The sequence below is a fragment of the Canis lupus genome, chromosome 5 (genome assembly GCF_011100685.1).
Source record: "Canis lupus familiaris isolate Mischka breed German Shepherd chromosome 5, alternate assembly UU_Cfam_GSD_1.0, whole genome shotgun sequence".
Classification (NCBI taxonomy): Eukaryota; Metazoa; Chordata; class Mammalia; order Carnivora; family Canidae; genus Canis; species Canis lupus.
Genome location: NC_049226.1, coordinates 66,320,736 through 66,464,914, shown reverse-complemented (window position 1 = coordinate 66,464,914; position 144,179 = coordinate 66,320,736). Strand labels below are relative to the sequence as shown.

At 49.3% G+C, this 144,179-nt stretch overlaps 1 long non-coding RNA gene and 1 pseudogene across 3 annotated transcripts; one reads left to right on the top strand and one right to left on the bottom strand.

Annotated features, from left to right (window-relative positions):
• Positions 1 to 33,831: 33,831 nt before the first annotated feature.
• LOC119876310 lies at positions 33,832 to 113,684 on the bottom strand. 3 transcript variants are annotated; one of them, XR_005359936.1, is made up of 5 exons: positions 113,123 to 113,684; positions 99,669 to 99,702; positions 39,715 to 39,851; positions 39,017 to 39,242; positions 33,832 to 38,740 (listed from the first exon to the last, which is right to left on the bottom strand). It is a non-coding gene; the product is annotated as an uncharacterized LOC119876310 (long non-coding RNA). The 3 variants fall into 3 exon arrangements; XR_005359937.1 differs by lacking the exons at positions 99,669 to 99,702; positions 113,123 to 113,684 and adding an exon at positions 94,487 to 95,783; XR_005359938.1 differs by lacking the exons at positions 99,669 to 99,702; positions 113,123 to 113,684 and adding an exon at positions 81,556 to 82,081.
• On the top strand, positions 66,644 to 67,167 carry LOC106558843 (annotated as a pseudogene).
• Positions 113,685 to 144,179: the final 30,495 nt, after the last annotated feature.

The following is a 144,179-nucleotide window of genomic DNA, read 5'->3' as shown; positions in this document are numbered from 1 at the left end:
TTATATTGGTTGTGATTCCAAATGTGTTTCTTCTCTCTATATAAAGGACAACATTATTGTTTGTGTGTGCTCAGAGACGTCCAGCACTGTCCACTTACCAGGTTTTCAGTAATCCAGAGCTCCTCTGAGAGTGCAGGGAGACCCGACACTCATTCTGCACTTATTAACTCTTAGTCTAGACACAGTTTTTCTTAATATTTTATTTATTTATTCATGAGAGACACAGAGAGGTAGAGACACAGGCAGAGGGAGAAGCAGGCTCCCAGTGGGGAGCCTGTGGGACTCGATCCCAGGACCCCAGGATCACGACCTGAGCCAAAGGCCAGGTGCCCAGTCTAGACACAGTTCTAACCAACTTGGTCCTTTTGCCCATAAACAGATTAGAATGATCAGATCAGAAAGGGAAAAAGGGAAAGACTGTTAAGCTTAACAGGTGCACGGATGAAATTGGTGGCTCTAGTAACCCAGCCCGTGCAACAGTGCCGGCAGGAGACTAGCCACAGGCGACATGGAAGGTGGAGGCGGAAGCCCTGCCCCTTGCCCGAAGGTACCATGGCATCAGAGAGTAACAGAGCATAGTGTGCCAGACTCCCACCACCCACTGCCATCGCCCTTCTATAAAGTTCAGTACGACACTCACACCTCCACGGGTCAGCTTTCCCAGAGAGGAGCCAGAGCTGAGGGAAAACGAGAGGCTGGGTACAAAATCCCACTGTGGTTCGGGATGGCCACGTGCCTCAGATGGAATAGAACTATCTCTAGAGCCTGCCCCTCGGGGTGACCAGATGAAGGGATGGGTGCCCCAGCAGTTCCATTTGACCTCACAACTCCCCCTGTTTGAGAGGTGGCAGGAGGAGATGGGACAAGAGGAGTGAGCCACCCAAGGTCACAAAAGCACCCCTGAAGAAGCAAGGGGTATACCCAGGTCAATTGGCTCCACAGCCCAGGCCCCTCACCCCTGCTCCTTTCTGCTTTGCACCCTGCGAAACCTGGAAGACTCAGGGGGACAGGGAGCTTCTCCCCTCCTGAGGAATTTCATTCCATCATGTTTTATTTCAGGGAAACAAGGATGAAGCAGCCTATATTTGAACCTTCTCGAATGCCCCAACCACACACACACACACACACACACACACACACACACACACAGGCATGAACCGCAATAGATGGAAACTCATTAACTATGTTTGCATCTACAAGTTCTTAGTGATTTAAGAGAAAAACTAATTGATCACATTGAAGACTGATAGGGAATCAATATGTCATCTCAAGAACTGGGTAAAGAAAAGAAATCCTCACTCCCCTCTATGAACCATAGCACAGAATGACCAACTGGTAGGTGAGGGGCAGGGTCTCTGTATGAACTTAGCCAACTGATAAATGAAGACAAACTGATAGAGCATCACCAGGTTGCAGCCCCTAATGAATTAATGGAAACACACTTAAGCATTAACAGCCGCTAACATCAAAACAGAGTGGGGAAAAGAGAAAGAAAACATCTAGGAAGGAAAAAATCAGAACTCTGTTTAGGATGCAGGAGAGAGATAAACTCTGCAAACACTGACAGTAATTTCGACCCCAACAGTTATGTGTATGTGCGCAGATGTACCCGGGCAGGTGTGAGCAATGTGTTGACACTTCACTGAGAGAAGTTCACGTCTCTCATGCCTTAGAAGCAGAACATTTGATTAACCAGAGAGGAAATGCAAGCCCTCACATTAATTCAAGCATCTCTCCTTATTTTCATAATAGCCCCACTGAGCATGAATTGCAAAGTCATATTTAATATACATATTTCAATGCCAGGGCCAGTCTATTGTCCTTCCCATCTATTTTTGGTTTTGATCCTTGAGGCAACTAATATTCATTTTCAGGAAACAAATCTATGAAAATTATACCAGCTTTTGTGCTAAATGCAAAGCGAGTGCGTGCAGGTTCAGTGTTTCCAAGCAGCAAAGGGTACACTCTGCATTACTCACCCTGAATTCCTAACATCTGTGCATCCACAGGAGACTTAATTCTTCAGGAAAAGGCCCCTACCCTAATTAGATTTTACTTGGCTTATTAGTAAATCTCATTCACTGACTTAATGAGAAACAAAAGTCATGTGATAAAAGAGTCACGAGCAATAAAATGTTAACTAAATTTATACAGCAGAGGGCTTGAAATTTTCCCTCCGTATCAGCAAAATTGAAATCCACAGTGGAAACAGGAATTGCTATAAATGGCTTCAGACCTAGGCATGGGGACTATTTATATTCAGGATGTAGCTTATCCCAGAGAAAGCACACATAATTTAGGCATTTAAAGTGCCAGACATGTGTCCAAATCTTTACTAATTGGGAGTAGTAGTAATTGCTTAGATGCATTTCATACTTCCTATGTGCCAAGCTATCCTAACAGCTTTAAAGGCATTGACTCATTTAACGTCAGGAGGCAGACTACTATTATTCCCATTTTACAGATGGGAAAACCGAGGCTCCAGAGGTAAAGGTGCTTACTGGGGGTTACTCAGAGAGTAACTGGCAGTGACAGTGTAGCCTCCAAGCCAAGAGGGCCAGCTCCCATTACCCCCAATACTTAAAATTCAAGAGAAATCTTTTTTGTCTTTTTCAGTCATTAGTTTTTTAAGTTATTATAGAATAATTCAAAAAAGAGGGCAGCCTGGGTGGCTCAGAGGTTTAGCGCTGCCTTCGACCTGGGCTGTGATTCTGGAGACCCGGGATCGAGTCCCGCATCGGGCTCCCTGCATGGAGCCTGCTTCTCCCTCTGCCTGTGTCTCTGCCTTTCTTTCTCTGTCTCTCATGAATAAATAAATAAAATCTCAAAAAAAAAAAAAAAAAAAACCATGACTGCACATTGGGATCCCCATGGATGTCAGCAGCAGCTTGAAGACAAAGATCCTCTCAGCCCCATGTTTTCTTGGTTTTATGAAAACATCTGAATCTCAATTAATTTCAAAGGAGAGACTAGGGTCTTTGGGTTTCTCCAAGGGGAGCACAGGCTCTCAAACTCAAGGTCCAGATGGAGGTCTGTGACTTAGAAGGACGTCTTCGTGTGGCGAGTGAGCGGTACCCAAGGCGACCCATGGCTTGAGAGGCCGGCGTCCACGCATGGTGCATGGGAATTGGACAGACATGACGGGCCCTTCTACGAAAAGGGCTGACACATAATTTGAGCCCCGATCTCTCTCAGCCACCCCAGGTGCTCTGAGAGGGCAGCATCGTGATGGTCTCGTGGTCGTGAGAAAAGCCCAAGGTGGAAGGGCACGCCATGTCCAAGTCGGGGCCTGGAGGGAGCTGCCTTCACCCTGAACTTCTGACTTTATTTTTTTTAAAGTTATTTTCCCCTTATTCCATCTTTTAGGTTTACTTTTTTTTAATTTTTATTTATTTATGATAGTCACAGAGAGAGAGAGAGAGAGAGAGGCAGAGACACAGGCAGAGGGAGAAGCAGGCTCCATGCACCGGGAGCCCGACGTGGGATTCGATCCCGGGTCTCCAGGATCTCACCCTGGGCCAAAGGCAGGCGCTAACCCACTGCACCACCCAGGGATCCCGAACTTCTGACTTTAAACACACATCCCTCTGCCACAGGCAGCCCCTCTGCCAAGCCGCTGAGCAAAAGGCCTCAGGGTAATCGAATCCAACGGAAAGAAAATGACTCTCACGTTGTCTGCTGTTTCCCAAGTTATGGTGGCATCTGCACATGTGACCACTCAGCCTCGGCTTCACCCCAGAACACCTCCCCCTGGGGGCATTGACCACTACTGTGTCCTGTGAGGGCGCAGAGAGGCCATCCAGCGCCCCGGCTGCAGGTCAGGTGTGGGACCCAAGCTGGGCCATTGGGATTATTTCTTGCTGGAATACCACGTGGGAGTGGAAATCCACTGGAGTCATCCCAGGGATGGGTTCCCCCAAATACCTAGCTTCCTGGGCTTCCTGGCACCCGAGATGCCTGGTGCTGGCTGATCCCCGCCTACCGAGTCTGAATGTCTCGTTCTTCCTTTGGATCTGTTAACCCCCAGTGCTCTCATAGCCCCTTGTTCTTGTTGCTCAATCCCTGCTGGAAAGTTTGCTGGGACTCCTTCCCAGTTGCAATGTTAGAAACCTCTCTGAGGCCAGCCTACTCCAAAAAGCCATTGGTTGTTCCCTCAAATGGAAAACCGACAGGGTGGGCCTGGCCTCAGTCACGTTTGGGTCCAGAGATCCCAGTGAAGCTGCCAGGAATCTGTCTCACTCTCCATCTCCTGATGATGCTCACCTGCATGTTCTCAAGTGAAGACAGTCCTCAGGGGCCAGGTCTTCCTGCTCCATAAACACGAGACTTGGGGAAGGGAGCACATTTCTCCCAGCAGCCCTAGGAAGGGCCTAGGGAAGACTAGGCTCAGCTCCGGACGGTGCTACATCTACCCCTGTAGGCACTACAGTGGAGGGGTGTGCCGTGAAGGATTCAGAACGGCCAGGCCCAGGTCATGACCATCCATAGGCCGGGAAGCAGGGCCAGCCTTACCCAAGGCACACAGATGACCGAGGAATTCTGTGGGTTCTCCAGTGGAAATGATGCCAAAGAAATGCTCCCACCAAGGACAAGATCATCCTGTTAGAACCAAAGGACCCCATCTGAGACCAGTTGCATGGAGTCCTCTCCAAATGCGCAGAATCTGAGATGAATCAGACTGAAGGTGGGATGGAGTATTCAAAGAGCTTCCAGGAAAGCCTGTCCATGGGCTCTGGATAACTCACATGGAAAAAGGGCGATCTTCCAGGCAAGATGAGGAATGGCTTTAGCCTCACTGGGGTCTTGACGAGGCCTGACGAGGCCCACCTTCCAGGTCTGGAGGGCTTCCAATGGGTGAGTGGTGGGAGAGAAGGCCCAGAAAGAACAGCACATCCCAACTGCAGTCACCCTGAAGTGAAGCAAGCTGGAGGGGAGGTCGGAGAGCCCTGCAGAAGCCAAGGAGCCAAGCTGGACATCCCTAGGGAAGGATTGGTTTCCACATCCTTCAGGCAGAAAGGAGACCCGGGAACTCAGAGGCGCCGCCCAGAAGCAAGGGCTTTCTGCAGAGATGGGAGGCGTGGGGGGCGGGGGGGGGGGGGTCTGCAACACCGCAGCGCCTCTCCAAGCCGGCTCTGCTCCTGCAGAGCTCTGGCGGCTACCCAGTGCTATCAGCTCCTAAACATCCCCATCCGCAGACGTTTATGTGCCCCCGCTCCAAACCACAGGCAGGCGTCCACCCCCCGGGGGACAACTCGATTGATAGCCTGGAAAACAAGGCTGGCCATGGCGCCTGAAATCTGGGACACTCATCTGGGACCAGCATCGAGGCAGGGCTCTCTCAGTGGTACAGCATGAGATGGGTTCTCTGCGGCCCCCAAGGGCCCCCCAAGGATGAGTCTTGTGGCTCACAGCAAGGGCCTGCTCATCAATCTGTACTGGTCCCTCCCCTACCCTGTCTGGCCTCCCCACCCCCTGATGGAACAAACATCCTGGGACCCCTTCCCAGAGACTGGAAGCTTTGTCTTGGGCTCTACTTCTGAAAGCTCTGTGAGGGGGAGCACTTATGGCCATTTTCTCCCCAGCTGAATCCCCAGTGCACATAGTAGGTGCTCAGTACGTTTGATTTGAATGGCAAATGAATTAAAAGGCCTTGGTCCCACTCTCTGAAAATCAACGTGGGCAGGCCTATGTACATGTTAGGGAACTTTCTAGAGAGACTGGGGATTTTTGCACCAGGCTAGGGGCTACCAGTTTGCAAGAGCAGCATGTACATGGCCTGGTGAGCACACCTGAGCCGTGCATCTAAATGCAGGTGCCTGGGCTCTGCCTCCCAGAGCACCCCCACCTAACCAGTCTAGGATGGGGCCTAGATGCTCTCTGATGTTTTTAATATGCAACCAGAGTTGAGAACCACCAGGCTAAAGCCAAAGTCCCATGTAGACTAATCTTTCCCTTTCTTATTACATTGGCTGGAATGATTTCATTTTTTAAAAAAGAAACCCAATCCAACCAGTTTATGGCAAAAGCAGGGGTGTGGGTGGTTAATATGAAGACATAGGATGTCTATGGATGTCAAGGGCAGGGCTGTCTCAGGAGCCTGAAGACTGGCCATGACCCTTCCCCGCTGCTTCTGTGTCTGGGTCTTCTCTGTGAAAGCCAGCACTGCCTGTGCCTCCATCCCCAGAGCAAACCAGGGCCACGTCGGGACCAAGAGTGTGCACATGTCCCCTGCTGAGGACTCAGTCAGCCTGGGGACCTGGTGAGGACTGGATCAGCTTTGAGGGTCATGGCTCAGGTCACGAGAACTTTAAGACCTCTAGGACCAGGCCACTTTGGCCAAATGGATGGATGTTCATGGCATAAGCATGGCATCCCAGGCATGAGTTGGGGGCAGGTTTTCAAGAGTCACCCCCCTCCCTGAAGCTCACAGCGTCACCTGTAAACTGGCTCTTATTCCTACTCATCCTTCTGAGAGATCTACCCGCCACTTACCACACACATTGGACACCCTTTCCTTTTTAATGAACTCACTTTGTACATCCCAGTGTGACCACTCTCCGGCCGTAGCATCTGCGAAGTCCTGAGGCACAAGGAGGCACAAGGAAACATTGCAGACACTCCTGACTTCACTTAAAACTTGGATACTTTGGGGATCCCTGGGTGGCACAGCAGTTTGGCATGTGCCTTTGGCCCAGGGTGAGATCCTGGAGTCCTGGGATCGAGTCCTAAATCAGGCTCCCTGCGTGGAGCCTGCTTCTCCCTCTGCCTGTGTCTCTGCCTCTCCTCTCTCTCTCTCTCTTAAATAAATTTTAGAAAAAAAATTTTTTTTAATTTTGATACATTGTTCACCATGCATGTTTTTGGGGTTTTAATTTTTTTGAATGTTGCATTCAAGGATTATTTGTCTTGCTGACTGTGGTTTGTTTGCTGCTCCCTTCAATCCCACACCAAGGCAAGTGCCTCACCTGCCCGCCCTGCATGTTCTCTGAGAGATTTCAAGCCTCCCGTGCGCCACCTTGGCTCCTTGTGTCCTGTACTCTGGGAAACACTCACTTCACCCGCCTAATGTAGACTCGGCCACGAGCTTGTGCAAGTCGGCAGGTCCAAACCCCTTCCCACCCAGCTGAAGAAACTGAGGCCTGGCGCCGTAGAGTGACCATCCAGGGCCCCACACCGTCTGATGGTGGACACGTCTGCTGGAGCGCAGCCCAATGAATCCCAGAGGAGAAAGCAGGGAAGCCAGGGCTGCAGCCTCTGCTTCTGCTGGCTTTGTTTAATTTCTGGTGGGGCAAACCAGCTCCGGCCAAGGAATCATAAATTCCTCTGGGAAGGAGCCTGCAACTCCTGAGCCACGGCCAGGGCCGCCCCTGGGGAGTGCAAGGCTGCCGGGGGAGGAATCACAGCGAGTGCCCCCTCTGCCTCCCCATGCCTGCCTCCGGCATTTTTAGGCAGTGACATCACAGGGCAGGGAGCAGAGACCACCCCTGAAAGGAAAAGCAAGTCACAAAAAGGGCAGAGGGGTGGTGGAAGGGGAAGGGGATGTGGCGGGCCTCCTCTTTTGCCTTGGCGAGCACACACAACTCAGGAATAAAAAGATTCTCTAGTTATGTGAGGGTGTTGCTTTTCATGGGCATCCCTGGGCCAGGCCCCAGCTGACAAGGAAGTGTATGGTCTCACAGCAGCCCTCTGAGAAAGGGGCTATTTTATTCCCATTTTACACTCAGGGACATTGAGGCTAGGAAAGGTCATGAGACTTGCCCAAAGTCTCTCACTCCATAAAAAGTAGGGCCAGGACCCAAACTCAGGCTGCTGGAACTCACGGGCCCCCTGTGACATGTTGTCGCAGACAACCCCAAACGAGGAAACCCATCCTCTGCCCCCATGAGGCCCCAGCTCTCTGTGACAGAGGCCAAAGCATGCTCCCCGAATCCCACTGCAAAAGCACCCACACCGCAAGGCACCCCTGGACCTCTGTCTTCTCTGCCCTCCAGCCTCCATGTCCCCCCCACCAGCCAGCTCTTGGACCCCTCCCTTGCCAGATTCACTCTTTCCTGAGGTCATCATCTAGGCAGCTGGGCCTGTGCCCCAGGCTTGCACCCCTCATGCCAGAAAGAAGCTGCCCTTCGCCAGTGAAACTCAAGATAGAGCTGTCCACCCACGCACAAGATTCCTGCAGAATTATGTGTAATTTTGGTGGGGAGACGGGGCTTAGATATTTCAGATGAGACAAGGGGCCTGGCTGGAGCCCTTCTCTGAAAGGCCATCTCCCAGTCGCCCGATCTCATCACGTGTGAATGGATAGTCAGCGAGGAGCCCACGTTCCTGCTCAGCCAGCAGCTCTCCACCTGGAGCGAGCACGCCGTATCCCTCCCCAGAAGCAAGAGAAGAGGCTTTCTCACTGCGAAGCCCATTTCCTGCTCAGACCAGGTGGAAAATCTGCTAAACTCAAAAGGTCAAACCTAGTTTAATTTTATACCCTTTCGCTAAGAATGTTCCCTTAAAAAAAAAAAAAAAGAACAGGGGGCGGGGGAACCTGTATGCTTCTTTCCAACTTTACAAAAGTTAATTCATGTGGAAGAAAAAAAAAGATTAGGATAAAATTTCAAATATTAAATTCAAATGCAGGATTAATGACTTTTATTTCTAAGCCCAAGAGGTTGTCTGGAATTTCGGACATTTTTGGAGTCGTCGAAACCAGACATAACCAGATGCGGTTGTGTTTTGGACCAAGTCAGCACAAATTTCGTACCTTGAAAGACTATATCCACGTCCATCTTAATACAAACAGTACCCCCTTCTCCAAAACTCTCCATCCAGAATGAATTCAGAGCCATCGGCTTAAACACGAAGACTAAACACTTTTCACATGTGCATGGAAGTAGCTGACAAGTGTAAACTTTTATTAACCGCGTCCCCATCCCGTGCACTGTAGGTCTTCTCCCCATCGCCCTCGTCACCCTCCACCAACACACATGCGCACAGGCCAGGGTGACAGGTGAAGATCACTAATCTGAAAGAGGAAAACATAGCCTTTCTGTGGTGTGCAACATCTCTAGGGTTATTAAATACTATGATAACGTGGGTCGTGGAGCATCACAAGTTCTGCTGAACCCAATGGGTACTAAGAAACCTCACACGAGGGACCAACCCAAAACGGTCTGGACTTAGGGTAAAGTCTGAACAGGGATCAACGGGATTTATCCCAGTCCATGGACAAGTCACACAGAAGAGTATCCTCTCACCCGACAGCATTGACACAAACAACGGACAAGGAGTGGCAGAAAGACACACAGCGCCCGAGGGTCAAGGGCACCCACTGAGCAGTGTGTTCCACGGAACACGAACACTCCTTGAAGAATGAACACGTTCCAGTATGTTTAGAAAGTACTTCATGCTCTAAGACACGGGTCAGTGAACTACGGCTCATGTGCCAAATCTGGCTCACCTCTTGTAAATAAAGTTTTAATTACAACAGGGCCAAAATTACAACAGAGCCACACCCACTCACTTACATACTGTCTGTGGCGACTTTAGGCCACATGACCCGCAAAGCTGGAAGCATTTATTAGCAGTCCTTTGTAGATAAAGTTTGCCGAGCCCTGCTCTAGGGATTCACGAATCCCATTAGCACATTAAGGACTCCACAAAGTCCTGCAGCAAGGAAACTTATTCCAGTTGTTTAATATTCACAACTGTATTTTATTTCATTCAAAAAACCTTTTTCCTCCATGAGATACATATCCATTCCTTTCATAGGATGGGCTCCATACACATTTTGATAAATAACTGACGTGTGTGTGGGTGGGTGTTCCCATGTGCCACTCAGTCTGTGGTACTTGATTACAGCAGCACAAGCTAACACAGCAAATAAGGCTTTTCGGTAGAATGCTTACGAAAAATGCCTGATATTTTATAGCCATGTTTTATGAAAGATTTTTTCCTAGCTAATGTGTAAGCATGAGCCTATGGTTGGATCTGTTTACCTCAGGCTCTTACTAGCTGTGTGACTTGGGGCAAGCTACTTGCCCTGAGTCAGCCTCCTCATCTGTGACGTGGAAACAACCCCTCCCTCACCTGGGAGGATTTTCACGTTTGTGTTCGTGAAGGCTGAGTGAGGCAGGAGGTGCTGGAACAGCACAGAGGGCCGTCGATGGGCAGCGGTTCTTGCGATTACAGCGTCTCCTCCATCCTAAGAACCAGTTGTGATCCATCATCAAAGGGCTAAGAATTTTAAGGGAGGAAAGAGACCCTAGAACATATGTCCTCATCAAGGACAAGATGCATTCTAACCACAGACACAGGTGGATCTGGGCCTTAATAAAATGTGATATGCCTTCTGGTTTGATTTTGAAAGAAGCACATGCCTCCCTGGAGAGCAGATATGACAGTGACAGGCTCTGGTGCAGGGCTTGGTGGCATGGACCTGGACACTGAGCCCCTGAGCCCTCGGGCACACAGCCATGGACACCCAATGCTGAGCAAGCCTTCCATAGGAACTCTATTCACTGACTTACTGGCCAACAATAATGGACCAGACACCCACATGGCAACAGGCGAGGGACACAGCAGCAGACCTAGCAGCCATGGTCCTTGTGTTTCAGGAGCTTACAGATCACAGATGTGCCCAGTGCTGTGGGGCATAAAACGGGGTGACTGAGCCCCACTGTGGGGCCCAGAGGAAGGAACATTCAAGTGGTGATCCAAGCATGAGCACTAAAGGCCCGGGAGGGGTAAGGTCAAGGGGCAGTGTGTCAAGCAAATGGAACAGTCTATGCAAAGGCCCCGAGACAGCAGAGAGCAGCCTGGATAGGAGTGCCTGAAAGCCACCCACAGGAGAGAACAAGGGCAGGCAGCAGGGCTGAGGTGGGGCTTTACCCCTCTCTCAATCGGAAGGGGCCTTGAGATCCCCATTCTTGCACTTGCCCAGATACTGGGAGGTTGCATCAGCCAGGACAGGAGGAGTGCTGCAGAGGCAGCATGTTCCGACACAGTGGAAGCTGGTTTCATGCTCACGTCACGGTCCGGAGTGCCTCTGAGTGCAGAGGAGAGCCCTGCTCCAGAGCCACCCAGGGCCCCAGGCTCCATCCATCTGCCCTCCTCTTGCCTTGGGGCCTCTTCAGCACACATCACTTGTGGCCACAGTCAGTGGCCACATCCACCTCCAAAGGAGGCTGCACGGCAGAGGCTGACCGGGTCCCCAGGAAGCGGGCACTGGCAGTCCTGACCTGGGTGTGCCACACCTGATAGGTTCTCAACCTCTGCGATGGGTGAGGGGCACCTGCATCTTAACCCGGACAGCACAAGGAAAGCTCCAGAGCCAGAACGGCAGGCACAGGGAAGCTACTTTCAGGAAGGGGTCCGTTAGGTGCCCCCAACCCAGCCCACGTGTTGCACCACCCACACGGTGGCTGGCCGTCTTCCCAGTCACATCGGCCTGTCTTCGGGCTGGCAGACATTCTGCAGTGGGGGCCTCAGAATCCACCTGGGTTTGCACCCTGCATCCACAGATGTATGTCCTGAGGGGCCCTGGGTAGGCAAGCTCCCCTCCCATGGAAGAGGCACTGGTGAGTTGGTATCTTTAAAGCACTTAACACAGCACCCAGTACAGACTAAGACCTGGATGAGTATCAGATGCATTAAGTAGTAGAATATAAATCCACAAAAGTCGTCTGATGGGCTTACTAGAGGATCACTAGATTATTTTTTATTGATTGATAGAATTATACTTGATTTTGCCTAAATCTAGAGGCCAGGTTCTGGGGTTTCACCATCTCCAGGAAGCTCCTAGAGAATCTGCTCCTTTCCTATCTGAGCACCAGCCTCCAGTGATACAATCTTTGGCTGTTCTTGCCTAAATATTGCTTTAATGCTGCAGACACCATGCTAGTGGTCAAAAGCATGAACTCTAGGGTGAGACCAACCAAGGGAAATTCTAGCACTGGACACTTACTAGCTGTGGGACCTTGGGCAAGTCACTTCGCCTCTTCAAAACTCATTTCCTCATTTGCAAAATGGGGGTGACTACAGTACCTACCCCATAGGGTTGATGTTAGGGTTTCAGGAATCACTCTGTATTAGGCTATTGTGAGAGCCACACAGTGATGTGTTTTCATTACTGTTATTACACGGAGCTGTTAGGAAAATCTGCTCAGATGATCTACACACAGGGTCTGGCACAGAGCACCCAAAGAGAGCTGAGCCCTATTTATTATAGTGACAAGTGTCCCTGGCTACTGAACTTACTTGATTTCTGAGTCGGGACAGTGATTACACCTGACCACTTTACCATCACACACATGACAATGAAGCAGCAGTTCTGGATGGACCAGTAAGGTATCAGGTGCCAAGACGCCCCCTGTCGGTGCTCCTTCCTGTCCTGGTGCTGGAGGAAGGGACAGGCCCATTCCCCACACAGGTCAGCCAACTGTGGGCCAGGCAGCCTGCCCATCTGGATGATGTGCTCCCCCAGGACCTACAAGGCCCCCACAGGCTCTTGGGGCAAGAGAATCAGGCCTGGGCTCCTGCAGGGCCAGCATTCCCACAGGCTCTGCTGGCAGGACAGCCAGTGAGCAGGAGGCCGGGGCCTTGGACTCTGGCCAGGCTGAGGCAGGGGAAGTGTGCGACATGCCCATTTGCTCCCCAGCCTCAGGGTCACAGAAGCTGGGATCATCCAGCATGCCTCGAGCCACAGGCCCTCAATCTGTCATGATGCCCCAGGAAAAAATACAGTGAAATACTGTTTTCTCATCTCATTTATTACTCTAACAAGGTGCTTAACCTGGAAGCACTGTTGGCACCGAGTGGCAAGATGCAGCCCATGGAGTGTGGGGTGCCTGCTGGGCCCTAGCCTTGCTCTTGGGTGTGAAGGTGGTCCCTGTAGAACCCACAGAGGCTGGGCCTTCTCAGGGCAGAAGGACAGGGATGGGTGAGAAGGGGACTGAGGGGCGAGGTCCACCCTGACAGCTTGATGGCCCCACACCCGCTTTCATGAAAATCACCTCTGCAATGACGTCCTCGTGCTGGGTGGGACTGCCCACTTTGGAACCCAGAACCAGAAGTCAGCTGTTTCCAGTTATAAGGGGTCATGACCCTTGGGCCTGTCCCTGGTCAGGATTCAAGAGGGGACTGTCCCAAAGGTGTGCCCCTTCCCTACACAGCATTTCTCAGGCACCGGGCAGATCTCTACCACCGAAGAATTATGTCTGGACATAGCTGCCCCTGGATCCTAGATTGGGAAGCAAAGATTCCCCGAGTGAAAAAATCGCTAGGATACAGGGATCATGAGCAGCATTCCTGAGCCCTCACCACTAGTAAGAAACAGACTCTAGGACCAAATGCACATTTGTCTTTTCTTTTCTCCCTCAAGTGGGGAGAAGATCCAGGAAAGCCTGAGAAAGGCCTCAGGGCAGCTCAGCGTTAAGGAGAGACATGGATGGGAGGGTGGGGAGTGTGCATTTCCCCAGAAGATAAGTGAGGCTCCATGAGGGGCACTGGGGTGCAGGAGCTAAGGCAAAGAGGGTGCTCCAACACCCTCAACTCTAGGGGTGGGGGCTCTGGGATGTGGAGGGGGCCAGCCTTAGCAGAACAAGGAAGTGGAGCCCCCAACCCCAGGAGTGGGGGCTGCACCCCAATGCCCTAGTCTACATGACCCCAGCAGCCCAATTCCATCCTTTCAACTACAGGGTAGCATCAGGAACGTAATCGAGAAGGCCTGAGAAAATGGGTCTCACACAGAAGCAGGTAGGGCCATAAGCAAAGTTTAACGGAACTCAGGAGAGTCGGCCCAGAGAAGCGACAGCTCCAAGAATCCTAACATCTCTCCTGTGGAGTGTGAAACATGCACATGATGAATGCCGGCACGGCACCAACTTCCCAGTTAAGACACCACCATGGACGAGAACAGAAATCATGATGGCAACCGGCTTATGCCAAAAGGGGTTGCAAGGAGGCACCAGGGTCCAGGGAAGGTACTGGTGGAGCAGCTCAGAGGCACCTGTCAGGGCCAGCCCCCCGCTCTGGCCCACCTGCATACCTTCAGTATAGAACCTGACCATGTCCAGGGGAAGTCCAGAGATCACTCCCCCGTGGTGCTAAGAATGGAAGAAACCTTTTCCCAGAAGACTCCCAGGGCTGGAGAAACCATAACCAGGCTCCCCCAGGGGCAAATTCCCCCAGTGGCTGTGGGCAGGGCAGCTGGTAGGATAGGGGGGAGGTGAGTAGAGCATGTACACCTCGACTGGAGATCTCTCCAGGCCCACACCGTTCCTCAGCATAGACGGGCACTCCAGAGAGAAGATTGGGGCCAGGCATTGCATCCAAGTCCTGGCTCTGAATTTACTGCCCATGTCACTGCAGACCAATCCTCAAACCTTGGCTGCCCCTGGCTCTCAGGGAAAACATCAAAGTCTGTCCCATGACCTACAAGGCTGCATCAGATGAGTATTACTCCCATGTAACTAAAGCTCACCTGGCTGAATTCAGAGGATGTTGTATGGCTTGCATTATTTCCCAGAGCACCAGGAGCAGGATTAGAGGCTGAATGGCCAAGAGTAATTCCCCAAATTACGCCAAAGACCCGCTCTTACAGTGGGGATTCCCGGCCCTTGCCAATAACGCTTGCTTCCACTGCACTTAAGACACCAGAATATCAGTGGCTAAAACAAGGTATTTGTCGAATGTGCTTTTCTCATATAAAGATCTGAGTTCTACTCTCCAAAATCACTGGGGTTCCTCCTCCTTATACACTGTTGCATCCATCCATGTGGGCTGTGGTGATGTGTCCAGCCAGTGAGCAGGGACAAAGGGGCAAGAGGAAGGCCTGCCCTTCGCTTTATGGGCATGTTCCCAAGTCTGCACAGCTCACTGGCCAGGGCTTGACACATGCACAGCACAGTGGCAGAGGAGCCTGGGCCACACGGGCTTTATTCCGTATGGCGAGGGACCTAGTTGAACCTAGCTGAACATTCTATTACTGTCGAAGGGGGGATAATCAGCTGCTGGGACAAGCTGTCCCCGTGGCTGCTCCTTGCTCTGGACACTATTCATCTCTTGCCCAGCTCAGATCCCAGCTCAGACATCACTTGGTCTCCACTGGGACTCCTGCCACGTGACCTCCTCAGCCTAGACCTACCTGTCCTAGGCCTGTCGGGTTTGTGATTATCCCTCTGGGTCATCGCTCAACTGATGGCCACCTCCCTCAAGGTGGGCATTTGGGTTTGTTTCCTGTGAGGCACCAGCCCCTGGCTGAGGCTCTAACTACTGGCTAAAAGCCTGAGCTCCAGGCCCTGTCCCGCAAATGGACACAGCTCAGAGCTACGAGAAGAAAAGCAGGCACGACCACTGCCAAAGCCTCCTTACCAAGTGACATGCACTATTATAATGATAACTGTTATAATGAGCCCAGTGCCCCCAGCAGCCCATGGAGCAGATCATGCCACTTTCCTGCCCTGCAGAAGAGGACGTGGACACATAGACACTTACAGGGAAGCAGCAGGTGGGGACAGAGCCGCAGGGCCCTGGTGCCAGCACACAGTAACGGCTCTCTGAGCAGGAGGTCAGCAGGGCAGCGGCCCAGACCTGCTCCTGCCCTTGTTCCCAGGCTTCTTCTGGGAGCTCATCCCAGCCTGACCCAAAGTCCCCTACACAGGACCCCAAAGACCCCCAGCCCAAGATCCACGCTTGCATAAAACCAACACCTCCGGAATTTGGCTACATGACCTGCCCCCTACAGAGACTCTCAGAGACATGTAGCTGGGTGACATATGCCCATCCCCTCCAGGGCCACAAGCCAGAAAACAGGCAGGCAAGTGCTCCACAGGTGAGGACAGAGGGGCGTCCAGCCCTGCCGGACCACCAGGTTGTCTATAAAATGCAAAAACATGCTCCAAGAAAAGATCTGCCAGGGGTGACTCAGCCAAGTTTTATATCACTCTTTAAAAAATGCTTTATTATAAAAAAGAGCATGCATTCAGTACAGAGGGAGAAAGGGGTATACGATGCACAGAACACAGGAAGACACTGGTCAGGCACCTTGCTCTCTGAATCATACCTCATCCTCTATGGAGAAACCAAGTCACAGATTCTGTGTGTGCATCCCTCTATGACTTCCGGATGCCATGGTTTCCTCTACGAGACACTGTCACAATGCCCCTCATGGGAGCAGTATATGTGCGGTGAGGGCAGATGGAGGTGAATGCCTTGGGCAAATGGTGCCCTGTCCCTTCCCACAAAAATGCGAGGAAGCTCCCTCTGTGCTGTGGGGGAAATACAGAGTTGGTCAGACTAGGTGTCTCCCATTCCTACCCCTTCATCATCCTACCATCAAGGGCCGAATATAGGAGACAGTGATCTTGTTCCTAACAAACATTTATCTGGCACTGTCAGGCACTTTACAAACAGAACTCGGTTATTAACAACCCTAGGAGGTAGTTATTCTACAGATTTTTAGCCGCATTTTACAGATAAGAAAAGCAAGGCCCAGAGAGGTCAAGTGACTGGCCCAAAGTCACACACCAAGTAAGCTGAGGAGTCTGGATTCAAACCCCAGCATCTGGACTCCAGAGACTGTGCTAGCAGTAAACACAAGCTGCCGACTGTGGAAGACCACACTGAAGCAGTCTCACTGGGAGGAAAGGGTGAATAGAGAGAGGACATGAGCTCCTGCTGTGCAACTACTTTTTTTTTTTTTTTAAGGAATTCCAGCAAGAAGATTGGGTGTAAAGCCACGGTTCTGAACCCCGACTATAGATGAGAATCCCCCCAGGAGCCTTGTAAACCGATTCCCAGGTCCTGCCTCCCTCATCGGGGTGGAGCCCAAGAACCTCTACTTTCTAAGACTTCCCAAGCGACATGTGCAGCTGGGTTTGAGAACCCCAACTCCAGGGAACAGGCTCTCTCCACGCGTCCTCGCTGTGCGGCCTGGGCGACTGGCTTAGCCTCTGCAGGCCTCAGCTTCCCCCACTGACAGAGGGGATGCCGTGGCCGTGGTGAGAGTGAGAAGCCCGTGCCACACGTGCACCTTGCAGGGGCCCGGCACGGACCACGCTGCCCCGCCTCTGTCAGCAATCCCTGCAAAGCACACACTGCTCTCCATTTCCTACGGCGGCCCTAACCAAGCGCGACAGGCCAGGTGGCTTCAAGAACAGAGACCTACTGTCCCCCAGTTCGGGAGGCGGCCAGTCTGAGCTCCAGGCGTGGGCAGGCGGGCTTCCCCCGAGCCACTCTCGGGCGTGTACACGGCCCCGCTCTCCTCCCACGGTCGGCCCTGTGTGCGCATCTGTGTCCTGATCCCTTCTAAGGACACGGGTCCGAGTGGTCAGGGCCCAGTGGGCTGATCTACTTTCATAATCACCTTTCTAAAGGCCTTTCTCTCCCAGGACAGTCACATCCCGAGGTTGCCAACATGTGAACTTTCTGGGGTCACGATTAGGCTCAGAACAATCCGTGAAGGAGACAGCACCTGTTTCGAGGTGCTTCCGGGGCGTGCTGCTGGGGATCCAGACTCACGCTCGTCGTCGTGTGTTCCCTGACAAGGCCCAGTGGGGCGGGCGGCTTCACTGAGCGAGTGAGCTTCTGATAACCGCTAAGCGAGCGCTCCCTTTCTGGGCTTCGCCCCGCCGGCCCTGCGCGGGTTAATCGGAAGGTCTCTGGAGTTGGGGGGATTTACTGCCCCCAGACCTTTATCATCTCGCCCTGACGTTGAGGGTTCACATTTCCCACTTAATTACTTGTCCCGCAATCAGAAGAGATAGCCGGTTCTGTGCTGAGTTGGCTGCAGCTGTGAACTGTTTATTTACTTTTCCTCGGCCCGGGAATGGCTGTAATTTGAAGGTTCAGATCTCAGCTACCCTGCCTGGTGCAAAGCCTGCTAAACACTTCCATATTGCTGGGGTGGAACGCCGCGGGAAGCCGCCTCCGCCCCCTTTCCCCTCCCCGGGCCCGAGGGCGCTGGGAAAGCAGGTGTTCCTGGTTATCAGGGCCTCGGGGCAGCAAAGGGAGGCAATGCTGGTCAGCACGCTGGAGGAGCTCGGTGCAGGAGCTAGGCGCCACAGCAGGGACGAGGGCCCCGAGATGCCAGGATGGGACTGCCCCGAAAGAACCACCCACCCCCTCCAAACCAAGCTGTCCCCGCCACAGTGCAAGCCACAGCTCTAATTCCTGCGCCAAATGGTGTAATTACCACTTAAGTTGTCAAATGGCATCCAGATGGTCTTACCTTTCACACCAGCGGTTTAATAAGCTTTTAGGCGTGACCTTTGCAGCCTGTCCTCCACCTGCGCAGCCCCCTGGTTTGTGAAATCTGAGCCCACAATTAGATCTGATAATGAGTGCCCGGGCGACCAGCCTTGAACTCTGCAAGCTCTCTTCGAGGGGTGCCCAGCGAGTCACCCCACGCCACTGACAAATGGCATGTCCCACCACAAACGGAAGGGCCCCTGTGCACAGGCCCCCGGAGGCCTGCCTGGGGACATCACAGAGGCCCTGGGAGACCCAGGAGAGCATCATGGGAGCCAGGCAGCTCTGCAAACTCGGGCACGCTGCTCCAGGAGCCAAATCTGGGCAGACAGAGGCTCAAAGCTGACCTACCCCTGCATGGTTGTTGTTCGGGGCTGTCTACCCCAGGGCAGCCCACCAGGGAGGACGCATTTCTAGTCCCTCCCCCATCGGCACCACTGTGTGCCCGCCCCAACGTGGGAGGCACCCTGCTGCCACAAAGCTATGCGCGACCCTCCATCAGCCCAAACCCTTTGCCTACACTCTGCTGGAAAAAGTCTCCGTGAGGCTTTCAGAACAGGGAAGAAGGATCCTGCACTGCAAAGGATCACACTCTACTGTCTGTTCTGAGAAGTCGAATTATCTTTCCCCAGCATGGGGCAAACTCCTCTAATAGGTAGGAGCTAACACGCCCACATCAGGCCCCATCCCTAGGACTTCGCACGTATTCACTAATTTAACCCTCACACGGCCCAGGTGCTATGTTTATCCCCCATTTGTAGATTAGAGAACGGGGGTGCAGAGAGTTTAAGTGATTTGCCCAAAGTCACACAGCTAGCCAGTGGCAGGAATGAGATTTGAACGTAGGTAAGAAGCAGAATGTGTACGGTTATTAATTTGATTATTTAAGTAATTAAAAAGTTGATATATGTGTAGTGTAGCATGTTATATATACATATGTTGAGCAAAGTTTAAGGATTTGCACAAGGGCTTCGAAAATGTCCAAATATCCCGGGAACAGCCCACACACTGATACTCCCAGTGCCCCAGCAATCTGAAGAAAATGGAAGTATACAAAGACAGAAGCAAATCAGAAGGCTTCTCCACAACGGGCTGGAACAGAGGGTGATGGAGGAGGGACCAGACACTGGAGCTCTTGGCCACAGAGAGAAGTTTCCATGGGAGAATCTTGTCCCTGCTCTTTGCCAGGGAGTGGTTAGAGCAGACCACAGACCAGAGAGCTATGTGAGAGTAAGACCCAATAGGGAAGTTGGCAAGCTGTCTTTGTTCTAACTCGCACATTGTATTAGACTCTTTGGGGAGAGGGGAGCATCAGAGCATCACTATTCCCTCTTCCCGACCTTCACAGGGATCCTGCTTATGTTGTCACTGAAAACCTACTGACATTTAGGAGGGGGAGGTGTTGTTCAGGTTATCTAGCACCTTAAGGTCCACTTGGCTTTTCAAACCAACAGACTTTGAGAAGACCCAAGATAAACACGATACATAGAAAAATCATCACTAACATAATGAGAGGGACACAATGGCTTCTTAAAATACCTCTGCATATATTCCACATACACTGTGGAATGCAAAGCAATAATGGCATGGACTTTTTAAAAAAAAAAAGATTTATTTATGACAGAATGAGAGCAAACACAAGCAGGGAGAGGGGCAGAGGGAGAGGGGCAGAGGAAGAGGGAAAAATCTTTTTTTTTTTTTTTTTTTTGAAGAGGGAAAATCTTAACCAGACTCCGTGCCGAGCATGGAGTGTGACCCGAGACTTGACCTCACGACCCTGAGATCATGACCTGTGCTGAAACCAAGAATTGGACACTCAGCCGACTGAGGCACCCAGGTGCCCCAATGGCATGAACTTTTAATATAAAGAGATGCCCAGGGATCCCTGGGTGGCGCAGCGGTTTGGCGCCTGCCTTTGGCCCAGGGCGCGATCCTGGAGACCCGGGATCGAATCCCACGTCGGGCTCCCGGTGCATGGAGCCTGCTTCTCCCTCTGCCTATGTCTCTGCCTCTCTCTCTCTCTCTCTCTCTCTCTCTCTCTCTGTGACTATCATAAATAAATAAAGAAAAAAATATTTAAAAAAAAAAAAAAAAAAAGAGATGCCCAAAAAGGCCACTCTTGGGCAGGTCTCCCTCTTGATCCTCACACCTGGGGAAGGACCCTCTTCCTGTAAACAGCTCCATGATAGAAAATCTTAAGAAACAAGGTTTTAAATCTGTAAGTAGTTCATCCCAATGGTGACATCATCCCACACATGACGGATTTATTTCAGCACGAGCTGGGGGCTCCTGGTAACAATCCTAGGACTCAGAGGCCACCTGTATTAGATGCTTACAAAAAACCTTAGAACTCTCCAGCCAGCCAAGAGTTTGCCAGCAGGGAGATCACAGGCATGCCCACCTTGAGGTCCGTGGACCTCTGCCGACCCCGCAGCACCTGCAGCCCCTGATCCTCCAAGAAGCTCTTGCCTCTGAGCCTTAGCTCCCCTCTCCTGCTGGGGAGGTCTTTCTACTTCCTCCACCTGGAGGGCTCCAGCTCCAAAGTACAGGTTCCCCTGCACCCTCACCCCATCACCACCCCTGCCCCTTCCGTGCCCCACTGCTGACTTCACTGACCTCTGCACCCTCACCCTTGCAGCGCTGGAGCTGTCTGGTTCACTCTTCTGCCCACACTGGCAGGTGACTGTGGATGCTTCCCGCACACTGCCCTGCTCCTTGCCTCACATGCCCTCGTTCCTGAGATGTGGTTCCCTGGTGGTTGGGGATTGGTTCTATTCAGTGCCTGGCTGGGGCAGGGGCCATCAGCGTGGGAATATATGAGCCACACTAGTCCCGTTCCTCAAGAAGACTTTGTCTAGGGATCCCTGGGTGGCGCAGCGGTTTAGCGCCTGCCTTTGGCCCAGGGCGCGATCCTGGAGACCCGGGATCGAATCCCACGTTGGGCTCCCGGTGCATGGAGCCTGCTTCTCCCTCTGCCTGTGTCTCTGCCTCTCTCTCTCTCTCTCTCTGTGTGTGACTGTCATAAATAAATAAAAATTTATAAAAAAAAAAAAAAAAGACTTTGTCTACAGACCTGCCTCGGAGAGCAGGGGCTGTGTTTGCCCCTCAGTTAAAATGAGACGTGTAACAGGTAACAGGCTACCCCCCCAGAAACAGACAGATGAAATGATCTGCTCTGGGAAGAACAGACAGGATGCCAGGCTGGTGATGCCTGACCCCGGGGCTTTGGAAGGGAGGTAGGAAGGAACGGTAGCAGCGGTACGCCTGTGTTCCCCCACGCCCAGTCTCCAGACAGCCTGCAGGTGGGTTCCATTACAGTGTTCAAGTGTGTGTGTTTGTGTGTGTGTGCACGCATGTGTCAATATGTGTTAGTATGTATAGGTGGGTGTGAATGGGTGTGTGCATATGTGGGGGGCTTGTGTGTGTGCACGTGACTGTTGCTATGCATGTGAATGTGTGTGATGTGTGCACGTGTAAATGTTTGTTGGTACATATTGGTGTGTCAACGGGTGTGTGTGAATGTGCGTTGGTATGCCTAAGTGTGTGTGTGAATTGATGTGTGCGTGTGTGCACGTGAGTTATGTGTGCGTGTGAACCAATGTGTGTTGAATATGTGTGAGTGTGTGTGTGTGTATGTGTGTGTGTGTGTTCCTCCCCCAAAAAAGTCTCAGGAAGACAGCATGAGGCCATTTGGTCTGGCTGCCACATTTCACATTTTACTGCACGCACACACACACACACACACACACACACACCTGCTCTGGGAAAACATAAGCCAATAAACACAAAACCAGCTCCAAGCTTATAGTTTCCTGCCTTGGGTCAACAGAAACCCTGAATCAGAGAGTATTTGGGGATTCCCTGTGACAAAGTAGAGAGTTCACAGAAGACAAGGACCCCAAAGCTCTGAGGATCCTCCTGGGCTCCCCCTAATAGCAACTCACAGGAAGCGCAGTGGGAGCTGACAAACAGGAGAGGGCCTTTCTGAGCCCCTCCTAAGAACCTGCTGATTCTGCCAGAGGGGCAGGCCACCTGTCTGGCTTCGGCCACTGCATCACAGCTACCTCTCTGCCGATGTGACAGTGGTGACAACTGCCCATGGGCCAAAAGTCAAAGCCAGCCCCCCCATCAGTGGGCATCCTGGAGAGGTGAGCAGTCCCTCCAGCTGGCTCACCTGAGAAACAGGCCCCACCACCACCTCCACCTCCACCCTCAGACAGTGTAGGTCAGCCACTGGGGTGCCCCAGGAGGGGAAGTGAGAGCTGTGACAGCCCACGCTACCCAAGGGGGAAAGGAGGCATGAGCAGCATCCTGGGTCTGGTGTGCCCTCTCTCTGCAGCCCAGCCTGCTGCTACCTCAGCGCACATTTCCAGAAGGGAGCTCACTGGTCACATGCGGCAGGAGCACCTCTGAGGTCTCACTGTCCCACAGCTTCTTGTGTCCCACTGCCTTCCTTGACTTTCGGTCCTGAGAAGAATTGGTCTCTCTCTGGCCTCAATGCCCTCAGCTCTGAGAAGAGCAGGACCACTCAGCGTTTCCCAATTCAGGGTCCCCGGACCGCAGGGGACAACAGAGAGTGTGAGCCTGGTATTGTTGTCAACACTTGGGAATTCCCAGTGCAAGTAGCACGGTCCTAAAACGGGGCCTCAGAGGGTGCTGGGCACTTCTGACCCCAAGCCTCTGAGCTCAGCGAGGGTGTATCCGGTGCTTGCAATGATCAGAAACCACCAAGACGGTCAAGTCTTAGAAGGTCATTGTGGACGGTAAGAATTCATTAAGAATCAATCTTTCCTCCCAACAACCCCAGTCAGTAGTGGAGGAGACTAACCGCCCTAGAGGCTCCAGGACAGGAGAGACGAGGAGCCCGTAGTGAAGGTGAGACTCAGCACAACTCCAGAGTGACCAGGCTGCCAGCCGGCACTTCCCAACACACCTGCTCGGCAGGACGACCTGGGGCTGAACGACACCCCAGGCCCAACCAGGCTGACCTGAGACTCTGCATTCGGAAACAGCCCTCACCGGAGGGGCCTCAGAGCCCCTGCCCACCCCGCAGTGCAGAACTCCCGTGTCCACCCAGTCCCGGCTTCCTAAGAGCGCCTCTCACAGCGGCACGGTGGGGCCTGTCCTGCCCGCCGCCTGCACAGCGCCCCTGAGGGCCACGCCGGGCACTGCGGCCCCCGCGGCCCCCGCCCTGGCCGGGAACCCACTGCTGCCTCTACACAAAGAATGGGCGGAAACACAGAGGGCAGGAATTCACCCCTGCGTTTCACACCGCTGTCCGCTGGGACGGGCCTGCGAGGATCCGAGGGCCGGGAGCAGCTGAAAAGGCCAGGGACGCGGGGAGCCCGGCCACGGGGCCAACAAAACACCTCCCCCCCAGGCTGGGCCGGAGGGCAGCCGAGCAATCGCCCGCAGAAATCTGCAAGCTCATCACGGAGCTTGGAAACCTTGGTGGGACACAACACAGGACGCATCCTGCCCGGCAGAGATAAGAGAATTCCCAGGTTCTCACCTCCCCCTGGGGACAGAGAGCTGGGGGGAGCTTGGAGGAACATGACAGAGGTGCCTGAGGTGCCTCGCTGCAGGGAAGCTGCCCCGCGCCCTTCACTCTTCCGGCGAAGCTTTGGGACAGGACCTGCAGGGAGGAGTCACAGATCGGGTCAGGGTCTGGAGCCTGGGCACAGATTTCACTCCCCCCAATCCCTGGCCTAAGGCCTCAGGCTTTCTTTCAAACACCACCCCTACCTTACACTGGCTGTGGTGCTCTGGGCCAGTGGCTTTGCTACCCTGTGCCTCAGTTTCCCCACCTGCAAACTGGGGCTGTGGGTAGGCACTACCTCTCAGTGTTCTCCTGCAACCTCATGAGCAGAGTAGCAGCTGGCGTGCATGGAGGGTCCCGGCAGCCGCAGCCATCACGCACTGTCCCATCAGCCCTCCCAGCCAAGCCGGGGCACGGGCACCTCAGAGGCCCCTTCTGTGCTTCCATCAGGAGACACATGACACAGAGAAGACATGGGGTGGAGCCAAGGGAGCTAAGTGTGGACCCAGGGGCTGCCCTCAAAGACGTCCCAGGGGCCTCCTTCTGAGAGTGTGAGTAAAGAACCCAACTCTAGCAGATTGGAATTCCAGCCTTGTTGGGTAGGGCCACACGGCTGGCGGGTTTTATCCAGGTGCTGAGCATGGGAGCTGCTTGTGTGCACCAGAAAGGGTAACAAGCACAGCAGTAAAAGTGTGCTCTGTGTGGACCACTCCCCTGCGCCCCCTCCATGCATCCATCCTCCCCAAGACCCTTACAGGCCAGAGAGGTTAAGTCACCTGCCCAATGTCACCCAGCAGCAATCAGGGGTATCTCAGCCTGCACAGGGCAGAGACCTAACACTTGGAAGCTGTGTGTCTGTCTCCTTTTCCCCCTGCCTGGCTCCCACCTTGTTCCTCCCTGTGGTCCCCATAAGATGCTGGCCCAGCAACCAGCCAGGGAGGGTTCACAGGTGTAGGCTGAACTGACTCGTTTTATTTCCCAGGTTGTTTGGGGCACGTGGTGTCCAGAATGGGCTGGAGGAGCGCCAGGCTGTGCCACAGGCATCGGGGGGCTATCTAGTGGGTCTTCAGTAGCTCCTGTCTCTATCAGGGACGCACACTGCCCGTGAGATCCGTTTCCTTACCTCTAGGTCTGCTGAGTCAGTTCAGGCAGAGCCGGTGTTTTGGAGAAGAAATCAACAATGAAGCATCCCAGAAGCCCCCCAGGAACACAGAACGTGTGCGAGTTTTCCAGGTAGAACACACAATCTCTAATCAGGTCTGATGTGTGGCATGATTCCTTTGGGTTGGACAGAATGGCCTGTAAAATGGAAGCCCTGGCGGGGGGGTGGGGGGAACACTCCTTCCTCTGCCCTACAGAGGAGGACAGATAATACCTGCACCTCCAGATGCACCCATTGTCACTCTTCACCCACTGGTCCCATGCCTGCTGCACTGAGCACCCACCTGGACCAGACAAGTCGGTGGCTGCTGTACACCCACTCTCTCTAGTTCTCAAGTCAAGAAGGTGCTGGGACCCAGGACAGCCCATTCCGAAGCCCAGAACCTGCCCCACTATTCCAGGGGCAGACCCCCCAGTTCCCTTTCAGAACTTCCGGAGCTCCTGTCAACAACACTCCATGCAAAGCTTCGCAGACGTGCTCTGGGAATCACCACTCCCTGCTTCCTGGGGCCGGGTCCACCATGACCCTGTGCAGTGCATTCAGGAACTTGTAAAGTTGTAAAGGGGGCTGCAGCAAACACCACAGATGAACGTGCTTGCTGGGGTCTGCACACCCACCTGGCCACCCCTAAATGCACTCCTCGGGGTTGCTTCTGGGAAACCCTTTGCACTCCTGATCAAAAGACACAGACCCAGCTGGCTCAGTCCTGGGGCCCTGCTCCTCCCTTCCTCCTTTGAATGCAGACGTGATAGCCGGTGATGCAGCAGCTATCCTGAGACCATCACGGGACAGGTAATGACAGTGTAGCAGACAGAATGTTGCCCTGCAGAACCATCCACATCCCAACCCCCAGAACCTGTGAAAATGTTAGCTTATATGGCAAGAGGGAAGCCAGGCTGCAGATGGAAAGGGGTGCTAATAGCTGCCCTTGACATAGGGAGAGTACTCGGCACTACCTGAGTGGCCCAGTGTAACCACAGGGTCCTTACAAGGAAAAGGGAAGATGAAGAGGACAGTGGGGGGACAGATGTGATGGGAAGGAGGGTGGAAAGACACCGTATTGCAGGCTTGCATGAGGACACGAAGGGGCCCTGAGTCGAGGGATGCAGGCATCTCTACAAGCTGGGAAAGGCAATGATTCACCCCTGGAAGGAACTGGCCCTGCTGACACTTCGATTCAGCCCAGTGAGACCCGTGTCAGACTTCTGCCCTCCAGACTGAAGGTTATAAACACATTTTGTTTTAAGCCATCAAGTTGGTGGCCATTTGCTATAGCAACCACAGGGCACGGATGCAAACACCTGAGATGCAGGTTTGCCTGGCTGAGCAAATGCACGGACGCCAGAGCTGCCTCTTTCTGGACAGCCTCATCACGGGACAAAAGGGGTCCTGTGCCTGTTTCAGGCACTTCAGGTGGGAGTATTTGTGACTTGAAGCTGAACACCTTCTTCGCTGGCGTCTGTGTCAGCCATGGAAGTTTGCATCTCAGAATTCTTTTTGCAAGACAGAGAGAGAGAAAGAGAGAGAGAGAGAGAGAGAGAGAAAGCATCACCTGCTAAAACCGTGGATTGACCACCTCGGTAGCACTCCCAGGTCTGAAGATGAATTTCGGGTGGCTATGGGGCCTCTTCCCAGAAAGAAGGTGTAGTAGGATCAGATCTCTGTGAGCAAGTCTCTTGAGAAAACTTTTTCCTCCACAGACTGCCCTAAAGCCCTTCAACACACCGAAGAGAGAGACGGATTATTAATTACATGTTAACTGAATCCTAAAGTAGACCTAAGACACAGCGGAGTTAACCTGGTTAGGTGTCACGGCAGGGTCCCTGGGACAACAGACATGTCCATAATTGCCTACTTACAGGACTGAGGAAAAGTATTCTCCAATTTAAGGTGGGGCTGGCTTCCTTGTTTTGCTTAGGGCTGTTTATCCCTGATAGGAGCCCGTTGACGGATGGCCCCATTTGAGGAACACGACTTCACCGAAACGTAATTTCTGTATTGTTTTCCCAATCTCCTTTATCACTTGTCCTACAATGGGGTTTCCAGGAATGGCCACGGTAAGAAGCGGGGCTGCCCCCACTGACGCGTGCCGCATGAGGGAAGACACAGGACCTTCTTGAGGGACTCCCTGCTCTGTGCTGGGTGGGGGAACGGGGCTCAGGAGAGAGTCGCCTGGCACAGGAGAGGCTCAAGATGCTGGGCACACGCGTGATCCTCGCTGCCCTGAGTGTGCACTGACACCCAGCTGTGCACCGACACCCAGCTGTGCACCAGAGAGCCCGGCCCCTGCCAGGCTTAGTGCAGGGCCTGGTGACGATCCGTGCTCCACAAACATTAAGTATTGAAATGTTTTTCTTAAACTCACAGCAACCCTGTCAAGGAAACCTGGAGAATGTTGCGGCAGTTCCTGCCAGGAATTGGACGCTGAGGAAGGGGCCTGTCTCCCGCTCCCCCCAGGAGCCTCCCCATGGCACCCAAGGCTTAGTACATACATGGCCAGGCCAACCACAGCTCCTGTGCTCCTTCGGGGCACCAGGCCATTCTCAAGGGGAGGCTGCGTCCTGCCTGGCATCATAGAGCACATGAACACAGGCGGGTGGTGGACTTCTGAGCTCTGCCCCAGGACCCCAGCCCCACAGGCTGCTGTCGCAGAGCCTTCTCTGGCCCCTCAGTGTGCAGCCGGGACAAGAGGAGGCTTAGCCAGAAGGAGTTTGCTCCCAGGGCCACACTCTGCACTCAGAGAGCCCACCTGCAGAAAGCCCCGGCTTGCCCAGGAGCCTGAGGGGTGCAGGGGCTGTAGCAGGACAAGGGAGGCCATGGTGCCTCCCAGGGTGTGGTTGAGAGGGTTCCCCTTCCCCAGCGTGCTCCCACCCCCATTCCCACAGGCCCCGGTCTCTGCGCAGGCCCCACAGCACCCTCACCAGCCACAGCCAGGACTGTGGGGCCAAGGGTTTGCCATCTGAACCCCACTCTTGCACCAACTATCGGGTGGACTCCCAGTTCCTTCTCCGTGAAGCAAGGGTCAAGAAAGAAGCCACCTACATTGGGGGAAGTTGTGGCCAAAACCTGACCCCTTATTCTCCCAACTGGTAGGAATGTATTGATTCATTTTGTTCCTAATGAGACCATGAGTGAGAGCTTCAGAATGCCAAGTGATGAACATCTCACTAGAGGGGTTTTTGCAAAGAAAAATGTCTCCCTCACCTTCAAACCGAGAGCGCTTCACACAGCGGTCACATGTGCCCCACACCGCTCTCTCAGCCCTCTGCTGGCGGCCTGACCGCATTGGCTCCCCACCCCATTCCTCCTTGTTGACAGGATTCTGGTTTTATTTGGCTTGGCAGTGGACCCAACTAAAAATATGCAGTTTCCCAGACTCCTTTGCAGTAGAGAGTGGTCAGGTGACACTGTGGCAGCCAGGGAGACGGAGGTGACCTGCCCAAAAAGGCCCTTCCAGAGTGACAGGACGGCACGCCTCTCTGCGGTGTGGGGCCGAGGCTCACAGGGGTGGTGTGCACCTGGTGACCGAGAGCCCAAGAGATGGGGGGACCCAGGGCCCCTGCACAGACTGCCCGCCTCCAGCCCCTCAGGCCTCAGACAACCCGCTCTGCGGCTGCCAACCACCGTGGTTCCAACCGGTGCGCCATCTGAATGTGAGGAGCTGCCCCTCAACCCCTGCTTCCAGGAAGGGTCACCTGAGGCAGACGGGCCATCTCCATGGCAACCACTCCTGCCCAGGCCAGGACCCCCTCCCCCTCACCTGTCTGAGAAGATCCTTGGCCAGGCCACCCAGGTCACCACATTCTTACTCTTACTTGGGGTATGGAAAGGCAGGCTGCCTCTACTTACTAAAATAAATGTATTATTTATTTGTTTATTTTATATTTATTTCCTTGGCGAAACCAGTTTCCCAAGACATCCATGCGACACCCAGACTTGCCGTCTCCTCCTGGATTGTGACCGAGGGGATCCCCTCTCAGGAGGGGCCTGGTGCCTCTGTCGGTGAACCAGAGAGGCCAGACTCGCCCACCTGCTTGTGGGCAGAGGTGCTGAAGCTAACACAGTCACCCGCCCTGGCCTCCATGCTCTGACCCAGGTCGCAGACCACAGCTGCCCCCACAGGGAGGCCCTGCGCCCCTCACCAGGCTGAGCCCTCATATGTCTGTGCAGATGCCCAAAACCCCTTCCTCCACAAGCCCGTTGCCCTGTCTGACACTCCCCCCGAAGCCTGTGGCTGCCCACACAGGGCCGTCCTCCCGATGGACTGCGGGCCACTGCAGACACGACGACGCTTGTTGTCCACGGCCATAAACTGGAGCTGCCCATGCACCCCACACAGAGAAGCTGCTCCATAAAGAGCTGCTGCTGGGGACGGGTGCCGGCTGAATGAAGGAGGGAGGGGAGTAGAGTCACAGGGGGCTTGGGTTTCCAGCATGGGCAGGGCAGAGCTTCGTCTTGCTGCGTGGACGTGTTTTTCTCTCATGACACCATGTCCTTCCATCTTGTACCTCAGGGTGAACATGATGGTGAGAGTCTTAGCACATGGTCCCTCTGCCACATGGGAGAGATGGCTAACCCACAGTGACCCCGGAGCTGAACGAAGAATACACTCTTGCATGTAACCGCCCAAAAGGAGTAGAGGAAGAAGGAAATATCTCGATAGTTACCCTGAGCTCTTCACCCACTTCAGTGGGGTCTTGAAGAAACGAGGGGACCTGTTCGTTGGAGAGGGAAACGGCAGTCCTGGGGCAGGAGCAGTTTGTGCAAAGGCCCTGAGGCAGAGGACAGTATGGAGCCTCTGAGGAGTGGCAAGCCGTGAGCATGGCTGACACCTCGAGGGCAGATGTGTCAGGCAACGGAGAGAGGACAGCAGAGTCTGGACCGCATATCCCACTCACAATATTGACAACAGTCATTGGCAGCTATGTTCTGTTTGCCTGACATGGTCACCTCAGTTCCCACATCACCCCCTGAGGTAGGTCCTACTGTCATCCCCACTCTATAGAAGACAAAATTGAGGCCCAGAGAAATGAACTGACTGCCCCCAGGACAGCAGCCATTCGGAAACAGCTGAGCTGAAACCCTGTCTCACTCAGTCTGGCTGCACAACCTGCTCTCAACGGCCACGTTAGACCATGAGAGCGGCTCCTTGCCCTGTAACTGTGTAAGAGTCAGCTTTCAAGACACCCAAGCCACAGGACAACAGCACAAAGCGTCGTGACACACGAGGACAGCATTTATGCCGGTGTGTCTGGGGTGGTCCGTGGGGCTGCCTGCTGACAGGGCCTGACTTACATGTCTGGGAGTTCCACGGTTCCAAGTGGGGCAACCAGGCTCTGCATTGCCGTGGCCTTCCTCCGTCCTCAGGCCAGCATGGGCATTTCTCACACTGGCAGCAGGGTGCCGGAGCACAGCTGGAAACAGGTAAACGCTTCTCCAAGCTTCTGCTTGTGTGATGTTTGCTAATACCCCACTGGCCAAAGCAAGTCAGATGGCAAAACCCAGATCCAGCGTGACAAGGAAATCCACCCGCCTTCTGGCAGAAGGAGCTACAGATCCTCAGCAAAGGGCTTGGACCAAGGGAGGGGTGAAGACCTCAGACCACTTATGCATCCCACCTGCTGTAGGTGAGGAGGGCGGGGCGAGGGCACAGGAAGTGTTGGAGCAGGAGAGGAGCAGGCCTCACTGAGTCAGTCCTTCCCTGAGTGTAGGAAGGAGACTTGTCTGGGTCTGCAGCACATGTCAGTGGGACAGCTGCAACCCTTGACCAAACCTGACTTCAAGAACCCCTGCTCCTTGTGTTTGACACCTGGGTGGGTCACTAGATCCAACCAAGGAAAACAAAAACTTCACTGAGTACTTGAAACAGAACAAATTCGATACTTGGAACTGGTTTCTGTGGAGATGGAAAAGCCCAGAAGCCCACGAGTGGAGCTCAGGGCATAAGCAGGCCCAGGAAGCTGCTAGCAACCCTTGACAGGGGATGGATGGGAAGAGCCAGGGTTGACAAGGGCCTGTCCTTGGAGGCAGCACCCTTGCCAAATCCACTGCAGCTCCTCCCTCCTCCCCCACCCCTGCTGCCTCCCCACACTGCCTCACTGTCGGACCAGCCAGAAGCAGGGATGCGGGAGCCTGTTCCGGGCAGCCTCTCAGCCCCTGAAGCACAGGGCGAACAAGGAAGGGAGAAGGGGGGGGACACGAGGGCAAAAGGCTGGCAGACGGCCAGCCTCGGGCCATCTGCCCCTCCCTGGAATGGGGGCCTCTGTCTCCTATGTGTTCCAGGGCAGCGCTTCTCCAGTGGCCAGGACTTGCACATAAACCTGGGTCTGATCTGAAGGTCTAGGTGGGGCCTGAGACTGTATTTCTAACTGACACTGTTGGTCTGTGGGCCATGCTTCCCATGGCAAGGCACTAGCCTGGGAGCACTGCCAGGATGTGCAAACACCTTCACGGAGACCATGGCCCGGCTCTCCCACCTGTGAGGCTTTGAGGCAGGAACAGCAGAGAAAAACCAAGACCCAGCAAGTCCAAGGGACTTACCCAGGGTGCCCAGCTGGTAGGTGGCCAAGATGTGATGCCAGGCAGCCCCTCTGCCCACTCATTTTGGGGCTCCAGCGACTGCCCCAGAGACAGTTGTGATGTGATCCTTTATCCAGCACATTTTATGGGTCCAGACTTTGCATTCACAATCTCAAATCCTCACAACCTGAAAAAGGAAGATTGCTAGCTCCATTTTATGTAAGAGGAAATAGAGGCTCTGAAAGTTTAAGGAATTCACCAGAGGTCAGAGCCCCATGCAAGCCCCAATGTCCTGCTCTAAAACCTCTGTTCCAGGCATCACAGCTCCATGCCTCTGAAATCTTCCTGCTCAACAAATACTGATTTAGCAGTATCTGAGGGCCTGCTTAAGTACGTGGGGTCTGTGATCCCACTGGCCTGGATTCAAGCCCACAGATCTCCCCATCCCTCCACAGCAGCTTTGCCCCTAGAGTTCCACTCGACCTCCCCAGGACTCAGTTTCCTCAACTGTCAAGTGGGGACAATGGCATTCCCTACCCTGTCCACCTGCTGGGATTCAGCATCCAGTTATCCCAGGCGGTACCTGGCATGTGGCCAACTCTGGATTAACACCCACCCTTGTAAGTCTGCAACAATCCCAATGCTTAGATTCTAAGCAGAGGAGACAGTCAACTTGCAAACCGAGAAACAGGAATTTGTTAAATGACTGAATGTCCAATGTTAGGACTCCAACAAAGTGGGGCACTGGGTCGTCAGGGAGAGTAGGACGGCATTGTCCAACTCCCTGTCCAGGACGGGTCTGTGGCCACATCTGCTCATGCGATGGAGCTGGGCACTCCAGAGAGCTCCTGGTCTGTGGACAGGCGACAGCTCCCATTGGGAACGTGCTCTATCTCAGTCACCAGCAAGCCCGACCACAAACAGGAGCAACACCTGCATGCCCAGACCCTCTCTCCAGGAGAGGGTCAGCACAGAATGTCACGACCTAGGGGCAGCTCCTGCTGGACGCCTCCTGTTCAGAGGCAGCAATGGGAAAACTGCTGAAAAGGTGACCCCCAAAGGCTCGTTTGTCCAAACCACGCAGAGACGCTGGGCGAGAGCATTTCCAAGAGACAGGCAGGGATTTGAGTTTCTAGCATGTTTCTGCACAAAGGACCTCAGCCTTCTTTCTCCTGACATGTAGCTTAAACATATCAGCTGAGCCCGGTATGGAATCCCTATGACTCTCCATCTTCTTCTGAGACAACTCTCTGGGGGGAACGAGGAGGAGGTAAACGCATGGTGTCCTGGGGGCTTTATTCCCTCTGCTGACGGCTCTCTCCACTGACGTTGAAGACTGGATGTTAAGTGGGTCTTCTGGTTTGTTTGGGTAGATTTTTCTCTTTTCTTTTACCTTTTAACTAAAACACAACACAAAATAAGATCTCTGATTGCATTCAGCTCTTAAGAGAGAAGTTAAGCTTCCCCACCTCTACTGGCAGAGATCAAATGTGACTTTCTCAAAAAAAAAAAAAAAAGAAAGAAAAGAAAAGAAAAAGGAAAGTTTACAAATATGGGACTGAGACCCAGCAACAGTGCACCATCACTCGTAGGCAGTGACTGCCTGAGGTGCTTGCTGGCAACACAGGCCTCAGGGTTTCTGTAAGCTCACGTGCAGAGATGGTACCCAGTCCATTTTCTACCCTTCCATCAAAATAAAACAGTAAAGAATAAAGCATTTTTAAAAAGTACTTAAAAAGTAAAAAATAAAAACAATACTAGCCCAGAAAAGAAGAAGCAATAATCTTTGTATCAACTGAGGTCCCATCAGTCTGGTTGGCAAATTGAAACATAAAAATATTTTAGGCTGAAAAATTGGACAAATAGTCTGGTTGAATTCATTTTCTAAAAAAAAAAATAAAAATAAAAAAATCTTGCCCCAAAGAAGTTTATTCATATACACAAAGTCTGAAAGTGCTTTTCCTTGCCGGGTTTTTGAAGCCTAAAATATTTTCAACTAAATGAGAAAATGTTTGCTGTTGAACAGCCCAGTAGAGCTGTCACAAACGTGATTTCTGAAAATAAACAAGATGGTAAGAAGGTTGGCTGGAGCAGAAATGTAAGTCAACATTAGTAGTTGGTGTCATTAAATTATCCTTAAGGGATAAGGTGCCAAGTGACACAACATTTTTCATGTTAATTCTAATCTGATCACCTCTCTGGGTCTGCACAAATCTGAACAGATCTCTCTCCAGAATCACTAACTGTATTTTCTTCAGTGTCCACATATCAAATAGCTCTCTCTGTTCTGCTAGCAGACCAAAGTATTTGGGATACACGAGTTCATATGTTCATATTTTCTCTGTATCAACTTACAAAGGTTCACTGGATACAAATGTGGCTCGATAAACAGAGTTTATTTTTTATGGTTGGTATTTTGCTCAAGAAAATTAGAACTAAGTTTCAGGAAGATTTATTTTCATTTTAACTATTGTTAGCTGGCCACTGTCACTTAATACTTAAATGACTTTCTTCCCAAAGGGCAAAATCTTTAAAGCAGAACAGAATTTATTTAAACAGCTGGATTTCTTGCACGATCATCGTATTAATACATAGACTTACAAGCAGTGGGTAACTTGCACAGTTTGTAAATATATACAGGTTAAAAAAAAAAAAAAACCAACCCGGCATGTCATTCAATTAAATTTTTAAAGAACAATACATGATTAACCACCAGTAACACGATGAAGGTGTCATACTACCCTAAATGAACATACTTCTATGCCTTAAACAGCGTTTCACACTAGGAGTCCAATGAATTCCCTTGCCATCTTTTTATTTTTCAAACACAAATGATAACATCATTTTTAGGAAAAGAAATAAGCTCTCCTGTTGATGCTGTTAAGTTACAATTTGTTTCAAGTAGGTGTCAATGTGCCCGCTATTTCTTTTCAAATTAAACAATGTGCAAATTATTACCTAAAACAAACTAAGGAATCAGGCTATCCCGTGAAGAACCAAAACACCGAAACCATCCAAAATTGTCTTCATTTTAATTTTCACATTACATATGTTGGAAAATGTGCTTGTCAGGTTTAGGGATTCTCTCTAGCAGGAGATGGTGACAGAAAAATGTTTGTTTGTTCTTGAACTAAAGTGGAAACTTTTCTCTGTGGAAGAAGAGTAGCCGGCCAGCCTGAGATGGAAGAGGAGGTTGAGAAGCTCTAAGAATCTGGTAGCACCATTTCAGCAGGTGCTGATAGCGGAAAACCCACAGTCCAGGGTGGATATTCCCGCACGTATTCCTCACATCAAATGGAAAGCCTTTTTTGAGAAGGTGAGACTCTGACCTGTATCACCAACGGTACATGCCTGATTTTACTTGTCCATTTGCACGCATATAAAATTCCTCACAATGTTATGGCACGTACACTTCTTGTGAATATTACAGGAGTATCGTTAAGGGTATCATTTTTTCCCCTAAAACATAAACAGGCGATAGATCTGATTTTGAGATAGCTGCTAAGCTTCTTCCATTTTTATCTTGAACGTTTCCAGGAAATAGTTCTCTGAACGTAGGCTGAGCACTGTCTTAGACCATTTCAGGAGGCCGAGGCTTTTGCTAATTAACATGTGGCTTAAATACCTCAAATACTCTTTGACTGCTTGGCACGTTGCAAGTGAGGCCTCAAAAACTTTTTATTTCTTACGTTCATCACTGGCTGGTCGGGCTCCGGGAGAAGGGAAGGGGGACCTGACCAGGGACCTGCCCTGATTTCGGGCTGAACCTCAGCTTTTTCCCCACCCCCACCCCTGCGGGCCACTCCAGAAGTAACATCGCCATCTGCTGGGCAGCAAGGGAAGCTGTGTAAGGCCGCCAAGCTTTCTGCTCCAGCAATCCCAACTAGAAAGCTTGCAAAATATGTCGAAGTCGCGCAGCGCCATAGCCCCACGGCCAGGAGGATGAGGACAGGATACTCTAGGCAGACGCACAGGACAGCGCCGCAGCCTTTCGGCACACCTCTGGTCTGCAGCAATTTCAAAAATTCTCTAGCCCATCGCCCTGCGCTGCAACCCCCAAATTGAGGAGGTGAAGGAAGATGAGAGCATTGCTATGTTTAATCTGAGAGTTTTAGATTAATTATGAATTTCTGGGGTGAAGGTTTACTTTTCCAGTGGTCAGCACCCACCTTTCCCTCCCCACACTTCCCCAAGTTGGGGACATAGGGGAGACATACATATGCATACTCGTGCCCCCCTTGTCATTGGGGTTCTTTAACCTGACAAGGCTCCATGAACACAAGAGCACAAAACTGGGATAATCCAAATATTATTCTGAATCCTTTTTTCAGGCACTTAAGCAAAACAACGACCATTTTTGAAGCTTATATAACTTTTCCTTTAAATATAATCACGTTCCGATTGTACATCTGTACGATGTTGATTTCTGGACTTTCTTATGGAAATAGCAGGCTTGCTTTTCTCCTTCTCCATGCCCCTAACTGATCAGTGGATTTGCCTTGAAATTTGAGCATTAATTGCTTTTAATTAAAGGCAGGGTATTCCTTTCACAAGAGAACTGCATTGCTTTACAATTGTCCACACGCATTAGAATAGTTTCATGGAAAGAAGTCAATTGTGGCCTAGAATATTAACATTTTTTTTACAGTCCTCCCAACATTAGACAAAGACGTTCAGAAGATTTTAAAAAATAAACAATTTATGTTAAATGAGAAATACAATTGAATTTATTATTGCACCCATTTTTAAAAAGAAACATTTTTACCAAACCTAATTTTTCTTTATTACACGTCATAAAATTTTTTAAAGTGTCCTAGGAGCCTAAAATCAGGCTTGCTATTGCATTACAGTCAGGAATTACTTCATTTCATATATATATTCATTTCATATATATATATGGGGGTATAACCAAGGTATTTACATTTTGTAACTTAATTTCTCACTCCATAGAGTTCGAAAGATCTGGACATTATAAAGGCAAACTCATTTTCTGCTGGAATGAAATGAGAAAATGAAAATTTAAAAATTCATTTTATGAGGTAAATTCAGTAGGGACTCACTGTTCGCCCTGAAATAAACCAGCCTGCTTCTGTTGGCTTTCACCATCTTTCGGAGCCTTAAAATGAGAACTGAAGTCCTCCGTTGGTAAGCACACTCCCCTCCCCTTCCCATCCGAGGTTCCTACAGACATGGTAGGGGCTCCCTTCCTGAAAGTCAGAGTGCTGCTATGGGCTGACGGAGGGGTTCGCAGGGAGCCACACAGAAAGTTAACTGGTTAGAGAAAGATTCGGGAGGCAGGCCAGACGGACAGACAGGGTCAGAGCGAAGCTGGAAGAAAGTTGGGGAGTACTCACAATTTCCAGTGCCTGCTGCTCTGTCTCCTGGTCCCAGTTCCAAAAGGAAATGTGGCTCTTTTGTGCAGGACCAGAAATGAACATCCAGGAAGTTGGCAAAATCACTAGCTAAACAATCAATAGAGGAAACACAACAAAATAAATTGCCAAATTTGGGGGGGTTTTTTTCTCTCCAATAGAGGAAAAGAAAATGAATAACCGGGAGGATGGTGGGAAAGAGCCTATTTTATTTTTCCCTGTGAGACCGGAGAGGGGCCCCGGGCGGGCCTAAGTGTGAACCTGGGTACCCGCTCTCCTGTACCCACATAATGTGGAGGACCATCGGCCGACTCAGTGTTCGGGCTCCCTGCAGACCCTGAGACTCTGTGCGAGTTGTCCGAGTCCCTGCTGCAGATCTGAAATGAGTTTTCCTATGAAAATACACTTAAAACTCAGCGACCCCCACCCCTCACGAATGCCTTCAGTGACAGGAAATGTTAACCATTTTAAGCACTTTTTATTTGCATTTGCTGGGAGGCTGAAGGAGCCAGGGAGAAATGTACTCTTAATGGTTGGTGGCGACAGAGCTGGAGGGGTGAGCCAAGACGTGTGTTTCTGGGTGCGGGGCAAGCATCCTGGGTCCTGAGGTGGCAGGGATGTCGCCTTGAATTCCCACAGAAGGAGAGGGCTTGCATGTTGCAGTGAGTCGTATTCCGAATTCTCCTGTGTTGTTGATAAATGAGAAGGCCGTACCCTTCCACCCTCCCGCCGTCTTGCAATGTTTGTGGGGCTGAGATGTGTTTGTGAGAGTGTTTTCTCCATGGGATCAAAAGGCGGGGGGGGGGGGATTTTTTTTCCCCAAATCAACTAAACACCGCAGCTCAGAAACACAAGGAATGTGTACCACATTGTCCTTCAGAAATCCATCTTGAATTTTTTTAAAAGTCCTCGCTTTGATCAAAAGCCGACAGAGAATTACATTTTTCTCCATTCTGTTGCATTTAACATGGCCTCGCATGGGGTGAGTTTAAACAAACAGATGGCCCAAGCATGAATGCTCCTTTCAATGTGAGCAGCTTGGGGTGGGCTGGTCCAAGGGGGTGGGGAATGCAGTGGGGGATTAGTTACTGAGAAGGGGCAAAAGCTGCAGCATTTTGGGGGCAGTTGAGACCAGAAGGAACGCGTGATGAGAACCCCGTATGCTACCTCTGCTTGCTGGGCTTTTGCCCCTTGCAAGTGCACAGGATAATGGGAAATCCTTCTGTGGGAAGGCCAACAGCCTACTTCATTCAAGGGTGTCGAGTGGGGAAAACAAAACAAGACAAAAACCCTTCAAAGTGTATTTCAGGAGACCTCGAGTGCCCGGCGACAGCAGCGGCCCCTTTCCAGGAGAAATCCTGCACCAGAGCCATGCTCTGAGTACCTGGAAAAGCAACGGGAAACTGAGAAAGCCCGGCCCTAGGTTGAGGGGCTTCAAGGGGTGGGCGTGAGCGGGGCCCACTCCCTCCAAGCCCCGTCAGAACAGCTGCTGTGGTTGCTGTGGTCGTCCGTATGTGGACTCTGAGCCCCCAACACATGCCTGACAGGAACCAGGAGGATGCATACAGCTGGGGCACACGGTCGGGGGCACGTGGACACTCTGATGTCACTGCTGAGAGCCACGCAATCGCGTCTTCCCTCTGTCGAAGAACGGAGGTGCTGGCTGATGCTGGTGCTCCCCCTGGCCTCAGAGACCCTCCACACTGCTCCTCCACGAGTGCACAGAGACTGCAGAAGAGGGACCTGGTGTTACAAGGGAGTCGAGTCCCAGCCAATTGTGTGGATGAGGTCTGTTAGCTGCCATCGGGGCCGGGTGGGTGACAAAGAGCAGCTTTCCACTTTGTCTTGTCCTGCAGGCACCGTAAGCATAACCGCCCCTCTGCGCTCCTGCTCTTCTGGGCTCGAGGTGGGCGGCTGGAAAGACGGGAAGAAAGTTACAGGTCGTAGGGAGTAATTTATTAGCGATCATGCACGCCCTCCAGAGTGTTGTTAATTAAGGGCCATGAGTTTCCTGGAAGCTTGAACCAGAGAAGAGAAGCTGGAACTCCCAGTGCAGACACTGACAAGGCCGGCTACCATGAGCATGTGCGGGGGCCTGTGGCCCAAGGACCCCCCAGCCCAGGGGCCACCCCCCACCTCCACCAGCGCCTCTCCCGGCTGTGTCTCCTTCCCCCAGGCTGCCGAGCTGACCTGTGTCCCCGAGCTCGTGGGCTCAGATCCCAGCTCTCCCACCATGCTGGGGCTGACGGGGTGCCACGCCCAAAGCTGGCAGCGTCCTGACAAGCTGGCGAAGGCAAGAGAGCCTGCTGGGGGGTGGTGCGGGGGGAGGCGACAAAAATTGTTCCAGAAGAGGACAGAATCCAGACCCTGGGCCAGAACACTAGCAGCACCCACTTCCCCTTGTACTGGTCCTTCTCTGAAACACAGACAATAAATCAGGGGCGGGAGGCATGTGTGTGTAAAAACAGCGTGAAGACTGCACACACACACACACACACGCACACACGCACACCTTCCACTTGTCACTCATATACTTGAATCCCCGACCATTTCTTCTTACTAAAAGCCTTTTTTTCACATGATTTTATCCCCTACTCACAGAGCTTCCCTGCTTAATGCAAACGGAGGTATTTCCCACAACCCTGGTGCTGGAATGTTCTAAAATGCTAACATCGACACATTTCTGCTTCGTTTTATTACAGAAACATTATTTTATGGCACAGAGTGCGTTGTGTGTGTGAAGAGTAGGCAAAGGAGAGGTTCCCCTACTGAGGGGAGCTGCCCGCCATGCCGCTGCCTCATATAAATCCCGAAAAGTGACAGTCAAGCTGGCAGGAGAATTTGGGAAACTAACAGACAAAATATACAGTGCAGCCCGTGGGCCTCACCTTTACAAGGCAGAGAGAGCTTCTGGAATGGACGGGCCGGGACCTCCGGGGCCGCTCATTAGGCAGTTGATGAATTGGACAGGGGGCCCACTGCCCTCCTGGGGCAGCGAAATGCTGGAAAACCAAGTTTTATTAACCTAATAAAATGAAAAGGAAAAAAAAAAAGTCAGGGAAATTTCAGCTGGAAGAATAAATGCAGGAAGCATAGTAAGTTAACCTACTTTTAATATATTTAGAATGATTCTGGCGGACAACAGCAGTTCCCATAAAGACCCTGCGTTCCTGATGCTGGGTTTCAGCTGACTGGCCGGCAGTGAGCCGCGGCAGTCCAGAGACACCCAGCAATGCCCGGTCTTCACATTCTTAGGAATGAATTCTAAATCCGCACTTTTTCATCTTCTTTGACACCAAAGCCAGGGAATACAAGAAGGAAAAATGGCAAAGGGACATCTTTGGGGCAAATACAGGGATTCTGGAGAATAAAGCAGACGCTGCCGGATCCTAGATGGGACAGGAATGTATCAGCATCCAGGAATCTGAGAATGCCCTGCACGCAGAGGAGAAATATAAGAATTAGAGCAAATAAGTCAAGTTCACACGGACGTGACAAGGTGTCCATTACCCCCAAACACCGTCAAGGACCCTCTGCTCTGGAACTGGGGACTGGGAGGGTCTAGTTTAGGAAGAGGCCAGCACCAGGCGGGGCCCTCCTACCTTCCCAGAAGATGTGCTCGCGGTGGCGAGTGGCCAGGTCAGTCGGACCTGAGAACACGCTCTGTCCGGGCACTTGGCCTGGCCCCCTCACTCACTTCACTTGAAACTCCAGAAGGCAAGAGAGCTTTATTATCTCTGGAGCCCAGAGGCTCCTCTGTGCTCACGCAGGGTCGGCGCACGGGAAGGAGGACACGTGTCAGCAAGAACGTGCCAAGGAGAGAAAGCTGCCTCCCGCTGGATCCCCGATTAGGTGCACTTCGACTCAGAGCTGGTCTCGCGGCACTGTCCCCTGTGGGGCAACATGTGGACAGCAAATGTTCCATAAGCTAGTGCACCCCAAAATCACCATCCTAAATCCAAGAGGGAGGTATAGCCCAACTCAGTGGGCTGACGCACACTCCCCAAGATCATGCCTTCCTTTTTAAAGATTTTTTTTTAATTTATTCACGACAGACACAGAGAGAGAGAGGCAGAAGAGACAGGCAGAGGGAGAAGCAGGCTCCATGCAGGGAGCCCGACGTGGAACTCGATCCCGGGTCTCCAGGATCACACCCCAGCTGAAGGCGGCGCCAAACCACTAGGACCACCGGGCTGCCCCCTTTTTAAATATAAAATATGTGTACACACTAACATTATGTATACATGTGCACAGGAACACCCATGTTGTCCTCACTCCTTTTGGAGCCACATTCCAGCCCCTGGTGGCTCTCCCGTTCCTTGGGAATTTATGCAGCTCTGAAAGTTATAATAGCTCTGTTTCTTTAAAAGTGGCTTTAACATTTTTCGGCTATCGGGAATTTGGGGGACGATGCAACTCTCCTGTGTGATCCTGTGATGGTGCATATGTGACATGGTACATTTGACAGAGCCTCGAGAATGTCCACCACCAGCAGTGACCCTCGTGTAAAATACGGGCTCTCCACGATGATGATGCGTCCACCTTGCACCGAGTGTGCTGTGCCGATGCACGATGTTGGTAATCAGAAAAGAGGCAGGGGCGGGTAGACACAGGCACTTGGCTTGCCACTCGATTTTCCTGTAAATCTAAAACTGCTCAGAAACCTGCAGTCTACCAATAAAAGAACCTCACAGCTGAAGTGACAGAAGGAATTTCCCTTTGCCTGCTCTCTTCCCGTTTGGTATTTCCTGGGACAGGATTTTCAGAAAGTAGAAAAGTTCAGAACAAAACAATCCCACCAAGGCACAGCGATTTTGGCCACCCGTGCGTGGGCCCTTTCAGGAGGGGTCTGATCTCAGGGATGTTTCCCAGGTAGGTTTCAGCGGACAGAGGGGGCGGCCACGGCGACAGGAGCCAGGCTAACTTCATCGGCGTTGCCATTTATCTTTTATTTTTACAGTAACGTCCCATTGCGCTGAGTGTAGTGACAGGATCACTATAAATAAACCAAAATCCTGTTTTCTGTCTGCAGTTGGTTAGATCCAATTCACAGCTGAATGTCAGCCTGTCAGCTGGGATTACCAGAAGGCCTCTGCCCCTGCCCACAGAGGTGAGCGCACCCGCTGAGTCTGCCTGCATGTCCGAAAACCTGGCACAGGTGACAGAGTAGGAAACCACCCTGGGGTGAACCTCCTGCCTCAACGGGGCCTCCCTGCTAGGCTTGGCCAAAAAGACAGGCCCTATCCCTGGGAGACAGACACAGAGGAAAACAAAGAGGGGCCAGCTGTCCACCTGGCGTGCTCACAGGGAGCTGGTATTGGCAGCCGTGACCCCCATAGTGAACGTGGATGCAGCATCCCCCCACCCCCACCCCACCAAGCCTTCTGGCCCCTGCAGCGATGGCTCCCCCTGCAGCGACGGGGACGCCACCAGGTGGCGATGGGACAAACTCAGCTTCCGGCCCTTTGGCTCCTCTGCAGGCTGAGCTTTTCGGGGGGGGGGGGGGGGGGGGGGGGGGGGGGGGGGGTCTCAGGATCTCAGATACCATGCACGGATGGAGACACCACAAATATGTCCCTGCCACTGGTTTTGGATTTGCGTGTTCCACCGCACCACATGAACGCCAGCATGGGGAACACATCCCATATTTGATGCCCCAAGGAAAGGGGCTCAGAAGACCTAGCAATGAGAACCATAGCCTGTCTCCTGCCCCTGACAGCTGATTCCAAACATCTGGCCCCAGTCCCCCCCTTTTAAAATTATACCTACTCCCTGGGGCTGGGAGGGCAGACGGGTAGGATATCTAGCAGAAAAAATATGCTTTCCCCAGAAGAGCCTCATTAATATTCAATCTTCAGACAGGACAGAGAGGATGAAGCAATGCCCAGGCACCCAGTCCCTCCATCCCCATCCTTCTTCAGAGTGATTTTCTAGACTGAGCCACGGAGGTTTCTATGGTACTGAACAGTAAACTTCTAGTAAACAGCTAGTACGATCATAAACAAGCAGTAATTGTCAGAGTGTTATGGGGGCTCCTTATGTTTATGGGGCTTCCCAGGCCCTGGCCCCTCTCACAGATTAGAGGGCTGAGTCACAGTAGCTGCGCTGCTAGGACGTGGTTGACCTGGGATCTGAAGCTCACAGCCTGGCCTGTCTCCACTTGCCTCCTGTCAACCGGCCACATCAGGGCTGCCTCTTGCTGAGGAACCCCAGAGCAGAGGCAACAAGTTTCACTGTACTCTTGTCTTCACCAGAACTGGCTTAGGAACAGAAAGGCCAAGGGAATGAGCTGGAACCAGAGGGGAAGTATAAAGGTAGGCTCAGTGGGCCCCAAACCCTACGAGGCTGCTCTCCCATACAGCCACTGGGTGTAGGGACCTGCCAGCCCAGGGGACCACCAGCCTTGGGAGCTGTCTCCTGAAGCCACCTTCGCCCACGAAGCCTCAATGAGAAGGTGAACAGGAAATGCCCCAGTACCATACTGATAAGTCATGCCAACAGGCAGGGTAAGATAACAGGCAGGGTAAGCATGCAGCCCTTGGGGTCAAAGGGCTTGGGCTCTTCTAAGTGCTTGGGGCACACTGCTTGACCTGGAGGGGCTTCAGCTTTTTTATCTGCAAAAAGGGATCATAACTAACAGCTGGGCTCCAGGCTTGTGTGACACCAGGAAGAGAGGAGCCACTCGGCCAAAGCCATGCCTCAGCAACAAGCACACCTCCTGGCCTGGTGTCTCTTAATACCTCCCTCTAGCCTGGTCCCTCTGGGACCCCAAAAGGCTTTCATCCTGACAGCACAGTACATGGTCTCTTCAATGGGAAAATGGGTATAAGGAAATGCTTACACTATAAAATGTGTGCAAAATTATGTAAAATAGCCAGATGCTTACCCAAAGCCAAGAAAGAAATACACCAGAATGTCTAACCCTGCCTGGTGGATGATGTTGATAAGATTACTGGTAACGCCTTTCCCTTCTACAATGTTCAGTGTCCTTACTACTTTGGTGATAAAAAAGGCAAAATTGCAAAGGACAAAGAAATATAAATCAGAGGTGAACAGATGTTGTTTGCGTCTGATCCACACTCATCTCCCAAGTCCTTGGTGATGCTGAGGCTCCACGGTCATGCAGTGCAGACCCTCAGAACCCCCGGCCCCTCTAGAAGGGCCCCCTCCCATCCCTGAGGGTCCCTCCCCCTACCGTGGCCAGTACACGGGGCCCTGCAAGACCTGCTGGGGAATGCTCCTTGGACTTACACAAGCTGTAACACCTGCTGGACCATCTGCTGAAGCCCCATCTACCCTGCCCAGCCACTGGAACATCCATGTTTTTCCATACCTTCTCTTTCTCTTTCACAATTATCAACAGCGATACAATGAGTATGCTTGCACACAAAGTAGCCTCACTTTGCAGATGAGCACACAGGGAAGGATAAAACCTGAACTACATGCCACACCCCAACTCAAGCTGAAGCCAGAGCCTGGTGGGCCTGGGGGTCTCTGCTGTTTTGCTTTGTTTCATGTGTCTTGGGTGAGGATGAAAAGCTGTGGCACCGGCAGGCAGTGCAGCAGACCCGGCCTCCTCACATTGGGTCCCTCTCCCTCAGCCGCCAGGGCCCCCCGGCAGAGCCGCAAGACTAGAAATAGCTACCACCACAAACAAACAAAAAAGCGAAACAAACAGCATTCCAGCACTGAGAGGGAATTCACAGATGGAAAACCCCAGCCCAGAAAGCCATGATGTGGCATAAAGGGGGTCGTGTGGAGGCTGCAGAACGCACTGGAAGACTTGAGTTGTGTGGGGAGCCAGGCCTGCGCTCTGTCCACTGGTGTGGTCAGAGAAGGCCCAGGATGGGGCTAGCCCCCCAAGGCTGTGAGCAGACAGGAGGAGAGTCCAGGGCTTCGGCCATCAGAACAGAGGCGCCAGAGAGGCACAGAATCTAATTTTGTTCTTGCCCAGTGAACCATTCCCCTCTAGATTATCAGCCAAATAATTTTGATCAACAATAAAAGCGCTTTTCCCGACCATACCTCTGGTTATTCTTCTTTCATTTTATCAGAATATGTCTCTGCCTCTCCCCCAACTTGAAATATTTTTGTTTGCTTCCTCACTCTCCTTGTTGTCCGAGAATTCCCACACACTCTCCCCGACCATCCCAACGCACCTGTGGGCTGAGTACTTCCTCATCACTCTGCCGACCAACTCGCTGTCTAGTGGCAACCTGTGCGCCAAACAGATCCTACCTGCAGGGCCATGCCCTGATCCATCCCACAGCTGCCTCTGGCTAGGCCCTCCATGTCCTGTACTAAGTGGCCTACTCTAGGGACCGTACATCCTGGTGCTTTCCATTTGTGGGAATTAGAGAGCTCCAAGGTGGACTGCAGGGTCAGATTTTATGTGAACTTCAAATTTCCAAATCACTTGCTAGATATTTTCCCCTCACCAACTTACAGCAATTTTCACAACCACAGCCATGTACAAGTGGCCATGTCTGTCCCCCCCAACCTTAGCCCAAGGGGCTGCCCATTTTTATATTTTTATCCATCTAAACCAACTCCGTATCTTTGTTGCACCTGAGCCCAAAGGAAGCACGTGCTGACTCTGATTAACTCTGGCTCCAGTGCCCTTCCCAGTGAAGTGTGGAGGGTACCAGAGGCCAAATGGGGCTCCTGGGAAAGGAATTTTATCAATCGGTCCCATGTTTATCTGTTCTCCCCATATCTCAGGCCACAGAGGATGGAAGTGGCTGTAGCACTCTTCAGCGTATGCCCTGATCCAGCCCTGTCATCTGCCTCCGGATCCCTGAGCCAATCCATGAGCTGACTCCTGACACACCTGCCCATTTGTGGCCCACTAAGAAGGCAGCTGCAGGCCACAGGAATATACTTATAACACCATATGCTACACACCGGTCAGCAAAAGCAGGCCCAGAGAACTCTGCCTGGTAACAGAAATAGATACTAGTAAACTCATCCCACAGAAGTTCCAGCTGTAATGCACATTAGGAAACCGAGAAGAGATGGGGGTATTACAAAGCCTAAAACAGTCAGAGCTGACCTGGCCTGAGAGATCCAGACAGCTTCCCAGCCGAGGAAGCCACACGGGAAGTGCAAAGTGACACTGAAGGAGTATGTCGAAGGACATGGTGACTATTCAAACCATCGGAGCGTGGTGAGCAGAGCCCCACGTGAGTTCAGGGGGTCGGAGGAAGGGGGCATGGCAGGTCTGAGGACACAACAGAGCAAGCAAAGCAAGTTGGAACAGGTACGGCTGCAGATGTGGCTAGAAAAGAACTAGGGCAGAGAGCTCGGGGACACTTGTCTCCCCCGACCCCCCGCATATGAGCCATTTTGCACACTATCGCGTTCAAGCCCCAAGCCCAAAACCACCAGAAACATGGCTTCAGACAACCAAGTTAGATTTATTAGCTCACTGAGCAGGGACAGCACAGCATGAGTAACCAAGAGCAGGTCAAATTAGAGGCAGGGAAGGCCACTTGTAGGGTTGCATGTGGCAAGTTAGTAGCAGGATGGCCTGTGAAGGGAAGGGTCAGGGTTTGTAAGCTACGCAGGTGGCTAAAAGAGCCAGGGGTGGTAGGGTGGGCGGGCGGGGGGGAGGGTATGGCACAGGATCAGATTTGCATTTGGTGGAAGAAGGCCAGGTTATAAATACATTTTTAATTGATGTGTAGATATTCAATTTCCATTTAGCTGTGAAACAAACCTTCCCAAACTTTAATGATTTAAATCGATGATAATCGTTTTGCGCATGAATCTGCAATTTGAGTGACTCACCTCCACAGCATCAGGTGTGGGGCCTGGAAGGCTAGGGGCCCGGGGCTGCTGGTCAGGACATCCACACAGGGCCTCTCCATATGCCAGAGGCCTCCTGACCACACCGCAGCAGATCTAGGCACACATGTCCCAGGAAATAGAACCCAGCAGAAGCAGTGCCACCTCATCTAGTTGACAATCTAAAGATGCGAAACATCATTTTTGCTACAATTCTTTTCACTGAGCCTCTCACAAGGACCAGGCCATGTTCAAAGGGAGGAAAATGAGATCCCATCTTTTGTTTTGAAGCCACAAGTAGAAAAGTAGGAAGAAAGGATACAGAATACCGTGATTTGCCTTTTGAAAAGATGACTGGGTTGCCATGTGGAGCCTGGGCAGGAGAGAGGGGCGCATGCAGGGAGGCCACCAAAGTAGCTGGGATCACAGCCTAAGGTGCAGATGAGGGTGCTCTGGCCTAGGGCTGGAACCTGAGACACACAATGATGAGACTTTCCAGAGCCAAAAGTGAAGAATAATCCCTAGGTTTCTGATGGACTTTACAATCACTTTGCCCTCACCTCCTTTTCCTCCTCTTGGCCCTTTGCATGTTCCATCTTCTCATCCAAGTACCCACTCAGTGTTGCCTCTAGAAGACTTCCCTGGTGCCTTGGCCAGCACAGTCACACCCACTGATCCCACCCATCAGTGATCCTCACCCGGCTCTCATTCTCTTTATGGCACGAACACTTAACCTGAAATTATGTGGTATGTTTGTTTCTTTACCTACTTAATGTCCGTCTCTTCTGCTGCAGCATGAACTCCATAGGACAACAGGGACCTTGTCCATTGCTCATCATATCTCCAGTGTCTTATACCAAGTGCTCAATAAACATTTTCAAAGTCAATGAATGATGGCAGCAGTGATGTTGGGAGTCCCGTCTTCCGAGACAAATAACCCTCCGAGAAGACCACTTTAAGGGAAGAAATGGTGACCCTTTTGGGAACATGTTGAGATTTGAGCTGACTTTGCAGTGCCCATAGGAGTTCAGAATACAGACTGAAGCTCAGAGGAGAGATCCAGGATGCATATGATAAGGAAATAAGGAAAATAAGAGTGTGGGTATAAGGGTTTGCTTGGGGAAAAAGTGCTAAGTATGAAATAAAGCAGGCCTAGAAACAATTTTTGAGGAATCCAAACATCTCTTGGTCAAATAGAGAAGAAATGAGCAAGCAAGGGGAACAGAGCAGATGCAATCAGAGAGCAAGAGTAAGATCAGGGGGTGCATGTCACAAGAGCCAAGAGAGGCAGTGTTCAGGAAGGATGGGGTGGCCACATGCCAAAGGCTGCCTGTGGTCTGAAGGCAGGTGTGAAAATTGTCTCTTTGGATAGCGATGTCTAGGTTGCTGGTGACTTTGGCAAAGTCGCCTGAGTGGGACAGTAGAAGTGGAAGCCAGATTACAATCTGCTAAGGAGCTGAGAGAAGGTTAGTGGATGGAAACAGCAGGTATAGACAACACTCCTGAGAGACATAGCATGAAAGGAGAAAAGAGGAATGATGGTAGTTAAAGGATGGTGTGGGATTAATATGTTTGTTTTTTCTTAATGTGAGAATGGGTCATGCTTATACACCTTTAAAAAAAAATAGCCGTTACCTGGAATTTATAATATAGATCTTTATGTGACCACAGTCCACCTTCAAATAATGTTATGTAGATTCTTAGGTAGCTTAAGATTCTTACAAGATGGGACGCCTGCATGGCTCAGCAGTTGAGTGTCCCTGTTGGGTTTTAGAAACGTGAAGACTCCATGAAACTGTGTTTCCACAATTCACTTTGTTTTTTGTTTTTTTGTTTTGTTTTGTTTTGTTTTGTTTTTTTATGATAGTCACACAGAGAGAGAGAGAGGCAGAGACACAGGCAGAGGGAGAAGCAGGCTCCATCCACCGGGAGCCCGACGTGGGATTCGATCCTGGGTCTCCAGGGTCGTGCCCTGGGCCAAAGGCAGGCGCCAAACCGCTGCGCCACCCAGGGATCCCACCACAATTCACTTTGAAGTAGAAAACACCCATCCCATCCAATTACCAACGTGATTTTTTTTTTCCTGTGTCAAAACAGAGAGGAATTTGTCTAGGTTATACTCCAGGTGAGTGGAAGCTGGAAAATCCAGGCAGCTGACAATTCTGTCCAGAACTGCTTCTGACTGGCCCTGATTCTGAGCTTTGCTAGAATGTTCCAAAGGTCATTTCATCATTGTCAGATGCATTCTGGGGCTTACTCAGCCTTCTTCCTTCAAGTATTTAGGTGCCGTGATATCCAGGAGAAATTCAATGCCAGAGTTCAATCCATCTCACTTAAATTGTTAAAACATCTGTTTTGGACTGTAGTGAGAGTTCTTCAAGCCATCCCCTTTGACCGAGGCCGTATTCCATATCACCAACTGCCCTGTCCAGAATACGAAGGCCAGCCAAAAGATCATCTCAAAACTCTCCTGTTGATCTTGACTAGACAATTTCCCAGGTCTACTGCCCTGCTAGGGCAAGGAAACAGGAGTTACCACAGCTCCCTAAATGTCACATTCAGTTGATCAGAGCATAAGTCAGTCACAGGATGTGTTACCATGTGCAACCGTGTTCTCAACATGCAGTCCTCCTAGCCATGACCTACTAGGCTAACCCTCTGAAAGCCTGGGATTCAGGCAGGGTGATGATCTGCAAGTGGGATGCAGTGAAGCAAGGAGCCTTTCACCACTGCTGTGCACGCACCCACCTGATCCTCCAGCAGGTTCCGGGATCAAGCTGGAGCGCTGTAAGAATGAACAGCCAGTGTGCGTGTGGGAACCAGGAAGCACCAGGTGCTGCTGCTAAATAACTGGGTGGATGGCTCGTTAAGGCAAAAGACTGCATTTGAGCAATCTGTGAAACTGACTTTCCTGGTCTGGACGCTGATGTCTAACCCTTACGACTCTCTGAAGTGAGGGTATATCCATTTCCATTTTGCAGAGGAAGAAACAGAGACTCAGTTATGGGACTCGTTCCAAGTTTCACAGCTACTGGCAAGTGACTGCTGGGATTCAAATCCAAATAGCTTCAGGATCATGACTTCTCCCACCCAAAATGCTGATAAATAATAAATTACAAGCTCCCCACAGGACCAGTGTGGATTCTAAAAACGTGAGATTTAAGGGGGAAATGGACTTAAGATGTTTCTGACTTTCACAAAACTAATTCAACTCTCACAATGGTAATCCTTTTTCCCAAACTTCTCAGCAAAACTTTTTAATCAAGCCCTCAGTAATTAGGGATAGATTACAGATTAGGTGTGAATTGGTATTACACATCTGTGTGGCAATTTAGCAATGTGCATCACAAATTTCAAAAAGATCCATACTAGTTGGTTGAGGGGACCTTATAATTAATTCCCCAGGGGGATCCCTGGGTGGCTCAGCGGTTTGGCTCCTGCCTTTGGCCCGGGGTGTGATCCTGGAGTCCCAGGATCGAGTCCCATGTCGGGCTCCCTGCATGGAGCCTGCTTCTCCCTCTGCCTGTGTCTCCGCCTCTCTCTCTCTTTCTCTCTCTCTCTCTCTCTCTCTCTCTCTCTCTGTCTATCATGAATAAATAAATAAAATCTTAAAAAATAATAATTCCCCAAATCAGGACACTTGAGAGCAAAGGGACTGTATGGGCAAACCTACCTGAGCCAAGCAGATCAGGGACAAGGAACCACCCTGAAGAAATTCATTTGTTCAACCATCATTAACTAATTCATAATTATCAATTGTGTACCTGCTATATGCCAAATAGTCACAGCATGTATACTGAAGGACCATCAGAGCAGTGTCGATTTTAAGAGCAATAATGAGAAAACCACCTAAATGCCCATCACTAGTGATATAGTTAACATTCTGGAAGATCCAGATGATAGAAGACTCTGCAGATATTAAAATTCAAGTTTTCTCATAATGAATCAATAGGAAACATAAAATATTAAATAAATAAATGTATGAAACAACTTATATTTAGCATGATCCTAATTTTATAAGGATATATAAATATTGTGTGTTTGTGCACAAATAGACAAAAATTACAGGCAGTGTATCAAAAGGGTGATGGTAAGTTTCTCAGGATAATAACATTGAGTGATTTCTATTTTATTCTGTGTGGTTTTATTCTTTCTGTATTTTTTAGTCTTCTACTGTGTTTTAGCTGGAGGACCAGGACACAAAGTACCACTGGCTGGGTGGAGAGAGATGCATTTTGCGGTGCACGGGGCAAATGCTTCCACCTCAATCAGGCTTGCATCTGTAGTTTGTGTGTGGCCTTGGACAGGCGATGCCGTGCCTCTGAGCCTCTGTTCCTAACCAACAGACTGGGAACAATGACCGTGCCTTCTCATCGATCTGCTGAGCAGCACCTGTCACCACTCCTCCCCAGCCTGTCCTTGTCCCAGTGTCGCCATCTTGGTCACTGGCTCTCGGATCCAGGCTTTCCATCTCACAGAAGAAACTAAAGCAGAGGGAGCTGATGTCTGCAGTTCCTGCCACATGACAACTGCACGGATGTTCCACTTACTCCAAAAGTGGCATCTTCCTGCCAGCAACAGTGAGCCCTCAGAGCCCCAGGCCTAGACTCTGCTGGGAACTGCCTCTCTTCAGCATCAGTCACATGTCAGAGATCTTTGTTGAGTGGACTTCTGGTTGAAATCCAGTTGTGCAGCCCACTACTTTACTTCTATGATCCAGGGAGGCATAATTTACTTTATTTTTCTCTGCCTTGGTTTCCTTAGATGTAAAGCGAAAATAAAATATGAACCTTCCTTCTGGAGCAGTTGTGTGGATTAAAAAAAATAGTACATGAGAACACTCAGAACCATATCTGGTGTGTGGCACATGTATGACCCGTGTTCACTACCTGTGGCTGGTGCTCCCTCTGTTCATTTGGGGTGCTCGTAAGTCTAAGGAACCCAACTATCATCAGGATGCCCACAGCAAGCAAGTCTAAAACCATGCATTTGTGAATGGAAAAATGCTCCTTTGCAGTTCCCACTCTGATTAGAATTATTTCTTTTAAAAAATTTTTAATGTGCTAAGGCACACATAACATAAAATTTAGCATTAGTGTTATTTAACACATCCACTACATTGTGCAACCATCACCACTACTAAGTTCCAGAACATTTCGTCCCACAAAAGGAGATCTTGTACCCATCAGCAATCACTCCTATTCCCCTCCTCCTGCCCCTGGCAACCACTGATCTGCTTTCTGTCTCTGGACTTACCTATTCTGGACCTCTCCTATACATGGAATTCTACAATATGTGGCCACTCTGGCTGGCTTTCTTTACTTAGCAAAATGCTTTCAAGGCTCATTTACATCATAGCATTTGGCAGCATTCCATTTCTTTTCCTGGCAAAGTAATATTTCATCATACGGATAGATCACATTTTTATATCCACTCACCTATTGATTAACATTTAGATTGTTTCCACCTCTTGCCTATGAGGACTAATACTGCTGTGGACATCATTGTACTCGTTTTTGCTTGAATTCCTGTTTTTGTTTCTCTTGGGTAGATACCCAGGTGGAGAATGATGGGTTGGGGAGTAACTCTGTCTCTAACTTGCTGAGGAGCTTGCAGACTGCACCGTTTTACACCCTCACCAGCAATAGATGAGGGTTCTGATTTCTGCACATCAGGACTGTTTCCAGACAAGACCCTTTGTAGGGCAGGCCCTTGTCAAAAGCAGCGTCCAGCCAGTCTCCCTTCCAAAACCTCTGCTCCCCCACAGAAGACTCTGCCTTAATGGACTGTGGCATGGCACCATTTAGAAGAGCCGTGGAAAGGTTCACATGGTCACAGTGTGAAGATATTTCTGACCTGCCTGGCAACACACCTGTGAGGAGAACAGCGAATCCCACCAGCCCCCAGGATGACCAAGTCTCCACACCTCAGCCTCGGGAGCAGCAAACACACAAAGGGCACTGGACACTCCCTGCGAACACATGTGGCTCTGATCAGACATGCTGTGTGCAGTGTCCTGTCCATCTACAACTTCTTATTATTGGGATCCCTGGGTGGCGCAGCGGTTTAGTGCCTGCCTTTGGCCCAGGGCGCGATCCTGGAGACCCGGGATGGAGTCCCGTGTCGGGCTTCCGGTGCATGGAGCCTGCTTCTCCCTCTGCCTGTGTCTCTGCCTCTCTCTCTCTCTCTCTCTCTCTCTCTCTCTCTCTGTGTGTGTGTGACTATCATGAATAAATAAATTAAAAATCTTAAAAAAAAACCAACAACTTCTTATTACTGACAAAGCATCCTACCCTCTGAGCTTGCTATGCCTGAATGGAAACAGTAGGTTCGATGGAACTCAGTTTGGGCTCTGTCACAAACTCAGTAGCTCTGTTCTGTGGCAAAATGTGTGAGATGTGTGAAAACAGCAACTCCCTCAGGCCCTGGATCCCCCCCCCATCTCAGAAGTGGGTTTTACCAAACTCACAGAAACAGAGAATGGAAAGGTGGCTTGCCAGGAGCTGGGGTGGGGGCTTGAGGGGGTATGCTGGACAAAGGGAAGGGACTTCCTGTTATAAGAGGAGCAAGTTCTGGGGGTTTAGGAAACAGCATGGGGTCTACAGCTAATGATACCACATTGTATAATTGAAAGTCCCCAATGCCGTAGATCTTAAATGTTCTCACCACACACACGTAACTATGTGAGGTGACGGGTGTTAACTAACCTTATTGCGGTGATCACATCACAATACATACACACATACCACATTATCACACTGTAAACTTAAACTCACACAGTGTTGTATGTCAATTATATCTCAATAAAACTGTAAAAAAAATAAAAGTGGGTTTTACAATTCAAAGGAAATCCAGGTTAGCGGTGGAAGTAGATTTCTCCATAACAGGCCAGAAGAGGGCTGCATGGCACACCAAGCTCGAGGTGGGAGTCTGTTAGAAATGCAACCTCTTATGTCTTGCGGGATCAGAATCTGCATCTAAACTTGGCACCCAGGCAGGCCCTGTGCATGACAGTTGGAGAAACACTGTTGAGGAGTATGTGTAGGCTCTGGAGTGATGCTGAACTTGAACCCAGACCCCCTGACCACTTGCTGAGTGAGTACGAGCAGGTTCCTCAATCTCACCAAACTTTCCTTTTCATCCATCTGGTAAAAGGCATCCAGGAGCATTCAATTACTTTGATAACTTTCTGCTTCAGATTAATCTCACGGCATGTGTTTTAGTTCTTATTGCTGCAGAACCAATTACCTCCAAGTTTGCAGCTTACATTGATAAATGGTCCTATATCCCACAGCATTTTCAAATACACCCTGGAGGGCCATAAATTTTTAAATCCTACTCATAATTATCTGAGCCCATCTGACTGTATTTTGCACATAAATAAAATGTTTCACTATGCGTTAAACTTCTCAGGAATGTGACTACTGTGTACATGACAGGGGTGGTATTCTACTTATTGAAAACTTTCTCAGGGCTGATCACCAAGTCAGAAAAACATATCACCAATGGCAAAGTCACCAACACACCTCCAATCCGCATTTGTAGATATTGCTTCCCCAGTGCCATAATGTATAGAGTAAATTTTCATCTCAAACTTAGAGCTGCAATTTTATGAAGCCCATTCAATTTAAGAAAAATGCCTGCCATAGTTCTCATCCAAATTAGTTCTACTTTCTAACTGAAAAAAAAAATGTCTTCCTTATGTCCATTCAAATGTGTTAGTAGATGCCTCCAAACACAATTTTATATTGGAATTTTAATTCTAAGGTGGAAAGAAGACAGGTGATGAGTTAAATAGGAATGAAGAAGGATGGATGGATGGATGGATTGGAGGATGACAGGATGAATGGATGGTTGGATGATGGACTAATGGATCAATGGATAGATGGATAATGGCTGGATGGCTAGATGGATAGGTAGATGATGGATAGATGAATGAATGAATGATGGATGGATGGACAGATGGATAGATGATGGATGGATGGATGGATGGATGGATGGATGGATGGATGGATGGATTGGAAGGTGACGGGATGGATGGATGGATGGTTGGATGATGGATGGATGAATGGATGATGGGTGGATCACTGGATGAATAGATGGATAGATGGACAGATGATAGACTGATGGATGAATAGATAGACAAAGAATATACCTTTACCTTAATCTTGTCATTTGGATAAAAAAGGCTTAGATAAAACATCTTAGGGAAGCTCTCTTTGCTTTTCTCCCCTGAGGACCACCCTTGAAGACCATGTACTCTCAAAGGCCCCTTTTGTCTTAAACCATGAGATAATTTATCATAATATTATTCTATGCTTTTCTTCAATAAAATAGAAGAGCGCTATGAAGGAGGAGGTGAAAAAAAAGAGGAAGGCAGGCCAGCTCAATTCTATGGAAGTTGATTTCTTAAACTGTCCATATTCAAGTAACATCTAGAAACCTTGTGTACCCCTGAGGGAGCTAGAGCTTTCGTATAACATCCTATTATGTGTTTGTAACATCCTGTCCTATGGTATCCCTCATGCTCCACAGGACATACTGGACAAGCCACTGATCCAGTTCAGCCCCATTTGCTATTCTCCAGGACACAGAACCCTCAGACTCCATCTTTCCCTGTGCACACACAGCAATCACCTGAGAGGCAGATGCAGGGCATAGCCTTCTCCCAAGAAGTGCTCAGGCACTGAACTCCTCCTCGGGCCTCCCCACTGAAGAGGGGCTGGGGCCAGGGCAAGGCAGCCAGGGCCAAGGAAGGAAGATCAGAAGGCTGGTACAGTTGAGGGAAGGATTTGGACAATGATCTCCACCCTCCCAGGTCCATGGCTCTGGAACCCAGGCCTCGTCTTGAGGCCTCTATCTCCAAATATGCAGCCAGTCCCAAATCCTGCTGGCTACAGCGTGGCCTGTCCTGGGATTATCACACCCTCCAGGGTCAGCCGGTCTCCCTGCCAGACTCAGGAGAAGAAAAGACCAGGATCTGTGGGCTCTTGCTACAGAGGATACATAGTGATGCTCCACCATGAGGCCAGGGCACAGGTTTTATTGTGCTCTGGGGCTGCCAGGCTGTCTAAGGTTATGGGTTATGGCCAAGGCTCCCTGCCTTTCACCAGGACCCCCTCGGAAACTAAACAGATGCCTGTGGAGGCTGTTTATGCTGCATGAGAAATAACAATTAGGCAACCGGGAGGAAGAATGGGTGCTTGGAGAAAGTCTGACTGCAAAAGGCCAGAACCAAACAGAGCTCACTAGTAAACTTCACCAGGGAAGGGGGTGGGGAGCAAAGAAAGAATCAGTCAGATCGGTTTTTACGTTGCAAGAGCATTTGCTGAGGGAGGAAGTCAGAATGTGTTTGCATGTGCTCCATTTACGAGAGGAACCTGCACATTTATAGGCCCCTGTACGATGCTTGCCGAATATCGTGGTTTGTTTTGTTTTCCCAGCTACATTATAGATGTGCTTTATTTGGTGGAATATATGGACGTGGTTTATTTGCTGGGGGGTATGGCACCCTCAGACGTGAAGGCTGGGGGACACCTAAGAGATTTATTCGTTCCCTCTGCCCCCCACCGACCTCAGACTGAGGAGCACATAGCTGCCTCCCACCAGCACATCACACCTATGCTGAACCACCAAGTATTTTCTGTTTTTTAAAAAAGATTTTAGTTTGGAAAATAGTTGCAAGTCAAATGGTCTTTCACCTAGATTCACTCTTTAACACATTGGCACCTTAGCGTTCACACACAGCCACATACCCTCACATACACTTGTGCACACACCAAGTGCACACACTCACACACACACACACTCGTGGGCACACCATACGCACACACACTCGTACTCATGTGCACTATACTCACCCCCACACGGCCAAACACCCACACACCCACTCCTATGCACACTACACACCCCACACAGCCACATACTCATACACACTTGAGAGCGCAGTCCTTACTCCCACAAGGCTACACACTCACAGACTCATGCACACAGTGCTCACACACATCCCCACATACACACTTGAACACCCATTACACACCCCTACATGGCTACTCACTCACACGATTGCTGAACCTGGAGAGAGTACTTTGCAGACATCATGACCTCTTGCCGGCTCTACTGTAGTGTGGGGTGAGCACAACGAGAGCCTCTGACAGAACCGTGGCACAACTGTGAAATTCAGAAAGGTGTCACTGACATGCAGCTGCCACGAAGTGCGTGAGGCACTTTCAGATTTCCCACAGTTCCGGCGACCTCCTCTGCAGCAGTGTTTTCCAGCCTGGGGTGACATTCTCCACGCTGTCCCATCCTGTCAGCCTCTTTTACCTGGAGGGAGACACCTCTCTATCTTCCCGCCTCTCATGACATTGGCACTATTGCAGGGTACAAGCCAACTATCTATTCAGAAATATAACTTTTAAAAGTCAGCTACATTTGCATTCCTCGGACTCTGAGCTGAGCCTTGCTCCCTGGTAGAAAGGAGACCTTCCCAATGTGGTTGGGAGTTGTTAAGGACCCATCTGCATCCAGCAAAGACATTCTCTGTATTACCTTAAAGAACTAACCCTATAAGTGGATATGCTGTAGTGCTGAGTGTAAGGGCTTGGTCCTCACCTCCCTGCAGCTGCCACTCATGCCTGCCCTTCAGTACAGGGTGACCCCCAACTCATCAGCTGATGGGAGCTAACCCTTCACTGGAACACCCAGCCATGACTTTGTAAGGACGTGTCTACGCCAGACCTCCTGCATTCTGTCTGAAGTTCTGTCAACTTCAGACTCCTTGTTGCTTCCAAAAGGAGCAATCCTGAGGACTACCCAACCCACTTCCTACCACACAATACAATCCTGAGGTCTTTTGCTCAAGCAGATCCTGCTACCGAGGCAGGATCACACACACTAAGCTTCTGAAGCTCCTGCTTGCTTGGAAACTGGATGAAAACGGGATTCCATGTCCATATTGATCTAGCCTATCTTACTCTTGGGTGTAATCTTGACCTTGTACCTGGTTCATTTTCTGACTCCAGTGACTCAATGCTCATAAAACATGTCAACTCTGTAACCCAGGAGCAGGGTATTTTTTCCATAGAATATCTCCCAGGGTATGAAACAAATATTTAAAACAGAGCTTTTCTGTTGGAGATGAGGAGCCCCCAGCCCACAGGCCCTTTCCTCTGTTCCCTCTGTGACCCTCCATCACTGCCACAGAGTGCCAAGTGCTGCGTGGGAAGAACCCAGCTGAAGAACCTTTTTTCTAGGATACGCCCATGCGTGGTATAGGACAAGGCATGTTCCAGAGCCCAGAGAGGCCAGCATGTTTTCCCAAGTTCATTTACCTTTACTCTTGCAGATTTACCAACCATTTACAAGAAAAGGCATTTATTAAGCAACCATTCCTCTTGGACCAACCTCAGGGCTCACAGACCCAGAGGAAGGGAACCCAACCTGTGGTGCCACCTCCTGCCCTGTCAGGATTCCCTTCCCTTAACTCCTAGGAAGGAACACCGGGGAAGCAGATGCAGACTGCAGACTGCGGGCCATATTTGCTTGGAATTTGGTTCTTGGTTTTGTTTTTGTTCTGTTTTGTTTTGTTTTAACATACCTCTCTGTGCACTAAAGTCTGTGAAGATGGTGCTCTCTAGGGAAGCTTACAGAAAGCACTTCCCAGGTAGCATGGGTCCCAGGAAAAGCCCAGGTCTGAATGGTGGTCCCAGCACATTACCCTGTAGGCTGCTCCAGAGCTTGGCGAGTAGTCAGGGCCCAGCCCAATACTTCACATGTGACCACAGTCAGAGAGCAGTGGGATGAGGAGATAGAGGGTCTAAGCCCCACAGAGGAAGCAGATGCCACCAGCCTTTTCCCCTTCCCCAGGGACTCAAGCAGAGAACGTGGCACACAATGGCAGCATTTCTATCCTTTTAGCAAGTGCCAAGAGCTCACGAGTCAGACAAATTTGTTCAAGTCTCCGTTCTGCGAATGACTAGTTGTGTGATCTTGGGCAAGTTACCTACCCTCTCTGAGGCTTTGGCTAAATAACACACCCAAGAGCAATCACACAGGTTTCTTGGAAAAGATTAAATGGGATAACATATATAAAAAGCTTAGGAAAGTAACACCCAGCCCTCAATCAGGGTCCACTGGTATTAAAACAATCAGGAACAATCAGGGAGGGGGAAATGCACATGAGAGAGGAACTGCTATGTTTCCGTGATACACTGTATATGCTGGTGTGTTGGTCAGATACACACCATTATGGAACCTCAGCTTTCCAGATCTGGAAGTGTGTTCATACACAGACATTGTGTCCATATGTTCAGATATACACCAGTCACTGGAGCCCCAGCTATCCTAAGATCTAGTAAGGAGTTTTCATCCATAAACACTGTATACACATGTTTGTATCTACATTGCATTACTGAAACCCCAGCTGTTTTTTAATCTAGGAAATACTTTTCATACATATACAGTGAATATATAGGATCAGATCAAATTGTACCATGTGAACCCCCAACTATTCTATGGTTTAGGAAGCTTTCAATTACATAAAATTAACATGAAATGTAAAATATAAATATATTTTAATAGTACAAAATACAAAAATATAAAATTTCTATATGTACAGATATAATTGTATCATTGATCCTTCCAAGCTGTCTTACAATCCAAGAAGCACTTTTCATATCCACTCACTGTAAACATATGATTGGACACATCCTGCATTGCTGGATATCTCCCCATGTTATCCTATGACCTAGGGAGAACTGTTCATTCGTATATAGTATTTCTATATGTTCAGGACATAAACACACGTGTCATTCCATGTACTTAGGCCCTCTTTAATATCTTTCAACAATATTCCATAGTACAAGTTTTGTGCTCCTTAGCTCACGTTATTCCTAATTATTTTATCTTTTTTGATGCTATCGTCAGAATCATTTTCTTAATTTCATTCTCAGATTTTTCATTGCCACTGTATAAACACAATTGATTTTTGTTTATTGACCTTGCATTCTTACAGCCCTGCCAAACTCTTTATTATTATTAAGGCTGAGCTGAAGATCAAAGGATCCCGTGTTCCAGAATCACCATGTGGAGAAACCCCAACTGATCCACAGTTAAGTGCGCATGAGCAAGAAACAAACCCTCACTGTGTTAGACCCTGAGATGGGAGCTTTCGTGCACAGCAGCTGCCATCACCTTTACTGACACAGCCTCCTGCTCAAATGCTACTTCCTTTCTGGGTAACCCTCTCTAAATTAGGAAACTCCCTTGGTTCTCTCTTTTATTTGTTTCCTTGTTAGCTTTATTAAAAATTGTAATTCTTCAGTGATTTGCGTCATTGATAAAATGTCTTTCTTCTCCTAAAGGAGCTATGTTTACCTCATTCATCACTCTACTGCTTGTGTATAACAAACTAAGCAGGAGCTCAGCAAATATCTATTGAGTTGCATGAATACATGTTTTTCTCCTCTTGTTTGGTCTTTGCTGCCTGTTGGGAGCACTTCGAGGTGCCAGGCAATGGCTGAGGGCTTCATGGGCATGGCGAGCCCCCAGGCACGCTTCTAAGACAGCAACCTTTATTCTCTGCCATGATCCAGGAAAGGCAGCATGCCCACTGGTACTTCCTAACGAGAGACAGAGTCAGGATTTGAACTGGAGTTTGAACACACTCCTCCACTAGACATCCTCTCTGCAAATGAGACGTCCTGACTGTTTTCACAAGATCTTGTTCTGCAGGTGGCCCTTTAGCTATTTCAAGTCCTTCTAGGAGAAGTGCAGACCTAAAAGTTTGGGGGTCCCCACAGCTGTTAAGACTCCAACTAGGAACCATTCAGTGGTGGCTGGAGTGTGGAGGGAGTGCTGGAGGACTGGGAGTTTTGCTTTCTTTGCCTGACTCCCCTGTGAGGCCTTGGTTTAGCTTATACATGAGCAAAAGGGCTGAGAGGCTAAATAACACGCCCAAGCTACTAGATGGCCGAGCTCAGACTGGATCCCAGGTCTGACCTGACTTTTGTCTCCTCCACCCACAATCCAGTGTAAATGGGTGTGCCTGGATGACAGCGCATCACTTGGCAATAGCAGGAGCACATTCAGAATGTCCTCAGAATTTACTGGCCGCCAGTCTGGGAAATACCTCTTGCAAACATGCATTTAAAAGTTTTGCACAAAAAATAAAAAATAAAAATAAAAGTTTTGCACAAGAGTAAAATATAAAACACCCACATATAAATATCTACGTCTCTCCTCTCAGTCTCTAATGCCACACTCACTCTGATTTATAGAAGCATTTCCTTGTAATAGGATATGCCGGAAAGTTTGAGCAAAGCTCAAGAAAAAGTGAAGTATGTTAATTTCAAGGCAAATTAATTAAAATGCAATCCAAGCTCTTTGGAAATGACACAGAAACAGTACTCAATGCTTGGTGTCTGTCCAGACAGAAACAGACCCTCCGGCCTTCGCCAGCATGGAGACAACCTCATTTTGTCTCATTTTCATCTGGGACTTTTGATTTCATCGTTCAAGGAGCTCAGTGTGGGGTATCACCTAGCACTTTTGTTGTTAGTATTCCAATCCTTTCATCCTTTCAATAAATATTAAACTTACAGAGTGCTGAGTCAGGTGGTATTTCATTCAGAGTCCCAGCAAGAATCAGATGGCACATTTAAAAGAGGGAATTTGAGTACAGTTAACAAGGGGACTGCTGAAGGTATGGGCAGAATGTAAGGAAACCACAGGGACAGTGCAGATGCCCCAGGGCTGCAGGGAGGGGAGGCAGCAGGCACCAGAACCCAGGCAAGGTAGCAGCAGAGTGAGGGCCACCTGACCAGATCTGTGGCCAGGGGTAGAGGAGCTTGGCAGAAGAAAGCTAAAGGAACAAATACCCCAACCTCTGTCCTTCTACCTTCGGGTCCCTGCCAGGCCTCACTGGCCAAACCCACGCTGAAAGTGGAGAGTAAGGATGCCACTGACACAGACCACACCATCAGCCTCCTGGAGCACAAAGCAGGGTGAGGAGGTGAAGACCGGTCCCCAGGGCCAAGAGAAGACGTCCAGCACAAGTGGTCTCACCTCTGCCTCTCCTTAGATGTGTGCCCCTGACATACCACCAACCCTGTATGTGCCTCAGTCTGCTCTTCTGGAAAATGGAGACAAGACCATCCCAGCACTGGCAACTTTGTTGTGAGGATTCACAGTGAGCCTTCAGCCAGTCATGGCTGCTGGTGTTTCAGGATGTCATGGGCTTGGAGGCATGCAAGTCTCAGTTATTAAAACAGAGCTCACGTCTTGGTCCTTTCTCCCCTGTGCTCACCTAAACACACTCTGAGACCTCAAAGCTGCATCACGCTCCACATGCCATGAGGATAATAATAATGATGAGGCATCAGTAATATAACCACCTAAGAGGATTGTTGCAAGGATAGAATGAACTCATGCGTGTCAAGCACTTAGAATAGCACGTGAATGAGAGTGAATCTAACAGGACCGAAGAAATGGCCCCAAGTTTTCCCAGCCTCCGAAATGAGATGTAGCTCCTTCCACCATGGGGCAAAGTCTATTTCCCTGTTCCTCGAATTCAGGCTGGTCAGCCACGGCTTTGGCCAAGAGAGTAGCCGAAGTAGCCACAGCTTTGAATGCGGGCCCCCCAGGGTCTTGTGCTCTTCCTCCAGAACCTGTACCCATGGGTGGGCAAGGGAGCCCCAGCAGGGATTAGCCACCCAAGGTGAAACAACACGCAGCCACAGATGCTGAAAGAGCCCCAGCAGGACAAGAAGGACCTGCCAGCTGAGGCCAGCCCAAACTGCTATACTGAGTGAAATAAACAGAGCTGTTTGAAACTGCTATGTTTGGGGTCATTTGTTATGCAGTGAGAGCTCACTGACAAGGGAAGTGATCAACCATTGCTAGAGGGCACTGTTATTGCTACCCTGGTAGTGATATCAGTCAGGTTGCTTGGACCCTGAGTCATCTGTCCCATCAATATTGGTACAGTTCTCAGGGCCACCACCTTCTCACACATTATCTCATTAAATCTTCATCACAACCCTTCCAGGTAGTGTTGTCTGCATTTTACAGCTGAAGAAATGACTTCAGCAAGAGACCTGACACTCATCCAGGAAGCAGAGAGCCAGAACAGGGGCCAGAGCCTCATGTTTACCACAGTCATTGCTGGGCCTCTTGGGTTGGTCACTGTCCTGATCTTTCCTAAAGTATGGCATTATCTGAACACTTTAAATTTTATTTTAATAATTTTGTTATTATAAGATGAAAAGTGACAGGAATGTCTGTATGGTATACTTTCAACCCTTGGCTCAACAACCCAACTCCTACCTTGTGTTGGCCTGCACTCTTTCAGTGACAAGAGACTCACATGATGTCAAGATCCCATCTGTTCCCCTGCCTATGGCTCTGCCCTTCTGTGCTGATGACGTCCCAGTAATGCCAGCAGAAGTGCTACAGCCAGCTCTGACTGGTGACCTGGGTTGCATGCCCATCCCTGAGCTGACCCATATGCTCTGGGGGTGAATAATGGTTATCGATAGGTCTTGGGAAAGTGTCCAACCCTGGAACGTGATAGAGGGCCAGCTCAGCCCAACTGTAAGGAAGGAAATTAGAGAAAAGGGTCTCCTCTGGGAAAGTCAGGATGCCATTAGCCAAATACAAGGGATAGACCTACATAACACCAGCTCTGGCCTCTGGACTTGCCCCCATCCAAGAACAGTCTGAAACTCCCAGAAGAGGAACAAGCCAACCACTTGACCACATGTAATTCTGGAACCGTGTAGGTCAGAAGATATCACACTACAAAGGATCTGATTTCTGGATTTATTTAAGTCAATCACAAACTATTTTAGCCCCTTTTCACTGCACTAAAGGGGCGGTAGGTCCCTCAGTGAGCCACAAAACTTCCAGGAGCTCAGTTTCCTTGTCTACAAATTGAAGATTAGTTACAAACTCAAGAAGAACCGTAGACACAAAATGACCTAGACAACCGTCTTGGCCAGATTTTTCATTTCTTTTTCATTGCTTTTTTAAATGTAGCATTTCACAAAGTGGAGCAGAAAAGATACAACATTTTTCTGGTTTGCTTAAATTCCTAAATAGGAATCCTTCTCACACCTCTGCTTACATGGTGCTAACCTCCACTTCCTGGTCACTTCTCAACACTTTTTCTGTCTTTGGAAATTGGTATTTCTTGGAGGACAGTCTGATTATTGGGAAGAATCATAAACAGATGGCTTTGGTTCATTTCTCTAGATCAAAAGTACTTCCAAGAATCAGTAGGAAAGTGTCAAGTCAAACGTTGGCCTCTTGATTAGCCAGCCACAAAGCTCCAGTAGAAAGGATAAATTTGTGTCACAAATCAAATCATTATAGTGTATCATTTGAAAAGGCATCTGGAGAGACGATGTCCCAAGGTTCACTCTTCCCTAAAGCAAAGCCAGAGCAGGAACCGCAGCCCTGGGACAGCTGATAGGTCTCGGCCACCACTCTGGGCCCTCCAGCAGCCCCGGGACATGGCACCATTCCTGTCCCCACCTTGAAGGGGACAGAGCCAAGACTGGAGGCCCAAGGAGGTAACCCAGCACAAAGGGGATAGGCAAGGAAGGCAAGACAAATGGGAAGGAAAGCGGGAAGGCAGGAAGGAAGGAACTAAATTGCCTCTAAATTTCCAGTCTCCCTTCCTTACTTTCCGTTTTCCCTTTGGAAGGGGCAGACGCAGTCACTGCGGAGGAGGAATGAGCACTTCTGCAGCAGGAAGGGAATTGCTTCGTTTACTTTACTCTCTTTAGCTCTATGATTACAGAATGCTGGGTTCTCACATAGCAAAGTCTTTTCCTTGAAAAATTTGTCACTGGAATAGTCCTAGGAGGGCTGCCATCCAGACCTGCCACTGTGTGCATGGCTGGCAGCTTCACTGCCCTTTCAGTTTTGCAAAGCAGGGAAATACAAAGACCGCTCGCTTGTTGTCCCTCCCAGCCACCATCATATTAATATTCATTCCCTCCTTTCCTCATTTTACTGTTTGTTTTACAGAGACACAGTGTCTGAAAACTCCAGTAACTCTAGGACACACTTTTCCAGTGAAACCAAGCTACTTTCCAATTTCATATCTGAAAATGAAGTAAAATCCTCCTTCAAAAGAATTCTCATCCAAATGGAGAGTGGAGGTGGAAACCTCACCCACTCATCCAAGATCCATAAACACATGCCTCTTTCCCAGAGCTCCATATGATACAGCTCTTCCTCTGAGGAAGAATCCAGGAATGGACGCTGGGGCCAGGGAATAAGCAAGCTATTCTCTCCTTCAAGAATGCCAGCTGAACTCACACCCTCAAGGAAAATCCAGAGGCATTTGGGGACCATTGCTCTAAAGATCAATGGAGAAGCAAAGATTTCTTATATAGGACAGAAAAAGCACTAAAAAAAAGGAAGATCACTAAATTGTACTGCATCAAAATTAAAAACTTCTGTTCATCAAAAGATAACAATTTTTTAAAGTAACCTCTACACCCAACGTAGGGCTCAAACTCACAACCCCAACATCAAGAACTCTGGGAAACGAACAAGGGGTGGTGGAAAGGGAGGTGGGTGGGGGGTGGGAGTGACTGGGTGACGGGCACTGAGGGGGGCACTTGATGGGATGAGCACTGGCTGTTATGCTATATGTTGGCAAATTGAACTCCAATTAAAAAAATAAATAAAAAATAAAAAAAGAGTTCCACACTCCACCAACCGAACCCACCAGGCACCCCTAAAAGATAACAACTTTATAAGTAGAACCATAAGCTACAAATGGGAGAGTGTGTTTGCAATTCACATATGTGAGAAAGGACTCAATATAGAAAGAACGTCTACAAATCAATAAGAAAAAAGACAAAGCAGTTGAGTAGAAAATAGGCTAAAACCTTGAAGAGGCAACTCGCAAAGGATGTAAATCGTCCATAAGCATGTGAAAAAGCACTAAACATGCCTTCCCACTGAGAAAATGCAAGTAACGAGATAACACTAATGCCCACCAGAATGGCTGAAATCCAAAGATTTGATGTCAACTGCCCTGGAAGCATCGAGTTGCTGGACCTCCCAGCCGCCAGTGAATGGTGCCACCATTCTGGTTAACTGCCTGTCGATTTCTACAATATGAAATACACAGCCACCTCATGAACAATCCTATTCCTGAGTGTGTGTGCATATGAAATGAAGGCACTCAAATCCTTGATTCAGGGTCTGCTCCTGAGAGCTCCCGAGTCATTTCCAAAAAGACTAGCAGTTAGGGAAAGGGTTCCAGGGTCAGATGGACTTAAAATTAAATGTGAGTTCTTCTAATCCTGGCTCTGTAATAACAAATGGGGTACTTAAACTTTACTTTCTTCACCTGTAAAATGGCCATAATATTGGAACCAACTACAAGGTTTCTGCAAGGATGTAGTGAGCTAATGCAGCCAGGGCACATTTCACTATGCTTGCCATACCGTCAGCACTTAAAAATGCTTAATAATATTGCATCATCAAAGTTTGGACTCCAGTTATGTTCATTGTACAATACAGAAAATTCAAGTTCTCTCTATATTATATACACGGCTCTTGTTTTTGTTTTTGAGAGTTTAAAAGAAACTCATCTGTAATTCTACTTGGAACAAAGGATGTTGGGGAAAGTAGTTCTTGGGACATCTGATTATAACATAATAACATAAAAAAAAAATGCTAAAACACCGGTTTTCACGGACCACAGGCTGTGAGAAATCAGGTCATTCTTAGAACAGCAAATTCATTTCATCTCTCACAAGAAGATTTATTCCAGACTAACTTGAAGCAGAACTAAGTTCCTTTCCATTAACACTTTTCAACTTCTCTGATGAGCATGTTTCGTGTTTGGAGGTTGGTCACCTTGACTCTACTGTTATATTCTTGCCTCTTCTGTTTATTGGCATAAGGGAGAGACTATAAACCTACTGAACATTTTCTCTTTCTTATGTCTTTCATGTGTTATTTTGAGATCAAGAATGTGATGTGTCCATTTAGAAATGGCCTACCTCCTTTCGGCTGGAACCGCCATCTTCCAGTAATTTGTCAAAATGACCAACACAAAGGGAAAGAGGAGAGGTACCCGCTATATGTTCTCTAGGCCTTTTAGAAAACATGGAGTTGTTCCCTTGGCCACATACATGCGAATCTATAAGAAAGGTGATATTGTGGACGTCAAGGGAATGGGCACTGTTGAAAAAGGAATGCCCCACAAATGTTACCATGGCAAAACTGGAAGAGTCTATGATGTTACTTAGCATGCTGTTGGCATTGTTGTAAACAAACAAGTTAAGGGCAAGATTCTTGCCAAGAGAATTAATGTCCGCATTGAGCATATTAAACACTCAAAGAACCGAGATAACTTCCTGAAGTGTGTGAAGGAAAATGATCAGATAAAGAAGGAAGCCAAAGAGAAAGGTACTTGGGTCCAACTGAAGCGCCAGCCTGCCCCACCCAGAGAAGCACACTTTGTGAGAACCAATGGAAAGGAGCCTGAACTGCTGGAACCCATTCCCTATGAATTCATGGCATGATAACTGTAAAGAAAATAAAAGACCTCAGGATTGTAAAAGTGTTTCTCTTAAAAAGAAAAAAAAAGAAATGGCCTACCTGCAGGAAAGAAAAACTTACAATAGCTAACATCTTTAATGCAGCCCCAAATAAGTAGTAAGTAGCCTGGGAATAGGTAGCAAGCATGTCCTTTGACAGAGGGTGGATTAGGTCTTCTCTTTTTTTCTTTTCTTTCTATCTTTTTTCCCACATCTTCCCTGGTGTTATGTGCCAGCTTCATTACAAAGACTCACATGAAGCTTGGGTCACAGAAGCATGAGAGGCCAGTGGTGGCAGTCAGGGTTCCAATTTGCTCACTACCTGCCATGTGACTCTGGACACACAATGTCACCCCTCCAAGCCACGGTTCTCTCTTCTGTAAAGGTGGCTCCAGTGCCTACCTCACAGAGTTGTCAAGACAATTAAATGAGACACTGCTGGTCAAGGGTCACCAGGCCTGGCCCCAAGAAGCCATAGCTGCTAGGGCTATTCAAGTTCAGATTGGTCAATACTTTGGAAAGGTAAGACTGTCGCTTTCTGCTTCGATGGAAGCATTCATTTATACTACACATTATGGTTAATGCGTGAGTTCTTTTTCTCTGTGATAATGTGGAGTGCATACCAGTTAGGAGGCATTCTGGTGTAAGGAACAGAAATGCTCAACTAAAGATGGTTTAAATGATAAAAACATGCAGTTATATCACATTTTTAAAAATCTGTAAGTAGGTAGTCCTGGGGTTGTTTTGGCAACACAACAATGTCATCCTTGCCCAGGACCTTTGTGTCTTTCTGTTCTGCCACCCTCAACTTCTCCCCCTCACATTATCACCTCATGGTACCAAGGTGGCTGCTGCAACACCAGTCACCTCAACGACATTCAGTGGCAGGGCCAGGACAGTAAAAAAAAAAAAAAAAATCTCTTCTCATGACTCTTCACATATCTTCTTTTCCTTTACAAAGGAATAAAACTCTTCCCTAAAATTCTCTGCTGACTTTACTTTCCTCTGGCTTATTGAACCAGAATGGAGTCACTTGACACCCCCTGGCATGAAGGGAGGCAGAAGCAGCGCATATCTGACTCATGCAGGCCTTTGTGGCTAGAGAAAAGCACTGGTGGGGATCCTGATGCCCCTAACCAATAGTTTCTGCTATTGTGTGTGGGACCCTGGTAAACAGATGGGGATATCCAGCCCTATGCAGCTGAATGAACTGAGTGTTGGGAAGAAGTGTGGCACAACTCACTGGTTCCCCCACTGGGTTCTGACCTTCCTGCTCACTTTCAGAGTGAGCCTGAGCAACAATGAGAGACTGAGCAACCTCCTAAAGAAATAACAAAAAGTCATGCCATTGCTTTTAGCCCATAAGAGAATAAAGACTATTGATGAGTGAATTATTGATTTATCATATTAATTATTGGGAGAGCAACCTTGTTAAAACTTCTAAGAAGGAGAGATTCTCTGTGGAGCTGAGTGGAAGATACAGGACAAAGAATACTTTTGACAGTAACGAAACTTAAGCTGTGTGTTGAAGGATGGGTTGGCTTAGAATAGTCAAGGGAAGTGGAAATTCCCAGCAGAACAGGGTCAACAAAAGGGTGGAGGTAGGCCAGCCCAATGTTTGTTTGGAGGTCAGGAAAGATACAGGCTTTACCTAAAACACTTTTTTCAGTAGCTTGTTTTGCCCAAAACTAGTCACCCAAGATGTTATAGGAAGGACATAGTTCTATGGTCTATTACATCAGATCTATTATCTGCTCTACATTATACTCTAACCCAATACACCCAATAAAAAAATATATAATGCAAGCCACATAAATAATTCTAATGTTTTAAATAGACACATTAAAGAAATAAATGAAATGTATTGGGATGTCTGGGAGGCTCAGCGGTTGGGCGTCTGCCTTCGGCTCAGGATCTGATCCCTGTCCTGGGATCGAGTCCCATATACGGCTCCCTGTGGGGATCTTGCTTCTCCCTCTGCCTGTGTCTCTGCCTCTCTCTGTCTCTCATGAATAAATAAATAAAATAAAACCTTTAAAATAAATAAATAGGGATCCCTGGGTGGCGCTGCGGTTTAGCACCTGCCTTTGGCCCAGGGCGCGATCCTGGAGACCCGGGATCGAATCCCACGTCGGGCTCCCAGTGCATGGAGCCTGCTTCTCCCTCTGCCTGTGTCTCTGCCTCTCTCTCTCTCTTACTGTGTGCCTATCATAAATAAAATAAAATAAAAATTTTTAAAAATTAAAAAAAAATAAATACATACATACATACATAAATAGATAGATAAAATCTATTTATTTAAACTACTATCCCCAAAATATTGTCATTTCACTATAAAATGAATCTAATAATTAATGAGATACTTTGAATTCTTCTTCATACGAAGTCTTCGAAAACCAGTGTGTGTTTACAACTACAGGACACCACAGTGCAGACCAGTTGGATTTCTGGTCAGTGGCCACAGTGGCTGGGGGCTAGAGGGAACAGCTCCAGCACTTCCTGGAGATTGGCCTACAGCAATCTCCTCCTCTCGGCTCCCTTCCACCCTCTCTCTCTTTCCTTTCCTCAGTACTTCTTGCCCCAGGAACTAGTCTTGTGGAGAGCTCACACACAGTAGGAACTGTCAGCTAGTACATGGCTTCTCATGCTTTTCCCCCGAAGTGTCCCCTATGACAGAGAGCAAGCAAGGACTTTGTAGGGGGTGGATGGGAGCTCTCCATGATTTTCCCTCAAGCCAGGCTGCTGCCAGTATGGAATTTCTTTGAAGTTTTCTGTTTAATCCTTAAAAATTATGGAGATTCTACATTCTACTCCAAAATATATCCATGTTTGTTTGAATACTGAAAACGTCTTAGATTGCTTGGCATCCAGGGAAAACCAAAGCCTAGTATGTTTATGTTGTAATTCTCTCACCCATTCTGTCGACCCTTGGGGTTATGTGCACCCCAACTTAAGATGCACATGATTACCTAATCCTCAAGCCTCCCTCCAGTTCTGGGTGTCTACGACTTTCTTTAAAAATTAAGTTGGATTGTCATTCTCTGTTTAGGCAATCCAGGAGCCTGTGTAAAGTTTTTGGCTTTTTTACTTGTCTTAACCATTCTAACCTAGGATAACCCACTTGCTGGAAACTTTAGGTACCAATGTTCCAACTGCTCCCTTTTCACTGCCATTAACTCTCCTCACTTGTGCTGAAATATCCCCAGAAATACTGCCTAAAAATACCCTCAGAAAATTCTTCCTCCTGGAAGAGACATGATTCCTAGGGAAACTACCTGTGAAAAGCCAACATTCTGATAGATACTCCCAATATGATCATAAATTTCTAGTCTTTATTAGAGGATCACCAGTAATTAAAGTGGTAAATCTTATAATCATTACAAAATGTTTACATATAAGGGCGCCTGGGTGGCTCAGTCTGTTGAACATATGCCTTCAGCTCAGGTTATGATCTCGAGGTCCTGGGAACAGCCTGCATTGGGCTTCCTGCTTAGTGGGGAGCCTGCTTCTCCTTCTCCCCACTCCCTGCTTCTCCCCAACCCCTGCTCATGCTCTCTTTTGCTAGCTCTCTCTCTCTCAAATAAGATCTTTTAAAAAATGTTTATATATAAATAAATATATTTTACATATACAAATGTGACTATATTATATACAATATGCTACATGTAGAAAGTAAAAGCAACTGTGTAAAAGTAATAAAAATACAGTAATTGTATAAAATAAATGTGGTTTCTTTTGAAAGAAAGAGAGAGCACAAGTGGGGAGGGGTAGAGGAGAGGGAGAGAGAATCTTAAGCAGGCTCCACACCCAGCATAGATCTCAATGTTGGGCTCGATCTCACCACCCTGAGATCATGACCTGAGCTGAAATCGAGAGTCAGATGCTTAACCAGACTGAGACACCCACCCAAGCACCCCTATAAAATAAATGTTTTAAAAAATAAATAAGGGCAGCCTGGGTGGCTCAGTGGTTTAGCACCGCCTTCAGCCCAGGGCCTGATCCTGGAGACCCAGGATCGAATCCCACATCGGGCTCCCTGCATGGAGCCTGCTTTTCTCCCTCTGCTTGTGTCTCTGCCTCTGTGTGTGTGTGTGTGTGTGTGTGTGTGTGTCTCTCATGAATAAATAAATAAAATCCTTAAATAAATAAATAAATAAATAAATAAATAAATAAATATAAAACAAATATCTATTATAGATATGGAAATGCTATTATAAATACATAATAAATAAAAGTATAAAATAAATATCTATGTTTATAAATAAATATATTATAGAATTATATCTAAATTTTTTCAAGATTACCACTAATAAGGATACCAATAACTATCTTTAGCTTAAAGGGTCCTGAGACTGGAGGTGGCCACAGGCTCCCAGGCAGCACACAGTGGTTTATGCCTTGGCAGGAGGGCTGTCCAGACTTCGGACACCTGAGAGACTCCCAGAGGGCCTTCCTGTGGCAGGCAGGTATTTTTCTAAGATTACCACCATAACTGATCCCATGTCACATGCTCTTCTTATGGATGTGATGCTGACACTCCTCCCATTCAGTACTGGGATGTCCCCTCCTCTTGAACCTGGGGGGAACTTTACAACTGTCTCCACCAGTAAAGTATGATGGAAATGACCACCAAGACTAGACCATAACAATGCCATTCACCTCCACCTTGTAGGTCTAGACCGCTGTTCCATGCTGAAAAGAAGTCCAAGCAGCCACAGGAAGACCAAGTGCAGTGGGTGACTAACCGTGCCCTGTGGTCCCTGGTTAACGGCCAGCATTACCTGCTAGACATGTGAGTGAGCCAGCCTTCAGATGATCCCAGAACCCAGCCATCAATCACCTGCGGCGTTCAAGCCTCCACGCAGAGATGAGCTGTCCCCACAGGGCTCTGCTTAAATGGCAGACTCATGAGCTAGAAATGTACCAAAACAACAACAAAATCAAAGAGACACCACACACACACACACACACACAAGCACACTCACGTTGTGATTATGAAGATTATGAACAGTGTGTCCCTTGTATTTGCTCTATGAACTCTTCATAGATAAGCTCATCCATCTCACAGTGGTCTGAAGCCATGACCTAACCTTGTATCACCAGTTCCCAAATCATACAAGTTTCTTCCCAAATTTGCAGCACACTCATTTGGCAGTGGAGCCATCCCTGAAGAGAGTGGTGAGGCTGGTCAAGGCTCCAAACCCATACAGCTTGCTGCAGAAACTCAGTGAGTTTCATTACCCAGAATGCCCAGGATCCCACGGGGCTGTTAATGATATACAATATAAGCAATGATTTAACGTTCTAAAATCCAACAAATTCTGAAACAGATATGCCCCCCGGGGTCTCAGATAAGGGACGCAGATAAGGGACCTGTGGGGTAGATTGCTCAGGTCATAAGCCCCAATTATGAACAATGGAAAACAATAAGCCAGCTCACATTCACTGAGGCTGTGCTGGCATTTCACGTGGGTCATTTCATTATTGCTCACATCCACCCAGGGTCAGCAAACCCAGCCCATGAGGCCAAAGTGAAGCTATCCAGCCTCCAGCTGCGCTCAGCTGGGGGATCAGCAGGCTGGCTGCCTGGCGAGGGCCAGATGCACGCTCCTAGGCTTGGCACCGATCGTGTTTCCCAAAGCCCGCGCCCTCACTCGCTGCTGCCGACATCAGGCTCCACATTAAACACCAGATTAGAGCGGTTTGTCACAGGATTTGCAAGGCTTTCCCCCAGCAGCTGAGAGAGAGCCTGCATTTCTCTGGAACATCGAATACAGCTGTCAGGGGCTCTCTCAGGCCATGAGCACACAGCTGGGCTTGGGTGAGGACAGAGAGAATGGAGAGTGTGGAATGGGCCAGGCATCCCTCTGCCAGGGAGGAGGAGGGGAACTCAGACAAACTGCCCATGCTTCACAACCCTGGAGTCTTTTGCCCCTTTACTCCTGAAGTGCTGTGCCTTTTGCAAACAGCGTGGCTCTCCAGCACATGGGTCTGGCTGGAATCCCAACCCTGCTCTTTACTTTGGGACTTTGGACAAGGTGCTAAAACTTGTCATCTCCCAGGTTCCCCATTTATGACGTGGGGACAGTAACAATGTCTGCACACCATGGGGCTACAGTGGCACAGAGACACCAAAGGACCTACACAAGAAGGCTTGTGGACGCTTTATTCAAAGTGTCCAAAAAAAATGGAAATGATCCAAATGAGTGTCAGCAGGGGGATGTGTAAACACACTGGGACATGCTCTCACAACAGAATTCTGGGTAGCAAGAGAAGAGCAGACCTGCCACACCGCACTACCCGAATGGATGTCAGACAAGTGAGAGAAGCCAGCACAGAAGAGGACCTGCTGCATGATTCCACGGACACGAAGTTCAAAAGCTGCAAAATGAATACTGTGGAAGTCAGGATCATGGTGAGCTGGGGTGACGGGCGCTGCTGAGGAAGGAGGTGCTGGGGAGCTCTTTGTGTCTCAGGGACACATATGTAGTAACTCACCGGGCTGCACCCTTCACAGGAGTGCACTTGACTGTATTTACACTATGCCTCAGTTAACAAGAAACAAAACCAGTATATTGTAGGTACTTAGAAGATGGCAAAGTTTGTGTGTGGCCCTCAGGGCAGGGACTGCCTTTCTTCCAGCCGGTAAACAGAAGCTCCTATAAAGGTGCTGGTGATGATTTTATGCCTTTAAGCGTTTGTCACTTTTCTTGACCAAGTAGGGTTCTCTCTGGTTGTTTTGGTTGTGCTTTCTGGCATCTCTCTGGTTTTGATATTTTTTTCTTTTGAAGACAAAAGAGAAGTTGGGGAGTGGGAGGGCAGGAAGGGGAGAGCAAGAGTGCTGGGACGGTGCCAATGTAACCAGCCGCCTTCCAAGACACGTCCATCAGCAAACGCACCCTGGAATTTCCTCTGTCAGTGCTTAGGGACTCAAGTCTTCCACCTAGCACCGTGTTCCAGGAGGGGACCCAGAGCCTGCCCAAATGCAGCTCCATAGTCAATAGCCACCTCCTGCTGCAGGACCTTGGCAGGACTGAGAAATGACAGAGGATGATGGCTTTACTCTGCCCCAAGAATGGGTGGGTCCTGGCTTGGCTCAGAGTGAGGCCCGGAACCTTCCCTCCCTCCAGGCCAAAACACCTCCCTGCGGATTCTTTAAACACTGCTGTGTTTATGTAGAAGGCTGGCCGAGGCAGTGCTGAGGCGGGTGGTTTTGAGTGGACTTGCTTCCCACCTCCCAAGCGGGAGGCCTCTGTCCCCTCTCTGCAGGTGGCCTTGGCAGGGGTACAGCAGGGACGGGGGCCACTAGACCTGCTGCCCCTGGCCTGAGCTCACAGCAGTCCCAGGAAAGGGAGGCCTGTCTGGACCCGGCTGACAGGGGCCAGCGCATCAGCGTGTGGCCCGGGACAGCCCCTGTCCCCTCCGCTCCAGTCGGGCTGCTACAGGCCTCTGATGGATCCAACACAACATGATCATCTTATTCAAGGAACCCAGACCCTTTGTTAGCACTCGGTCCTTGCTGAAGAGACCAAAGGGCCCTCATGGACCCCTTGGGACCACTGATTCGGCCCAGGTCTCCCTCCCGTGACAGGGAGTAGTTTCTGGAGCAGAGGCAGGCTTTGCCCACGTCCACACCACTGTGCTGTGTACAGAGTCTTCCATCTGGTATTTTGAACGTTCACAGTGAAATCTGACCATTCTGGGATAGAAGGGAGGGGAAGCACCCCTCCTGTACTCCCCAGGCAGCTTCCAGAAGCTTTCCAGCTCAACTTCCCCCAGCCTCACAGAGCCCGGTCCTTTCTATTCTGGACCTAACAGCATGTTACCATTCTCCATCTGGAGTCACAAACACCCTTCTATCCCTGCACCCAGCTCCTGCTCCCTCCACCATGGGGGGCCTTTTACTGTGCTTCATATTACCCACAGACTTAAAGGTGTTCTTGAAAGGTGTGTGTTGCTGTTTTGTGTATGTGATTTTTTTTTTTTAAAGTGTAGAACTTTTAATGGAAGGAAAATATTCATATGGAGAAGTGCACCTGCCCTAAGTGCAAACTGACCACGGCCAGGGTATTAGCACCTGGACTGAGATAGCAATATCGCCAGTTTCTGAGCAGCAGGCCCTCCCAGGTGCCATTCCACCACTCCAGTGTGCCGCCGTGTCCCCCTGGTCAGCACTGGGGGTCCCCCACCCCGTGGCGCTCTGTGCACAGCTGGTCTGCCATCTCCAAGCCCTGCAGCCTGCTGGTATGCCGCTCCCCCCACCCCCTACCAGCCCACCACTCCCCACGGGTCTCACCAACCCTCCCCGGCTCCCCCTCCACCACAAACACCCTCACCCGCACCCCCATACAGACCTCGTGAAATGCACCGAAGCAGAACCACTGGCTACACTCAGTTCCCAGGGTTGCTGTGACAAGTGATCTCAAACTTCATGGCTTTCAGACAACACAACTTCATTACCTGCAGTTTATTCTGGAAGGCAGACATCTAAAATAGGCCCCAGGGGATCCCTGGGTGGCTCAGTGGTTTAGCGCCTGCCTTCAGCCCAGGGCGTGATCCTGGAGACCCAGATTGAGTCCCACGTCGGGCTCCCCGCATGGAGCCTGCTTCTCCCTCTGCCTGTGTCTCTGCCTCTCTCTCACTCTTTGTGTCTCTCATGAATAAATAAATAAATAATCTTTAAAAAAATAAAGTAAAATAAAATAGGCCTCAGTGGACTAACATCAAGGTGTAGGCAGGGCTGGTTCCTTCTGGAGGCACCAGGGGAGAATCTGGTTCTTACCTCTCCCAGTGTCCAGAGGTCCCACATCCTCAGCTCTTGGCTGCTTCATCCTGACTTCTGCCTCCTTCATTAAGGTCCTACTCTGACTCTGGCTCCCTTGCACCCTTGACAGTGACCCTTGTGATGACACTGGGCTGGGATTATCCAGGATCATCTCCCCGCCTCCGGGTCCTTAACTTGACCACATCTGACAAGTCCCTTTGCTGTGTAGGCTAACACATTCCCAGGTTCTGGGGACTGATGATGCCTGTCAGGGAGGGACACACCCAGTGCAAGTACACACAGGTGGTCCATCAGAACAGAAAGAACCAGCGTGAGCTCCCTGAGGTCTGCACCAGGTTATACTTTGTCCAGCAGAGCACAAGGGTCCCTATCTTCCCACCTTCCTTCGCATAGGCTCCCACCTTCCTTCCAAGAGCCCTGCTCAGCCTGAGACCTGGGAGAGCCCAGTCCTCGCATCTCGGAGGATAACCGCCTGTGAGAAAAATTGACCTCCAAAGGGTACATCTGGTAAAATATGAAAACAATATAATACCCAGTGCTGGCGAGGACATGGTAAAAACAGCAGCCTCCTGCCCTACCCATGGGAACAGAAAGCAATAGGAATCAGTCCCAAGAACCTTGACAACACTTGGACATTTTGATCTCCTGATTTGTTCTGGCAAACTCTCCCACGGAAATCATCCCAAATACTTCACGTGGGAAGTGCTGAATAAACAGTCACTCAGCTGAACTGAGCTGGACCTCGAGGCAGCAGGGGGCTGAGGGGGAGGAGAGGCAGAGGTGAGCTTCTAGCACCACTCACACACCCTTCAGGAAAATAAGCAAATGTTAGCTCATCACAGGACAGACAGCAAGTCCGGGGCTGAGGAGCGACGCTCCTTCCTGTCTGGTGGGTGGCCGCCCAGCATCACCCCCCCTCCGGCTATCAGAGCCCCCACCCCCAGCTCTCCTCTTCCCCGTGGGGAAGGGTCAGGGCCACTACCCTCTAGCAGAGCAAATCATAAACACCAGAGAAGGGCAGAGAGTGAGGGAGAGAAGAGCCTGAGCGGCAGATTGGGAGAGGGCCGCCGGTGGGAGTGTGGGAATGGGGGAGGAGGAGCTCTGGGGTGACTGGGGTCACTGGCCCATGCCAGGAGCCAGGGGCTCAGACTCTCCTGAAGACAGCTGCTATTCCATGTTCCGAGATGGAGCAGTCACCTCCCACCCTGGGCCCACAAAGTAGACGTGATCAAGGTTAACTGCCCTTCTAATTAAAATCAATGGAGGGGGATCCCTGGGTGGCTCAGCGGTTTAGCGCCTGCCTTCAGCCCAGGGCATGATCCTGGAGTCCTGGGATCGAGTCCCACATTGAGCTCCCTGCGTGGAGCCTGCTTTCTCCCTCTGCCTGTGTCTCTGTCTCTGTGTGTGTGTGTGTGTGTGTCTCTCATGAATGAATAAATAAAATATTTAAAAAAAAAAAACAATCGAGAGTGAGGCCCTCTGGCAGAGGAGCCAAAAGAGCATCTTCTTCCATCCCATTGCCGAGAACTCGGACAGGCTGGCCATCTTGGTCCACGGGGGCCACATCTGGGAGGGCAAAGGGGTGAGCTGGAGGGCCTGATCCCCGCAGGCTATGCAGCAGTGGCACCCACCAGTCCCGACAGCCCACGACTCAAGAGAGAAATCAACTTCTCTCATCGTGAAGGCACTATTTTTCCAGTCTCTACCACTCATAGCTGAATCCAATCCCAACTAATACAATAGCCAATAAATCACAAAGATAATACTTACTGACATAAACATCAGGGATCTAATAAAAATTATTTTAATTGTATAATTGTAATGATATACAGATAGAACATCATATCACTCTTAAACTTGAATAGGTAGGACTCTTACCCCCAAGGACCCACCCCAGGGAGCCCCACACTTTGGGGCACCTTCCTCAAAATTTCCTAAACTCCCTCCAGTGTCTGGGACCAGCTCACTAGGCAATGCCACCCAAGCTAGGAGGGGATTCATTCAAGCCTCTATCCTCATTCCCTCCCACCCTCCAAACCTCCACAGGAGAGGTCGACCAGATGCCCTAAGGAGCTTGGGGATTTGCACCTATGAGTTATCCCAGGCCTGTGCCATTGGTGATGTAGTATGTGTCAGCAGGACTGCATGAGATTAGGCCACCAGGATGGTGTTGACACTGATGTGGACTCATTAAGATAGTTTATTAAGATACAAACCCAGGAAAAAATAGCTGCCTGGAGCCCCACACATCCTACAAGCAGCCCCACCATCATTATTATTGAGTGCTGATAATCACTACTAATGACAAAGAGTCTATATCAATCCAAATCACCATAGTAATAAAGCTAACCCCTCTTCCAAAAGGTGAGGGACCTGGGAACCAACTTCCCATAGCCAAGTGGGGGCCACTCCATCAGTGTCCCACAGCATCGCACTCCTGACAAAGTTGATACCCATGATTTCCCTCTTCATCTCCCTCTTGCTCAACCTACCATCCAACAGGCTTCTCAAAAAGGTGAGCATCTGCTATATGACCTGTATGTCTGAGTCTCTCTCTTTACATCTCTGGTAAAAGTGACTGCTTGGAGATCCGGAGCCCAGATACACCATGAACAACGGGGCTTGGTGTCATGAACAATGTGGCTGCACACATTCATTCATCAGCCACACAGCCAGCCTGTGAGTGAGCCTGCTGATGTCCCAAGTTCACAGGTGAAGAGCCCACATCCCACCTATAGGACGTGGGAAAACCCCGAGTTGGTAGGAAGCAGCAGCCACATCCCAAGTAGAAGGCCACAGAGGAAGGAGGGAAGGGAAGGTGCAGGGAGCACGGTGAGCCAACAAAATCATGCTGACATTGTTAAAACGTTTCAGCTATGCAGCAAAAAGCTGATTCAGCCCCTCAAACTGGCTCTGCCTTGAGTCTCCAAGGGAGGGTGTCTGCGTTCCATTCTCAGACCCCAGCCCCCAGCCTGCCGGAGCCTTCAGGAGAGAGCCTGGGAACTGGTATTTTAACTCCTAGGTGACTCAGCTGTGCAGTCAAGGTGAGGAACTACTGGATTAAATTCTCTCTAAATTGCTCCCTTCTTGCATCCTGGCCCTCCCACCTCCTCTTGGGAAGACAGCTCCTCCCTGCCTCCTTCATGCAACACAGTGTGGCTTCTCGATCCTGGCTTTATGTTATCGGTAAGGACCGGAGACCCGGAGCAGGAGAGGAGCGAGGCCAATGCCACACCGTAGGTCACTGATAAGGCTCACTGCCCCCGGTTCCCTATGTACTGACTTCCAGTCCCAATCTGAACCCCCTGGTGCCTGCTTCCCTCTGCCACTGAGAGCAGCCTCTGCTAGAAACATAAGCATCAAAACATAAAAGCAGACAAGACAGAAAAGGACGCTGTACTGGTGGGAGCCCACGTCTCCCAGGTGAGGCCAACCTGACCACCGCAGGCTTGGCTGGCCCGGCAGCAGGGGTGTGTTCTCAGACACCCCCCAGGGAGGGTGACGGCAGCGGTGCCCGGCCAGGCCCCAGGAGAGGCCACCTGGGATAGGCTGGCCCATCCGGCAATCTGTTTCCAATTCCCTGACACAGGGGGCGATTTATCCTCCTCCCTCGGAGGGCCGCGCCGCAGGCTCCGCATGCCTCGAGGATTACACGCTGAGTGAACTCTGCCGGCGGCTGAGTCAACGGGAGGCAGGACAACGCGCTCCATTGTTTCCCACCCGCCTTCCCAACGCCCTGATTGGCAAGAAATGTCTCGGAGAGACAGATGGAAAGAAAACATTCCCCAGGCCGAGGCCTCCCCATCAGGCTGATCAGCCACCATCACTGAGGTGGCTTTGCAGGGGCTGGAGGGCTGGGGGCACTTCTGTCACCAAAGTTGTCTTCTCCTTCATCAGGCCCTGCTCCCCAGGAGTTAGCCTCAAAATCGGGGGTGAGCCCAGGGTCTGAGGGCAGGCCGACCTGCAAGTACTCCATCTATCACCATTTATCAATATAATTGTTACTGTCACAATTTATTGAGCATTTACTATGGGTCAGGCACAAACTCCACAGAATCATCACGGCAACAGAGGGTACACGTGAGACACCTGCTCCGTGCCGGGCACTGTGACGCACGCCGTCTTCTCATTTGGTCCTGCCCACACAACTGGGAGGGAAGGGCTGCCGTTCATCCCGTTTTACAGATGACAGAAGTCAGCTAATGAGACCAGCAGATCTGAACCCAGGCCTGTCTGCTCCGAAGCCCATGCTTCCATCCATTTTGCTGAGCTCGCTGTCTCCTCAAGGAAACACAAATCCCTTCCACTCCTGAGCTCAGAGCCCTGGTCACACCACACACGGTTGGGGGTCGGGGGCCTCCTGCAAGGCCCCAAGCTGAGCCCCGGGCCCCGCAGTAACACTTTCTGCACGTTGCATTGTCTTCTCTGAATTGCGTGTTTAGAACCCTGGAAGTGCCAGCTGGGTTGGAGGGTTTTCAGCCTTGGGCTTTGGGGCCAAATGCTGCCTCCCCTGTGAGCCATTTCCTTCCATTAGAAAGGTGTGCGTTAAGTCTCCCTAAAACACAGAAGCCAGGATGCTGCTGCACAGAGGCCGGAAGGCCCGGCGCCAGGACAGACAGACCTTAAGCCAAACAGCCAGGGGCCGAGGTGGTTTGGTGGACACACACCCCTGAGCTGGACCTTCCTGAGGTCTCTGCCAACGTTGTCACTGTGGGGTTACCCTTGAGCAGCTCCCCTGAGGTAGAAGAACCAGCCCAGGAGAGCCCCAGCCCACCCCCGGACCCGGTCATAGGACCCGTCACTGCTTTCTTGGTGCACCTCACACAAAGCCACTCCAGCCAGCATACGCTAAGAAGAATAAAAACAGTACAACAAACAAGGAAGCAGAATTATGAGAAGATGGAGGGGGCTGCGGTGAGTCCTGAGCAGACGTCCGGGTCGTGCTTGGCTTAACACTCTGCTTGCTGCTGCATGTTGAAATTCTCAGCTTTATCTTTGAGCAGCTGGGTCCTGCTGGGAACCTTGGGGTAACGGTGCAGGACTGTCCTTGGCACACCCCCGCCCGGAGTGAGGAGTCTGGGGTATCTATCCTCCCGTCCCATCCCTCACCGACTGCGTCTCTGGTCTGCCTGGGTGGGACTGAGAGGGCTGTCAGGTGGGAAATATGGGGTCCTCACAGACTGTCATCAGTGCTCCCTGGGAAGGTGAGTGCCAAGGGTATGAGGGCACTGCGTGTTACAGAAGGAGAGTACGGACAGTGGGAGGTTTTACCTAGAGTAATTCCAGGGAAGCCAGGCCTAGCTACATTAACCCTCGGCAGCCTGGATGCTGGTACAGCTGAGAATCCCGGAAGCTCAGGCCACCCTCCCATTCCACACAAGCACAGACACTCACAACACAGCAGCCCACCCCGCAGCACTCCTTCGGATTATGCCACAACCCTGCTTCAAACTTGTAATGAAATGCAAACTTGGCCCCATGATCTACAAGGCCAGATACTCTGCAACCTCTGACCCCCGACCCGTACCCACCTCCCTCACTGTGCTCCAGCCCTGCCGGCCTCTCCCCACACCAAGTCCTTTTCTCACCTCCGGGCCCTTCTAGAAGCTTTGCCCTCTATCTGCAGGGTTCGTCCCTCCTCCGCCTCCTCCTCCTTCTATGTCTGGATGCTTGTCACCCTCCAGGTTATAGCTCAGGTATCATCTGCTCCAAGAGGCTTTCCCAGGACGTGCCAGCGCCCCTTCCATTAATTTCCAGCGTGGTACCCTGTCCTCTGGAGCACTTGTCACTACTGATGGTAAAATTTCCTTTCCAATCATCTGTCTCCGTGAGGCCAGCGCTGCCCCTGCTTCTCTCACTGCCACATTTCTGGAGCTGGACACCATGCCCTCAGGCTCAGTATTGGCCAAATGAATAAATGAATTTGGTTTCCTGAAGTCTCTGCCTTCAAAGGGAACCTCCTGCTCATCCACAGTGAGGCTGTAATAGAAGAATCATGGGCTTGGGGCCAGTGGCAGAAGGCCTGGGGAGAACTTGACTGGCACCAATCAGCCTGTGCCCTTGGACTGTGTCATGGAGATCACTTGGGAAGGCACCCTGTCCCTCCTGGCACACAGGAAGTGGGCGGCACAGAGTCTTTGTTCCTCTATGCTGAACTGACCTGTTCCCCCATAAACCTCCAGGGCCCCCAGGGCTTCCTGCCCCACAGCACAGAGGCAGGCGAATCACCTCCTGAATGTGGAGGAGCTGGGGCCCTCCTCATCCCCTCTGGGGTCTGTGCATCCCCCCATCCAGCCCATGTCCAAAGACACCAGGACACGTGGACGTAGAGATGAACCCTTTCCTGAAAGCATCCCTCTAGGAGGGCAGGCTCGGTGCTGTGAGAGCCAGCTGTGTACGCATCCAAGGGAAGGGCAGACGGCCACCAAAAACAGCCCTGCCCAGCTCTCTCTGTGGCAGAGACATCCCAGTATCTGCCTTCCCGCTGCCTTTCTCCCCCGGAACCTGGCGCCGGGTTCACCTTTGGCCCTGAAAAATGAGAATGGGCTTGGCTGGGAAGCGGGAGGCAACTGTGCTCTCTAAAGGGGTCCTTGAATTTTTAAAAATTAAAAATTGAGAGTAAATCATCAGTGACTCAGAAAAAAACATTTCTTTCCAATCCAGAGGCTCTTAACCTTTGAGGGAATTTGGACCTCTTTGGAAGTCTTATAAAACCAACGAACCACTTCACAGAATGTTTTTAAATACACAAAGCTTGCAGGATTACAAAGGAAATGATTACACTGAAATACAGTAAAATTAAACTAGTTTTAACTGAGATATAGCCCCATATGTGCTTTCTCAGGAGCACGGATCTCACAGTGTAAGAGCTTCTTTAACTCAAAGTGACCCTGCACAGATCAGAGTTCAAAATAGCAGCTGTGACTGTACTACAACAGGAAATGTCTGTGATTTCACTGGTGACGAAGTCACAGATTCTGTTAGTGCTACTGACTTGTTACCTTTATCCATGATGGGAGGAAATGCTACATTTCGATTAGCAGTTGGGGAAAATATGCAATATTTTTCCATCCAGGTGGTTAGGTGCTCTGAATTCTCCCCATGGATACCTAGGTTAGGGACCCCGGTGAGGTCACAAGGCCCCTGGCTGCCATTTGGGCCCCGCTCACAGAGTCAGCAAAGAGAAAGCACTTCGGGCTAGCTCCCACGAAGTGTAAGATATCCAAATTTCACGTTTTTTAAAAAATAAAAGGAACACCCCCAGGGATGGGAAGGAATTTGAACTAGATTTGGTGGTTCAGCCCAGGTACAGGATTTAGGGTAAACTTTTCCCCCTGTTTTGGCTCCTCTGTCTTCTACATATGTATATTATTTTTAATTGTTACTAAATTTACATAATGAAAGGAGACATGCACCAGAGATAGATGGCTGCAAACAGCTTTCATGCTAACATTCTGCAAGCTGGCACTGTCTGCGTTTCCCACGATAGGTGCATGTTACCTCTTAAATTATAAGCTACTACACAGGGACACCTGGGTGGCTCAGCGGTTGAGCATCTGCCTCTGGCTCAGGGCATAATCCCACTGTTCTGGGAACAAGTCCTGCAACGGGTTCCCTGAACGGAGCCTGCTCCTCCCTCTGACTATGTCTCTGCCCCTCTCTCTATGTCTCTCATGACTAAATAAATAAAATATTTTTTAAAAATAAAAAATAAAAGCTACTACACAGTCGCTGGATTGCACACTTTAAATGAGTAGCTCATACAGAATGTCAGTTATATGTCAATAAGAGCTGCTAAAATTTTCAATTCATTAATTAACTAGATTTTGGAGACAGCCTGGATGTACATGATGAACTTGGACAACAAATTAATTAAAGTTAACCAATCAAACACACTTAAAATGAGAGACAATAAGCCATTTGGGAAATGTAAATATTACGAGCATACTGGATGATATTAAGTAATGAGTGCTAAATATTTTAGGTGTGATCATAATACCATGGTTTTGCCTAATAGAAGAGCCCTTGAGTGTGCAAGGCATCTGTTTTATTTCTGGCAAGATGTATAAATCCACTATTATCACAACATAAAAATTTTATTTTATTTTATTTTATTTTATTTTATTTTATTTTATTTTATTTTTTTATAAAAATTTTATATAAGAAAGAGAGTGCTCAATATCTTTTAGAGATTCAGAGATTCTGAAACAGTGACAGATGAAAAGATAAAGTGTTGGGAATTTGCTTCAAAGTAACCCTGGCTGGGGGCAGTGGATGGAAGGATGGAGAAATCACTCCCACTGCTCCACCAGCCACTGCTGGGTAGCAAGTTCATGGAACTGCCTCTTACTTTTGTAGACATTTGAAATTTTCCATAATAAAACATTTTTAAATGCTCATCTTTCCTTTAACTAATAAGACACGTTAAGTAGCAAATCTTTTTTTTTTTTTTTAACTGCATACTGGACAGGGAGTAGCAATGAAAATCACACCAGGAAATCAGATTTCTAGAAAAATCAAGTTTTGTGTTTTAAAAACTCAAGAATGAAAAATCATTGTGTTTTCCTTTTGTAAGCTGAAGGAATTTAAAGTACTAAAACTCTAGTCCTTCCTCCCCCCACCAACATACCAACCCAAAGGCGAAAGGAGGCAGTAGGGGCCCAGTGCTTCACTTGCAGGGAGCTAGGCTTCTGGAATGCCCCTGGAGGGGCGGGGTGGGGGTGGGGGGCAAGGAAGTCCTAGAATGAAGATCCAGGCCCAGGGTCCTAGGCCTACCTCAGCTGCAGGAGATCCCTTCCCCACTCTGAGCCTCAGTTTCTCTTCCAACTGAGGAAGTTTGAACTAGAAGAGCCTCTAGGCTTCTTTCCAGCTGGTGTGCTCTGGGATCATTGGAGCCATGTTTACTTGGGCTCTGGTTGAGCAGGGCCTGGGGCCTGCAGGCTGCCCTTCATCATGCAGGCTCTGACATGCCCCTTGTTGGGACCCTGGGGAAGTCACATGCCCCTGCTGCTTCCCAAAACATGGGTGTTCCATGTCCCACTGTGGGCCCAGCATGGAAGGCTGGGTGGAGGCATCCAGGCATGTACTCATCCTGCCTGGACAGGGCCAGGCCTGAGGGTGTTTATAAGGACCCTACGAATGAGGACAGAGGGTGTGAGCAGTGAGCCTCTTTCTGGCCCGGCCTGTGAACATCCCCCTTTCTTTAGGCCTTACTCCCTTCCACCTTCTGGCCCCCTCTGAGCATACACTGGCCTTCCCATGTTTTCCCTGGGTGTGATTCAGGCAATTGCAAACAAGGACATAGAGGTGGCCATGAATGACAAAGACTTCATGGCATCACTGGCAGCAGACGAAGCATGGACCAGGCATGGACCTCCTTCAGAGGCCCTTGACTCTCTCACATGGCCCAAATTCACACGCAAGCCCTACAAGTCCCAACTTCTTAGCAGCCACTTAGATGGCATGGCTTCTCTTCTCAAAGTACCTGCAGAGCCCCCCACCCTATGTTTGGGAGTCTCAACTCACTCTGTCGTTCAGATCTGCTTGGATTCTTGTCCTGGTGACCCTTTCTCATGGTTATAGCTGGAGCCACATTTGTTCTCAGAGTGTATATTTTCTGACCTTCCAAACTTTCAAGCACCATGTGCAGGACAGGAGCAGAGGCATATGTGCAGGACAGGAGCAGAGGCATCCGGTGGACAAAGCTGCCTATGCATGTTCTACCAGAGTGAAGGAGTCCCTCTCATGGGTTCACACCTCACAGCCATCCCAGCCAGCAGGGCCACAGCAGTAAGTTTAGAAACCGGAGGATATTTCACTAAAGTTAGGAGTTTGATCTTACAAGTCCAAAATCAGGGAAAGCAAATAGAGGTAACAGGAAGAAACTGCTAAAATTCTCACCTACAACGACAGCAGCTGTCATAGCACAGAGACAACATGGAGAAAATCCAACTCCCAAATCCAGCTCTGTTGTAAGCCTCCAGGTAATGGTCATTGATTGCGTACGGAGGCCCAAGACATTCATGCACACTCTGAGGCATGTTCAGCTTTAGACATCTCCTCAACCCTTAACAGGCAAGCAGTGTTGCTTGGGAATCCAGCAGTTGTGCTGCCAGGGGGCACCCTCAATTTAGGAGTGGGAGTCAGCTAGTGATGTTGAGCTGCAAACCTGCAGGGGAAGCACTGGCTCCAGGGACCAGTGGCTATGGTTCAGTGGGATGAACAGTGAAGATGCCAGAAGCTGAATAGGGATTCTGGAAATGAGAGTGGCATAGAAGGTCAAGGTAAGCTTTCCTCTCATCCCTGCCTTTCTGAGAAATAAAGCCAAGAAGCCCACTGGACAGTGAATGCAAAGGCAGCTTGAAGACAGATCCAGCTGTGAATATAGTCCCCAGCCACAGAGACCCACTGCACACAATGGAAGGCTTGGGGCTCAAGGTTTTGTGCACATCCTTGGTCACATACACTGGCTAGCTGTGTACACCAATACTAGGGGACTACTGGGAGGCCAGGCTGCAAATTTAAATAAGAATCAAATAGGTCTGAGCAGAGACAGCAGTGGCTGCACACTGTAGGGGAGACAGGTTTCGGAGCTTAAGTCCAGGAAAATGACTAAAATAAAATAAAATAAAAATAACTCTCAGAAATATAATTCAGGATCCGCATTTGCTGTAATATAGTATCTAAAATGCCCAGTACTATGGAGGGGCCCATGTGGCAAGACATTGAGACCTCCTGCTTACAGCCACATGAGGAGCTGTCTCTGAACCAGACGCCAATCCCAGTCGGGCCTTCATGTGAGACAGCCAACCTGACTACCATTCTGATTAGCCCCTCATCATGAGAAACCCTGAACCAGAGTCACCCCACTAAGCTACTCCCGAATTCCCTCAGAAACTGTGGTAGACAGTAAATGTTTGTAGTTGTATCAGGTGGCTATGCTTGGGGATAATTTGTTAAACAGCAATAGATAACCAACATGTCCAGCTGCTATGATGGGGACGTGGGGGAGGAAGTGTAGGGGACATGGAATTTCTAGAAAAATCTCAGTTCCATAGACATGCATGAGACCCCCTGGACCCACAGATATGGTTTGTAAGTGGCCAAAAAAAACTCTAAACACCAAAAAAAAAAAAAAAAACAAAACAAAACAAACAAACAAACAAAAAAAAAAACAAGAAATAGGAAGTGTTGGTGAGGATGTAGAAAAAAAACGAACCTTCTTGCACTGTTGGCAGGAATGAAAACTGGTGCAGCCACTGTGGACAACAGTATGGAGCATCCTCAAAAAATTACAAATAGAAATATCCTATAATCCAGGAATTGCACTACTGGGTAAATACCCAAAGAATACAAGAGCACTAATTTGAAGAGATACATGCACTCCAATGTTTATAGCAGCATTGTCTACAATAGCCAAGATATCGAAGCAGCCCAAGTGTCCATTGATGGATGAATGGATAAAGAAGATGTGGTGTGTGTGTGTGTGTGTGTGTGTGTGTGAAAAAAAAATATATATATAATGGAATATTACTCAGCCATTAAAAAGAATGAAATCTTGCCATTTGCAAGGATGTGGATAGAACTAGAGAGTATTATGCCAAATGAAATAATTCAATCAGAGAATGACAAATACCATATGATCTCATTCATATGTAGAATGTAAGAAATAAAACAAAGGAAAATAAGAGAAAGAGAGAGAAAATCAAGAAACTCTTAACTGTAAAGAACACATTGCTGGTTACCAGGAGTGGGGATTGGGTGGAATAGGTGATGGGTATTAAGGACAGCACTTGTCATGAGGAGCACCAGGTGATATGTGCAAGTGCGGAATCACTAAATTCTACACCTGAAACTAATATTACACTGTATGTTAATGTAGTGTTAGACTAGAATTTAAAATAATAAATTTTTAAAAAGTCACCTCTTGTTAACTCAATTTTCTCTTTCAACTGGAGGAACTTTTTCTTCCTTTCTACACAAAAAAGTAACAGCAGAATCCCCTAGAACTCTCTTCCCGTGGATGGAGACAGTGAAGTGAGCTAAGGATCTATTCTTGGTGTCTATCAGTGAAATGAACACAGCTCAGCTCTGAAAGGATTCCATGCTTGGGTGGCAAAAAGAAAATCAAACAAAACCACACCTGTTCCAAAGAAGAGGCTGCCATTAAAATGTGGTGCTAATTAGCTAGGTCCCTTGTGCAATCATCCAGGAGTGAGCAGGGATGGAGGGCAAGAGAATTTGGGCTCTACTAGGCAAATATTTAGAACACACACACCAGCATAGCTGTGAAGAACTGGGAGAGATCCAAATAAGGTGGCTGAGTGAGTGGATGGCCAGAGAAAGAGCAGTTGTTCTGGACAAGACTGTGTGAGCACAACAGGAGGCGACCAGCAAGCACCACGCTCCCAATGAGGACCTCAAGGCCAGAGTGTCCCTTCCCACTCTTTGTCCCCTCTCCAACCACAGTGAGATCCAATGGACACTGGGTCCAGACACCAGCAGAAGACGCACCTGCAGGGACATGGAGTTAGCACCGCAATGGGTTTGATGATGACAGCCATCATCACCAAAGTCGGTGACCACGTGCCCACCGCCATCCTAATAGGCTGTACTATTATTCTTCCTGTATTGCCAAGTGAAGAGCCTCACGATCAGGAACATTAATTGGCTGGTCTAAGGTCACACAGCTGGTGAGTCTATTAGAACCAAGCCTAGGTCTGTCCTGCTCCATCTCTTAGCTACCCTGGTATACCTTCCACGATGGTTAATAAATAATGTGCCACCAAGAAAACCCTCGTATTTCTATTGTACTCGTGCCCACAATTCTGGGGCAAAGTCTTAGTTGCTGAGTGCCATGCTGCAGCCCATTAAAAAGTGCTTAGGAAAAAAAAAAAAAAGTGCTTAGGAAAACAGGGCTGGAGACTTGTGAAGGGTTCTGTTTCTCTCTACTACCTCCATCTCTGTCTCTGTGTGTGTCTCTCTCCCTCCCTCTCTCTCTCTATTTCTGTGTATGTTTCTCTCCTACTTCTACTTAAGGGAAAACAGTTGGCTTGAAAGGGAAGGTGGCTGCTGGGGTCATAGCATCTTCAGGATACCTGCTTTTCATACAGTTCTCCTCCAAAGCAATAGTTCATTCAATGGTCTTTACTTGATTTCTTTCCATTTAATTTGATTTTTTTTTGAACAGGTAAAATTTTTACAGGACAGAATAAGCAAAAAAAAACAAAAAAAAAAACAAAAAACAAAAAAACAAAAAAACAAACAAAAAAAACAGGTATCCAGTAGCAAATTCTCTCCCCACCATTCCCCAATCACTCCACTTGCTCCCACTTCCAGAGACACTTTCTGGAAAGCTTTTTTTCTACCAAATCATCACTGATCATTCACCAAATCTATATCCAGATTTGTTCACTTTACAACCTAGCTCAGATGCGTGAGGTGCCGCACGAAGAGAGGGTGGCACACGGTGGCTATTTATTCCATGTCTACCATCACCACCATCTTCACCGAGTCTCCCACATCAGGACACAAAGGACACCTCTCTGTCATGTGGATGACTCATAATTCAACTAGTCCTTTTAACTGACATTTTGGTTGATTCCCATCTCGTAAAGTTGCAGACCAATGACTCTGTGCACGACAGCTCATATGCACACAAATCTAATCAGAGGACCAAGCCCAAGTGGGGTGGCTGAAAATAGGGTACGACATCTATAATTTCTATAAGTATGGACAAATTTCCCCCAGACAGGTTTTACCAAGTGTCACAGCAGCACAGCATGGCAGGAGGGTCCCTCCACTCACCTGCATCACATGCCTGGGCACCCTTGTGAGTGCCTCAGCCAGCACCCGCCTCCCCCCACCCACCCTGCCTCCTCTATCCCCAACACCTCACAACCCAAAGGGCTGGCTCTGGCCCATCACTGCACCTGCACCAGCTCTTCTCACCCTCCACTTCTGTCCTCAGCCCCAACACTGTCCCGCACTGAAGCTCATGGGCACCAGGTATCTGCAGTTCTTCCTCCATGGCCCTCTCTCCTTCCCCTGCACCTCCCATTGGCCCATTTCAGGTCCATCCTCCATTCCTCTTGCCAGGACCTATCCCAACACACAGCACACCCTCAACAGTGCAGGCCCATGTGGAAGGCTGAAGGGAGAAGCTCTGGAGGAGCTTTGCAGAAGCAGGCTCAGGAAGGTGGCCCTCCAGTCCACTGACAGAGCCCAGAGCACGTGCTTGCAGGCACTGGGACTGGGTGCCCATGTGGACTGCAGGGGGAACAGCTAACTGAGCTGGCTATGTACAGACTGTGCAATGCACAGTCAGCACCCATGAGTGGGTTCACCTCTGCTACCTCCTCTGGCCTCACCCTAGTCCCCACCTGGGACCCATGGCCTAATGAGGTTTCCAGAGGAGTCTCAAGGTATAATGAAGCCAGATCCCCTGCACAATGCCTGGGCACATCCCCAGCTGCTCTAGGGCGAGAAGTGACAGGGGCTCTTTCTCTGTCCTGCATCGTCAAGGATGCATGAGCTCTGGAGGCTGGGCTCTGTTCCTGAGAATCCCAGAAGGACAGTGTGGAAGGTTCTAGGCAAAAAGCCCCTGAAGACTGTGGGTGTGTTTTCTTTAGCAGGAGTGGGTAACATGGTGGGTGGGTGACATGGTGGACTGGAGAACTGTGGACCGTGGAGCTGTTCCTCACACAGCAGGAAATCTTGGGCAAGGTGCCTCTCTGAGCCTATTTCCCACCGTGGGGGGGGGGGGGGTGGTCCTGTGCCCCTCAGAGGGTCTCCTTGATCCGTGAGTGAAAGTGGATGGGAAAGCTCCGAGTACATGTGGCCCTGGCAGCCCTGCCTGGGTCCTCAGCTCCCACTCCTTGGCATGTCTTCCCTGCTCCTACGCAGGCAGGCACCGCCCCCCCCCACCAGGGCCTGTCTCCCATGGCTGCCACAAACAAGTCACCACAAACCAAGTGGCTTCACATAACTCATAGTTACTCCCCTGTGGTTCTACAAGCCAGGAATTCAAACCAAGTCTCCCTGGGATACAGTCAAGGTGTTGGCAGGGATGGTTCCTGCCAGAGGCTCCAGGCAGATCCACTTCCTGCCTCTTCAAGAGGTGCCACACCATGGCTGGTGGCCATGTCCCCAATCTCTGCCCCTCCACATTGAATGTCCCTCTCCCTCCGTCCATGACACCTGTGACTACATCTGGATCATCCTGTGTCAGCCCCATCTTGAGATCCTGAACTTAATCACATCTGCCAAGCCCTTCACAATATAAGGTCACACTCCCAGGTTTGGATTTGGATGGGTCCGGGGGGTCCTACTACACCCTTCCTCACTGCTGGCACCAGTGAGCTGTTCTAGAGAAAGGCACCCACCAGTCATCTTCCCTGGTGCTGAAACAACCTCCTGGCCTGGGACCCGCTGTCACCAATGGGCTCACACTCTGGGGCTACCGCCAAGATCCAAGTCTGGTTGAGAAGCAATCTAGCCACCGTAGGGTGGAGGGAGACACTGTGCCCCTCTCACACCACAGCTGTAAGGTGACAGCTTATTTTAATTATAGGAAAAGCTTGTTCAGACTCCATGTCTCAAAGGAAATCCTCAGGGCAAATAGAGCACAGGCCTTCCCAAACCCCATGTCTGGACCCACTCTGACCCCTACTACAGCCTTCCTTTCCTGAAGGCAGAAATTAGTCTCAAAATATCCGATTCCCACCAGGGAGCATGGGGGCTGAAGTAAAGAGAAGGCTGAATGAGGGCTGAGGAGATGGAAGGAGGGACCGGTCCTCCCTCCCTAGGCCAGAGCTCAGGTCACTCACAGATCAGAGCCGTTCCCATTGCATCCTCGCTCCATGGCTGTTCCCACAGGGCCAGCCTCCAGGACAGAGGGAGGGTGGCTAGATCAAGGGTGTCTTCCAGACCCCACAGAGGAGGTCGGCTCTCCCCCACTGGTGACCCAGAGAGTTCACAGCCAGCAGGCACCTGGCACTGGGCCAACCCTTCCATCAACCTTTTGGAGCTGTCCCACCCAGATTCTAGGTCCCCTGACCGCCCGGACAACCGCAGGTCGGGGCAGGGGGGCCTCTGCATGCCTTCCTCAGTTTGCCTTTCCAGCCAATGCCCTTTGTGGGATCTTCCCAAGCACTCCTTCAAGCATTTCAAGCCCAAAACCAGCTACCCCACTGGCACAGAAAACCACTCTCCTAGGGAGAGGTAGGGGGCTGCTCCCTCTGCTCTCTCGACAGGGGTACAGCCTACTGTTCAGATGCTAAATTGTTGGGCCTTCACCTCAAATCTCCCACCCTGCCCTGGGAACACAGATGGGGAACACACCAAGTGTGTGACATGGAGACAACAAGGCTGGGGCAAGGTACCATGGAAGCTTCTGGATGCCATGTGGATGCTCTTCCCACCTGCTGGACACAGAGCCAGCTTCTCCTCAGGATCACCCCATCGGCTCCTCCTCAGGCTCAGAGCATCACAGACATATCTCTCCAGCCATGCTGGGAGAGACACCAATGCCATCACCAAGGTGGCTATCCTTCATCCGGGAAATTCAACCTAGCACCCCCAGCTGACGGCAGCCTGCCTCTGTGAGCCTGGACCTCTGAACTTCCATCTTAGAAAGCAGATGGAGCTCTGGACCACACCATCTCAGGGTCCAGAGCACCTAGCCCCTCTCCGTCTAACGTGTCATCACTGCACTCCCAACCACGAACAGGATACTAAACTGACAGGTGGACGTGAGCACTAAAGCTGGGGACTTCTTCTGATGCCTGCTTGAAACACACTCATGAAATCCAGTGCAGAAGACTCAGGGCAGCAGCTGGCCAGTATGGTGAGGGAAAGCAGTCACAGAGGTGAGTTTTCACCGTGGAGCCACAGGTCGCTAGAAGCAGAACTCCAACCCAGTTAAAACATACGCTGAAATTCTATTTTATTTCTAGTCAAGTAATGAGTTGTCTTGAGGCTGGAAGAGAAGTGTTCCTCTGGATTCTTCCATTAGGGACAAGATAAAAGAGACAGAAGCTCCTGGCAGTGTCATCAGTGAGAGAAGGCCAAGTAGACATAAAAAGCACGGAGGACAGAAAAGGTAAATCATATCCACAGGGGGCAGATTTTAAATCCTAAGTGCAGATGAAATGGAAAGTGTACTAGGAAGTGTGAACAGCCCACACAGGCTGAAGGAGACTTCCTGAAGTTCACACCCACAGACATATCCTGTGTACCTCCGTCCAACAGCCACCCCGCCACCCCCGCCCCCGGCCAAGCCCATGCTGCTGTGAAGGCAAAGGAGGGTGTGTGCTGCACACTGCAGGCTGCAGAGCCACACATGCTGGCATCAGAGTGCAGTTCCTACCCTAGAATCCCCTCATGGAGATTCAGGAAGGGTTCAGGAAGCCCTGACACTCATTGTGCAAATTTAACAGTGTATGAGTTTCCGGTAGCTGCTGTAACAAATCACAAATCATGCAGCTTTAAATAACACAGATTTATCACCATCTAGCTCTGGAGGTCAGAAGTCCTAAAATCAAGGTGTCAGCAGCACTGTGTTCCCTCTGGAGCTCCAGGGGAGAATCTGTTTCTTTGTCCTCCCAGCTTCTAAAGGCACTGTCCCTTGGCTCACAGCCCTTCTGGTAATGGCTCACTCTGACCTCTGCTTCCAGGGTCCTGTCTCTTTCTTCTTTCCCTCTCTACCTCCTGTTTGTCCTCCTTACAAGGACCCTGTGATCACACTGGTCCCACCTGGACCATCCAGGATCGTCCCCCATCTCAAGATCCTAGACTTAACCAAATTTGCAAAGTCCCTCCTGCCATGTTAAGTTCACATTGTCAAAGGCTTTGGGCTTAAGGAAGGCAACATATTCAGGGGCCATTATCATGTCTAGCACAAAGTGCAACCACACACTTCCTTGGGAGAGACGCCATAATTTCCCCAGCTCACTGAAGTGGTCTAGGACTGAAATGTTGAAAGCCTTTGGGGTGATGACTGGATGAGCAAAATGTGGTCTACACACACAAAGGAGTATTTTTCAGCTTTACAAAAGGAAGTTGTGACACCACCCACAACGTGGATGAACCTGGAGGATATTATGCTCGATGGGATAAACCGGTCACAAAAAAAAAAAAAAAAAAAATACTAGAGGATTCTCTTATATGAGATACTGGAGTCATCAAATTCATCAAGACATAAAGTAGATGGGGGCCAGGCTGGGGCCACAGCCTGGGGCCAGGGCTGGGGAGGGGTGGTTCATGGGGATGGAGTTCCAGTGTGGGAAGATGAAAAGGTTCTGGAGGTGGATGGTGAGGATGGTCACACAGCATAAATGTACTTAAAGCCACCAAACTGTACATGTAAGAATGGTTATAATGGTAAATTCACATTATCTATGTTTTGTTCCAACTTAAAAAACAGAACAAGAACAAGAGGCATTTGGGAAGCATAACATGTGTCCCCTGCCAGCCTCTGCCCCCCAGACCACCAAGGACACAAGAACCTGACCCACTTACGATGAACCTGTAGAAGAGAGCGACAGTCGGAAGCTGGGGTGTGGGCCAACCTCTGCTGCCAGCTCCGTGCCTTAGGCAGGTCACTTAAACACTCTGAGTCTCCACTTTCCCTGCATAGAAAGAGACAAAACCAGCCACCATGCTTGCTCGGTGTACCCGGCACCCGTTGTGCTGTTACAACATGTCAGCTAGGTGGGTCCCTCTGTGTTTTGTAGGAGACCCTCTGACCTTCTCCAGCCCACATTCTCAGTCCACACCCTCTTCCTTCTCAACCCTAGGTTGCCATCTGCTACTGTCCTTGGCAGCACATCGACACCATCTTGGAGCCTTGCTTCTGCTGAACCAGCAGCAAAAGGGCCACAGTTTCCTCGACTCCCAAGACAGGCAAACAAACCCAACTTGACCCTTGGGAGCCCACCCGAAGCCTGTAATGAGCAGGGTGATTTTTTCCAGAAACAGCCTGCCTGGCCACCCCCGCTGCTGAGCACAGCAAGCCCCGCCGGCGACATGGGTCACAGTGGCGACATGGGTCACTCTAATTCCCGCTCACCACAGGCTCCAGGCACACACACAGATCCCATGTGGGGGCCAGAGCCCCTCTGGGACGCCAGCTGCCAATTCCAAATGAGCCTCAAGGCCCAAGGGTACTGGGTCGGGCTGCCCCGCCAGGGGCTCTCTGTCTGGGATAGTTTGTCCCTGGCAGGCACTAACATCTCTGGGGTGGGGGGAACATCTTCCCCCTCTTCCCAACCCATCCAGGAATTTCTGCTGCTTAGGTGCTCAGAATTCAAAGAGAACCAGAACTCCTGTCTTGTGATCCAGGTCACAACACAATGTTCCTTGGGGCAACAGTGCTGACTGTGGAGACGGGTTTTGTGGAGGAGAGGGCTGTGACATCTGTTTTTCCTGCTTCTGAACTCACCAGTCCTCCCCCTCTGGCTGCCCCGGTGGTCTGGCTCCAGGGCCCAGGCCGCGCCCCTCCCTGGCCTGAGCCAAAATTGCAGGTTGGGGAAGTGATTGCCATTGGCCTGTCTTAGAAGCTAGGAGTGCTTGGGCTCTCTGCCATCCGTGCTGCCCTCACTTAAAGCCACCAACCCACTAGGAGGGCAGGCGGGGAAGATTCTTTCCAGAAAGACAGCGGTTCAGCCTAGACAAGAGGTGGGGACAGCCCAGAGGTCTATTGGCTGACAAGCAGATAAACATGGATATCCACACCGTGGAACGCTATTCATCAACAAAAAGAAATGGAGAGCTAATCACGCCACAGCATAGATGAACTTTGCAAACATCGTGTTCGGGGACACAGCCAGACGCCAAGACCATGTATTGTCTGACTCAGTTATGTGAAGCGTCCAGAACAGGCAAATCCACAGAGGCTGAGAGCTGGTTAGTCATGCTTAATGCTGGGGTAGGGGGCATAGTGAAGAAGCCGGTGGGAAAAGACAGGGTGACAGCTGCATGGTATGGAGCTTCCTTTGTCGGGATGAAAATGTTCTCAAAGTGACCATGGTTACCATTGCACTTACATGTGAATACACCAAAACACTGACATGTATACCCCGAATGAGTGACTGTATGGTATGGGAATTGTATCTCAGTAACACTGTTTTAAAAGAAGGAGGAGGAGGAGGAGAAAGAGCTAGGGCATACCCCGCTTCACCAGGTACCAGCTATGTGACTGAGGGGAGGCCACTAACCTCTCTGTGCTTTAGCTTTTCCCCTAAAAGAATAACCATTTTGAGACGCCTGGGTGGCTCAGTCAGTTGAGTGTCTGACTTGATTTTGGGTTGCGTCATGATCTCAGGGTCGTGATACTGAGCCCCGTGTCAGGCTCTGCACTCAGTGGGGAGTCTGCTTGAGATTCTCTGTCTCCCACTCTCTCTGCTCACCCCCGCCCCATGTGTGTGGTTGAGCTCTCTCTTCTCTCCTAATTAAATAAATCAATATTTTTAAAAAAAGAATGCCCATGGGATCCCTGGGTGGCGCAGCGGTTTGGCGCCTGCCTTTGGCCCAGGGCGCGATCCTGGAGACCCAGGATCGAATCCCACATCAGGCTCCCGGTGCATGGAGCCTGCTTCTCCCTCTGCCTGTGTCTCTGCCTCTCTCTCTCTCTCTCTGTGACTATCATAAATAAATAAAAATTAAAAAAAAAAAAAAAGAATGCCCATTTAATACCAACTGCTCTGTTATCCAAGGATTAATTAGACAAGGTGTGTAAAGACTTAGCACAGTGGCCAGGGGTCAATATGCACCCCCGTCTCTCCCACCCCAAGCAGGGACGGTAGAGACACGGGCACATGGAGATAGATAGCCCACTTCCCCTACTGATAAAGCCAACTGGAGAACAGGTTCTACCTCACTGGTTTGTGGCCCGGTTAGTTACACAGACTCGGCTGATGAACAAAATCACAGGTCCCCTTGGGATGTGGAGGGTCTATCCCAGGAGGACTCATGGCATGGAGGGCCAAGAAGAAGGGGGGCTTCCTGCTCCTAGGGGTCCCTCAGAGGAGGAAGGAAGGGACATGCCTAACGACAGAGGTTCAGTGTGTTTGCGATTGCTACAAACAGTGAGGAACACAGTCAGGGCCTGGCAGGCATCAGGAGCTCTGTTAGCTTGTTAGTGATGTGTTACTGTGGGCTCACATTTATACGTGTGTGAGTACGGGGGAGATGAAAGTGGAGCCACTGTATACTAGCAGCATATCACTCTGGGGGGCAGGATTATCAAAGACTTGGGTTACCTTATTTGGGCTTCCTTGCATTTTCCAGTGTTTTCTAATGAACACATATTTTTTATGTTACTTTAAAGAAACATTTCTTTGTGGGGCCTGAAGATTTGAGGACATTTTGCCTGCCCTCAAGAAGCTAAAAACTCTACCTAGGAAAAAGATACTGTATAAGGTGAACCATTAGCCAAGGAAACCGTGTATGGTTTAGACAAAGTGAGTTAACTGGAACTCAGAGGAGGAAGAGGCTCTGGGGCGGGGCTCTGCTCAGGGCAGCGTCAGGCCAGGTATTCGGAGTACCAGAGGACACAGGTCCTGTCAGCCAGTCAATGCAGCTCCTGCACTCTCCAGGTTGCATAGTTGGTTCAAAGCCCAATGGCCAACGTCCCTGGCCACCAACAGCACTTTTCCATTTGCTGTCCAAGCCTCTCAAGGGGGTTTCTAGCCATTCTGAGTCTTCCCTACGGTCCTGTTGGTGTAGCTATGATTTGTTTTCAAATGTCAATGGTCAAGCTTATCGCTCAGGAACCAAGTGGTGAGTGCTCAGCATCCATCCCACGTACACGTTTGTGCTGAGGAGAGCTCTGAGAAGTAGGGGAGAGCCTGAGGACACCGCTCCCCTGGTATTAGTGGGCGGACACATGGAAGGTGCCACAGGCCAGGTTTGGTAGCCGCTGCCTGGGGTTCCTGCCAAACACCAGCCTCAGTGCTAGAGGCACTATGATGCCAGAGGCCAACATGGGTGTGAGCGATCACGTGTCCTGATCCTTGTTCTTCCAGATTGCCAACAGCTGGGAGAGCTCCTCATCCTCTGAGTTAAATCTCTTCCTTTTCTGAGAGATACAAAAATGCTTCCATCTGATTTATTGGTAAAGAAGAGCCAGCACAAGATAGCTCTGGTTACTGTTACTATCCATATGCTGTGTCCACGCTCACAGAGAAAGAAAGAGACACACCCGGGACTTAGACTCAGGGCCACCTTCGTCCTCAGCACTTTACCGGAGCCTCTGTCCAAGCTCTGCCTGCCCTGGGGCTTCTTCGTCTACAAACGCGGAGAATGTGGACAGGGTAGGAGACTCAGGGCACAAGCATCACAGGCCAGGGGCTCAGAGGACACAGAACACTGAGGATCTTTGGCATGTTTAACTGGCATCTCCTTCTTTCCCTGGGGACCTAACAATAGGTCAGGGGACCAAGGGCAATGTCCAGTCTCACCTGTGTTCAAGACATGCCCAATGGGGTGGACGTTGCCTATTCATGGAGGCGTGTGTCTATAAGGGAATTTGAGAATACTAGCATCAGGAAATCCTTGGCCCGTTTTCAGGCAGTAATGCCAACAGAGCCATTTCCTGGGTCCTTCGGTACCCCTCACTACTTACGCCATCTCTGGATGGGTAAGACATCATCAGGTTTGTACGTTTCAATAGGATGTTGCTGATCTGACCCAAGTGGAAGGTCAAAGGCTCTTGGCACAAGTGGGGAGCTGCAGGAACCTTCTCTTTCTCTGCTTCTTTCAACCTACTCGGCTGTGGGAAGGAAGCAAGCCAATTCAAGAAACGAGACTGAAGTAGTTTCTGGTTTAGGATTATTATTTTTTAAATTGGTGGAAAATATGTATATATTTATTTTAGGCCCATTAGAGCCTTGAGACTTTAATGTCTAAATTGCCAAGATTATATGAATTCCCTTTCAAAATCACTGTAAAAAAAATCTGTAATGTGGTTTGGAACTGTCCCCCACCCAATAAAGCAATATCGCCACGTCATCCCTGAGCCTTTTCCTATTTCCTCAAAGCAGATGTGCTTGTCCGGTTCCGCAGACTTTGGAAAGTCCCAGACAAGACCTTTTCTCCATTCTGCCATGGCAACCAGGTGCTCCCACTGATAGAGTCCTGATCTGAAGGCCAGCTCAGGAGCCCCTTTCCATGGAAATGGTTCAGGGAACACTGGGACCACACGATTTATTATGCTAAACATTTCCCCCTAGTAAAAAAATAAATTGTGGTAGAGTAATGTTGGGAGCGCCAAGCAGGTGGTTCTGAGCAGGTTGCAGGAGCATCCCAGGGCCAACCAGGAAGCTAAGCCAAGTGGCCCTGGTTTCAAACGTCTTCAGCTTTTTCCAAAGTGAGAACACAGCAAAATTTTGAAAGTTCCCTGAAGAGTCTAGAGATTGGCTGGATCACATCATGACTAGAAGCTATGTAGGCCAGCAACAGCATGCACACAGGATCCGCAGGGCCCCAGAAGGTCCAGGGCTGCGCCACAAGAGCAAGAGGGGAGATGGGCACACAGGGCTCTAGGCCCCCCACCTGCACCCCCTACCTGCAGCCGTCTGTTTTGGGTTCTGCAGTCGACTTCACTTGAAGGGAGCTATCTACCAAGAAAAGTTTAAAACCTTGTATCTTCTCCAACATTTTCACTGAAGAAAATGAAATTCAGAGAGGAAACATGACTCACCTCAGGTCAGGGCTAGACTCACGGATGCACAGGCCTGGAAGGAAAGGACAAGGACATTACTTGCTCTGTGCTGTGTTATCCATAGTAAGCTGGTCACCAGACTGTTCCCTTGAGACAGATTCCTGTCTGTGGTTAGGGATGGATGGCCTCACAACTGGATCCTGGCCCATCAGTGTACACCTGTCAGCTCTTCCCTTGTCTGGTGGCCAAATCCAGAGGAGGCAGCGAAGGACGCAGGGTCTGCAGGAAGGAGCCCTAGTCCCTGGGTGACCGTGTGGAGCAGACACCAGGAGAACCACTCCACCAATCACTTTTAATAGTTACTTGTGCATCATTCCAAAATTGTTCTACACAAGTATCAGCATAATTTTTTTTTCAAAATCTAGATAAGTGGGCTTATTCTAAACAGTCTTCTGCATCTTGCCTCTTCATCTTGCACCATGGAGGACATGCTGTACCCACACACAGACCGCCCTCAGTTGTCTGGTGATGACCTGGTCTCAGTTTACAGACACGCACCATCTGTTATTTATAATCATCTACCCATAGACATTTCAGTGGTTTTCAGCATTTTCAGCGTTTCAATATTCAATACTGACTTCGGATATTACTTGAATATTTCAAATGAAATACATTCATTTCAACACTCATGGGCCTCGGGGCATATGTGTGAGTGCATCTGCAGGGCCGATTCCTGGATGAGAAATTGCTGGGGTTTATATTCTATTTTGTGTGGCCAACTTGTTCTCCCAAGAAGCAACCCTAACTCATGCTCCATGCAAACACATCTCTAGAAAGTTGACAAGTGGCCACAGAATGCGAGATGGTATTTTGGACAATCCAAAGGACACTGTCGGTTCAGAGTTGCTGGGCACATCTGTAGAATCCCCGACCCTTACCCATGAGATGCCAGGATGGCAGCTTTTGACCTTTTGGGTAATGGGCCAAAAGACATTTGCCCTGAATCAATAAAACACACAAATCCAAACAAACCAGGCTCCCTCCACCCCGGTCAAGAGACGGATGGTTTGATGTGCACCCCCCTCCATCCCAGCTGAACACATAAGGGCTTCAGAAAATGTCACTGGTTTGGATTACCACAAAAATAATGTGGGATTGTAAATAGGCCTTATGACTTTTTATGAGGAAGCCATGTGATGCTTTTACTGCCTTCACAGCAATAAATGTCGACATCAATTTAATTATTTGCTGCCTGCCCCCTTCCCACAGAGGGAAAAGTAGCACAGTGTTCTCACCAGGTCTGCGGCCCCATGGGGGACCACTAGGGAATGGGTGAGACGCTGTCCTGGGACAGAGGTCAGCTGGAGTGAGAGTCGCTGACCCATGGTTCCCAGGATGCACTCCCCAACAACCTCGATATTCAGTGCATGTTACCGTAAAGTAGAACTATGATCCCCAACACACACAAACCCCACCTTCTCATTTTAGTTTTATAACTGATTCTGGGAAATGGGATTCACTATGCTCTCAAGGCCCACTTCCTTTATCTATGGAAGAACATGGTGCCTGTGGTCAGTGGAGGAGCCAGGAAGCAGAAACAATGTCCCGGGTTCAAGGGCAGCAATCACAAGAACAGCTCTGGTTTCAGGCTAAAAGTCTGGAGAACAGTCCACAGCTTCCTGGGCAACCATCCCTGTGACAGCTCTCTGACCCTGCTCCTGCTCCTCAGCCACACGGTCTCCTTGTAGTTCATCGAAGTGTCCAGACACATTCCTATTTCAGGCCTCAGCAATGGCTGTGTGTACTGGCTGAGAGTCATCTACCCCATTCTCCACATGGCTCCCTATAGAATCTCTCTCAAGGCACTTCTAGAATGCCACTTTCCCAGAGAGGGTTATGGACCACACATCTGACTTAAAGAGATGATGTCACCCCAACCCCAACACTCTCCCACCTGCTCACTTTCTTTTCACTCCATAGCAATGTCACCTGCACAAGTCTCTTACAGTATCTTACTCATCTGCAGATTGTCCATCTATCCCTTAGACTGTGCTCTCCAGGAAGGCAGGGCTCCTTTCTATAGTTTCGTTTGGGTTTGGCTCTTCTCTACAACTTCCTCAGATCCTAGAACAGAGCCTGGCATAATGTTTCAGTGAACTACTAAAGGGTGAGTGAACAGGGGTGATGATACAACAGACAACACTCTGCAAATCCTGTTTCCCTCTGGAACACACAGGAAGGCTGTACTTCAAAGCCTCCCGTGCAGCTGGTGGGAACCATGGGATTGACTTCTGATCTGCAGGGTGTGGGCAGAAGTGTTCTAAGCCAGTACTACACCTTGTCTAGGAAACACTCACCAGGACCCTCGCTTTCCCTTCTGCTTTGTCGGTGATGATGGGAGCCACATGAAAAGACGTGGAACCACCAGATGACAACAGCCTGGATCCCAAGTCACAACATGGAGACAGCCTAAAATTTCAGGATGTTCTTGTTACTGCAACAAAGCCTGGCCAATCCTAACTAATACAGTAGTAACACAGGACTAGAACTCAGAAGGCCTGGCTTATAAATAGAGTCAATCCCTCTACAACATGGCATGTGCATTCCTCAAAACCACTGAATTGTGCAAAACTGCAGGACAACCATAGGGCTTATGAGAAAAGGTAGTTAGGAGCACAAAACTTTATCAGTGACACAATAAAGAAATAGTAGGAATCTAATAAAAACAGTATGTCAGTTAAAGGTTAAGTAATAGATAAACGCTATAGCACATATGACACTTGACCTTGAGAAAGATGAAGTTTGCTGGGGCAGGGGGCTCCTGAGTGCTGCAACTTGTGAGTTACAATGAGTGGTGGAAGGAGAGGTATTTGGATTCCTCCTGTAGAAAGATCTACTGGGTCTGAGATCAGCCAAATGGGGCCTACTCTCTCTGGGTAAATAAAACGCTAATGAAGCAAGCACAGCCACGCCTGTTCATTTGCATGTTATCTGCGTCTGCTTTCACACCACAGTGGCAGTCAGAGTGGTCATAACCAAGGCCAGCAGAACCTAAAACACTAACAACCTGGCCCCTTACGGAAGTGTTTGCCAATCCCTGTACAAGGTGGTCTCTGGGACTGCCCTGGCTGTGCCGATTCTCATCCTTGAATTTGCCAGAAGAGCGGTGACCAAACCCCTGGATCTGATGGCCTCCAACGTGAATGGGGGGGGGGGGGGGGGGCACTACTGCCAGACCTTATCTAAGTAAACCATCCAAGCCTGCCTCAGCTCTGCCCCACCCCAGCCACAGTGCCCCTGGTCTGGGGGCAGCCGTCCTCCCCAGCCCCACCCACGAGTGCACTCTGGTCAGCCCACACCCACCACGGGCTGGGCAGCACTTGAGCGAAACCTTCCATTTCCCCTTCCTCTCAGGGGACGCCTCGGACAGCCGGTCTGTCTGGGCCTCTGACGGGCTGGAGGGAAGGTAGGAGCTTGACCCTAATGAGCCGAGCGCAGCATGCCAGACTAAACATCCTTAATTAAGCGCCCACAAAGGTTAAATGGGCAATTAGACCGCCCCAGGGAGGGCTGAATTAGACAGACTGGCCCATTACCCCCACAGGACCAATGAGGACTTCCCTTTGGAAGGGACACCCTCTAACCCAGGAGGGGAGGGCCATGAGCCCCCCACCGGGTATGAACTCTGGTTTGCTACCACTTGGTCCAGTGCAGTTTCTCAACAAAGGGCTGAGTCCCTGGCATGTGGGAGAATCAGGTACTAGTCATCACAGGGACATCTGCTGACCTTCCGGGCCACCAGCCCCCAAGAGGCATGAGGTAACCTGCATTAAGCCTCTTCTCCCCCACCACTCATACCTGGCCCCTCTGCCAATCAGAACAGATCCTGCGTTGCCTCCTCCTCTACCCAGGACCTCTGACCCACCTGTCATCTGGGCCACGGCAGCAGCCCAGAGGGCCCCTCCTCTGGGCCCAACATCCAGAGGGATCCTTCATGTTGTAAAGGATCCTCTATCACTCCCTGCTCAGCACCCTCCAGTGGCACATCTCACTGAGGACACATCCAAGCACCAAAGGGAGGCCCATGCCTCCCCCTGCCTGGCGTGCCTCCCCCTGCCCTCCATGACTCCCCCTGCCTGGTGTGTGTTACATAATGGCCTAGCGGCACTCCTGCCTGCCCCTCCAGCCTCCAGGCCTCTGCAGTCACTCCCCTCTGCCCAGATTCCCTTCCCCAAGATGTCAGGCCCACCCAATCTCTCATATCTTCTGGGTCAGACACCATAATATTCCAGAGGTCTTCCCTGATCCAAGTACAAGAACAGCTGTACTGCACCCCACTACCCTCTCCCTGGCACTGCATGAATGTTCCCCACAGCAGATGCCACCTGACATTACATGCGTGACATGCTCATTCCCTCTCTGCCTCTCATGATTGAATTGCCCCCGCTGTTCACAAGTGTACCCTGGGTACCTAGAGTAGTCCCAGACACAGAACCAGTGGCCAACAAATGTGTGTTGGATCAATAAATTAGTTCACAAAACTGTGTGCTTCCCAGGTGTTAGGCAGTGTGCCAACATGTCTTCTCTCCCTCCCCAAGCAGCTAATTACACCCATTTTCAGAAGGGGAAATGGGATTTCAGAGCCACTAAATGACTTGCCCGAGCAAGTTAGGTAGCAGAATTCAAATCCAGGCCTGGCTGGCTCTCAGATCCAGGCTCTTAGTCAGTACAAAATGCAGGGATTGCATATGGAAGTGGAGGACAGCCCCCCCCCCCCCCATGAGCCTCCATGCCCATCTATGTGAGGCAGAGGCAGCTCCAGATAACAGATAAGGAATGGCAGCATTCTTTCTTGCTCACTGCCTTTCTCAGGAGCCAACCAGAAGGAAGAGAAAGGGCTCAACCATCAGCTCCCTTGAGTGGGCAGTGGGGTCTCAGTAAAAGGGGAAGGGAGGGCTCCTGATTTGTCTGGTGGATGAGCAGAGAACGGGCTGTGGCTGACTCCTCTGTGGGTGCACTCAGGGCAGCCCTGGGGACCAGCCCTGGGCTCCTTGCCACCCAGCTAGCTTCAAACAGAAGATAAGGGCAGGGTCCCCTGCAGTCCCTTCCACCCGGATGTGGGGCACCTTCTGCCATGCCCTGCCCCTAACCCACCAACACAAGACTGCCCATCCTCTTGTGGCCACCATGGCACACACAGAATGCTATAACATCTGTGCAGCCCACAGGGGACCATCCAGAGGGTGTTGGAGGCATCTACTTAGGAAAAAAAGCATATTTGCTTTACATTTTCTATTTATGCTAAGAAAAGAATAAAATTCAAAGTGGGGGGGGTGTTTAAATACTGAAAGTATAAAACTTTCAGGGAAAGGAAATTTCATTTTTTTAAGTGAGTTTTTTATCTTGCTTTTATGAATATCATCTTTGAGAATTAGGTTTTATGCTTGAAATGGGTACACAGCCGCCTCACTGCTCCGAGTTTTTGTTCCTCCCAAAGCCGATCAAATGTGCGGACATGAGAGGAAGTAATGTACCAGGGAGGCGACCTGGACCCCAGCACCCACACGTGAGGGGATGAGACAGTGAGGCTGAGAAAGGACACAAGCCACTATGGGTGCACTGGAGACGGGGGCCTCTGAGTGACCATGGGGGCCACGCCCCAGAGTCAGCCCAGCACCACCGTGAGAAAGCTGCAGTCCAGCATCCCCAAGGAACAGGGATGCAGACGTCCTCAACAGAATACCAGAATCCAACGGCGTTATTAAAACCTGTAACACCATGAGCACGTAGGGTTTATCCCTAGGGACGCCGGGACAGTTCAACACATCAAACTCCGTCCACATAATCACCACAGTAGCAGAAGAGGGCAGGGCAGTGACGGTCATCTCAACTGACACAGAAGGGCATTTGACAAAACCAACACCCTTTCATGATTTAAAAACAAAACAAAAACCACTCAGAAACTCGGAACAGAAGGCAGAAGGGAACTTCTCCAACGTGATAAACGATGTTTGTGAAAAATGCTCAGCTCACGTGAAACTCAGTAGGGAGAGACTGAAAGTCATCCTCTAAGATCAAGAACAAGACAGATGCCCGTTTTCACTACCACTATCCAACGTCGTACTGGAATCCTAGCCTGAGAGCCGACAGGAAGGAGTAGGAGGCACCTAAAGTGTAGAGGAAGAAGAAGAATTGCCTCTACCTGCAGATGACACCATCCCATGCATAGAACCACCCCTTGGAGGGAGTTGGGGAGCAGGTATCTGCCCACCCCCTTCCAGACTACACTCAGGGAAGTGAAGCCAGCCCCCAGCTGTGGGGAACTGCCCTGCTAGAACTGCAAGGGAGCTGAGGATCCCAGGGGATTCGGGACAAGGGATACGTAGCATCCACCACTGATCAGAACATTTTAATAGTGATACATGGAGATTGTCCTGGTACTGCTGTGCACCACAGGGCCTAGAAAGACTATCTTTTCCTAGTGGCCTCAAGCCCCTCAGCCAACTACACCCCCAGCCTTGACCTCCCATGTTTCACTGCTAACTCTGACCTCGAGAGCTTATCTCATTCCCACGAGCACAGAAAGCTCTGTCTCACCCCAGGGCCTTTGCACATGCTATTCCCTCTGCCTGGGCCGCTTCCCTCTCTTTTTTCCTAACCTCTCTTCATTCAACAAATGTCATCACAATGGCCAAGAGCTGGAGGAAGTCCTGGCTTGCCCCCCAGTCCAGGTCAGATGAGCTCATAGTCATGTATGATGATATGGTGCATCTGTCTCTTGATGGACTGAGAATGCTGGAGGGTAGAGCACAGCCACCCACTCACCATGGTGTCCATGGTGTCTGGCACAGTGCCTGGTACATACCACCACTGGTGAAATGCTGGGTGAGAGCATAAACGAATACACAAACTCACAATGGCTGAGTCTGGTCAAGTCACTCAACGTCTTTGAGTCTCATTTCTCATTTCTGAAAGTGCCACCTCATTCATGCTGGGGGCTGTTCTGACAATCCCATGAGCAGTGTGCATGATCACAGCCAGCCCCGAGCCCGGCAAACACAACATGGTGACCAATCACCGAGCTGGGGCGGGGGTTTCAGCAACCCAACACTGCTGCTGTTTTGACAGACATTAAGGCCTCATGGTGCGAGGTAATCCGGCCCAGGTCTGGTCACCAGGAGCCGTGCTCTTTGTTACCATGTGAGGAGAGCATGGATGAAATCAGGCCAGCGACTCTCCCACTGCTCAGCATCTAATACTCCGTGGTCCCTCTGAGAGGAGAGGAAAGCACCTCGTTCCCACAAGGAGCACAAATGATGTGTCAGAAGGACATGGAGAGTGAAGGGAGGGGCTGCCCACAGATCCCACCCCCACTGCTGTGTGGCCCCTGGTCCCTAGGGGGCCAAGACCCTCACGTGGGGAACACCCAGTGAGACGCCCTCAAAGACCCCGGGCCCTCCTCCAACAGCCGTGACCTTTCACCCAGCTGACCACGGGGAAGACCACCAGGGAAGCAGAGGTCAGCCAGCAAGGGGGGATGGTGGAGGGTGAGGGCACCTCCAGGAGGGGAGCTTCTGGGGGGTCTCCAGGAGGGAGGGGCAGGGGAGAGGCTGGGGAGAGGGTGAGGGGTGTGGCTCCAAGGAGGACGCCCAGGCAGCCAGCCAGCCAGCCAGCCAGGCCATCAGTTTCGTCCTTCCCAGGAAGGATCCTAGGGAGGAGGGAGGAGACACAGAGCCAGAGGTGAGAGGGGTCCACGGGGACACAGGCTGGGTAAAGGTGGGCACAGAGGCTCAAGGATACCCAGGACAGGGATGGAGGGGCAGGCAAGGGGATGCGGGGTCTTGGCAAGCCCCCTGAGCTAAGGGGGCTGCAGGGCTCAGCCCCCCTTTTACACAGCAGTCCCCCTTTTACATTTCGTGGAAAACCTGCAGACTGGCTCTGAAGAGTGCAAGATCCTCACCAAGTCCAGAACAAGGGATCCAAGGGATTCAAGCTGTGTCAAAACACAGCAAGACCATGGAGCACAAAGTGCTCCCCTCCTCCCTCCCCCGGCCTTCCCTCCATTCCCTATCTGCCCCAGCTCTCTGCGCCTGAGGAGTGGCTGGGCCCTGGGCGCAGGGGGAGGAGGGGAGGGACAGGCCTGGCTGGCAGGTCGGGCTGCAGAGGCCTGCTCCTCATTAAGGCTGCCCAGCCTCACGCTACAGCGCTAATTACGGTGCAGTATGTCATGTTATTTTGATTCATGTTTCCTGTCTGGAAAACAGACTGCCGCGTCGGACCCTGGGCCAGGACAGAGGCCGGAGGGCAGGGGGCAGGAGCTGCCCCTTCACTGACCAGAGCCCCCCACAGGAACCGGAGCTCTCCAGGGGAGTTTTCCAGGGGGCTGCAACCCCGCTGCCCAGTGCTCACAGGGCACTGCTGATCTCTGGCCGGTGCAAATTCCACCTCCACCTCTCCTCCCGGCCCCACCTTGCTTGTGTGCCCTGTGAAGTGGGAGCATGCAGCCCTGTGGCGTCTGCACAAAGCCCTCAGCACCAGGCGGCCACCTGCGTGAGCGCACTGCATTCTGTTCTCATCTTTATTCCTATCAGTATTTTGGGGAAGCAGAAGCCCAGGGCACAGGAAACCCCTCTCTGGAGGAAGTGTAGTAGGCAAGTGGGAGGTGGGCTCAGGGCACTGCCTCATATCCAGTTAGTCTCCTTGCACAAGAGGTTCACCCCAACATCCTCCTCATGGGTCCCTGGATAGGTGAACCAGATCTGCTCACACACAGAGCTTACGGTAGCACCCAACACACAGTCAGTGCTCACAAACAGAGCTACTGTCACAGCCCTAGGCCCAATCAGGGTGATGACCCCCTAAGAAACACTGGGCCAATGGGCTGTTTCTGCTCTGTTCCCCAGGGAGAGTTTCCAGCACTTCTAGGTCCAATCCCAAACTTAAACCAGTGGAAACCCACAGCACCTCGAAGCCATGTGCATGGAGGTCTGACCGCCCACGAGTCTGTTCTTAAGGAATCTTGAAAGTTTGCAGCACAGCCAGGCTGGGAGGCTCAGAGCAGGGTGGGGGCTGCTAACTGGAACACAACCCCCATCCCCTTCACCTGCCAAAGAAGCCAAGAACCAGTGCCAGGGAAAGCTTCTGGGACATGCATGGGGGCAGGGGGCACTTCCTCAAGCCAAAATAGATAAGCCCCTTGAGCTGCTTCCATGTCCCAGATGGGGTTCTGGCTCTGCCCTCCAGGACTTACCACCTGTTTGGGGTGTGACATCAAGATAGGACTGCCCAGAATGACACCCACAACCAATGAGTGGGAGAGATGCTGCGTGGCCTCCCCAGGAATCGAGACACAGGATGGCTCGCCAATGGGACACTTGGCACAAAATCAATGTTGAAAAACGATTTAAAGAACAGTCACGTGTATATGAAGGGAAACAAGCAAGGTGTTCTTGCACCTGTAGATATACATGTGTATGCACATACATGCACACACATGTGTGTAGTCACATATGATCACAAGTAAATACAAAATAATGCTATATTTTGTATAAGAAAGAGAAGATATATGACTGTTTGCCTGGAACAAGCCACACACAGTCCATGAGCAGATGAGTGGATATGTAAAAGTGGTCCCTCCACACTGTGGCACGTTATCCAGTCACGTGATGAACCCCGAAAGTCTTGTAGGAAGCGACACCAAAGACCACATACTATAGTATTCCTTTTCTATGAAACGTCCAGAAAGGCAGATCAGGAGAGAGAAAGGGATTAGAGGCTGTCAGGGGCAGGAGCATTAACTGTATGTAAACAGGCATGAGGGGTTGCTCTCAGGGGTGAGAGTGGTCTAAATTTGATTTCAGACAATGTAAAGTTACTAAAAATCCCTGAATCGTACAACAGAAATGCCTAAATGGTGTGACATGTAGGATCTACCTCGATGAAGCTATTTCAGAAAGCCTGCGGCCTGCATGATGCGTCGGGTACTGGAGGGCTTGGCTGTTGGGCACCGACAGGAGTGAAGCTTCCCACCGACCCATTCCAGCTGCATGGTTGAACTGTGGGAGCGTTTGCCCACTTCAACACATTAATTTGATATAAAAATAAGCTAATGCCCATTAGAAGGGCGTCGGTCTCTAAGGCCAGCCGTCCCCAGACACCAGGGCAGGCCATCCTCCAACACACTCAGACAGAGCAACACAGGAGTGGCCCGAGGGTCTCCTGGCCCCTCTTCTAAGCCTTTCTAGTGCTCATGGCTGAGTGACCAAAGGCAGTGTACTTGTGGGAACCTAGTGGCATCCTACTGACCTCTGTTCCAGGGAGGCACGATCTGTGCTCAGTCACTGCTCTCTGATTCCTCAAGGACCTCTATGCGGGGATGTCGTCACAGCCCCAATGCCCAGAGAGCACCAGGAGGGTTTGACTCATAACACTCGGGCAGGGCGGGGGGGGGGGGGGGGGGGGGGGGCAGCAACAGTGTAGCGCTGTTAGAAAGAAGGGGAAACCAAGGCATAGGGATTTCTCTAAGTTTCTAAATGGTAGAACAGAGATCTGAAAGAGTCTGGTAATGGAACTCCACTCTATTTACATTTTCACCTGCTTCTAAAGGAAGTCCCAGACCTTCTTCAGCAGGTGACTCTTGACTCAGATTGCACATATGCTCTGCTCCCCATCATGGGAGCAGCCCACAGGCACCTTTCTGGAGGAAGCATCTCCCTGTCCAGGCTGTCCTGCCCTCACCTGGTGGGAGACTATGGGCAGGACCCCCTCACCAGAGGCAGCTCTGCACCAGCACCCACCATAAAGGCCCAACCCCTTTCATGACACTCACAGTGCTTTCCTGGGGGGATCTTGGACTTACAGGGTTATGTTTAACCTCCTTGGCAGCCTTGAGAAAACACTTCAAGAATATCTCATTAGCAAAAACAATACTCTTACTGTCCAAACAATGCCCAGCAAAGTCCAGGGAAGGAGTAGAGGTAAAAATAGACTAAAGTAAGAAAAAAAATGATTTCTAAAACAGTAAGATAAATTTGGGGTATGAGCCTGCGTAGCTCAGCTGGTTGAGCATCCAGCTCTCAGTTTGGGCTTAGGTCATGATCTCTGTGGCATATGTTTTCATGTCTCTTGGGCAGACACCCCAGAGTGGGACTGCTGTGAGAAATGAAGTCTTGTCCAAAGGCTGGTGCTCACTCTGAAGAAAGACACTTCTCCACTGGCATCTCAAGGACAGGAAGGGGTGGGACCACACAGGTGAGCAAGAGGCGAGCAGGGAGGGCTCTAGGAGTTGAAAATCCAGGCAGTGTTCTGGAGTGGTGGGCTTCAGCTGAGCCTGGCAGGGGAGGAAGCGGCACTGGGAGAGCAGAAGTCTGGAGAGCTTTCTAGGAAGGAGGCACAGTATGAGCAAAAACCCTATGGTGGGCCTATGCACGATCCCCAGACCACTGGTGTCATAAGCTGCAGGGGCGCTATGCCCGAAACCCTTCCCAGATGTACCACCCAGCGTCCATGGAGTCTGCTCAGCCGAGTCCTACAGCAGGTCCAGGTAACCCACTACAGGTTAGAGGTCAGAGCCAAGATGTGTGCTAATGAGGACACCCAAAACAAGTGAGAACTTTTTCTCTTATCTGGACAATAAAAATCCAATCCAAAGATCAGCCCAAAAGAGGAGAGCAACCCCCATGAAATGTTTTCTTCCTCCCTCCCTCCCTCCTCTCCTCCCTCTCGTTCTTCCTTCTCATTTTTCATTCATTCATTCATTCATTCATTCATTCATTCACCAAGAATTTACTGAGTCATGTGCTAGCTGTTGAAGGTGCTCCAGTGGACAAGAGATGGAAGCTCCCATCTTTGTAGGGTTCACAGTCTGATGGGAGCCAGGTAGTTGATAAATAAGTTACAGCACAAAGCCTAATAGGTGCCAATTAGAAACTGAGCAAGAGGTAGCAGCAGAGGAAAACACAAAGATGGGAGAATGTGCCTGGACAGGATAATCACAAAAGATGTCCTTGAAGTCACAGCATAAAGATGAACCAAGTCCATCATGAGAGGAGCCAGGAGCAGAAGGGACAGGTGTGTGGAGGGACCCAGGTGGAACAGAGCACCAGAGAGGCAAGGCAGGGGCACAGGAGATGACACTGGGAGGCTAGCGGGATTTGACCTTCTCATAAGGGCAAGAGGAAGCCACAGGAAGGATTCTGACTGGGGTTGTTCTGGGGTCATAAACCCCTCACCTGCCTTCTCTGGCTGACTGGATGTGAGGACAGGACTTGACACCGTCCAGGTCAGAACTGCCAGTGGCAAGGACCAGTGTGGTGGCAGTGCAGATGGAGACACAGAGATAGATCTGAGACTGATTTTGGAGTTGGAATGCCAGGTCTATCTGGGAGTAGAAAGGAAGACACCAGAGTGACTTACCAAATGATTCAAGTCCTTACATGTCACCAAAAGTGCTGTCATGGAAAAGCGTGTCACTCAGGTGGAAAGGCAGGAAGCCAAAGGGTGGAAGGCTCAGAGCTGACCGCTGGGGATGGAGGTGGGAGCCAGCCCTCCAGGACCCCATGAATGTGCCCAACAGTGGTCAGATCAGTAAGTACCTGGCCCTAAGCCCAGCAGTGAGAGTGCACGGCCAGCCGTGCAGAGGGCACCTTACCCTCTCCTCACTCCCCACTCGTGGAATTTTGCACATGGAACCTTCCTAATGAATATCATGCACAGAAATGAGAAAGCAAATTCCCAACTCCAGACAGAGGGTCACGGATTTCAGAAAGTCACTGGTTGGAAAACACTGGTTTCTGCTTTCACAAAGCCCTGGGAGATAAGTTATGAACATGCAAGACCTGGGAAAGGCTGCAGAACAGGCTGGGGGGGTTGGTGCTCAGCTGCAGGCAGCATGGAGGGTGGGGTGAGGTAAGGGTCTGGTGGAGACATCACAGCTAGAGCTAGGCAATCTCTTTATTTTGAATTATCTATTCAAAAAAGGAAACTTGGTATATCCTTCTGTACTGAAAATTTATTTTGAGTCTATGCTGAGGGAAAAAACACATAAAACCAAGACCAAGACAACCAAGAGAGTAAAGCAAACTGTGAATCATTTTAATTGTTAGGGATGTGCACACTGATAGATCATTCATATGATTGTTTAATGAGTTACTACTACTTAATTATGACAGCTATTCTATGTCTCTACAACAACCTTTGAGGTAGAATACCGTTTTCATCCTCATTTCACACCTAAGGAAGTAGAAGCTCAGAGAGGTTGAGTGACTTGCTCAAGATCACACAGCTATTGAATGACAGAGCCAAGATTCAAATCCAGGTTTTCTAGCTTTGGGGAACTGATTTTCTAGTGATCTGAGAGCTAATCAGAAAGACTTCTTTGATTCAATCCTCACTAATATATCCCAAAACACAAACACAACTCTGAGCACAGTACCTAAAGGATGGAGGGAAGTCTGTGCGTAAAGGACAGATAGGGACTGTTAGCAAAATAATACCTGCACATAGGGTCTCAGGCCAGAGGGGTCTGCACAGGTCCCAGAGCCCTGGGGAGGGAGGATTTCTTATGCTCCCCAGGGCAGCAGTAGGGCCAGCCAGCAGGCGGGGATGAGGTCGCCCTGGAGGAGTAGAAGGGCAGGGTCAGTCTCCCTAACCCCGAGGATTTGGAAGACAGCCTCCTCCAAAATAAGCGCCCCAGCTATCCAGCTGTCAAAGGCCACCCCTTCCCACAGAGGCCCGGCTTGGAGCTTCCACTCAGGTACCCTCACTTATGCCCCTGATGTGGTGGGGACAAATTCAATGGTACCTGCATAACTAAGAACTAGATCAGTGTAAATAAGCCAGGGTGCCAGGGACTCAGCAGTATCGATGACTGCATGAATTTCAGGACCAGGTGACCTGGGGTCACACTCGACCTCACTGCACGCTTCCTGTGCCACCCTGAGCAGCTACCCGGAGCTCCAGGGAGCAGGGCCTTAAAAACTCTGCTCCAGGGGATCCCTGGGTGGCGCAGTGGTTTAGCGCCTGCCTTTGGCCCAGGGCGCGATCCTGGAGACCCGGGATCGAATCCCACGTCAGGCTCCCAGTGCATGGAGCCTGCTTCTCCCTCTGCCTATGTCTCTGCCTCTCTCTCTCTCTCTCTGTGACTATCATAAATAAATAAAAATTAAAAAAAAAAAAACTTAAAAAAAAAAAAAACCTCTGCTCCACAAGGGCATTCTCACTGCTCAGAAGCTGGTGTGACGGACGCAATCTGCACAGTCCCTAGTGTGCGGACAGCAGGCCATCCATGCAGTTGACTAGGCTGTAAAGCAGGGGACCTGTGCCTGAAAAAGAATGCAAACAAATAAACCAAAATGTTAAAAGAACTTAGCCCTAAGGGGTGGTGGGGTCCCATGTGATTTTTATTTTCTTACAGATAATGTTCTGAATTGTCCAGATTTTCTACTATAAATGTGTAGCTTTCATGGGAGAAAAAGAAGGGGCTTAGTTTTCTTGAAAGTTCAGCACACCTGACAACCCTCACCTCCGCCGGTTGGACCACAAAAGGTGCAAAGACCGTGTAAGCTGGCAGGCCACCCCTCTGAGGCCCCCAAGAAAACCAACACGTGTGTGTTGCCAACACCTTCAGTGAGAAACCTTTCTTTCCATAACTGGTTGAAACCTGCCCTAGTAAACCGTGTGGGGTCTGCTGGGGAAGCTCAAGGGTCAAGGCAAAAACCCATGTAAAGAGAAAGCCCGGTTTTGGTTGGCACCTGGCAGGCCCACCTAGGATGGACAGGCTGACCCGGAGGCCACGCAGCTGGCCCCAAGGAGCTGATGGCAGGGCAGCCAGGACCACTCTGCCACTGGACCTGCAATGGTGACCAGCCCAGGAGGCGCGGGCATCCCAGTCTCGGACCACAAGGCCCTTGCTAAAATGTCCTGAGGCGCACAGCAGATGCCTAGTGTTAACCCTCCAGGATCATCCAGTCAAGGCCACTGTCATAATTACAAAAGCAGTGGCATGCTGAGAGCATTCTATCTGCACCATAAGCATCCCCTTGCCCCTCAAAATCGGTGCAAAAATCCTTATTTAAACTATAAATTGAATTAAAAACTCACATTTAATATTTAGTTATGGTGTGGTTAACGGTTTTATGGGCAGGCTGTTGCCTTCCTATTTGCTTACAATGTTGTCCTTTATGTTTGCCAAAACCAGGCTGCTCAAATGACTTGGTGGACGCCAAGTTATTAACAATTATTACCTTTTACAGTCATTTTTGGCCTCAGTATGCTTTTTTGGTGGTCTCATAATTTCAAAACAGGGACCTTTGAAATCATACCCCAAGACCAAATGGGCCTGTGGAGGACACTTCCTCTCTCCTGGCCGAGTCCGGCCCATTTCCCATTGTGAAATGTTTTTCCACCCCACATGCTCACAGCGTGAACTGAAGCCCCAGGCCTGAGGTACAAATCATCTTCCCGGGAAAAGGAGCCTTGTGTGAGGCCAGGGGCCCATCCAAGGGCACTGGTGAGGCAGGACACGTCACACTGCTCACTGGGACTGGAGACGACAGCAGAGCCATGAGTGACGGACTTGGTGGTGTGTGGGTGGCCTTCACCATCGTCACCCAGGCCATGAGCTAAGGGCACAGAAGCCCCACACACAACCAACCTCTGGCTCTGCAGCCCTATCTCCAACAACACCCCTCATACAGCTTCTCAGAGCCTTGTGAGACTGCCCTAGATTGTCAGCGGAATGGTTACATCCCACTACGCATGGTCTGGACATCGGGCAGGGTGTGTGTGTGTGTGTGTGTGTGTGTGTGTGTGTGTGTGTGTGTGATGAGACATGTGCATGAGTGTGTATGTGTGTAAATGAGAGAGGGGGCAGAGAGAAGTCTCAGGACGCCCTAGCTCTCAAAATAAGTTGCATGAAATCCATCTTGCATAGTGCTCTGCTTGCTTTCAAACATATGGAAAACCAATAGGAAAAAATGAAATCCTGTGTTCCTCCCTCCGGGTCCCACATCCTCCAAAATTAAACACTTGGTTCTGAATTTCAAACGGTAGGGAAGGTGGGTAGACACAGGCTTTCCCAAGCAGAGTCCAGGCAGTAAATAATAAGGATTTGGTCTGGATGTTGGTTTCTAGCCCTCCCTCAACAGTTCCAAGGAAGGTATGGACACGTGGAAGGACCAGGGCCAGACTTTCTCTCCACCTGCCTTGGTGGATCCGGCTCACCCCCACCCAGCTATTCCCAGCACCCATTTTCATGGCAGGACACCCTCAAAATATCTCAGTCTGTCAGAAGGACAAACAACAAACAAATATGGCACAGCCACACCATGGAATCTTATGTGGCCATAGAAAGGAATGAAGTTCTGGCATACGCTACAACGTGGATGCACCTCAAGGCTCTCATACTTGGTAAAGGAAGCCAGACACAAAAAACCTCACGTTCTGTGACTGGGTTCACATGAAATGTCCCAAATAGATGACTCTAGAGGCAGAAAGCAGATTCCTGGTTGCTAGGGGCCCGGAAAGGGGAATGGCGAAGGTCTGCTGATGGATATAAGGTTTCATTTTGGAGTGAGGAGAATATGCTGGAATGAGACAGTGGTGGTAGCAGCATGACACTGAATCTGCCTGAAAAGAGCCACCGAATCATCTACTTTAGAGGGTAAGTTGTATGGCAGGTGAATTTGATCTCAATAAAACTGTTTAAAAATAACACATCTTCCTATATGGCCCAAGCCTCTCCAGTCCCTGCTGCAGCCTCCCCTGTTCTGGAGCCTAAGAGACAACCCACGTGGCTTGCTGCACAGTGCCATGCACCAGGCACAAATGCTATCTCCACCTGACTGGACCCCCTATGCAGTTGCCACTTGGCACTGAGGCTGGCTTTCACCGGGTACCAGATGAGCTGCTCACAGAGGCTGTGGGATAGAGCAGGTCAGTGCTACTGGCCTGTAACATGGCAGTATGAATGCAGGCCTTAGGGCAGTGTTTGGCAAGCACACTTGTGGGTAGCTTTTTTTTTTTTTTTTAAGATTTTATATTTATTTATTCATGAGAGACACAGAGAGAGAGGCAGAGACACAGGCAGAGGGAGAAGCAGGCTCCATGCAGGGAGCCTGATGTGGAACTCAATCCTGGGTCTCCAGGATCACACCCTGGGCTGAAGGCAACGCTAAACCGCTGCGCCACCTGGGCTGCCCTTGTAGGTGACTTTTAACACTGCTGTAACTCTGCCACAAAGGACTGGCTGGTCCCTCAGTCTGCAGTGACCCTGCTCCTGAATGGCCATACTAAGGAAAGTCAGCCACATCCCAAGGACAAAAGCCCAAAGGAAAGAGCCATGAACGGTCAAGGATGAACATGGTCTTCCCTCCTGTGTGTCCTGAGAGGCAGTCTGATTCCCTCCTCCTCAATCTAGGCCAGTCCAAGGGACTGGCTGGCAAACAATGTGGCAGAGTGACTATTTGGGATGCCCAAGGCTAGATATAAGAGCCTTTCCTGCCTGTGCTTTCTCTGTGGACACTCTGGGAATCCCTGAGCTGATATGATCATTCTGAGAATGCCATCCTGGGAAAGCACTGGAGGTGACAGTTCCAACTGAACCAGCTTTCCAGCCAACCCCACAAAAGCTCCAGACACGTATGTGGAGGCGCCTTGGATCCCCAGAACAGCCCACCCACTAGCTGAAAATCACCAAATGATTGGATGTGACACAGGGCAGATGTGACATGGATGTGACATGGATGTGACACAGGGCAGAAGAATCAGCTGGCTAAGGCCTCCCCAACTCCTGACCTACAAAATCATGAGATAAAATAAAGTATTTTCATCTTAAATCCTGCTACATAAATGCCTGGTACTGCATAATACTGCACTGGAAATCCTCAATATGAGCAATACTGTTGCTTAGTGAGTGCTGGGCCCTACTTGGCTGAAACTCTAATGGGGTGCTACTGGCATGTATGGGAAGAGGGGATGGGCAGGGATGGCTAGCATCCTACAATGGGCAAGGTGGCCTTGCTCAATCAGGAATAGCACCACATCCTGTGCAACTTTTGGCATTCGTAGAGGTAAAATTTCATCTTCTAAATTTCTGAGCCTGGAACATGACTCTTTTTTACATACAGATGTAAAACAATTTTTAGTGATTTTAACAAATTCTGAATTTTCCAAGAATGTGTCTACCATGTAAACTAAGGGAATACTACAATTTGCTTGGCTTGAAACTCTATGAAAAATTGTTCTTCAATATACAGTGAAAGCTAGTGAGCCCTCATGGCATCAGAGCCACCCATACAGCACTCAGAGCAGCTCCTTCTGAGGCCGTTGCCCTCCTGAGACATCTCTGCATCTCTAAGCCAGTGCATTTAGTCCTTATTTCAAAATCTAAAGTATGAAAAGATGGACCTGACAATATGCCAAAAAGTAACTTTAATATCCAATTTTATTCATCATGAGGGGAGAGAAACATTTGACCACATGGTATAAGCGAGCTGGGCATTTACTTATTGAAGCACATATTATGAATAATATTTTATTTCTCCCTTATATAAGGGCTACAGTCTCATTCCTGAAATTGTGTCTGCTGGCCAATTACGTTTTGTGAATTCTGTTCCAGTACACCCCAGGACGTGTGGTAAAACAGCTGTTATAAAAAGGAAACATGGGGTCTGACAAAGTGGACACTGAGCCACACGGACTCGGGGCCTTGGTGCTATCCAGGATAAGCCCAAGTTTCCTGAAAGAGCCACAGGGCCCTGTTGATGCTGTAATCCTCTTTTGTTCACCCCTCCTAGTAAAGGATTGTGATGATGACAAGGTTCACATCCAGAAATCATTAGAAGACAGAAACAACACTTTGCTGGAGAGTAAGGACCAGCAAGATGAGCAAAGATCTTTATGCACAGGTCAACCTTCTCTGGCATGATGCTGCTCTGACTCCCCCAGAGCAGACCTAGCTGTAATCCCCACTGCCCAGCTCCTGTGGGACCCTCCCAGGTCAGGCCCCTCTCTGAGTGAGGTGATATAAAAACACCTCCCAGGGGACAGAATCCCAGCAAGAAGGGAGCATGCTCCTCTGCTTGGGGAACCCCTGAAAGATGGCCCATCTGCCATCACCTCTCTCAGCTGGTGGCTGGCCCTTCCATACGGGGCCAAAGTGAGGAACAAACAGTCCAGGGATCAAGCAGGGAAGGCAGCAATGTCCCTCTTCATCCTCAAAGTCAAAAAGCACCATTTCAAACTGACCAATATTAATGACAGAAAAGAAAAAAAAAATCCCACAACATATTAATGGTTCAGAACACACATGGCAAGGTCACTTCTGGAGAGAAAAAGTTAAAAAAAAAAAAATAGGGCTTTTCAGCCTGTGAATAAAAAGTGTCCTTTAACAGGCGATAATTATATACAGGAAGGCAATTAAAGTTTTAATAATTTAATTACCTTCCTGCAAACCCATCAAGGGAAAATATGGAGTGAAAACATTTTTGAGGGCCCGCAGCCATGACGAGGTGCGATCAAAGGCCTCTGAGATAGCTCAGCTCTGAGGCAGTTGACACATTAATTTTTACGGGCTGACCGCCGTTATTAATAGAAGAAACTAGATGGAAGTATTTTTCCACAGTGAGGGGGCCACATCATCATTTGATGCCTGATGTTACAGCAAACATAGTTTTGGCTTCTCTCTGGAAATAAATCTTGTTTTCTTTGACCTTCATTTGGCTTGAGGCAGGGCCAACTTTCAAGACCGGGCTTCACAGAGAGGGCTCCCCACTCAGGGCTGCCATTTGGGAACATCAACAAGACCGTGAAAGCAGATCAAAGGGGTCCAGCTAGGAACCCAGGGCAGGGCTGGCACAGCCACACGGTGATGGGAGACACTGTGGGCGCACACCCACCAGGGATGGGCTGCGGGTCCAGCCAGTGCCCGCCACGCACTCACCCCACCAGGATCACACCCCCGAGGCCCTTGCTGTTATTTACCCAACATCTCTGAACACTTCAGTCACCACTTTGTTGTCGTCGTTGTTTTTATTATTGTAGAATCAATGTAAAATGTACTGTTTTTACAATTTTAAGGTGTATAGTTGGGTAGGATTTGGGACATGTGAGATATTCAGGACATTCATGATGTTGTGTAACCATCCCCTCCTGTCACCCTAAAAGGAACCCCCGGGCCCATGAGCTCTCACTCGTGCTCCCCCTGGCCCCAGCCCCACACAACTGCTCATCTGCCCTCTGTCTCTGGATTTCCTATCCTGGACATGTTACATAAATGGGAGCATACACTACGTGGTCCTTTGTGACTGGCTGCTTTCACCCGTTGCTCTTTCAAGTGAGGCAGTGTATCCTCAAAGGAAGCTCTGTGTTATCATCACCAGTGGAACACCTGCATGAGAAATACAGACATGTCGTCATACCGCTCAGTAGAGCAGCCACGAGCTGAGCTCCTCCTGTGAACCCGTCACTGAGCTGACTCTCTGGGCAGTGGGGACTCAATCCAACTAGGGGCTCCTGAGGACCTTTTTGGCTTCCCTGAGTTTTCCCCCACATGACAGGTGGCAGAACTGACCCCCACCCCCAAGTTGAGGGAGACCTCCTGGGGAGCCCATCCTGCGCACCCCTCCTGGCTGCAGCTTTGGAGTAGCCCCTGAGGTAGAGTGTGAAGGGATGCGGTGGGCACACAGGGGACCATCCACCAAAACCACAGGTGTGTCTGCAGGATGTGGCGCGACGCCCTCAAACGGTCTGCTCCGAGGAAATCACCATACGGCGTAGGTAAAGTTCTGCTCCGTCCTACTTTGCAGCCACATGGTATTCTATCATATGACAGAGCCATCAATTATTCCCTAATATATTTTCTATTGATATTTTTTATTTTTTTATTGGAGTTCAATTTGCCAATATATAGCGTATCACCCAGTGCTCATCCCATCTCAGTGCCAGTCACCCAGTCACCCCATCCCCCCCCCACCTCCCCTTCCACTACCCCTTGTTCGTTTCCCAGAGTTAGGAGTCTCTCATGTTCTGTCTCCCTCTCTGATATTTTCACTCATTTTTCTCTCCTTTCCCCTTTATTCCCTGTCACTATTTTTTATATTCCCCGTATGAGTGAAACCATGTAATGATTGTCCTTCTCCGACTGACTGACTTCACTCAGCATAATACCCTCCAGTTCCATCCACGTTGAAGCAAATGGTGGGTATTTGTCGTTCCTAATGGCTGAGTAATAGTCCATTGTATGCATAGACCACATCTTCTTTATCCATTCATCTTTCGATGGACACCGAGGCTCCTTCCACAGTTTGGCTATTGTGAATATTGCTGCTAGAAACACTGGGGTGGGAACCCTCCTGCACTGTTGGTGGGAATGTGAACTGGTGCAGCCACTCTGGAAAACTGTGTGGAGGGTCCTCAAAGAGTTAAAAATAGACCTGCCCTACGACCCAGCAATTGCACTGCTGGGGATTTACCCCAAAGATACAGATGCAATGAAACGCCGGGACACCTGCACCCACCATTTGCTTCAACAAGGATGGAACTGGAGGGTATTATGCTGAGTGAAATAAGTCAATCGGAGGACAAACATTATATGGTCTCATTCATTTGGGGAATATAAATAATAGTTAAAGGGAATAGAAGGGAAGGGAAAAGAAATGGGTAGGAAATATCAGAAAGGGAGACAGAACATGAAGACTCCTAACTCTGGGAAACGAACTAGGGGTGATGGAAGGGGAGGAGGGCGGGGGGTGAGGGTGAATGGGTGACGGGCACTGGCGGGGGGTGAGGGTGAATGGGTGACGGGCACTGAGGGGGGCACTTGACGGGATGAGCACTGTTATTCTGTATGTTGGCAAGTTGAACACCAATAAAAAATAAATTCATTATTAAAAAAAAAAAAAAACATTGGGCTGCTGGTGTCCTGGCATTTCACTGCATCTGTATCTTTGGGGTAAACATATTTATCATGTTTCCTTTTTTTTTTTTTTTTTTTTGCTATTACCAACACTGAAATTGGTTCCTTTGTAATCATTCCATCTATGTATGAGTATGATCTTAATATAAATTTCTAGGACTGAAATTGCTGGAGCAAGGGATTTGTGTATTTTACACTTCAATTGGTATTTACAAAGTGCTTTCTTGAGAGGTGGTCTCCATTCACCCTTGTAGCAGCAATGTATGAAAACATCCATTTCTACATTTAATCACCAACATGGTGAGTTATCTGATTTCTGGATCTTAGCTAATCTGATAGGTAAGAAATGCATACACCTACCTCACTGTGGTTTTAGTTTGCATGTGATATAAGTATTCCTATTTCTATCAGACAGGTGAGGAAATAGACTCAGAGAGGTTAGGTAATTTGCCCAAGGTTACACAGCAAGTAAGGGCAAAACCAGGATTTTAACTCAGGTCGTGCTGCCTCCATTTCCAGGGCTTGTCCCTTTCCTACAGCCTCTCATAGCTCTGATGGGTTCTGTCACTTGTGGATGTGACTTGTTGACAAACAGAGTGGAATCTCCTAGTTGGCAGGTTCACTATCCCTTCCATAAGCTCCGCTATGCCTGGTTTGATGCACAGGACATGAACACCCCACAAACATTTCTGCTGGATTGGGTTCTCACACCTGCGTGCCCACCTTGCAGCCTGGCATCAAGGAAGCCATGCAAAGAAAGGGGAACTATCGGGAGAAAACAGAGTCACCCTGGGGATACCCCTGAGACTTCACAGTTGCTGCTATATTCTCAGAGTTCCCTATGGGCCAGGGAGGGCACAGCGGGGCTAAAGGGTGATTTACACCAGTGCTCATGGGCATCCCCAAGGAAGGCACGAGCACTTCAATAGATAGAATTTGGAGAAATAACTAGAACTATCTTCCACCAACTATACACTCAGAGCTGCTGGGTTTTATATCCCTCTGGTTCTGGCAAAAGTGAGCCTGGATTTCTTTCAGGGTATCAGATGCTTATTACAACTTATGTAAGCACTCGTAAAGCTCCAGTGATCCAAGTGTTCCAAAGCGATGTGAGCAGACTGCACAGCCCCAAGGACACAGAGGAGGGCAGAGGGGAGCAGGTCGTCACACTGTGTGTTTGAGGGGCTCCTGACAGTCCTGTGTAGCACACACTTCTATTCTGTGCTTCTTGGCAACTTTCAGAGGTCAGTGACGTGGTTCCATTTTACAGATGAAAAAACAGTTTCAGAGTGACTATGTAGCTTGCTTGAGGCCCCATGGCTAGTACTGGCTATACCAGAAGTGGCCTGGAATGGATTCAATGCTCAGCAAGTATTCCCAAAAGGCCCCTTCTCAATACCTTTTCCTGGGTACTGGGGGTCCCCCAGGGCTTGCCATTTCAGCGACAGCTCCAGGTCCTGACCCCTATTCCCACTGGGCCTCTTCTTGCCACTTCTCATGTTGAAGAGAACATCTCCCATGTCCTGGAATGCAATTTAGCGGTAGGGGGCTCAGAGGCTGCCAGGACCTCCCTCAGTACCCCTGCCCCCTCCCAGCCCTGAGGTCTGACCCACACCATGGGCTGGGCGTTGGTGGGCGGGTGGGACTGCACACCACTTCCTCCCCTCCTGGGCTCAGCAGGTGCTGGGCGTGGGCCTGACAGCATGGATTCTGAGAGATGCTCCGTCAGCCCCAGCCCTGACCCCAGGCACAGCTGGGCGGGTCTGGGATGAGGGGCCATAGTACCAAGTCTGGGCCCCATGTGGTCTCAGCCCTTATGTGACCTCACAGATCACTGTGAATGTCTGGGCCTGGCTCCAAACACCCCCTTCACAGTGTCAGGGGCAGGCTACAGTTTGAATCTATATCTGAAAGGCTTTAACAGGGATGACGCCCCCCCGCCCCCGACCTCAGGGCCCTCCTGACAAGATGGAGGGCCCCAGAGAGCCACCAGTGGGAGGTGGGCCCATTAGTGGAGCAAAACCCACTGAGTCTGAGGTCTCCTTAGCAGCCACACCCCTCCTCTCTCCAGTTTTCTAACGCACCACCCTTCTTTCAGGGGTTCATCCCCAACAGGTGGCAGGAATGCCAGTCAGCCCCCGACCCCAGCTGTCATGGGATTTTTCTAGAGAAGCAGAGACACCGGGACCAGCGGCAGTAGGGACCAAGGCCAGGATGTGGACCCAGGCCTCCAAGCTACCCTGACAGTTGGCAAAGCCTCGCAGTAGGCGTCACTACTGCCGATAAGGCGCGGATTCAATGGGGCCATGAAATCCACAGTGGCGACAGAACAGGAGTGGAGGTGCCGGACTCCCTGTAGGAGGAAGCAATTCGTGTGCGCTCTTCTGTGCTCCTCTGCCGAGCCTCAGGGTAGTGGAAACACATGCTGATGTGCCAGCGCCTCCAGACCAAGGCAGCCAGGATGTTGAGCAGACTCACGGGGGCGGGGGGGAGGGGGGGCAATCCTCAGAAGCTAGAGCCACCCACGGTCACCTTTGCATCAGCAAGACATCAACAGTTGTGGTCCTTTGCCACCAACGAACAATGCAAGCTTGTTTCCAACTGCAGAAGAGCCTAAGCCATTCTGACCAATAAAGAATTTGTCTGATTTGCAAACAAAAAGTCCTGCATAACCACTTCAGGGCAGCAGTAGCTCCTGTCCCTCCCCAGTAAGCTGGAATGCCCATCCAGTCCAGTTTGTTTTAGGAATTACATCAGTCTCATAAAGGAAGGCTTCCCCCCACAACCCCCTGCCGCCACTCAGGGTGGGGACAAGGCCTCCTCAGTGCGCAGCAGCATCCCTATGCTGCGGGCTGCCTGTCAGGACCCAAGTGAGAGGAGCCTCCTGTTTCTCCAAGGCCTCTCCAAGGCCACTGCAGCAGTCATGGTGACTGGGAACGGAGCCCCAATTACAGGCTCAGCTACTACAGAGAATGGCCCCTTCGGAAGCCTAACAGTCTTTCATTAGTACAATCACTACCAGAAAATGACTCCTCAAAACCTTGAGGTGGAAGTGACCAGAAGGAACCATGGTGGGGGCACCCGAAACTATGAATAGGCTTAAAATGCAGGTGTCAACCACGTGGACCCACAAACACCACAGAGCATCCAGTTTCAGCGAGGGATAGTCCATCCCTACAAACACACACATGCCACTTTGCACACAGTGTGAGGGGCTCCCAGATATCCCAAGTAGTATCCTTGGACTCATGTTACTGCAAGTCCTTCCTCAGGACCACTCTCAGTAATAAACCCTCAGATGCCCAGGGTAGTTCCATCCAACCTTCACAACATCAGAACTCACCTCACTAAACCACTGTGGTCAGTAATTCAACAGGTATTAGGCACATCCTGTGTGCCCAGCAGGGCTATAAGCATTAGGAGCACATCAGTGAACAGAAACCAGCCCTCAAAGAAGTCATGGTGTGGAGGGGAGGGAGACCAAGTCATGTACACATACAACAACAGGATAGGGGGATCCACACTGCAGGCTGCATCAGAACAGGGTTCCCGGTCCATGTGCCTGGGTCTCTGATCCAGAACCATCAGGAGGGAATCCTGGAGGAAGGGACATTGGAGCTACAACCTGAAGAGAAGGAGATAAGCTGGGGTGCGCGAGCCGCCTATCACAGAGGCTCTGCATCTCCCAATGCCACTCTGGGCCAAGTATGGGCTAAGACAAGAGAAAGGTAAGCCTGTTCATTAAGAATTTGGACACCAGATGGATTAGAGAATAATTCCAACTATCATTGCACTAACAGAAAGCCTCCCACCTTTTCCTCCAGCATCCCCAGTCTGGACCCAAAGTGTCCTGAAACCTGGACACAGGTACCAGGTTCAGAGAGGGTGGAGGAGCACCAGCACTCCAGGCTCAAAGGGTGGGGAAGCACCAGCACTCGAGGCTCAGAGGGTGGGGGAGCATCAGCACTCCAGGCTCAAAGGGTGGGGGAGAACCAGCACTCCAGGTTCAGAGGGTGAGGGAGCATCAGCACTCCAGGCTCAGAGGGTGGAGGAGCATCAGGACTCCAGGCTCAGAGGGTAGGGGAGCACCAGGGCTCCAGGAGAAGAGGAAGAGAGTGGGAGAATCCTGTTGTTCTTCTGTTCTCTTCTGAGTTCTCAGACAGCCCCATGGCTTAGGAAAGACAGCAGCCACCACAGTAACCTATGAGACCCTAGAACTTCACAGGGTGCAGAACCTTCCTCACTGATCAGAAAAGCTATAGTTCCAAGAGATGGGATGCATCCCAAGCACTTTTTATCTCTTCGTCCTCCTGCCTCCTGGCCTGAACCCAGGCACTGTTATGAACAGTGTATTGCACAGCAGGGTAACTAAAGTCCCAGCTCTCTGAATGGAGCACCCATAGGGAGCCCTGAGCACTGAAAGATACTAGGTCACACAGTGAGGGGAGGTTGGGAAAGGGACATTGGGTTCACCTGAAACATGCTCATGAGCTCCTGGGCCTATCTCTAAGCTGCATGCAGGTATATGTATCCGACATGCCTAAGACTCTGAGAACTGAACACAGTATGATCATTCCCCTGGTCCCAGACTGGCCACTGGGTGGTGCACACTGAGGGCAGCTTTGACTAGCAAGGCAGAGGCTTTGGAAACTGACCTTCTATGAGAACCGTAGCTCACGGAGGCTGGTGGGAACTTGCTGCCTAAACCCAACCAGGTCGACCGCCTGATAAACAAAACTGGCAAAATCTTTTGTGCCATTCAAACAGGACCTAACACTCCACAATGTAATATTCAGAATGTCATCATGGATACAGATGAAATTACTCAGCACAAGGAAACAGGAATATCTCAACTTCTAGCAGCAAAGGCAAGGGTCAGGCCCCCACACCAAGATGACACAGATGTTAGAATGATCAGAAAGAGACTTTGGAGCAACTACTGTAAAAAAGGATCCACAAAGTAAGGGTTAAACACTCTTCACGTGAATGGAAAGATAGGAAGTCTCAAAAAAGAAAGATTTAAAGAGCCCAACCGACATTTTACAACTCAAAAGTACAATAACCAAAGTGTTAAAACTCACTGGATGGGTTCAATAATAGAACTGAGATAACAGAGGAATGAGTCATTAAACATGAAGACAGATGATTAGAAATCATCCAATCTGAACAACAAAAAGAAAAGGAAATAAAAATTTTAATACAGATAAAACCCCAAATGAGCAAGAACTCAGGACCTGTGCCAGAAAGTCTCACGTGCATGTCCTAGGAATCCCAGGAGGAGAGAAAGAACACAGAGCAGAAAAATATCTGAGGAACAGCTGCTGAAAGCTCACATTTGTCAAAAAGCAAAACTTACAGATTGAAGATCAGTAAATCCTAAAAAGGATAAATTCAAAGAAACCCACAGCTAGATATAATATAATTGAATGCTCAACACCAAAGGCAAAGTACAGATCTTGAAAGCAGCCAGGGAGTAACAACATGCTACTTCTAGGAAAACAACGAAGCAAAGCCTGACAGAACTGAAAGGAGAAACAAACAAATCCACAATGATAGTGGAAAAAGTCAACAGTCCTCTCTCTGTGCAAGGGAACCCACGAACCAGAAATCAACAAGGATATAAAACACAACACCAGCATCCAGCAGCGGGGCCTAATTTATAAAACACCAACAGCAAAATGAACTTTCTTTTCCAGTGCATGCAGATCAGAACCCAAAGGTAGACAGCCATTTCCTGGCTCATAAAACAAACCTTAATAAACACGAAAGAACTGAAATCACACACAGTACATTCTCCGATAATAATAAAATTAAACTGGAAATCAATTACAGAACATTAACAGGAATACATCCCCAAAACATGGAAACTAACACATTTCTAAATAATCCATGGGTCAAAGAGGAACTCTCAAGAGAAATCAATAAACAGTTTTAATTGGATGAGAATGACAGTATGATGTGATGGTGCTTTGTGGAATTGTGCTAATGCAATGCTGGGAGAGGCATGTGTATCCTCCAATGCCTGTGTTAGTGAAGAGAGGGCTTAAACCAAGGATGTAAGTTTCCATTGTTAGAAACTAGAAAAATAAGAACAAAATGCATCAAAAAAAGCAGAAAATAAATAAAGAACAGAAATCCATGAAACTGAAGAGAAAAAATAATAGAGAATATCAATAAAATGAAAAGATGGCTCTTTAAAATAATAAAATTTACGAAACCCTAGCGAGAGTGACAAGAAAACACAGAGAGGGGACGTAAATTACTAACATCAGGGACACCAGAAAGTACATCACTGCAGACACTCAGACATCAAAGGTATAATAAAGGAATACTATTAAAAACTCTATGCCCATAAATTAAGAAATTTAGATGATAAGGAAAAATTTCACAAAAACTAGAAACTACCAAAACTCACCCAAGAGGAAATAAATAACATGGATGTTTTTAAGACTATTTTAAAATTTTAATTCATGGCTTAAGACCTTTCAAAAAAGAAGTTTCCAGGTGCAGGTAGTCTCCCTGATAAGTCTACCTAACATTAGCACCATTCTACACAATTTCTTCCAGAAAACAGAGGAGGAGAAAACACTTACCAATTAATTGTATGAGACCAGTATTACCCTGATATCAAACCGAAGACAGAGGAAGTAAATCAAGAAAAAAACTACAGACCAATATCCTTCATCAGAGACACAAAAATCCTTAACAAACTACTAGAAAATTGAAGCTTTCAATATACAGAAGAACCAATATACTAGAACCTAGTGGAGTTTACCCCAGGAATGCAAGGCTGGTTCACTGGTCAAAAATCAACATAACCTACTTCATTAATAGCCTGATGAAGAAAAATCCCATGATCACATGAATCAACACAGGCATATCTTTTGATGAAATTCAATATCCATTCCCAATTTTTTTAAAAAAACTCTGCAAACCAGAAATACGAGAGAACTTCTTCAATCTGATAAAGGGGATCTAAAGACTGGACACTCTTCCTACAATAGAAAATAATCCAAAAATGTCTATCTACTCTCAACACTTCTATTAAGTATCATCCTAATCATCAGCCAGTGTGACCAAACAAGACAGAGCAATATAAGGCATACACATTGTAAAGAAAGAATGAAAATGGTCCCCATTTCCATTATGGCTAACATAGAAGGTGTGACCACACCAAGTGTTGTGAGGATGCGGAGAAACTGGAATCCCCACTACACTGCTGGTGGAGACACAGAACAAGGCAAGTTCTTCAAGGAACAGTTTGGTGCTTTCTTAAAAAATAAACATTAATCTACCATATGATACACTGTACGAGTCCTGGGTATTCCCTGAGAGAAAGGAAAACGTACATCTGCACAGGGCATATACACAAATGGCAACAGTAGCTTTCCCTGTCACAGCCCCCAGCTGAAGACAACCCAAATATTCATGAGCAGAGGAACAACATGTTGGAATCCGCACGCTGGAGCACTACTCAGTGACCTGGACATGCACCAATCTTGAATAATCCCGCTGAGTGATGTAAGCCAGTCAAAGAAAATGAGCACATTAATATAGAAGGAGGAACTAAACGCACAGTGATACGTGAGGGAAGGCAGGTCAGTAGTTGCCTAAAAATGAGGTAGAGGGAGAGTAAGGGATAACAAAGGATACTAGGAAGCCAGGGCTGGGGAGCCGATGTCATGAACTTTATTTTGACTGTGGTGATGGTTTCACAGATGGATGTGTCATGTCAAAACATCAGATTGTAGGATATAAATGTATGCGACTCATTATATATCAATTATGCTCAAGTTGAATTTTAAGTCTTTAAATTATAGTTAGTTAACATATAGTGTGGTATTAATTTCAGGTGTAGGTAGTGATTCAGCAACTTCTGAACATCACCCAGCGCTCCTCACAACACATGCTCTCCTCCATCCCCAATACCTGTTCCCCCTTCCCCCATACCTCCTATCCTCTGGTGACCTGCACTGTGTTTGCTGTAGTTAAGAGTCTGTTTCTTGGTTTCCCTCTCTCTCTCTCTCTCATTTGTTTTGTTTCTTAAATTCCAGTATGAGTGAAATTATATAGTATTTGTTGTTCTCTGCCTGACTTAGTTCACTTAGCATCAAACTCTAGCTCCATCCATGTTATTCCAAATAGACATATTTTTTAAACTCAATAAGAATGAAAATAAATAACCTTATTCAAAATGAATAAAAAGACTTTATTTTTTTAAAGACTTTAACAATACTTCACAAAAGAGGGTACATGATGATGGATAAACACGTGATAAGATATCTAGCATCATTACCCATTAGGAATATGCAAATCAAGACTGAGATGAGGTACCACTACATACTCACCAAAACAGTTAAAATTTAAAATACAGACAATGTCAAGTGCTGGTGAGGATGTGAAGAAGCAGGAGCTCTTGCCCACTGCTGGTGGGACTATGAAGTGGTACAGCCATGCCAGAAAACACTTGGGCAGTTTCTTAACAAATGAAACATTCCCCTACCATAGATGACGCAGCAATCTCACTGCTCGTATTTTACCCAAGAGTAATAAAGACATATATTCATGCAGAAACACACAAATGTTCACAGGCACTTTATTCATAATCCACACAAACTGGAAATAACCCAAGTATTCTCGACTTGCTGAATGGACAAACTGTGGTGCATCGAAACAATGGAGTACTACTCACAAAGGAAAAAGCATACACACTGACATACACAACAACTTGATTAGATCTCAAAGGCAGGATGTTGAGTGAAAGAAGTCATGCTCTAACGGTTACTTGCTCTATGATTCCACTGGTACGAGAATCTGCAGGAGACAAAGTGATTGTGAGGAGGAGCTGATCAGGAGTTTGCAGGGGCTAGCGACGAGGAAAGGCATGACTGTGTAGGGATAGCATGAAGGAGGGTTCTGAAGCAACACGGCGCTTCCCTATCCAGAGGGCAATGATGCTGAAAAAGCTACATGTGTGTAACATTCACAGAAGATGAAAAAAAGAAAATCCATGAGAATCAGCTCTCATCATTCTCTCAATACAGCCAAGCCAAGCCTGGGGCTCCATGCTTGAGCTTAAAATATGTTTGGACACTCAGCTTAGCACTCAAAATGTATGTTAATTTCTTATTAACTTATTAAAATTTATTGTTTATTTAAATTATTAATATTTTAGATAATAATGTAGGGAAAAGTGATCAGTGTCAGACCTCTGTAGCCCTCCACCTTAGACTCTATGCTGATGAAGAAAAACGTCCCGAGACCATGTGACTCCAACTCAGAGCAGTATGACTTTGCCTCCTCATCGATCCAGGGAAGGAGGAACCATCCTCCCTGTGCAAAATAGAGAAAATTCATATTTGCTGGAAATTGCATAACCGTAATTCTCCTGTCAGTCAATTTAGTCCTGAACCTCGAATGAGGTAATAATTACAGAGCCTGAGGAATCTTAACAGCATGGAGGAGAAACCCAAGCAAAGCCAATAAGGGAGAAGTTCTATCAGAGACGGGAAATCTGAGCCTGACCAGAGGGCTGGTGGTTGCCCTCCCCCCGGAGGCTGTGAGTTCTCAGCCAGGGCACTGTCAAACCCCTGGAGGCAGGCTCTGAGCCACCAAGTCCGCAGCAGACATGTGCTGCAGAGGCCGATGTTGTGGGTAAAATCTCCAACGAACTGTCTCTCATCAAGCACCCCCACGATTGTGGGTGGGACGGTTCTCAACTGTGCAGAGTTGCCTCCCACAGCAGGACATTTTGCATTCCTGGCCCCAATCCCTAAACGCATTAGCTCCTCCCAGGCACTATGACAGCCAAAAACACCCATCCCTGTGGAAGTCCAAACAACCCTCAGGGTGGTGCCACCCCCAATTAACCACTGCTCAAGTGGTCAGAAAAGACAGTGACATCCAGTTGGAAGCAACTGCTCCCCTCATTGATAGGGCAGCGTCCCCAAATCCTTGGGCACAATGCCATTTTCTGCAATGAGCTGAAAACCACTCATGTACAAATACCCTCAGCAGTTGTGTCCCATCTGTGAGAAAGGATGCTCGTTCTGACCAAGAAGCCCCTTCCCTTTCTTGGTGCCCTGTGTGGAGTGGTCTGTAACCATCAGTGGGGTTGCATGTGGGCCTTAACACCTGCAATCCAGACCACCGGCAAAAATGCCCTAGATTCAGAAACACAAAACCTGAGTCCAAGCATAGACCTCACCATCGTACTCTCTGGGCCTGTTTCCTGATGTGTGAAGGGGGTAACAGGTCACGCTCTTTCCCATATCACAATGTTTTGCACATTCTATTCCCTCTTCTGGGAATGCTCCTTCCAGCCTGCCCTATGGCTGGTTCCTTCCCATCCCAGAAGTTTTCTTCCAAGTGCTGTCTCCTCAGACACACCTTTCCCAACCAAAGCAAGCCCCCACCCCTGTCACTTGGTATCACAGTGTACTGTCAGCTCCCACCAGGCATCCATCACTCCCAACCCAGCTCTGTCTCCTTCCTGACTGTCCTGTTCCAGACAAGAGGTGAGCCTCATCAGGGTGGCACCCTGGCGTCAACTGTGCTCCATGCACCAGTGCCCACTATCCAGTGCCTTCTCACTGCATTCTGGCTGGAGAAAGGCCTCATCTCTAACTTCTGGGCTGCTTCAAGGGTCGGGGGAGAGCCAGTGGGAGCAAACCCTGCATCCCTAAGCTGGTCTCACTAGGTAGACCCTGAAGAGACCCATCCAACCCTCCCTTGGAAACCAAGAGCAGGAGTTTTGTGTAAAAATCCCCAGACCATAAGATTCAGAATGCTGCATTCTGCAAGATTGGCAGAGTACAGTCTTGCTAGGAAATAAAAAGGGACAACGTTGCCACAAAATTCAGAACCAGTAAGAGCCCCAGTTCATCAGTCAGACCACATGCACCCCTCCCTCCAGGTCCATTATGTTCACCAAACACTTGAGAATCAGCTCTCATCATTCTTTCAATACAGGCACTAAGCCTGGGGTTCCATGTTTGAGCTTAAAATATATTTGGACACTCAGCTTAGCACTCAAAATCAGACTGAGCCTCTCCATGGTGTCTCAACATCCACCCTCCCAAGAGTGATCTACCAGCCGGCATGCGAGCTGTGAGAACAGAGTTCCTGCTCTGTATCATCTAGACTCCTGGTGCTACACTCTCAGTGCCTTAATGGGCCCCATAAGTAAAGTGGAGAGAGTTCTCACTGCGGAAATAACTAAGGGGAGACCAATGCTTACAACAGCACCTTGCACACAGTAGGCACTCAGTAAATGTTACTTATGACTAGATTTCTCACTGGGGGGCTTTAAGCAAGCCACTTCACCATTTGAGCCTCATTTCCTAGTCTGCAAAATGAACACAAAAATCCCTTCCTGCCTGCAAGGTTGTTGAGACAGTCCAATTAGGTCATGTCCGAGGATGTGGTGGTTCTCCTGGGATGTCCAGCTTTCCCTTTGCAGGGGAATTAGAGAGAGGCTAATAATATTTTTTAAACATTTCTTCTTTAAGAAAAGCTATTAAGATGGAACCTCTCTCAAACTTTAATCAGAGCTATGAACCAAGTTCTAAAGGAAATATGGAGAAAATGTACGATTATAGTCATCACCATGGGAGTATTGGACCAGCAAGATGAAGTGGTGGCTAAGGATGCAGGCTCCAGGCCAGCTGGAGTCGGAGAGATGGAGTTACGGATTTAGGGAGTCTAGCTGCATAGCACCAGAGCTACCTCACATGCCATCCCTGTGCAAATCTGTAAAAGACACCTAATTCCCCAAGACACTTTGCTACCACTTTATATAATCTATAAATATTATTATATTTATATAATATGCAAATCTCCACTTACTATTATGTGAATGGTGCCTAGGATTGTGCAGTACACAACCTGCACAACTGTATTCAGCAACCCAAGGAGTTCACACACTAAGTAAGGCTTAAGGAAATCAATAGAGTATAGATATATGGATTTAAAATGGTTACAAAATAGAGTATGCAAAATGACCTCAGAAGATACGGAGAAATCGGAACCCTTATGCGTTGCTCATGGGAATGTAATATGACTCAGTAACTATGGAAAAGTTTGGCAGTCCCTCAAAAAGTTAAACAGAGAAGTACCAAATAACCCAGTAATTCACTTCTAGTAATATAACAACAACAACAAAACAAAACAAAACAAAACAAAACAAAATGCAACAAAAAGTTGTACATGATCGCTTCTTAGCATTTTGGATAAGTGAAAAGCTGTGCACGAATGTTCACAGGTGCATTGTTCACAGTAGCTAAAAGGTGGCAGCAGGCCAACTGTCCATTAGCATAAAAATGGATGCGTAATATGTGGTTTAGCTATACAATGGAACATTAATCAGTCATAAAAAGCAATGGAGTACTAAGCCATGCTAAAATGCAGACGAGGGCAGCCTGGGTGGCTCAGAGGTTTAGTGCCACCTTCAGCCCAGGGCGTGATCCTGGAGACCCGGGATTGAGTCCCATGTCAGGCTCCCTGCATGGAGCCTGCTTCTCCCTCTGCCTGTCTCTCTCTCTCTCTCTCTCTCTCTCTCTGTGTGTGTGTGTGTGTGTGTGTGTGTCTCAATAATAAATAAAATCTTTAAAAATAATAATAATAAAAATAAATACATAAAATGCAGATGAGCCTAAAGGATATTATGGTAAATGACAGGAGCTAGTCACAAGTAACCACATGATTCCATTTCTATAAAATGTCCAGAATCAGTGAATCCAAAGAGACAGAAAGCAGACTGGTGATTGCCAGAGCCTGGGGGAGGAGGCTAGAGTGACTACTTAGAGGTTATTAGATCTCCTCTTGGAGTGACAAAAATGTTTGGGGACTAAACAGAGGTGACAGTAGGATAACACTGTGAACATACTAAATCCCACAGAATTGAACAATTCAAAGTGGTTAATTTTGGGTTATCAGAATGCTGTCACTTCAATTTTTTAAATACTCAGCAGTTATATTTAGGAAAAACATACAATGACAAAGAACACATGGACCAGGTACTCACCCCTTATGCTGGGAGGACACATAAGCTCTGGCAGGAACTTAGATGCTCCCTGGGGGTAAGGGAAGGATGAGGGCTGCAGAGGAAACTGACTCGCCAAGCCCAGAGTCTTAATTCAGATGTGACTCAGTTCCTTGGAATTGGCAGATTGGATATTCCTGCACTCAGTGGAAATGGAATCTCAAGAAATAAGTTTGATTAGACAGAAGAAATAAGGAAAGGCACAGCTGTGCACACCTCACTTCATAATTGTGAAAGTCAATGTCTACACATGGACTAGGATCCTATTGTATTCTCACTACAAGGATAAGGACACCAAGGCCCGGGGAGGCCAAACCATTTGTCCAGGGGACACAGCTAATACCTAATACATGAATCTGGGCAGCCTAACTTCAGAGTATCAACTCACTCCCACTACCTTCTCTAATGTGAAGAGATGTCACCAAGCTAAATACAATGCATGCTTATGGGAATATGCAAAGCTTAATTCATGGAGATGATGATGGTGGTGATGGTAGTGGTGATGATGATGATGATGATGATGACGGTGATGGTGATGATGATGGTGGTGATGATGGTGGTGATGGTGGTGATAATTGTGGTGATGGTGGTAATGACAGTGATGATGGTGGTGGTGATGGCGGTGATGGGAATGATGGGAGTGATGGTGGTGATGACGATGGTAATGATGAGGTTTTTTATAATGATGGAGATGGTGACAGTCTCAGACAGTTTGGGCTGCTATAACAAAATACTTAAACAACAGACATTTATTTCTCATGGTTCTGGAGGCAGGGAAATCTGAGATCAGGGTGCCAGCAGGTCAGGTTGTTGCTAAGGACCCTCTTCCTGGCCTGCAGATACCTGCCTTCTTGTGTGTCCTCACCTGGTAGAGAAAGAGAGAGTTCTTGTCTCTTCATCTTCTTTTAAGGACACTGATCCCATTATGGAGGCCTCACACTCATGACCTCATCCAACCCTAATTTCTTCCCACCTCCTAATAGCATAACACTGCAGATTTGGGCTTCAACATATGAATTTAGAGGTAAAAACACAAACATTAGGCTCATAAAAGTTATGATGATGGCAATCATGACACTGATGACAATGACAGAGATGGGAGCAGGGTATACATCACAGGAGAGTTTTAATGATTTATTCCAGAAAAAAAAAATTTAAGATTTTATTTATTTATTCATGAGAGACACACAGAGAGAGAGAGAGAGAGAGAGGCAGAGACACAGGCAGAGGAAGAAGCAGGCTCCATGCAGGGAGTCCGATGTGGGACTCGATCCCGGGACTCCAGGATCACGCCCTGGGCTGAAGGCAAGAGCTAAACCACTGAGCCACCCAGGGATCCCCAGAAAAATGTTTAAAACCCTTTGCATAATTTCTGGCATATGATAAAGCCCTCCATGAATGCCAGCTATTGTGAATTTGTTGCTATTATTATAAAGTTCTAGATTTAAATCTGACTTTCTAAGCAATTTTAAGCAGATTTGTAAGCGTCCCTCAGTCTGCAACCTGTATTAATTAAGAGTTCAGGTTATAGATTACAAAGGCCTACTTCAAGCTGGTGCACACCCTACCAAGGAATTAACTGTTTGTCCTGGCTACATGAGACTCTGTGTTGCTGTTAATATGGACCAAAGACTTAGACAGTATCTCCAGGTCCTGGACTCTCTTCTTCCTTCTGCTTCTTATCTTTGCACCAGTTTAATTTTGGGTAGGATCTTGCATGAGGGTATTCAAATTCTCACATTCAAATCCTCACAGGACAAAGAGGCATCTCTTTTACTGTGTTCCAGCCAAAGACCCTATCAAGGGCTCTCACTGGATTTGTCTGGATCACAGGACACCTCCAATCAATCACTGTGGTCAGAAAGGATGGACCTGTGTCTCGTGCTCACCAGAACCAGATGGACCAGGAGGGAGAAGGAAGGAACAAAGGAGACATGGATGCAGAGTGGGTAAAATCAGCAGATGAGCCCTTTATGCCTAAGAATTTGGGAGGTCCAGGTGTGGAGCAGCCTCCTCAGTTGGGGAAAAGATCTATTCATTTGTATATACTGAGGGCTGGCAATACAGCATGCAAGTTTACTGTGCTGACTGCTTCCTACAGGAGACCCAGGCAGAGCTACAGAAACTGCATCCCTCACCCAGCCCCCAGGAGAGAGGCTGGGGTCCTCTGAAGCCTTGGATGAGAGAAGACACCCCTGCCTTGGCTCTCCCATCACAAGAAAGGGTTAACAGTGACCGGGAGGACCACCAGTCCGGCAGCCCAAGGGGAGGGAGCCCACCCACAGGCTTCCTGCAGGGGAGGGAGAAACTGGGTGGCCTACAGGCAAGGTATGCTGGGTGGGTCTGCTTCCTAAGAAGGGCCCAGAGCCAGCAAGCCGTCGGGTCAGAGTTTGGCCCCCAAGAGCCACTGGGTTGAGTTCATTCCTCTCAACTGATATCATGAGGCATCTTCTGGAGGAGGAAGGAAATTATTTCCCAGATCACAAGTAAAGATGATCTAGGGGGTGTTTCAGGGATCAGGCAGTGGTGTTGGAGAGAGAGTGTATGTGAGAGCGAGTTGTGAGAGTGTGTGGTGTGTGTGTCAGGGTGTGCATATGGATGTGTAAGAGTGCCTGTGGTGAGTAAATGTGGGGGGGTAATCGTGTGCATGAGTGTTTGAGAGTGTGTGAGGGTGTACATGCACTGACGTGTGAGTGTGTAAGCTTATGCTGGTGTGTGGTGTGTGTGGAGTGAACAGCAGGACAAAGGCTGCAGACACTTCCCCTGCTCTCAGCAGCTCACCCTCTTAAACCAGCCAGGACCACAGCAAGGCCACAGTGAGTGCGCCTTACCTGTGCAAGCACTGACTACAGCCTGGGGGGTCGGGGAGTCAGGGAATGGCCCCTGCTCTCTTTGGAGAAGGGGACTGGGGCTCTGAAAAGCTAAGCAACACAGTCAAAGGTGCACGTCTGTGACTCAAACTCAAATGTGCCCAATTCCAAAACCACAGCCTCCCCACAAGGGCCTGTGGCCTCTCTACCCCTGACAAATGGCCATTCTATGTCTCCCTCTCCAGGAATAGGAAGCTCCCCGAATCTGAGGAAAACAATCATCCAGGCCAAACTGGGGGCCCTTGGGCTGGATGTACCCCTCATGTTGGCCATTGTCTTGTTTTGCAAAACTTTGGATTTCATTATCTTTAGGCAGTTCATCATAGTCTCACAGGCCCTGTCTCTTTATACCCCAAATTCCACTCATTTTTATAAAGATTTTATTTATTTATTCTTGAGAGACACAGAGAGAGAGAGAGAGGCAGAGACACAGGCAGAAGGAGAAGTAGGCTCCATGCAAGGAGCCTGACATGGGACTTAATCCCAGGTCTCCAGAATTATGCCCTAGACTGAAGGCAGCACCAAACCACTGAGCCACCGGGGCTGCCCCCAAATTCCACTCATTGATGCCATCTGCCCAGCCACTCCAGGCTTGGGACCAACTGTTACTTCCAAGCGTGAGACAGCTCTTGTCAGAGTAAGTTGGGACTTCATCATCCTCCGCCACTCCACCCACCACCACAGAAGTAGCCTGATCCATCTTCCCATGACCATGGTGATAGTGAGACGGAGTGATGAAGAGGATGGTGATGGTGGGTGGGGGGGGGGGCGATGAGGAGTTGGATGTCAAGGAACAGGCATCCAGGCCCTTTGTTAAAATGGTTAAGGCAGACTTCTCAGGACCATCACAATAGGTGTAGGGTACACGCAGTGAGGTTATTGGTGTGCAGAGACTGGTATCCACTTTGAATTCAGCAAGAAAAAGGGAGAATTTACAGCCAAGAAGCAGGTGGGTCAGTGGCTGGGAAAGTAATAGGAGGGAACATCAGGGGGGCAGGTCTGGCTAAACTGATAGGATGTTTACGGAAGGCAGGCCAGGAGGTCAGAGTCCACCCCCAGGGGATAATGGGGCTGAAGCATTTGGTCATCTATCGGGGGCAATCAGATGCCCAGGGTGGGGGATACTGGCTTAACTGACTTAGCAGGGTTCTTGCTAAAAGTGTGCTCTTGAGGACATGCCCAAGCATAGAGCCTCATTGGAAAAGAGGTCAGAATTTGGTCAAGGAGAGAGTGGCTCAGTGACAGGCTCCAAGTCCCACAGCTACAGAACTTTGGGACCTACCTTCTGCACACCCACCATCCTAGACCCTTCAGGTCTAATCCAAGACAAGGACAGCTTTGGGTTGTGCCTGGATTTCAGTTAGAAAGACATAGTTTCAATATTGAAAGCATGCACAGGCCCTTCTTCAGCACCTCTGCAGAATCCCTGGGGTCCTAGGGCGCCACTGGGACATGCTAGCCCAGAATGAAATTCTGTTCTGGACACCAGCGGCAGGGAGCATGTCCACTGGCTGTCTGCCCTTCGGGGACAGTCCCAGCCACACAAGGATGCCTGGCCCAAGCCAATAGGGCCTGGACACTGATGGGCTGTCTTCATTGCAAGCAGCCCACACACTGGCCTAGGCTTTGTGAGGCTGAATCCAAATTTGACTTCTTCTACCCAATCTTGCTCAAACTCTGTGCCAGGATCTAGTTGCAGAGACCCCATCCTGTGACAGAGGCAGTGGAGAACTTTGACCTTGCCTCCCCAATCATACAACCACAAGGCTGGGGTCATGGGCACATCTGCCAGACAGGGCAGATATAGAGCCCATATCTGAAGCCCTCAGTTCTCAGACCCAGAGCAGTGGGGCTGAGGATGGAGGCAGGAGGGAGGGGGCCTCTGATGCCCCAACACCCTCCTGGCTGAACACACTGTGGGAAATCAGAGTTCCCCATGGCTTTCCTCAACAGAAAAGAAAAGCCTTAAAGACCAGAAAAAGACATTAACACGGAGGTCTTTAGTCTGTGCCTGGCAGCCAGTCAGCTTGCCGCAAGTCTCGGCTCCATGTGCCCCTCAAGAGGAGCTCTCCAGACTTATTTCCATGGCTCGACAAAACAAATCAGACTCAAGCCTCGTATCTATAAAGTTTCACTGAGAATGATTGTTTTCTCGCACAGACAGCTCTTTCTGCAGGCGTGGGGGTGGGGAGACCAGTCCTCTGTTGCGGGACTTGACTTCTGAGTCCAGGTTGCTGCTGTATCAACAAATCCAACTTTGTTCTGCAGTGACAAGACCCTCACCCTTCCTACTTTATTAACCTGCTCACTGGAGACTTGGCACAAAAGGCCTTTAGACTCCACACTCTCTGATGAAGGAGAAAAACATCCTAAATCCCTGGTGGCTTTCAGGCCCTGTGTCCTCTGCAGAGGTTGAATGGCAGACATTGTCAGCCTCAAACTGGAGTTTCAGACAGAAACAGCTCCAAGATCCTGGAACAGGCAGACAGGGTAGAAAGGCAGGCACAGCCTTGTAACAGGTAAGTCACCAGAGTGGTGAGACGTGGTCCTGTGGGTGCTGGATCATGTTTCCCATCTTCCAAGGGAAGAACCATCTGCATCATCATTCCACGCATAGTCCAGAGACCCCATAGCTTTTCCCTGGGCGTCTCCTCAGGCAAGCGTGGTGGCTGTTCCATAAAGCACTTGAGTGCACAGAAACTGAAACTATCAAGAGTCCCACCCAGAAGGTGGGTGTGCTTGTACATACACACACACACACACACACACACACACACATCCAATTCACACTTAAACTTCCCCTTGGTGTCAGCCAAAGAGGGTGGGTGGAGAGGTGACATTCAAGGTTGGAGGGTGATTGACCCGAGAATGCAAGGAGCAAACATCCTAAAGCAGCACAGAGAGCCCCTGGAAACTGATTGGAACCATTTGTGTGGTCAACAAGGAGGGCCGCAGAGAGCGGGAAGGCCAGGACAATATCTGCTCTGTTCTGAGGCATGGAACAGATGCCAGTGTTCCTTCTGACTTTACAGCTTTTTCTTGGCCTGTGCGGGTGAGAGAGGCTGATTGAGCCGGGCCCGCACTGGCTGTGGAGCAGGCTGCCAGAATGCGGCACAGAACATGGGCTGGAACCCTCCATCGGGGCCGCCTCCAAGGCCCAGAGGCTCCTGGGGTTCCTCCTCATGCTCCCACCCCTATGCCAGGAGGCAGGCCCAGGCTAGGAGCAGAGCAATACCCATACCCCTCAGCCTTCCTCCAATTAGCGAACCCCCTTAGAAAAGGACAGAAAGACACTCAGCCCCCCAAACCCGTTTCTTCCTGCACTGATGTCTTAGGTAAAATCCGAGTAAGCCCCGGGCATTGAGTTTCACTGGGCAAGTCACTGTGTGGTCTGCTCTGAGAGCCAAGACTTTCCAACCATACATTTCAACGGCGGTTACTCAAGTTTGGGTAAGAAAACACTTACCCAATTTCCGAGCAGACGGTGAACCGCGGGGCCTGTAACAGATACGGAGGAATCGAGTGCGCGTTTCCCGGCAGCGCTCGGCTCCCGGGCCCAGGGCACACGTCTGCGGGGCTGATACAGGATGCAGCGGGCCTGCCAATTAGCCTCTGGCCCCTTCCCTGGGAGACAGGGCAAGGTTCCTCGCGTGCGATTCGGAGAGCTTCACACGGTGCCCACTCCCCTGCTGCAGGGGTCAGGGCCCACGGGAGGAAGCTAGAATGTGGACTGGAAAAGGAAAATACTCTGTTAATGAGGAGCCAGAAAAGACTGGAAATGCCAGAGCTGGAAGGGGCTTAGAGAAGGATAGACTCGGGTCTCAGGGCCTCGGTGGCCTTGCCCATAAAATGAGGAGTGGGGGTGGAGGGAGGGTGACTGAGGCCCACCTTTCAAGGCCACCCAAGGTATTCGTGGCTCAGCTATGCCCAGACCCCTGACCCTGATCCAGGGCTCTCTCAGCCATGGCATGCTCCAGTCCAGAATGGAGCCCAGTGAGAGCACTCAGCAGGAGGCAGCATCCCTGCAAGTATTCCTTCTGCTACACCCAGGGGGTTCCCTGTCCAGAGGATCATCTAACCATCCTTTCACATAAACCCTCTGAGATGGGTGTGATGCCCCAGAGCCACATCTGACTGAGTCTCCTCCATTCATTCCACAGTGTTTGGAGTTGTCCATGCTGGGGAGTGGGGGGGGCAGTGCACACTATTTACTGAATGCCCCCCTCCCAGCCAGTGACGTGCTGCTTCTGCACTGGGCTCCAGGGACACAAGGAGGACCAAGGCATATCCCCATCCTAGCCAAGTTCCAATCCAGATGGAGAGGCAGATGCTGAACAAATCATTGGAATGTAATGTGATCCTCACTTTCCCATGGACCAGCAGTTCTCTGAGGATAGAACAACATGCTATCTCCTTCAGATGACTGATAGCAATGCACATTGTTGTTTAGACAGGGGCTGGTTGTTGATTAGCTGATTGGTTGGTTGGCTGATTCACTGATTAGTAATTGGTGGTTACTGGTTGAGTGGATAACCATTCACTAACTAGTTGGTTAGTTGTTTGGTTGGATGATTAGTTGATTACCTATTACCTATTGGCTGCTTGATATTGGTTGGGTGAGTAGTCATTAATAGTGGTTGGATGGTTGATTAGATGGATGTGTGGATGGTTACTTGATTAACTAATTATTAGTTGTTTGTTATAGGTTGGGTAGAAAGTTGTTCATCAGTTGGTTGGTTAGTTGATTGGTAGGCTGGATGAAACAAAAAACCAGCTCTAAACCACCCTTTAGCATGTCTAAAGGAAACATGGACTTTGGGTTCGGAGAACATGGATCTCACTCCCAAGTCTGCCACTTCCAAACTTTGTGACCCGCAAAAAGTCTCTTCTCATTGACATTTCCAAAACATAATAGTATCTACTTTTGTACCTAACATATGTAAAGTAACTAGCACTGGGCACCCAGCAAATGGAAGCTATTATCATTATAATTATTTACTGTGGAACTAAAGGATCAGATTATGTAACTTGTAAGGCATCTTTCCCAGTCTCCAACATGATGACACCCTGAGATTTTGCATACTATCACACAGGCCCAGCCCATGTAATGAATGATGAACCTGTGTGAAGAGCCCAAAAAGAAATAGAGTTTATCATAGCCATTGCATAATAAAAGCCAACCTATAACTTACTAAGTACACAGAACCCTTGAAGGAGTTTCAAATCCCACCAGCATCCGAGGCTCCCCTCCACTGGCCATTTGGGATTAAAATGTGCTAGCCAGCACAAACACAAGCCCCTGAATAGAGAGAAGGCTCCCCAAAGTTCACCTACACTTAACTTAAAAGCATCCAAAACAGCTCACAAGTTTGCAATGCATATTCACATCTATTATATCATGTGATCCTCAGTATACTCCTGAAAGGTAGTCAAAGCTCAATTAGTTTCCTCAGTCTACAGATGAGAAAACTGAGGTTCAGTGAGTTGGAGTTACCCAAAGAAGTCACACAGCAGAGCCCAGAAGTCCTATGCCTTTTCTACACGAGGGCACATGGGTAAGGTCTTAGGGCACAAATGGGTACACAATAGCAGGAATCCTTGTTCCCAAAACATCTCTGATGCTGAGTTCCCACAGTTTGGAATCCAAGCCAGGTGCTTTCGTCAATATGTTTTCCAAGGACAACCCACTACTCAAACACATAAATGTTCTAAAACCAGCATTTAAAAATTTTTCCCATGAAAATCACAAAGAGTTGGAAATAAAAAATAAACACTGAATATTAACACTAAATCAAATATCATACAATCCAGTAAAATACCAGGGTAACCAGATGCCTCAAGTGGAATTGGCTCAGGTCACATCACACGTGTGACAGGGAATCCCTGTCCCACCCTCTCTCTCTCCAGGACTCCAAGAAATGGGTGTGGCTTCCCTCTCTTTCGTATCTGGCTCCAAACTCTCGTTTGCACTGAAGTCTTTCATTTATGACTCATCTAGTCAGCCCACATGAGACCAGCCCTGTTCTGCTAGCCTAGTAGATTAGACTCAGTGAAGAAGAAAACTAGGGGACGCCTGAGTGGCTCAGTGGTTGAGCATCTGACTTTGGCTCAGGGCGTGATCCTGGGAACCAGGATCAAGTCTCACATAGGGCTCCTTGCAGGGAGCCTGCCTCTTCCTCTGCCTATGTTTCTGCCTCTCTCTGTGTCTCTCATGAATAAATTTTAAAAATATTTTAAAAAAAGAAGAAAACTAGTAAATTAGAAGAAAAGTCTGAAAGATCACATAGAATGCTAAGAACTGGAAACCAAGAAGGGGAGCTCAGAGACCTAGAAGACAGAAAGAGTAGCTTCATCAAATATTTAATCATGTTCTTAAAGACGAAAACAGAAAGAGAGAGAAGTAATTTTACATAAAATAACACCTAAAGTTTTTCCAAAATCAAAAAAGGACACATATTCAGACTGAAAAAGCATACCAACTTGCAAGCAGCTTAGAATGAATAGATGAGTAGATGGATGGATGGATGGATGGATGGATGGGTGGATGGATGGATGGATGGATGGATGGAAAGATGGATGAAAGGAAGGATAGATGGATGAACTGATGAATATCCTAATGGTGGACTTGAATAATGACATATTTATGAAAACACTCTCTTAGCTTAAAATCAAATGACAAATTCCTAACTTACTTGCTGCCATGTACATCTCCCAGAGAGTTAAAG